The sequence below is a fragment of the Chenopodium album genome, chromosome 21 (assembly GCF_948465745.1).
Source record: "Chenopodium album chromosome 21, dcCheAlbu1.1, whole genome shotgun sequence".
In the NCBI taxonomy this organism is placed as follows: Eukaryota; Viridiplantae; Streptophyta; class Magnoliopsida; order Caryophyllales; family Amaranthaceae; genus Chenopodium; species Chenopodium album.
This window is the reverse complement of record NC_137854.1, coordinates 41,314,144-41,458,322: the sequence shown is the minus strand read 5'-3', so window position 1 is coordinate 41,458,322 and position 144,179 is coordinate 41,314,144. Positions and strand designations below refer to the sequence as shown.

The window sequence follows — 144,179 nt, the reverse complement described above, 5'->3', positions numbered from 1 at the left end:
TATGCGGGTCGGGTTCGGGTTGGGTCATGCTTGAGTCGGGTCACGTCGGGTCATACATCTTATCGGGTTTGGGTTGGGTTTAGGTCGGGTTAGTAAAAGGTCGGGTTACATTCGGGTCGGGTGAAAAATAGGTCGTGTTAAATTCGGGTCTTTATGGGTTCAAACGAGTTAGGGTCGTTCTCGGGTTAGAGTCGAGTTCGGTTCAAGTCAATTTTTTACGGGTTATAATCAGGTCGGGTCATTCTCGGGTTCAAGTCGGGTTCGGTTCAAGTCAATAATTTGCGAGTTATAATCAAGTCGGGTCATTTCCAAGTTGAGTCATTCTTGGGTTCGATCGAGTCGGGTTCGGTTCAAGTCAATAATTGCAAAAAACATATTTCGTCCCTAGAAACATGTTGTGAAACTAACCTCTTAGAATTCAAAGTAAAATATTGAAGGAATAGAGTTAGGATTCAATTTCCATTCCAATACCAACATGAGATAACGACCTATACATATTGATTCAATAACAAGTCGGGTTGAATTTGGGTCGGGTCAATAACAAGTCGGGTTGATTCGGGTCGGGTTTGTAACAGGTCGGGTTGAAATCCGAGTCGGGTTTGTAGCAGGTCGGGTTAAATTCGGGTCGGGTTAGGAACAAGTTGGGTTGAATTCGGGTTTTGATGGGTTAAAATGGGTTTGGGTTAGTTTTGGTTCAGGTCGGGTTCGGTTCAGGTCAATAATTTACGGGTTACATTCGGGTCGGGTCGTCTCTAGGTCGGTTAATGTTCGGGTTAGGGTCTCAAATACTCAGGTCAACTCAGGTCTGGGTTGGTTTCAGGCCGGGTTAAGTTGGGTTCGGGTCACCATTTTTTTCGGGTTCAGACGGATTGGTTAATAGGTCGGGTTAGGATCGATATTTCGGGTCGGGTCAGCTTTTGACAGCTCTAGGCGCAACCATTATTTAATTTGTCTATTTGGATATACTTCGATCTTCCTTGGAGCGTATTGTTACCGCTTCGGGGCCTGGGTTTGGTGATTGGCAGTGGCGGCTTGCCACCTTACCATTTGCGTTTGGAGGGCTTGGTGTTTATTCTGCAGGTGATGTTCGTCACTATGCTTTTCTTGCTTCTCGGTTGCAGTCTGCTGGGTTGCAGACACAACTTCTTCGGCATTCTGGCATTGTTGGTCTTGGACGAGCCTTTGAGGATGCGTTGTGTCTGTTTAATGGAACAGTGGAGTCTGACATTTTGAGTAATCCGAGTGAGGTCGCTGCCCCTAAACTCATGAAGAAATTGGCAGATATGTATTTCACAAAGATTACCGCTTCTGCAGAATCTGCTTATTCTTTAACTCCTCGACAATCAGCATTGTGGAAATCTCAGCAGGGTGATCACACCTCTGCTTGGCTTCGGGCGGTTCCTATTTCGGGGTTGGGTCAGACGATGAACGCCAAGACTTATCGATGTGTGTTGTCCTATCGGTTGGGTGTTCCATTGTTCTCTATCTCCACGTCGTGCTCTGCTTGTTCGAGGGTTTTTGCTGGAGATATTTTCGGTGATCACGCGGTGTCTTGTGCTGGTATTGTGGGTATTAAACATCGGCATAATGTTGTTCGGGATACCCTTGTTGATGTTTGTTATCGTTCTGGGATTTCAGCGAGAAAAGAGGTTGACATTGGGTTGGCTGGAGGGAACGACGAGGCCCTCAGACCTGCGGATGTGTTACTTTATTCATGGGATCGTGGTCGCGATGTCTGTGTTGATTTGACAGGGTCTTCTCCTTTGACACAGTCAGGGCTATCTGACTTTATTCCTGGGCGGGTTGTGGCTGATGCTGCTCATCGGAAGCGGGTTAAGTATGAAGCTCGATGTCAGGCTATTGGATATGGTTTCATACCCTTCTCCTTTTCTTCGCTTGGGGAATTAGAGAAGGAGGCTGTTGCGTTACTGAAGCGGATTCAGAGGTTCTCGACGACGCAAGACATTGGGGCTCGTGCTGCAGCTCATATCTTCACTAGGGTAGGTTTTGCTATAGCTAGAGGAGTGGGGGCCCAGATTGTATCTCGGCTTCCCACTAATTTATTGTAGGTTGTATGACTTTTGTTTTTGAGATATAATAATAATAATAATAATAATAATAATAATAATAATAATAATAATAATAATAATAATAATAATAATAATAATAATAATAATAATAATTAAAAATTAATGATAGAGTACGTAATCAGGGCATGTTCTCTTTAGCTTAATTTTAGTTTATTTCAGTTCAGCTCTTAATTTCTTATAAGCAATTCATATCAGCTCAGTTGAGTTCAGCTCAGTTCAGTTCCTAATTTCCTTCTTTCATAAACAATTCATTCCAGCTAAGTTCAGTTCAGCTCTAAAGGCTTGTTCTCGTGGACTGAACTCAACTGAACTGTACTGAGTTGAACTGAATATTTAATAAGAGAAAGAAATTAAGAGCTGAACTTAACTGAACTGAACAGAGCTGAACTTAACTGAATTGAATTTCAACATTTATCTCAGTTCAGTTCAATTTAGTAAATTCGAAACAGACCCTTAAACAATGTAGAAAAATGGAAACTCGGAGAAAATTAATTAAATACTGTTATAACTCCGTAGTCTGATTACGGTAAACACTCTACAGACAGTATTTTTTTTTTTTTTTTTTTTTTTTTTGACAATCTACAGACAAATTGAAAGAAAAGGCAAACGCATTTTTTAAATTAACGGTGGATTATATATAATACTCGTATTAAATTAAAATATTTAGAAAAAAAAAAAAATTAATGAAGCTTTAACTTTAATTTCTTTGCTTCGAGTTTCACGGCCAACATACAAGAAAAAAAAAAAGCTTAAGCTTTTGTTGGTTTCTGATTAATGGAGGGTCCTTAGTTTCTCTCTTTCTCTCTCCTCTTCAAACTCTTTGATCTCTTCAATCTTTATAATTTACTCATATTATTTCCACACTCACTGTTTTGCAACAACAAATTTAATCTATTCCAATCTTCTTTCAGTAAGTGTTAATTTTATTTTTATTTTTTGGTTGAATTTCTTTATTTTTTTTTTGTTGAGATCTGGTTTTACAATACGCTTAATTTCTGTTCTGCAGTGTTTTTTTTTTTTTTTTTTGTCCTTGTTTTTGTGTATGGTGTTAATATTGAGTGTTTTACTTGTAATTATTTTTAAAAATGTTATTTTCGGGTTTGAAATTGTCTTTTTGTGAGACCAAATTGCATTTTTTTCTCTTCACTTTACTTTTAATGACTTAAAAAGGTAATAAATTAGTCAAAAAAAAATTACCCAACTTCAAAAATTTTATTTTATTTTTTGGTTGAATTTCAGGGTCTTAGCTTTTGAGTTGGAATACCTGCATGCAGTAGTTATTTATTTAATTTTTTGTAAGAAAAAATGTTTTAATTTGCTATAAATAACCTTTTAGTGAAATTTCATTTTTACTTAAGAAATAAGTTTTTCAATTTTATTTTTGTGAAGTTTTTTTTTTTTTTTCCTTGTTGTGTGTGTGGCAATTGACCCGTGAAACGGATGGTAGTTTGGTATTTTCAGATTTGTTAATTATTGCTTGCTATTCAATTAAATCTATAAGAATTTTAGTACTCGTACTATTTTGCTGGTTGGAATAGACTTTAGAAGAATTAATGGCATGAAATTTGTACAATTTTTGCTGAAATTTATAAAAAAAAAAAAAAAATGGAGATTATACTCCTATCAGATAAAAGATCAAAGTTTAATTTTAGAGTTTCATTTTAACATTTTTGTGGATTTTTGCAGATTTTTAAGAAGTTGGGGTAAGATTTAGGTAGTTGATATAAGAGCAACTGCTAAAGAATTTAAATCTGATGTCTCCCCCATTAATGGGTGTTGAGGGGGGAGGGCAAAGCAATGATCATACATTGGTGCCTTCTCGGACGAGTGTCGAATCAGGACTGAAAGAGCATAACTATTTCGGGTTGTCGGACTGTTCCTCTGTTGACAGCTCGAATGTGTCGAATTTGTCTGAGGATAACAAGGACAGCCTGAACTTTAAGGCTACTGAGCTAAGGCTTGGACTTCCCGGGTCTCAGTCACCGGAAAGAGACTCAAGTATCTGCCTTTCGAGTGTCTCAAAGCTCGATGAGAAGCCATTGTTTCCTTTGACTCCTTTGAAGGATGGGATCTCCTCATCTTCACAAAAGTCTGCTGTGTCTGGCAGTAAAAGAGGCTTTTCTGATACTGAAGCTAATTGGACATTTAAGTCACAAGGACATGATTCTGATGTTCCTAAGCCGGTGGCTCAGGCAAAGCTTCCGAGTAATGATGGCATGAATACAGTGGTATCATCGAGGCCTGCGGCCTCACAAGCCCCTCCTAAGGGTGGAGCCCCACAAGCCCCTCCGAAGGCTAAGGCTGTGGGGGAACTGCCGCGTTCTAACAGTGGTAATACTGCACCGGCTGCTAAGTAAGTGGTAGGGGTATTGGATTTGCAAGTTTATGGATCTAGGAGTGATTACTCAATGGTTACTGAAAGCTGTTGTTGCATCATTGACAGGGCACAGGTTGTTGGATGGCCTCCTATTCGATCATTCCGAAAAAATACGTTGGCCACCACTTCGAAGAGCACTGATCCGCTTTTTGTCAAGGTTAGCATGGATGGTGCTCCCTATCTGAGGAAGGTTGATCTCAGAACTTATACCACTTATCAAGAACTTTCCTCTGGCCTTGAGACGATGTTTAGTTGCTTCACACTAGGTTAGTATCCCTTACTTGTAGCAATGATCCTTATACCTTTGCTACCAGTCTACCACAATTTAAAATTGCCTATGAATTAGTTTGTTTACAACATTCATTGTTTCTAAAGCATCGTGGTATTATAAAGAAGATTTATCGGATTTCAAATGCTTTCAGGTCAATGTGGATCAAACATGACAGAGACAAAATTGAGGGATCTCTTGCATGGATCAGAATATGTTCTTACCTACGAGGACAAGGACGGTGACTGGATGCTTGTTGGAGATGTCCCATGGGAGTAAGTTTCTTTATTCGAAATGTTCCTACACACTAATCATGATGGCATCCCAGCCACCTAAACTGAATGACTTGCTGTTAATCTCATTAGAAGATTGCAACTTGATGATTATACTAGGGACTCATATATTTGTAGATTGGATTATATATTTTACAACTTCAAACTGCTTATAAAGTTATTAATTTATACTAAGTTAAAGAAATTCTGATGTTTGGTTGTAGTTTTATCATTTGTTACACTTGAGTCTTGAATTCTTTTTGCTATCCCCGTGTTTGATGTGTATTGGTTACTGTAAATGGATTTGTTGATGTAGATATGTGGGCATAGTATAAAATACTATGGAAATTTGTAAAAATCTTGGTGTGTTTATGATGGATACCCAACCAGTTTTGACGCTTGTGAAGCTTGAGTAACATACCTGCATTAGAGTGTGAACCCTTCTTTATCAAGTGAATCTCAACGTTTAACTTTAACTCAATGAGTACAGCAAGTGTAGAACTGTGCCGACTGTCTTTTGTAACATGTGATGCTGTACTACTATTTATTGATTGCATGTTTAAATGGGTTTCACCACAATTTGCTTTCAAGATAGGTTTTTGATATGGAGTTGCAGGCTATATAACCAACCCAATGACTATAATGTGTACTATTACATCAAGATGGCTTCCTTATGAGGCTTGTTTGGATAGAGAGCCCGAATAAAAACATAATTACTTCTCATCCTTTAGTTTGCTTTTGGGGCATAGAAGGAGTTTCATCTTACCCAGGAGAATAATATCTGCATGCTTTCTTGCTATGTTGCTTATGAACTTCATAAAGATCGTGTTTGGCTGTTTCTCAATCATATCATTTGAGGAATCGAAAATCTCCCTTCTAGCTTATTAACTTACCTCAAGTTTTATTCCCTTTATTTTTGACATCTAGCTCTCAAATTTCTACACTCTAAGTTACCATCTTTGTCAGTCGTGTGTGTTAGGTACACGTTTTTTTTTTTTTTTTTCCTTTTTTTTTCTTTTTTTTTTTTTTTTTTTTTTCATATTGCTTATTTAGTACCCTTTTTCTTAGTCATCTCCTTAATATCATGATTCCCTTAATAACTCGCTTTTATGCGTTTCCATCACATATCATAGATTTTACCAATTTTAATCTCAGGGTAACATGGCCTCCATGTCTCCATATGACAGAAGACTTTCCAAGGATACATGACTAGTTAGGGATATCATTATTTATACTATACATTACCCGACTGACTCGAGTTGCTATTAAAAGTATCATGTCCTTTCTTTTTTCCATGTTTAAAGGAGGGTGATCAGGTGACTCTCTAGAATCAACCTACACTTCTTTCACGAACTTTTGAGGATACATTCACTGGTTTTGAGTTAGCACAGGTTTCAAACCTTATGAGGAAGGAGTGAGAGTGTTGAGCATAATTAAACCTGCTAACTGCATCTCTTCTCAAAGTTGATTGCCTAGACCACATTTTGGGTGTATACAATTATTAAACCAGCTTCCTTATAGCCCATTCATACACATTCTCAAGTGTGTTAAGTAAAATATGTATGTACATATGGACGTGGGACTGTAAGGTAGTGGAAACTAATTGAACTGTTTAATGGTAGATGACAGGTGATATCATGGTGGCGAGCTCTGTTGCATTTCTGTTTCTGTTAAAGATAGTGTGGAGAACACTGAATATTACTTTTGTATTTCCACTCTTTTGTATACTCCTTTGGTCCCAAAATAATCTATGCACTTTCTTATGTGAAATCGCCCAAATTGAACTTTACACTGCCTTTTCAAGTCAAAATGCAACAGTGTAAATATTGTATCGTACTTGTACTCTTTGTTCACCACCGCATCAACCCTTATTCACTTTCCATCCCAAAACTTCTCTTACTTTTTTTCCTCTATCTATTTTCTACTTTATTAATCTACTTCTATTCTCTTAACTTCTCAGCCGAACCAACAATGGAAGATGCTTTAGGAGACAATAATGCATTTCCTGTCCTGTTTGCACTCTATGCAGTATGCATTTTGGACCCTTGTGCAGTCCTCAAACTTCTGTTAAATTTATATGTTCATGAACTAACCTGAATTCATGTTCTTCTGTGACTTGTGCTGCTGTGATTTCCATTGCTTTAGTGAATGACGGTGTTTTGTCTGTATTAACTGACAAAAAAAAGTTCTTCGTATCATGGAGTGTTCTGAGTTTTAATCTGTATAGAAACTGTGCACACCTTACTGTTACTTGTTCTATTTGCAGAATGTTCACTGAAACTTGCAAGAGGTTGAAGATTATGAAGGGTTCTGATGCAATTGGATTAGGTGCGTATGTTCTGTATTAATAAGTACTCCATACAAATTTACAATGTCCAGAAAAGGTTGTCATATATGATATATCCTTGGAATTTAATATCCCCACCCTTAAGTGAGGGGATAAAAATTACACCGTCGATAACATCAAGGTTGTTCTTTATACTGTGTGTCAAAATTAATATTGAGTGAAGAGAGTTTTTATTGTGCATTTGAAGTGAGCTTTTCTAATTATGTTTTCTTTAAAACTCTTAATTGAACCATACCAAAAGCCAAATTCTTATTAGAAGTTATAATTCAACCACTAGTGGTAAATTATGTTTGCTAAGGCATTGCTCTCTTTACCTAAGTTTCATTTATCTTTTTTTTTTTTTTTTTTTTTTTTTTGAAAGAGTCATTTATCTTATCTTAATAACTTACTAGACATGAACTTATGTTGTCTAAACTTATTATAATCTAATCTTGTAAGTCATGAATTTATCTTATTTGTTTATGAGCTTATTGAACCTGAAATGGGTGAGAAACTGAGAATAAGGTGGAGTGTAGAGCCTTGAAATTAGTACTCCCTTGTATTGTTTGAACTTATTACCCCTAAATTAATATTATTTGAAGTTTTGAACTAATATGAACTATTAGACCTACAATAAGGTGAGGGAATAGAGCTTAAAACTAAAAGTTATCCACCTCGCAAGTAATTGTGCCACTGCCATTGCTATGGCCATGGGATGTTGCTCTGCTGTCTACGACTTACTGAAAATGAAATTCCATTGCTCATTTGTGAATAATTATTAGCACCTATTTTTTTTAACAAAATGATGTTTGTGCTGGGATGGGAGAAAAAAATTAAGGAAAAATAGGGGTCTTGATGGTGAGTTGGCAATACATCAGAAAAAGGTTTTCTGCACCATTGTTGATTATGTTGCAGTTAGTAGATGTTCTAGCTGTGTGTGTTACTCGGACTATCCATTTCTCTTAAAGTATCTAACGTACATCAATACTTGATCCTCGGTTTTGGCATAGCCGACTAAATATTTTTTCCTAAACATGTCCGAGGTTGACACCTCTATCCAGAGATGTGTTCAGCACTTGTAGTCAAGCTTGAGTTATCTGGTGTGTAAGCGCTGAGTGGGAAGGGGATCTAGGCAATTTCAGAGTCTGGTGCATAAATTAAATAAGGATATGACATTTTTATCTCATAGGCTTTCCGAAGTTATAAGTGTCACATGCCTGTCTTGTGTAATTTTCAGCTCCGAGGGCCATGGAGAAATCTAAGGTACGGAACTAATGGCGATGCAGCAGATGCCTCCCTGGAAATATTTCAATGTGGGATTTCGACAAAGAAGATAATGGCAGCCAGCTGGTTATTATGCTCAGTATAGCGTCTATGTGGTTTGTACTTTCGTGTGCATCGTGCCTATTCATAACATCTTAGTGTTTCCATTTAAATGCTTATGACCTTTGAACTTGTGTTAAACTTCGTCAAGACAGCCTAGTCATTCTGATTTTAAGCTGAGTGTATGTTAGAGGAACCTTTAGTTGATTGTGTGTTTGACATACTTACCATATTGGGTCTGCAACTATTACAAGTATTGTCAATTGTGATTATGAAATTGTTTAGTAGTGCACTCTCGTCAAACTCTTCCAAATGATCTACAATCAGACATGGTAGTAGAAACTGCATGTGTGCTATTTCGAGTTCACTGTACCTTTTGCTTGTTTTGCCTTTTGCGTCAATGTCTGTTTGGTCTTAAGAATGCATCAAGGAAATGCATGAGTTTGTTACTTGCTAGCTGCATCTCATTTTTTAGGCGGCAATACATGGTGGTAGTGACAATGTCACAATGGCTTTACATCTAATTTCATAACTTTGGGGCTTACCCCTCTTGTGCATCAAAAAAATATAATTTCACAACTACGCTACTATGAGCAGGTAAATTGCTTCAAGTATACCTATTACAGCGTCTAAATTTTAACTACTTCAGATATGTTTTAACTATGGTATAAAAGAAGAAAAAAAATTCTCATGTTTGAGGATTATAACATGAGATGATGAGACTTATTTTAAAAGGCTATACTTCTATCATTCTATGGGCCAATTGCCCAGATTGATAATAAAAAAAAGACCCTTAGCGACAATTTGGTAAAACAAGTTAACCCTAAGAAACAATTTGGTAAACAAACAAATCTCAAAAACTAATTATCGTTAGGGGTCTTTTTTATTTACCAATTACGAGTAGTTTCTATTGCCACCATATATTACTGAGCCAATTGATCAAATTGGTAAATAGAAAAGACCCCTAGCGACTATTTGGTAAAAATAACTTACTCCGGTGACAATTTGGTAAAAAAAACAAAAACTAACCATATGCGACAATTTGGTTAATATAACAGCTCATGCCATATTTCTAACAAGCTGTGTTTTTTAAATGTTAACCGTTTGACCAGCACATAGTTTTAGGCAATTTAATTTACTTAAATTAAATAAGAGGTAAGTGGGGTAGTTGGAGTATTAAAAAATTGTAAAGAAAAGATAGTGGGGTTAATATGTTATTGAAAAGTAATGAATGTGAGAGGCAAGATATAATTAAAAAAGTAGTAGAGGGTTTGAGTGGAGACCATGAAAGGAAAGATATGTACTTCCTCCTAGATGCAACACACCCTTTAGCGCGATAATTAAGAAAGGTGGGGTTTACATGATATAATAAACTTTAAAATAGGATGAGTGGTTGTTAGGAGTGTAATTTAGTGGGCCATGTGCTTTAAATAAAGGATATAGTATAGTTTTTCCCTAAAGTACTTTCCTTTTATAGTGTGTTGCAAGTATTGTGATATTTCCTTTTTAGGAAAGTGTTGCAAGTAATTGAAAACGGAGGAAGTAATAGTTTAATGTAGCTTTTTGTCAAAATATGAAGTGTGACATTTATTAAAATACGGCCGGATTTGGTAAGTGTAACACTTAAAAAAGACACGGAGTATCATTAATTATCGATGTTTTTGCAAGGGTAAAATAATACTCCCTCCGTGTTTTTTTAAGTTATACATATTGACCGGCACATAGTTTTAGGCAATTTAATTGACTTAAATAAAATAAGAGGTAAGTGGGGTAGTGGTGTATTAAAAAATTGTTAAAGAAAGATAGTGGGGTTAATAGTTTATTGAAAAGTAAAATATATGTGAGAGGTAAGATATAATAAAAAAGTAGTAGTGGGTTTGGGTGGGGACCATGAGAAGAGAGAGATATAATATTTTAATGTATTGTTTTGCCAAAAAAGGAAATGTATCACTTAAAAAAACACGACCGAAAATGAAAAATGTATCACTTAAAAAAACACGGAGGGAGTAGAGCAACAAACGCGTCCTATACACAGTATGAAAGTGCATAGTAGTGGGTTTTTGGTTTTTCTAACAATCATATATTTGTCAAAAAAAAAAAGAAAATAAGGTTCTCGTACTACTATACTCGTATATACTAATGCTTAATATCTCATCAAAAGTTTACATTCTCCAAGATCCCTTGATATCGATATAATTGTGATACTATTACTTCAATTTGTTCTTATTTTGCAATTTTAACGGCCATTATATATTAAATGTATATGGTTATGCGTCTGTGTTGGTGATGCTCTTGGACTTGGCGCGTCTAAGCAAAAGCTATCATATAGTGCATTGATTCAAATGATTAAGGATTTAACAAAAGAGGATGTGTGTTATAGTTAAACTAATCTAGGGTGCTAAGCTTAGAGGCTAAAATCTACGCTCAAGGCTAAGAGAAAGCTAGGAGTAATTTTATGTTTGTTGTGTTTGATGCTTGTCCCTTTTTTTTTTTTGGGTAAGAAAAATAGAGGGCATTAGGATATCCTCCTCATGAGAGGAACTCCTAATGCATAATATAACGAGTCTTTTTAGGCGGCGGTTATTGTCTCTTTCCACTTATCATGTTGAATGTTCTTAACCTTTATTGTAATTGTTAACTACATATGTCATGAAAACAACCACCATGTCTTAATAATAAGTAACCACCCAATCGTTTTAGCAACGAAAAAACGTAGTAACTCACTTTGGTATTTGAATTTAAGATCAGCCGCTCTCAACTACTCCGTACGTGCTCAAAACCACAGCTATGTAGTGTGATTGATCTAATATATTGAAGATCTCGTGATTTGAGGACTTTTAAGTATACTCCAAAATTAGCATATCTAACTGTTCTAGATCTAGTTTCTTTTATATTGCCTTTAAGCAAGTCATCATCTGTAGTTCTGTACCATGCTAAACATTCTTTCTAGATTATTGACATGTAAAGTCGAATAAGAAAAAGGTCACTATAAATAGCTCTTAAACAATTGAGTGTTTGTTTGCCAATTCGTTAACAGTGACCATAAAGTGGTATTATACAAGTTTAAGTGGCAGACGATTTTTTTTTAACACAATAATTTGTGGCCGGGACTAACAGTACAGATTGACCCCCACAAACTAACGTATCTTTTCAATATAATTCTGCTTGTATAGTTATATTATATCGCCACCAATAGTTTATGGTCTATTTAACTCGCGTAGTATTTTGTTTGAATTTATTTTGACTTGTTTCAAACAAATTAAGTTTTGTTGTTGTTATTGTTGTTGTTGTTGTGAGAGTCATAAGGCAATTGGGAGGGGTGCTCTAACAACTTGAGTTATCCTTCAAAATAAGTTCACGTACAACTGGGAGGAGTGCTCTAACGACTTGAGTTATCCTTCAAAATAAGTTCACGTACAACTGCAGATCGATAAGCAAGCTCGAAACAAGTCTCAATGAGTGAATTTCTACGTGGACAGATTTAGAATATCATGTACTCGTACCTCCGTACTGTATCTGATGTTTTATGTGTAGAAAACTGCCACATCTCCTTGTACTTCACTCTTCGCGCAACTGTACTACCAAAAACAAATTACAATCCTTTGAATTGCAAAAACTAAATATAATTGTGGCCTACCTTGGTGAAAATAATGAATATATATACATTACATTGTACCAAATCAAAGCTCAAATGCTCAATTATTAAATGCATGCACAACAAAATATATGAGCACAAAACTGCCACATCTTATACTTCATTGCCTGATAATAAAGTATTTGGTTTCGTCGACAGAGATCAATGATCTTTGTTACAACCCTGTTGTAGAAATGTAGAATGATATTGGTCAAGATTACAGATGATGACATCTACTTTATCACGATCACTAGCTAAAATTGGGATTAATTTCCATGGTCCAACAAAATCCGATTCTCCATTTATAGTACGTACTACTTATAATTTAACAGATTTAGCTAAGGAATGTTTGCTTAAACTTCCACGCGTTTGTTCTCTAATCACTCCCTTAGACTAGCTCTTCTGCTAAGCTAATAACACTTGAACTATTGTAGTACTCACTTGTCAAATTAGTGTCATTATCTTCAAGCACGACGTGTTAGAGGACACATGTAAGGTTGGTGATTAATCAAACTCAATAATCTGCCTTGGTGCCCTGGCAATTTAAAACAGCCAAAAAGAGCGTAACTACCGTATTGGCCCGCTAATAAGTGTGCAATAAAAAACTTAAGGCTTGTTTGACATCATTTTTGGTTTTCAGTTTTCTGTTTTTTTGAAAACTAAAAACCAAAAACAGGAAACAAGAAAAATATGTTTCCACATTTCTGTTGTCAGTTTTCAAAATTATCATGATTTAAATAAGTCTAAATAATTTTTGATTCATTAAGTGACATATATAATATACTTTTAAAAAACAAAAAAAACAGAAAACAGAAAATAGAAACCACAACGATGCCAAACGAACCCTTAGTTATGCACAAATATAAGCCTCAAGTTTGACGTTAGCTAGCATATCCTTTATAGTTTATATCTCACCTACCAAATCAATTTTATAGTTTTAACAATGATTAAATATATGATTTAACATTGGTAATCATTGTTAGTTAGTGGCTTTGACCTCAATAATATGTTTTAAGGGAGGGATTGTGGTTGTACGTTAGTGATAATATGTATAGCTTTTAAAGGAAATGTCCTTCGATCAAGTAAACCAATTAATAAATATAATATAGAATTAAGTAGGTGATTATTAGGAGTCGTAGTGTTTTGCTAAGACTCAACTGTGATATGTGTACATTTGTTTGAGCTGAGCTTAGCGCCTTAGCATAATGCTAAATTATATAATAAGGTCGTCACACATATAAATATGTGAGTGAATAATGTAATTGGATCAAAGAACGCACCAAGCCCAGTAAAGGTATGGTGTTACCGTGCCAGCCATCATAGGGGTGTTTAATTTTAGGGCTAGTAAGATTGCTTCCCATGTAATTACTCTCGAGTTTTGACAAAAGGAGCCTTAACTAATTAATAGTAACATATTCTTAAGATCTTAAGATGCAAGATGGATTTATTCAAGAGAAGTAATAAAATACGGAGGGAACAACACTATCTAGCCTCCCTTCCAACCATACAGAACATTGTACGAGCGTATGAGAATTTTAGGTTAAATAATCCATTTTGCCAATATTTTAACATGATAGATTATAGTTTTTTTTTTTTTTTTTTTTTTTTTTTTTTGTTTTTTTTGTTTTTGTTTTTTTTTTTTTTTTTGTTTTTTTTTTTTTGTTTTGAGGTTATTATAGGTTAAAGATTTTTTATTTAATGTTTTCTCTGTTCGTGACTCTTGTTGGGAGTAATCCTAATTGAACGAATCGATCGTTTTGATAATCTATGTTTGCCGTGTATTTTTTACCCCACATGGTCACATGTCCAATCGGGTGGGCTTGATGATTCGGTCCAAAGTATGGGTAGTGTGTTCTTAGCCTATAAATACCCATTGTGCCTATTCATTATTTTATACGAATTGAAAAAACAGATTATTGTGAATCCCAAAACATTATAAACACAAAGCCAATTCCCTAGATATCTGAGCAGTTCTTGAAGTAATTTCAACCTTCCAATCGGGGTACAGAGTTGGAACTGGGAAGGTAGCTGTGTTACCCTTGGGGAGCAATCGTCACTGAGAGCCTCGTACCGGTGGTGGAAAAATACGCTTCTAGGGCAGCCGTAAAACGTGTCACAACTTATTTAAGATCTAAAATTAAGTATTGTATTTTTGCCCTAATTTCTCTATTAATTTCATGGTTACAACATCCTATTCCCTACAACTCCTATTAATCACACTCACCCTTTTGAGTTTTGGCGGACCTATAAAGACTTGAAGGGGAGCACTTGCATCCCCTTTTTGCAAAATATTTATGAAATTCAAGGTAAGTTAAAAAAAATTCTATTCTATATACTAGTTTTTGCTCTCCCATTTTAAATTGATTCCTAAAAGATAAAATCAGACAATAGAAATTCTTAAGTTCAAAAAAATCATGCATTTTATCCATATAAAATGATAAATGATACTCCCTCCGTGTTTTAATAAGTGTTACATTTTGACCAAATATGCATGTCGAGACACGACTTAAGACCATTAATTTATCTAACTATATGTTAAAAAAATTATAGGAAAATTAATACTATTAAAGTATACATTATAACGAATCCAACAATGTAATATACAATAACAATTGTTTTTTATATATTAGTAAATTAATCAAGTCAAAACCATTATGTAAATTGTGAAAAAAGTCAAACTATAACACTTATTAAAACACAAAGGGAGTATAATATCTCCGTTTTTGTACACATATATCTCTATTTTTAAAATATTAAAACGTTTGCACTTTATACACTATTCACACACTTTCAGTAACCACATATTGGGATTGTTTTTAGGTGAAATTTTAAAAACTTGACCATAAATTACCATTAATCTATAAGAGATGGTATAGTAAAGAAAAATAGTCACTTTATATTTTGTTAGACTCGTCTTTATTATTGTTACAATTAGTATTATTATTATTGTTAAATAAACGGAGGATGTACATAGACTTCCATGCTAAATGTGAATTAAAATGTAAGAAAACCACAAAATATTGAAACATTAATATTAATCAACATGATCCATATCTATTTGGGTTGTATATAATTTAAAAAATTTTTGCACTCCCATTTTGAAATTTCTGGATCGGCGGCCTTTTAGTAACAAATCTTGAATTACACGCAAATTTTAAGGTGCACCACGATTATATTTTTGAATATTTAGTAAAAAAAAATCTGAGCAATTGTAAATTTTGAACATGTGGTAAAAACATATGAACATCCCAAATTTTGAACATTTAGTTAAAAAATCTGAACAATCGCAATGCATCACGTCTATACTTTTGAACATTTAGTAAAGAAATTTGAATAATCGCGAATTTTGAACATTTAGTAAAAAAATCTGAACATCGAAAATTTTGAACATTTAGTAAAAAATCTGAACAATCGCAATGCCCCACGCCTATACTTTTGAACATTTAGTTAAAAAATATGGATAATAACAAATTTTGAACATTTAGTAAAAAAGTCCGAACAATCACAAATTTTGAATTATTACGTGTCAGACAAATTTTGAAAATAATTCAATAGTTTTGTAATATAAAGTAAACATAAACTGTATACAAAATGAACATTGTCTTTATAAAATATGAACATAAAAATTGTATGTTTAAATTCAATTTTTGTGATGTGTTCATATTTTTTTTTTTACTAAATATTCATTTTTTTGTAAAATGTTCAATTTTTTGTACTAAATTTTCAAAATGTAGACGTGATGCACCTATTTCTAGGTGCACCATGATGCACATAATACTAATTGAATACTCCTATTACTTTTCAGCATGTTCGAAACCTTACCTAAAAAAAATGGACATAAACATTTGAACCTTGCTATTATCAAATATTAGTATCTCATAAACTTTAGTTTTAGGGGACAAAATCATGGCGATAAACTTTAGTTTGTAAATACTTTTGGTAAAATAAATGGCAAAAATGGAAGCTACTTATATAAAGCTTTTGACGGGATTTTTATATAAAGCTAAGGCAAAGGATAAATTAGAAATAATCTATTACATGACCCTATCCTATGAATAATGGTGCTTCGTGAGGAAGGTGAATAATTGAGATTCATCTCACTTGACAATAAGCATAGTTGGCTACTCACTAAATAAAGATGCATGCTTCTTAAAATTAAAGGTTGCATATTCATATTCATTATATTAATTACTAGATAATTTATGAAATTCATACCACATGATTGGCGACTTTAGCATTAATAAGCGTTGGTTGGTCGGACTCTAAGGAGTTATTGATTTATTCATAAGACATGTGGCTCAATAATTACAAACACCTTAACCACTTGTAATTGGAGAAATCTTTCGTTAATTAATTAATAATTTACTCGTAAGATCTTTCATGTCATTAATTTTATTTGTCTCTTTTGTTCATTGAATTCTTCAAGTTATAAACAGAGAATAATCTAATCTCTACGCACGCATATTGTTCTTTAGATTACTTTATTACCTCTGAGTGAGTTGATTTAATGTACATTATAAGAAACGTTAAGCTCTAAGCGTCAATTTTATTTCAATGTTTGGTGTAAAATACTCCTTTATAATTTCATTTCTTTTAAATTTAATAAAATTATATTCAAATAATAATATTTAAAGTTCTTTTTTTTTCACAAATATTAAATGCTTCTAAATAAAAACCATGCTTAATCCAATAATTTAAAATTTTGAAGATGTTTTGTGCAATAAGGTTCACAAAATTAAATTCAATCATTGCTTGTAATCCAATGGTTTTTGTGTCATTTTGGCAAAAGATTGGTCAAGTCAAGTTTGACCTTTCAATTTATAGGACAAATTTTTTTAGTCATTTGTTTTAAGTCTAATTTATATTCTTTATTTTCAAGATATAATAATTCATTCAATAGTTACATGACTCACATTACACATAATGAAGTTTTTTTTTTTTTTTTCCTTTACTAAGGTTGAGTAATGGTAGATCCAACTATTATATAAAAGAATGTTTGAGTTATCTTACTACTTAGTCATATGCTAAAGTATAATCAAGTTATTGGCACCGTGTGATTACTACTTTCTGAATAGAGGAGAAGCTCCAATTATTCTAGCCAATTCATTGTTATCCTTACCTCCTATCCAAAGTTTAATAAGTAAGATAAAAAGTAATTTTATGAAAAATGTGGGCAATGCGTGTGATCATCCCCATGTGCTAGTTTATACTTTAATGGTCAATTAAAAGAACACATCACAACCAACAAGAGTTGGCTCAAGTGGTAAACAACTTGATGTCGCTTAAGGGAGGTCTCGGGTTCAAGCCTCACCGTATGCAGAAACTCTTGTTGGGAGACTCACCCACCATAAGCCAGGTGTGCTACCCGAGTCAAATCCGGATGTAGTTAGAGCTAAGCTCCGGTGAACCGGGTGGGCTTCCTAAAAAAATAGAACACATCACAATCCTTTAAGCATAAGTTAGAGTAGATATAATAGGATTATTATTGTCAACTTAAGCTTAAATTTGACTTTAAAGGTACTTTACTTTTCCATATGAGGATGTCTCGAAAATCCCATGTGTACAAGCAATCCACTTGATTTCAAAATTAATTAAATTATTAAGTTGTTGAAATTGCAATTATTAGGCAAGGCATCATTTACCATACATATATACGAGTATCATTCTATCAAGAAAAAAATTAATGACCCTCTAATTTTAATTAAGCCCTTTGCTTTGGGGAGTGTAAGGCATATGCCTTGTGTCTCCTCTTCTTCAAATTATCATTGTTTGTGGGAAAAGAAATTAATAAGACGGTCCAAAAGAGTGATTACAAGCCAATCTTTGCATTAATTATAGATTCATTAATTGTATCGGGATACACCCCAAATCGAAAGATTAATTAAACTCATTTAAGTTGCATGATCCAATAGCTTAATTATTGTTTGTTAACTTCCTTAATCTCAAAGTCAAAAGATGGGAAAAATCTTTGTTAGTCAAAATATTGGTATACTTTTGTACGATCCATAGCCGTTGTATACTTGCATTGGGTTTCCAATTTTCATGCATTTTTTTAAGGCAAAAGCTAACGAATGCAGGGCGTTAGATAAGTTAGTTAAAAGTAGAAAAATTAAATTAAAATTAACATAAATTACACCGATCGACACGTGATTTTGTCATGCTTTATCAAATTAATACCACTTTAGGTAATATTTTAAATGCTTATGTAGGCGTCGCTTAAAATAACGTTAAAGCATGTGTGAATATGCTTGACACGCATAGGAAGTGGGAATTGACATTACGATTAGGGACAAAGAAAGTAGGGAGCCGCCAACAAGTTTTTAAGGAACTTGTAAATCGTTCACGGATCATTTAAGGCAACTACAATTAAGGGACAACGATAGGCAACAACAATTGACATGTGAAGGTTACACACATTCATAATCCATGAGATTACTAACTCCATATAGTTCGGAACCACGAAAGGAGGACCGGGATGATGGTACGAATTGAAGTGAGTCATGGAGTTGCATTCGCCCGTATTGACCTCTACTCGATTCTTAATGTGCAAAGCATTCCTACGATCTCAAATGCATACAAACAAAATATTCAATTCGCTCCAAACTATTATTAGACTAAATTGGTTAAATATTAATGCAACACATTATTCTAAAATATCATGATCACTTCGATTTAATAATTTAACAAGATTAAAGGAACCTAAATCGGCTGTCCAAATTATCTTATTAGTCGTGATTTTCAATTACATATTCCCTTTAACATGAAACATGGTGATCATAAATAATAATAGAATAAACATTTATATTGGAAGCAATTTAACAATAATCCAACAATATAAAAATCGTTAGAAAAATAATAGAAATAAAAGGAACATGATTCCTTAATTTGATTTTGCTTGCTTGCTTGCAACTATAAGAACAATAAACGCGTTAGTAACTTTAAGGAAAATTAATAAAAACAATAATATAATTTAAATAAAGTTGATTTGGGGCCAAACCCTCAAACAGTCCTCCTTTCACGCCGTGGTTTAAGGATAGAACCTCAGGTAAAGTACGGACTCCTAGGAGTGTTAAAGGGAAGTATTTTGGAAGAATAAGGTACGCTAGTGTTTAGGCTAGAGCATATAAGAGAGAATAGAGAATTAATTGATGCCCCGAACTGCAGAAATGAGTTTCCGATCCTTTTATAGGGAAATGAGTAGAGGGAACACACGAAACCCTAAAATGATAAAACCCTAATTTTAGGGCGATGTGACACGGTAAAGTCTGTCGTGACATGGCAGATCCACCGCGATGTGACAAACAAACCCGCCCTAAATACGCAAAAAAAAAGAAGGATAAAACACGTGAAGTCTGACACACGAGGAAAACACAGAAAATTCCCGTGTCACGGTATGTGTACCGTGACACGGTAAATTCCACCGTGGCGCGGTATATTCCACCGTTTCGCAGCTTTTCCAAAAATGTGTCCAAATTCACTTTTAACCTTATTAAGCTCGGTATATTTAAGTGTCGTTTCATAATCTCGGGCTACTTAGGTTTATTATTCATTAATCGGGCTCAATTAATAAATAATACGAAATGAATAAAAAGGGTTTGGTACTTCAAAAAAATAAAAATAAAATAATAAAAAGGGTTTGGGCCAAAATACAAAATGGACTACGCTTTGACTAAATATTAGGACTGATTCGTTGACTATTTTAAGAACTGAGTTTGATTGAACATGAGTTTTATGTATTCCCGGGATTAAATACTCGACCAGACCAATAATAGCAGTAAAAGGTTGTTCATCATCGGGTTTGGTTTTGGGAAGACATTTTTAGGTATCGATCTATAGCTTATCTAACGCCCCACAGGCGCTCGTTAGCAAGATCCTTTTTTTAATTGTAAGAAAAAAAAGGTAATGAGCATCCTAAAGGCGCTAGCCAAAGAGAATACAAAACAGAAAATCTCATTAAGTACTCCATATAAATGATGAGTTGTATTAGCAATAAATGATATATTTTATTTAGTACTACCTCCGCTCCCCGAAAGAACGACACATTTAGCCTAATTTTAGTTCCAAAAAGAATGACCCATTTGCGTTAAAACACCCACCAATTTGCACCAATATTTGTGCAAAATTAGTTTCCCCATATAAAAATTTGATTTCCCATGTAAATTTATTACTTTCTCTATCTATTTTTTTACAAATCCCATGTAAATTTATATTTTCAATATACTTTTACTTCTTTTTATTTAATATTCTTAATACCCGCGTAATCAACCCAAATGGGTCGTTGGGAGACGGAGGGAGTAACTATATTTAAAATTATACTCCAATTTCCTAAAAATTAATTACATTCTACCGTAAATAGCACCCACTTTTGAATTTATTAAAATCAAAAGGGTAATGTTGCAGCCTTGAGCTGCACATAAGCATTTATATACTCCCTCCATCCCTTAATACAAAGTCTCATTTCTATTTTAGGTAAACTAAAATACAATGTCTCTTTTTATTTAAAGGTTGCATTTTTTGACATTTTAACCCTCTTCTTATGACTTGTCATCTTATTTCATTCACTTTTTTTTGTACTTTTAACATCAATTTCCAACATTTTCTCTCTATATCTCTTCAATTATTCCCAACTATTTTTTTTCTTTCTCTCTATCTTTCTAAGGGCCTGTTCTCTTACGTTGAAATTCAGTTCAGCTCCTAATTTCCTTCTCTTATAAAATATTCATTTAAGTTCAGTTCAGCTCAATTCAGTTCAGTTCAGTTTATTTCAGTTCAGTTCAGTTCAGTCAATGAGAACAGGCCCTAACTCCACATGCACATATGTACTTTTAATTTATTAGTTTTAAAGAATTTATAACTTTCTTAAGTAACGCGCAAAAACCGAAAGAGATTTTGTATCAAGGGACGCAGGGAGTACTTTTTTTAGTATGAAGTTAGGAATTTATCAACAATTCACGAGTAAATTGTTGTAATCAATAATCAATAACATAATATTAAAACAGACACCATGAATAATACTTGTCACTTTTTGGTGCCTTTTTTTCCCTCAGAACTATTTTCATCTTTTTTTTATATATATATTGTTTTTTGTTGTGTATGCATAATATAATACTTATTATTGTAAAAAAAAAATAATAAAAAAAACCTCAATTTTAGTTTGACAATGAAAATTATAATTTTTAAATTGCATTCAAAAAAATTTATTGATTGTCTATCTACTACAATAGCAATTCGGGGCAACGTCCGAACTACTCACTGAATTAGGGACTGTTCTCATTGACTGAACTGAATTGAACTAAACTTATTAGAGCTGAACTGAACTGAATATTTTATAACAGAAGAAAATTAAAAGCTAAACTGAACTGAACTGAATTTATTAGAACTGAACTGAACTGAAAATAATTGTACGAGAAGAACAGACCCATACGAGTACCAACGGCGGTTGGTCATTTCGATCTTCGTCCCCTGTTATTTTAGCATACCGACCGAGTAGGTTAGTAGGTGATCTACAATAGCAATTCGGGGCAACGCCCGAACTACTCACTGGTTTAGGGACTGTTCTCATTGACTGAACTGAATTAAACTAAACTTATTAGAGCAGAACTAAACTGAATATTTTATAACAGAAGAAAATTAAAAGTTAAACTGAACTGAATTGAATTTATTAGAACTGAACTGAATTAAAAATAATTGTACGAGAACAGACCCATACGATTACCAACGGCGGTTGGTCATTTCGATCTTCGTCCCCTGTTATTTTAGCATACCGACTGAGTAGGTTAGTAGGTGATCTACAATAGCAATTCGGGGCAACGCCCGAACTACTCACTGGTTTAGGGAATATTCTCATTGACTGAACTGAATTAAACTAAACTTATTAGAGCTGAACTAAACTGAATATTTTATAACAGAAGAAAATTAAAAGTTAAACTGAACTGAATTGAATTTATTAGAACTGAACTGAATTGATAGAAAAAATAAATTATTAAATGGTGATTATATAGAAAGGAGGTGAAGTTAATTACAGTATGTCAGAAATCAGTTACTGTTAAATGTATCATACGTCCATACTACCTTGATATGGACAAACTGCAAATTGTCAGTTGCGCAGTAATAATCAATTCTCTGTTTATCGGTGGGATGGAAAATATTGGAAATACAGGAAAATACAAACAAAATATTGTAACAAATTAATGAAACTTTAATTACCCAGATTTCATTGTAACGTGAACATTATCATCCAAATATAACTTTTAGTTACTCGGTACGTATGACATATCTATTTATAACGATACTTAATCTTAAATTAGCATCCAAAATTATAAGTAGATAACTCTTATTTACCTATGATATGTACAATTTCAAATGTATATTGAGCAACAAATAATTTATCGACACTTAATCTAGAATGATTAGCATTCAAATAAATCTCTAAAAGTTTATAATTTCATACTAATCTTTCTTGACTGGTTGATGAGTAATTTAAATTCAGGAGTGTCGATAGCAAGTACGGAGTAATAATTTAAAATTAACGTTCAATTAACGTATACAGAGTAAAATGTAATTGCGTAGAATAATATAATGTGTACAATGAAAATTCCAAAAAGGAGCAAAGGGATACTTGGACAGGAGAAAGGTGACGAAGGAAAAGGCGAAAGAACGGATCTCAACATGACGCTGTTTTACGCTGTAATATCTCTTTTTACCTCAATCCCTATGCAAATCAAACCTCGTTGACTTATTTTACTCTTCTTCTCTACTTTCCCATTATTTATTTACCCTTTTTTTTTCCCCCTTTTTACAAATTGATCTCCAGCTGTCAGTGATCTCAGCTCCAAGCCTCCAATAGCTCCATCCTTTTCTTTTTTCACACACTTAATAGGAAAAACAAAAAAAAAAAAAAAAAAATCCATCCACTTATAAAAATTTCATATTTGGAACTTATACTTAGTTTAATCTGTAATTTAAAATAATACAAATTAAATTTTTTTATGGTGTGGCAAGCCACATACTTCGTATAATTTTTGTTTTAAAATAGTGGTTGGAGTTACTTGTTCAGAGGTTACTCGGTTCGATCGGTCAGGGATTAGTTAGTTAGAGGTTATTCAGTCAAGAGTTTCTCGATCGGTCTTGGGTTACTAAACCGGTCCGAGTTTACTTGGTGATGGGTTACTTTGTCGATTAAGGATTATCTGGTCAGAGGTTGCTCGTGTGCTAATTGGCTCCACGACGTGACCAGTCACACACAAAAATTACTGTTGAAATAACGTTAGATTATGAAAAACTAATTTATAAATTCCGACCAAGTAGCAATCCTTCCATTTTAAGTCAATCACAACTGTTTGACTATACAATTTTGACTTAATATTTGTTATTTATAAAAAAATATAAAGAATAATAAGTTAATAAACATTGTCGATTTAGGGCCTGTTCATATTTACTGAACTGAGCTGAACTGAACTGAACTGAATTGAACTGATTGGAACTGAACTGAACTGAATTGAGCTGAAATAAATATTTTATGTGAGAGGGAAATTAAGAGCTGAACTGAACTGAACTGAACTGAACTGAACTGATTGGAACTGAATGAACTGAACTGAACTGAAATTAAGTAAATGTGAACAGGCCCTTACATTATTTGCAACAATTAGATATTTTTCGCTCACATTTTATATCAAATTGTTACATATAATATGAAACGAATATAGTAATAAAAATAAAAAAATTTAATATATAAATAATTTGTCACTTACTACATCAGCGCGTATTTAATGTGGCTGACCACAGTCCACACTGTATGACCGGTTGACAGACTTTATACACACCAAAAGACTCATCGGCTAATCTCTAACTACTTATTAACCCAGACCATGACCAAATAGCTCCTGACCAATCGAATAACTCCATACCAAATAAGCCCAATCATACGGTATTACTAGCTACATATAAAATTTCATATTAGTATTACAGAGTACTCGTAGTAGAATATATAGTCCGTAGACCGTAGTGCTCCGTGCTTAAGTTACTAGTTAAAGTACTCCGTAGTATAAAGTTATAAACAATGCAATAGCCTAGTCAAAATATCTACTTGAATTTACTAGTTACAGCTACAAAAAGTAGAGTAATTTACCAAATATAACAGCATAAGCATAAATACCTCCAGCTGTCAGTTACTTTAATAAATCCACTCTCCTTCTCCTCATAAGGTCTGGTCTGAGCCTAAAAATACACATCTCACTTCCCCTCTTCTCCTCTTCTCTACCTCCCTGAACTCATCCTTTTTAAGCCTTTCAACATACAGTACAACCAAAAAGAAAACAACACAAAAAATTTAAATGATATGCACAAAAAGTTGATCCTCCTTAAACTATTGTCATCTTTTACACCATACATAATACTAAGCTAGCTCACTATCAAAACTATCTTGAATTCAATACTTGATACGATGGTTACCGGATGGCGAAGAGCCTTCTGCACTTCCATCCCTAAAGACCATGAATCTTTCAACAACAATAACAATGACAATAGTAATACTCGAAGCCCAAAGTTGGGATTCTCTAAGTTTACATTTTTCTCTTCTTCATCTTCTTCTTCTCCATCAACTCCTCGGCCACAAACACCTAAAACACCCACTACTCTCCGGTGTAAAACCGTGTTCGAGGAAACCTCTCCGAAGCTTCATTGCAAAACTACCACCACCACTCCTCCCCCTTCTTCCCCTCATTCTCCTTCTACTTTCTCCCTGCTCCTTAAAAACTCACTCAGACTTTCGAAATCGAATCGATGCGGTGTTTGCCTTCATAATGTTAAGAGCGGACAAGGGACTGCTATCTTCACGGCGGAATGCTCGCATTCATTCCATTTCCCCTGTATTACTAATTTGGCGATGAAGAATGGGAGCTCTGTTTTACTGTCTTGTCCTCTTTGCGGATCTCAATGGAAGGAAGGTCCTTTTCTCGGAATGCCCCAGAAAAAACAAACCGTTAAAAAATCAATCCCAAGTGAACTCCGACTCTACGACGACGACGAGCCGCTCGTCTCCCATGTTTCTTCAATCCAATTCAATCCGATACCCGAATCCGAAGAAGAAAATGAAGATAATAATAACACAGATGACGAGTTCCCGGGTTTTTTCTCAAACCCAGCAACTCCTCGGCCTCAAATTGCTGATACCAATAGTAAAGGAGTAAAGGTGACCATCTCTCCCGAATCGGCTGTTATCGCCGTGGGACGGAGTTACGAGACTTACGCGGTGCTACTCACCGTCAAAGCTCCTCCGTTCCAGGACAGAATACGCCGTCCTTCGGTCGATGTAGTGGTGGTCATTGACATCGGAAGCGAGATGAATGGCGGAAAATTACATGCTCTAAAAAGAGGAATGAGAGCAATGATTTCTTCTCTTTCCTCTAATGACCGCATGTCAATGGTTGTATTTTCATCTACCTCAAAGCGGCTGCTCCCGCTTAGAAGGATGACTCCTTCGGGGAAGCGGTCAGCTAGGCGTATCATCGACGCCATTAACTTGGCCGCTGAAGGAGCGTGTCTCAACGACGCGCTCCGAAAGGCGGCCAAGGTGATACAAGATCGTAAGGAGAAAAATCATTTCGCGGCCATCGTATTATTGGATGGCCGCGATGAAGAGAAGGAAAACCGGCCGGTCATATCATCGACCCGTTTTTCAGAAATTCCGGTTCATACTTTTAAAGTAAGGGAGGATTTTTCAGAGGAGAAGTTTGTCAAGTCTTTGAGTTTTTTCCTAAGCGTCGTCGTTTTGGATGTTCGGGTTCAGTTCGGATTGGCTTCGGGTTCAGCTGCGGCCGAAATAGTAGCGGTTTATTCGTGTACGGGTCGACCCGGTTTGCTTAACCCGGGTTCAGCGAAGCTTGGGGATCTGTATAGTTCAGAGGAGAGAGAAATTCTAGTTGAGTTGAAAGTTCCGGCGAGTACAATTGGGTCCCACCACATGCTGTCCGTTCGATCGTATCATAAAGATCCGTCGTCTTGTAAACAGGTGATCTACGGTGGAGATCAGTCCTTGATCGTGCCACGTCCCCACACCATCCGATCATCGGACCCGAAGATTCAACGGCTGAGATGTCTTTTTGTTATGACAAGGGCAGTTGCGGAAAGTAGGAGATTATTAGCCGAGAGAAGTGATTTTGTTGGAGCCGAACGGCTTCTAGCATCGGCTCGTGCTGTGTTGAGTCAGCCGAGCTTGAAAACGTCATCGGCTGAGGAGTATAGGAGGAGGGTAGAAGCCGAGCTAGCCGAAGTTAAGTGGAGACGACAAGCTCAATCGGATGAGAAGCGGCGTAGGGAGAAAGATGGAAGCGGTCGTGGTAGTGGTAGTGGTGGAGGATGTTGTGTAGTGGATGAAAAAGGGGAGCCGCTTACGCCAACATCGGCTTGGAAAGCAGCTGAGCGGCTAGCTAAGGTGGCTATGATGAGGAAGAATTTGAACCGCGTTAGCGACTTGCACGGCTTCGAAGACGCTCGCTTCTGATTTTTGCTTTTTTTTTTTAATATAAAACTAATTAATTTTATTTTATTTTATTTTAATACTGTAGCAAAAAAAAAAAAAAAAAAAAAAAAAAAGAGGAGAGAGAAAAAATTGTAATAAATGTAGAGAAAGACAAGGAGCACCGGACGGCTGGGGCCTTTTGGTGCATATGATTGATGAGAATGGGAGTATATGGATGGACCCCACAGAATTATATTTTATTTTTGGCCTTTTCTTTTCAGTGAAATAGAAAAAAAAAAAAAAAAAAAAAAAAAGTTGATACAGAGAGAATAAGTGGAAAAACAAAAGAGGGAGACTGGGAGAGTGGAAGTGGATTTAGGTAAATTGTTCTTTTGGGATATTTAAAATTTGAGTCTGTCTTTTTGTTATTAAATTTAGATTAGAAAATGAATCTGATAATTAGAATCTGTAATCTGTAAATGTATATTTATGCAGAATAGTGGCAACTTCTATTCCTAGTACTTCCATTTTATTGTTTTTATAAGCTTTCTTTGCTCGTTACCTACAAGAATAACTAAATTAAGATAATATCAAGGTGAATACTTTCTTCGATCAAATGGATAAAAATATTATAAAGCTGAGTACTTTTTTCGATCAAATGGATTAAGATAATATTCCATATATCATAGTATAATGTAACCTATTAGATATTGATTAAGTTAAACATTTTAAGTAGCAAGATTGACATATTTAGGAAGTACGAAATACAATAAATTCTTATAATAATCTCTTATACACGCGTTGGTCAAAATCGTTTTTATCAAACCTAAGGAAGGAAACATTGATAAAGAAATTTCAAGTTCATATTCAATTCTAAATTCCTAATGTATGTAGTTCACTAGTAAGAAGGGTACTCTGATCTGTCTTGACATTGACAAAGTAACATAATGCTCAATAAAAAGATGTTGAAGTGGGTTTGGTTGTAGGAGTATAAATATTAGTGGGAATGAAAGCATATTGCCAGAATTAACGTAAAGTTATTTGGAGGTGATTGCTAAGGGATAATAATTATATATATGTGACTACTTTTTTTTTTCGTTGTAATCCTTCTTTTAACTAAGCAACTTTACTAGTAGTTAATAATAGGGAAACTAACCCCTCCTCTCCATATGCTTTGAATCATTTTCGCTTCGTGTTTTTTATATCTTAAATTATAAAGGTACCTTTTAAAAACAAACATAAAGTTTTTATTTATACTCACTCTATTAGTTTGTAGTCTATCCTCATAAGCACATCAACTCGCTTGTTTTTAACTAATCAACTAATAAATTCAAAAATAATGGTTTAAATATTAAAGTAAACATAATCTAGATATAGGTCACATAGTGTGAGTCTTAAAAATGAAAGATCGACACGAGTCCAACATGACTGTTATAATCAAATTCAGGAACACTCTGATGGGTTGCCATATAGGGGCTTACACTGTCCATATCCAACTCTATTTTTTTTTTAGGGATTCCAACTCTAATTCTTTGTTCCCCATAATATGATATTTTGAATTTGTTAGTGTTAAGAAAATACAATAATAAAAGAAAAAAAAAAAAAAAAACACATTTAGATAATCAGATAATGCCAATAAGCCAGCTTTCAACTTCCATTGGCACATCTCACATGATAATATAAGGTACAAGTCTTACTAACTATGCGTATCAATCATTGTCATGGCCCTCCATTCTGATGATAATGCTGTTGGTAGGGACGTAGGGTAACCTTCTCCCTCCGCTAATCTTTAAATTTTATCTTCCTTTAATCTCATCTTCCAAAATTTAACTTACATTATCTATTTTCATTCTTTGTTTCTAAGTGATACATTAATATTCTTAAAAAAAAAAAAAAAAAAATTTTAAAAAAAAAACGGACAGAAAAAGCTTGCAGTCAGAGTGATCGAGTGACATTGTTTCTTCGGCCCGAAAAATTGATAACTTTTTCACAGCCTTGTTGGAGAGACAATCTAACGATCCTTTGTAGTCGTGAGGATGTTTTTGTTCTGATTCATTCATTTGTTTGTATTCGAAAAATTGATAACTTTTTCACCAACGAAATAATTTCATGACAATCCGTTAGATCTAATATCATGGATTCAAAATTAAGAAATTTCTCTCCAAAAACAGGAGATGAACTTTGTTTTTCAAAGGAGGTCGAAAAACCCTTTTGAAGGAGATCGGAAACTCTTTCCTTTCGAGAGAGAGAAAAATTCCTCCAATAAGGAAGAAGCATAATTATAAACCTAAAAAAACTTTAAAAAAACAAGGGATTGGGGCTTTCCACCGGTTAAAACCAATGGAAGCCAGAGGCTAGGGTTTTGGAGAGAGGAAGGAATAATAATAACTATTAACTATTTGTCCTGCTTCAATGGAAATAACTCTTTTTGACACCGTTAAACCTCATCTATGATTACCAAATATCCAAAGGGGAAGAAAATGTTTTTTAATTGTATAGCGCAAAAGCCAAGGGGAAGAAATATTATGTTTATCAACATTTAAGACCTAGGTTTCCTCTTAAAAATAAAATACGAAATACAAATTTTAAAAAGTGATACACTTTGAAAAACGAAATTGAATGGATTTGGTTTGTGGTCGAAAGTTGAATGACATCAAGCCCTCATTGGTAAAATTTTGCATAGCCACATAAGTGTCTCGGTCATTGAAGGGGGATGTCCGTACTGTAGATGATAACGAACATATCATATGGAATTTATGTGGAAATGACTAGAAAAGGACATTATTATTAACGGGACACCAAATATAAATGATGTGATAAGGAAATCAAATGAGAATGGAGTTGTCCATACTTCAATTAATAGTCTACCTAACTACAATTTCAAATACAGTGTTGTTTTCAAAGAGAGATCATTTCGGTCTTGAGTAAAACGACTAATTTCATTTTAGTTCTCAATCATAATATTTCACCAATTTTCATGATTAAGATTTATGGACGAAAATAAGGTGTTTGTTTAAAAAAATTAGGAGACAAAAGTGAATATATTTTAGTAGATAAATTATAATTAATTTACATGTAACTTGTCATATGAATATATAAATCTAATTTAGAAAATGTATTAACTGATATACTCCAATTTATGGTCGGCTACTCTGGCTTAAAGTCGAGCATTTTCTCTTGCTAAGAATTTAGAGTTAATGATGAAATAATCACTAAAAAAATCCATGCATGATCACATCCATTTCGATTATGAGGCTCCTTACAAAGGTCACAATAATTTCTTGTCTTTTATGAGTTTGAGACTTTGAGCGAATGCATGCTCTCTAATGTTGGGCTAGTAAGGAGAATAAAAAAACTTCATTAAACCACTAAGAAGAAAAAAGCCAACACTCACATTCAGCAAATAAACCATCACAATTTTTATTATTTATTTATTTATTTTTTTTTTTTTTTTTTTTTTGTGTACTACCCAGCTCACCCTTTGAGCTAATTCGGATTCGGGATCAGGGCCTGTTCTCATTGACTGAACTCAGCTGAACTGAACTCAGCTGAACAGAACTGAACTGAACTGAACTGAACTGAAATGAATATTTTATAAGAGAAGGAAATTAGGAGCTGAACTGAACTGAACTGAACTCAGCTGAACTGAACTGAACTGAACTGAACTCAGCTGAACTGAACCGAACTGAACTGAATTTCAACGTAAGAGAACAGGCCCTCAGTTTTGGGTGGTTATGTTTTCCGTCTCCTCCCAATTGTTGTTGCAGGGGATCGAACACGGGCCCTCTCTACCAAGTGTAGTCCCAATCACCACTACACTAACAACCAATTGGTAATAAATCATCACAATAACAAAATTATGTAGATGCTTATATATAAGCATTTTGTATTGACATATTCAATATACACAAAGTATAAATATTGGATGAAGTGGCATCTTTCTAGAGAAATAGAATGGTGAAGCGCAACACATATGTACATAATTAAAAACGTTTTTTAATAAATGAAAAAAAAATATTTGTTTCATAATCTTTTACAAGTACTTTGTAACAACTAACACATTCTCAAGAGGAGGTGATTAAAGACGGCAATCGAACACTTTAACAAAATTTTGAACATCTGGTACTATGTGTTGAATTTTTTTTTTTTTTTATTAATATGTTCGTTTACATGATTTAATCTCTTTTTAAAAATGTAAGCAAAGAAAGCAAATGAAGTATGTTAATAAAAACAGCAGATTCACTATTTTTTGCCCTTGTGAGGCATCTCTCATGGTGTTAGCACTTATAATTATAATACAAAAAAGTACTTAATTAGTTCTCACTTTTACAACTCTTTGAACACTTATATAATCGGAATTGGGATCCCAAATTAAAGTATGTTGCGATGATTATCTAGTACTTATTGAGTTCGATTAATTTTTATTTGTAAAACGAACTAGTAATCCACTACTCGAGAGAGAACCCATGCAAGAAGGCAATTGACAAATTGAAGGCTTGATATGAGCATTGTTTTAGCAACACGCATAATAAAACTGTTGAACCCTTTAAAGAAGTGAACTTGTCTTCAAGAATTATACAGTAATTTGAAGGTCTTTATTCTTTAAGGTTGAAAATAGGCTTTTTGAATGGAACATTGTTATTGGTATTATTTATTATTATTATTATTATTTTTAAGGAGTACTGTAGTATTTATCGAAAGTGCATTTTAATATTGATGGTACCTTTATTGTTATTGTACTTGGAATCCCGAAAAAGAAGAAAAAAATCCCACTAGCTTATTACCACCAAAATTAGCCATTATAAGTTAAACCAATGCAAATGGCCCAGGAAAAAAGGGCATGTTTATGTCTTAATCCTTTACCTTCTCAAAGTTCAATGCATATATTCTATTATTTGGATAAGGACACTCACTATCATATATCAAATCTTACTCTACCAATACATGTTTTCTGGTATTATTATTGCATTTTCTATAGTCTTTTAATTTTCCAAGGTCTTTTCACACTTTATATAATATAATCGGATACATAAGTGAGCTTAGTTGGTAATAGAATAATTTGGATTTCATGATATCAGCAAAGATTATTTTTTGTGTTAAAAAAAGAATACAATCCATTGTTATTACGTTAGTTTATGGGGTTAAATCACTTATTTTGTTTGAGTTTTTTCAAATTTAGTTGGTTCTTAAAATCTATCATTGTAGGTTTTTTTATCCGTCAAAGATGATATGGCCGACTGGTTTATTTCAATTTTTTTCAATTCGAACAATTGTGCATAGATGAAGAAGACTTTTAATTCGAGGAAAGATGCAAAATCATTGAATGAAGATTATTTAGAATTTCATTTCCCAATACTAGTCAATTCAGTTCAGCTTCATTCAGTCCAAAATTGTAACACCTAAGTAAGCAATTTATTCACATAATCTCATTAAAGATGTAATTCTATAGGTCATGAAAGGAGGAAAAACATAATAATTGCAAGAATTAGTGGTTAATCATCATTCATATCATAAATATACCTTAATAACGATTATGGCGAATGTGGTTTCTACACTGGCACCGATTTAATAGGTAGGGCCACTTGGAGATGATGGGTTTAATTTGGAATGGTACTTGACAAACTCTGATCATCAGATGAGAAAGAGTTTGTGGTTTGGTATCTTTTCAGCTTGTTCTTTTTTCACTGCTGTATGATGTACGGACTACTTTTTATTTTCAGTAATAATGGCATAAACCAGGTCCAGTACTTTTGATACGGTGTTCTGGTCAAGTGCAAGGCAATATCTTAAATGCAGTCGACAAGCATTGATGCGTCTATAATGGGCCAAAACCTTGCTTTGTAATGAATTTGATTTTATGAGGCTTACAGTTTACCAAATACGCGGTATACAGTATACACCTTCAGTTTGAACTAGTAACGCGACAATCTATTTCTTATTTAGCACTCCATACTAGTGATGTGATAACCAATTTTCAATGGAGGTTTTTGGAAGTCCCAAAAGAAATGCATCAGCAACTAGTAATGTGATAATTGAATCTGGATGACGGAAGAGTGTGTAAGATTCAACAAAGGCTTACATCACCTTCAAATGCAAAGTGCAAAATAATTTTTAGATCAAAATGATGCAAAATTCTTATATACCATAAATGATGCCATCTTCTAACTTATCCACAATTTCAATGGGAAAGTTATCACTACAAAGAATGTGAAATATCATCTCCATGGCGAGTTGTACATATCACCCCAAGAATATCAATAGTGAGAGTTCATCACTTGCTTCAAATCATAAAGCACTCTCCAGCACTATCAATCGCTGTAGACAGCTGGTGACGTAGAAATGCTCAATTGCTCATTTCATTAAGGCTCTTTACGTTTCAGTAGTAGTCAGATCTGTTCAGTACACATCGGTTTTAATCCACAAAAATCTACTATGATTAGGGTAAAACAGTCTTAATCAGCATAAAATTGAACATTATAGTGAACAAAAAGAAAAAAAAAATAGAGCCTTGATGTGATAATTTCAAGTATACCAACCAGTACCAATCGTACCTTGTCTACTGGCACGTTTTGGTTTAAACTCATTCATTTATCAGACGCAAGTTGCAAGTCTATATATGTGCTTAATCAGGAGAAGGAACCCCTGATATGCATCCTAATTCTCAATTAGAAGAGAACTTGCAGGATAGGATCTGTGAAAAATAATTATCACAACACGTGAGCCATAATAAAATGACTTTTTCTCTTACATTTTCTGGAGAGAAAATATCTTTACAAACAGAAGCATTGTCAATCAACAATTTCATCACAGTTCAAATTATGGCAGACAATGAGTGATGATGTGAAGAATATGTGTGTTCAAAGGGTGTCTAAGGAGCTCTCCAACCATGTCTCCAAACAGAGATGTTGGAGAGCTAGCTCTATCCCAACAACGAGAGCATGAGAGGTCTCCAAGCAGAGCCCAGAGCCATATACCAATGTACTTATACAGTATCAATAGCAGTATGAAGTAGCTTATAAGTTATAATTAACAAATTAAATTTTGTGGGAACAAATACTCACTTGTGTTTCATTTTACAAAAGCCTTAGAGTCCATATGCGTCATCTGTTTTCATTGACAGACTGGAAATAATCCTCTTCTCCATAAAGTTTTCTGAAAAAATCGATAAACATATAAATGTCACTTAACTTGCATTTCTCACAAACAGAGAATACAATATGGACAATTGGACAGACGGAGAAAAATAGTCTATTGAGACTTGGAACAGGTCTTAGTTTGGAAGCCAAAAATGGAAGAGACAAGTTAGCGATATGGAATCAAATCAGTTGAATGAAATTGCTGGTCATTTTTAATGTCATAATCCAGGTATATCTGAATGCATTGCAGATATTGACAAGAAATTAATGTTGTCTAATACAACCTCCACTAGTTCTATCAGGTCAAATATGTTTTGTTGTTTTAGTACACAGTCTAGTTTGAGTTATAGCACCAACAACATTTCAAATTAAAAGATCATCAATGACATATTGACAGACAACTGTATCAGTCCACCAAGCTTATATGATAGGGTTTCCAGTGACCACAATGCTTAACTATAGAATTTTAAATTTCTTCTTCTGGAAATGGTGGTAAAGGTAAGTCGACATTTGAACATTGAGCAAATAAGTATATGAATTAAGCTCAACAATAAGCCAAAGTCATAAAATTTGCTTTCGAATTTCTGAGATGGATATATAAAATCAAACTTACGCAAGATCCGCCAAGGTTTCTGATTTGATCACAGCCTTCCCTTCTGGAAGTCCTAGGCAAGAATGGTGCATTATCATTTCCTTCAAAGTGTGCTTAGTGCTTTTGACTTCATTATCCCACAAGATGCTCTAGTAACACGTGCAAATTATGTTAGTACACGACCTAAGGGAAAACTGAAAAGTGCAAAAAGCTTAAAGTTTGATCTACTAGAAAGCTAACATGAATGTATACAGCAAGAATAAATCAAATGTGGGCTTAAACTGTAAGTTATGTTCAATCATATAGACTTGAGAAAGTTTGAAGTGGTTTGTACCTTTTTTTGAACCCATATCTTAATACTTAATAGTTCGAAGAGGTGAAGAAAGCAAATGTCAGGAAGGTACATGCTAACGAGAAATTGTACGGCTTAATTTCTTTAAATTTTAGTTAAACACAGACTGAAAGTTTCAAGTACAGATAGATGAGATTGGATTTGAAATTACAAAAGTTAAACCTGTCACACCAAATTTCAACTTTGATGATCCATCATTCCATCTTTAACAAAACCTAAGGTTTTTTTTTTTGAGTTAATTTTCACATTGACCTACATTAGGACTTAGGAGTACAACCGGACTTTACCAATTTGAATAATTGGAGTTGTGAAACAGGTTGAAAATCTGAACCAAATGCTCCTATGTTCTATGTTTATATTTGCCATCTAGCTATATAATGTTAAGTCAATAAAGATTGGACCCTGCAAATTTAGCTTCTTAAATATGTACCTTCCTGACGTACTCTTTCTTCACCTCTTCCCATGGCAATTTTCCTTTAGGGGAGAAAACTGATGCATTCCAAAGAGCACCTCTTGCAACCATAACTGACGAGGCACCTACCATGTTAAGCATAATATTAGATAACAAACAGAAAAATAAGATACTCCCTCCGTTTTATAATGATCTTCTCATTTTGAATCTTGGCAATACTAATTAGATGAGAGAATCTTCTAAATTACTCCCAATATATAAAACATAAAATAGTCATGTTGGGTCAAATTTGATTCGTCTCAATGGGTAGTTTATAGATATTCAATTGTTACATTTTATAAAGGTATTTTATGGTCAAATTAATGCCTTGGCAAAGTAGGAGTGAGTAGAAATTTTACAAAGCAAGACACTAGTTGTAGCAAAATTACTCCCTTTGTCTTCAAATCATCTTCTTGTAAAACCTTTTTAGATATCCAATTTTTATCTCTAGTTATGTTATATGGAATAATCCCTATGTTTTCAAATCATCTTCTTGTAAACCCTTTTTAGCTGTCCAAAATTTGTCTTATTGTTATGTTTAAATGATATACCAAGCCCATCTGATGTGGCTGTCTCTCTGACATCATGCACAAGCTACAAAAAAAACCCTACACTTTCCAACTGAAAAACACGCGAGCCCAAATCTAATCAGGAAGGCAGTTTGAGGATGGAGGGATTACTTCAGATTGATAATTGAAAGAAGTAATTGCATATTCTAAGATGAGCAACAACTACATATGAAAAACTCTATTGATGTAATGGTTAATCATCAACATTGAGCTGCACGACCCAAACCTGCTCTCTTTTCCCGAAATCTGACACCATGTAAATCAATGGTCAATTGTTTAGAAATCAATTTTTTTTTTTTTTATATATATTATGGAGTTGGATGGCTATTATGTACCTCATTTTCCTATTTTTCATTAGATATCACCTACTCTGTTAAATTCTAATCTAAATAGTCCAACTATAAGGATCAGAAGTGTCTTGATTTTTGAACCTGTAGCATTTTTGATGCGCTGAATATCTTCATAATTTAAGACATCGCCATTTGCTATTACTGGAATTGATAATGCAGCAACCACATCAGCAATCTCATTCCACTTAGCAGGATCCCTTGGTCTATCTGGAACTTTTCTGTAATATATTTGATAGATAGAGTAAAGAAGGGAATAAAGAGTGTAAACTGTAAAGGAAAATAATAAGTGAAATTGCCTAAATTAAGGGTCTGTTCTCATTGACTGAGATCAGTTGAACTGAACTGAACTTTAACTTAACTTATTAGAGCTGAACTGAACTCAACTGAAATGAATATTTTATAAGAGAAGGAAATTAGGAGCTGAACTGAACTGAACTTATTAGAGCTGAACTGAACTGAACATAATCGTATGATAACAGGCCCTAAATGTGTTTAGATTTAAAAAAAATTAGAAAAATAAAAAATGGCAATGATCACAACACTTTTGGAAAAAATAAAAAAGCATCAACATGCAAGCAAAAATTGGAAGGCTTATGATCACATGTGAAATAGAATAATATACTCAAATAAAGCAAAGGAGGAAAGCACAACCTTCCATGGACAGCAAGAGCAGAAACACCTGTTTTCTCAATCTGTCTGGCCAATTCCACAGTGTCATGAGATGTTTTCAAAAGTCGTATTTTACATGTTACGGGGGTATTTAGGTTCCTCTTCAATGTTGTCAGAATCTGAATTAAGGAAAGAAGCCAATCAAATTGTTGTATATTAGCCATCAATGAACAACAAAGACAAGGTCAGTGGAATAAGAGAGAGAGGGGGAGGGAGGGGGGGGGGGGGGGGGTGGGACATTTATTGATAAATTGATATATAACACATAACATAGAGACAAATGAAGACTTTTGATTTCTGAAGAATGGCATACATCATGAATAGTCTCGGGCTTTGATAGCAATGCAGCACCCATGCCCCCACTAATAGAAAATGATCTGGGACAACCCATATTGATATCAACAGCAGCAACATCATTGCACCTGTGAAGGAAGAAGATTTATATCAGTCAATCGCATGATCACAGCATAAGATACCCCCCCCCCCTCTTCTTATATAAATACGTAGAATCACCTCCGCAGCTTGATTAGAACTGTTGTAATTAAGATTAGGCAACAACTGGCAATCAGCAATACTCGAATTGAGCAAAACAGAAATCAAAAGATGAAGGCAAAGAAAGAACAGGCCAAAATTATACGTGGGAACTTGAAAGCCGGGAGTTAACCGACAAGATACACTATAGAGTAATTAATGAATATAAATGATGATTAAAAGCATTCAATCAACGAGCACGAATAACTCATGGTACTTATCACTTCCACCAAAGCATTTCAAAAGAACCACGTGAATCTTTATGCTCCTGGCCCTTACAAGCAAAGTTGTTTTCATCCTTTTTAAGAACCCATTTTGCAGAGGTTTATCGGCAATGGCCATCACCAAAACAGCATCACGTTGTGTACTAATGTCCTTGTAAACTTCCTTGAGCAACACACTACTCACTGAATAGATTTACATTCAACAGCTACATGTTTCTTCAAGAAGAGATTTAAAGTAATAACCATTGTGCGTGTAACATTTTCTTTCAGGAGTTACAGCACATACAATGCCAAAGTCTCTCCATCCTGTTACTTCTATAAGGAAATAGCTCCGGTGCAAAAACCAAAAAAGGATAATAAAAAAAATAAATAAAAAAAAAAAAAACAAAAACAAAAAACTAGGAGAATCGACTCTCTAATTGGTCATTTCATAGATTTCTCCCCAAGAGTGGACAGTCATATTTCAATTATCTCCCTCAAACAAATCCAAACAGGAACATTTAAATAGCCTTGTTTATTTTTACCCCTTTTGAGAATTCATTACCTATTCTTTTTGTCAAGTGACATGGTATTAATGATATTTTAAGCAAGTTTAGTCCCAAGTCTTAAGACTAAGGGCCTGTTCTCATTGACTAAACTCAGGTGAACTGAACTGAAATGAATATTTTATAAGAGAAGAAAATTAGGAGCTGAGCTGAGCTGAACTGAATTTCAACGTAAGAGAACAGGCCCTAAGACTTGGATGTGACATCATTTTTGGTGGTCTCCATTGAAAATGATGTCATCAAATTCTTGTTAAGACTCAGTAAGATTTGTCCAAATTTATCACTTTAGCCCTAAGATTCAAATATATGACATATATAGAAAAGTGTAAAAAAAAAAAATAATAAAAATATAATTGAGGTGGGTCCCAATCTCAAGACTCAACTTAAGACATCTCAAGTTGAGTCTTGAAATTTCAAGAATCAACTTGCGACAGGCTTGAGATTTAAGAAGAAAAATGGAAAGTCTTAAACATAAGTCTTAAGACTCAAGATGATGATGTCACATTCAAGTGATCGTGCATCAAAATTTCAAAGCAAGATAAATCTAAATGTGAACTTAAGATGCTTAAAAGTTAAAACTATGTTCATTCTCAAACAGTTTGCAAGTACTCTAAACAATTTGTAGGTAAATTTACATCATCTAACAATCATATTGAAATTGAATTCAAAAAAAGAAACATACACAAGTTGGGCAGCCTTGAGAGCCCTAACAGCATCAGAAGTCCCGATCTGAAACACGACCCGGGTTTGCTCCTCCGGGCAGGTCCTAAACACCACATTTTGAGTACCTTTCTCAACAACATCAATCGTACCCAAATAATCTGGCAACAATAACACATAAATCAATTCAAATTCATCTAATATTTACAAATTCACACCCAAAAAGTAAAGAAATAGGAGTACCGTTAACGATACGATCGCACTTAACAAGCTTATGGTCGATAATTTCCTCCCCATAAGTAATATCAGCACCATATTCAGCAGCTAATAACCTCAAAGGCAGTGTACCCTAACAACATCATCATCATTCATCCATGTAATTTCTTGTCAACCCACCATTAAAACATCAAAAACTCTAATACCCAACTCATAAAACTAACCCAATATCGTCAATTATAATAATTGGAAATTGGAATTAACAATTTTTTATTTTTGACCTCAAAAGAGAGAGAGAGAGGAAACTCACAACTCGAACCATAGGAGCAAGAACAAGCTTGTTGTTGTAGTCCATTTTCGGCGGTTACAACGGCGGCGTTGTTACGATGTAGAGTCGTGCGACAAGTAATGGGCCTCATATCATATGGAGTTCTTCATATTGAGAATATGTCACAGGCCAAGCCCGTTGTAGGAATTTTTGATATAAAAGTGTAGTCTCGTTTGATTTACAATTAAGCTCAAAATGTGAAAGTCCTTTGTTAAATGGGTTGAAGGCAAGTTCGGTCCAAAAATCTCTGTTTCTTGCGCAGAAGAGCACGTTAATTGGCTTTGGTGGTTTACCGAGGAACGCCCCTCCAATGTATTAGTCAATACTCCCTCTGTCTCTTAATATAATGCCTCTTTTGAGCATTTATTCCTCACATAATAAAGAGAAAGAGGCATTGTATTAAGGGACGGAGGGAGTACTTTAATACTAGGAGTATTAAATGCTTTTCAAGATACTGCGATGGCTAACGCCCTCATCATAGCTAGCAATATTGGAAAAACTCGTTCGGTTTGATCTTACATCACAATTTTAGTTGTTAGTAACTTTAATATATATAAACAAATATTTTTGGGAATATAGATGTCCGCACACTATTCTTAAAAATTTTAAATTAACATTAATAAATACAATTAAGTAAATAGACATTTTACTGAGTATTATTGTCCAAACATTATTCATAAGAGTTGCCTCATTCTTTAAAAGGTAGGAATTTAGTGCTTGAGACAGATACCTAAAAATGGTAGAAATTGGCCTATTTACAATTTTACATCGATGGGGTAGTAAATAACGTCAGATCTATTGGGCATGTGTCAACTCTAGGCGCATGGGCCTTTTTGGGTTTGTTGTGCCTTTAAGCTTGATCTTGCACTGACTTGAGGCTCCAAACAACACTTGTTTGGGCTTGTTTGGCTCATTGAACTAGAAAATCCAATTGTAGCGTGAGGCTTAAAATGGATGGTCATGTTGACACCCAAACAAATACTCCCTCCGTTTTTAAATGCTTGTTCCACTTTTTATTTGCGGTCGTTTTAAATACTTGTTCAATTTTCTTATTTGGAAAGTTTTTACAAGATTTAATTAATTTCTCTCATGTAGTGGACCAACATATATTTTCTCTCCTCCAATTCTCTCCTCTATTTTTGCTTTCTATAATTTTTATTCTTCCACCAACTCTACTACCTCAATATTTTATTACTTTATCCAATTTCTCCTAAAACGCCACGCATGGAGAAATTGAGCAAGTATTTATAAACGGTAGGAGTCAATAAGAGTGTAAAAGTCAAATTGTTACGAATACTACAAAGTACAAAAAAAGGTACGAGTCCTTTTTTTTTTCATTCGTTCGCCATTGCTGTGTAGGCAGCCAGGCACTCATCTTTTTTTAGGCAGCACAACAATGTTTAGTTGATTAATTAGCTTAAACAGCGTAGTTTTGCGTTGATTAAGCTTTGACATGGACTATCTTTACGTTCCTTCCACGATGGTGAAAATTGCTGTCATATTCATACAAATAAGACAAAACCCAAAATTTATATAACCTAAAATGTAGAGACTAAGTTACAGAAAATACACACTAAGGTGCTGATTATATGGAAATCATTAATAATTCACAACTAATTCTACATAAAATGACGTGTATATGAGTCCTTATCTTGCAAACAAATCAACCTTATCACAAAATCATTATATATGCAATCTTAATGTTAAATTCCTGGAATAAACTTATACACTTAAGGGCTAAATCAATTATTCCTTGAATAAACTTAGTTATATTCGGTTTATGTAATCAAGAATTACATTGCTTATAAAGAAAACACGTGCTAACAGATGAAATTAATCATGTAAATGAAGAAATTTATTTTTATGTCAAAACTTTTGTGATTAGTGAGTTGTAATCCTTTCCTATGTTATTTGATTTTCAACTATTATCTTTATACATTGTCAACAGCTGTGGTTAGGGTTGACTTTGTAATTCCTTACGTCAAGCTTGAGTGTTTGCGATTGTTACCTTATGCCAAATTTGACTCACCGTACAAGCAATTATTTAAGCTCATATAGTCCAAGATATCATTTTCCTAAATTTGGTGGGATCAGAGTTCGTGGGATGAAATCTAGGGTCACATCGATGAAATTTATGTGTACTTAAAGTCTGAAGATAGTTGTGAAGTGTGTCGAGCCTGTGAGCTTGTGTGTTTTGGGCATGGCTAGGTTTGACTAACGGTCAAGCTTACTACATATCCGTATTGAGCTGAAAGATAGGCCTTGACAACCCAATTATGCATACTATTGTGTCCTGCTGTGTCGTTCTTGCATGCTTTAGACAAATTTCACTTATAATAAGTGTGTTTTGTCATGTCGATCAAACTATATCATTATGTTGTGCTTTGTTGGGATTTTCATAAAAAAATACATGGCACAGTTTTATATAAGGAACTATAACCATATACAAAGTATAAATTAAATTAGAAACGTATAGTCTTAAAATCCTTTAGTATATGCATTACACTGTTACACACACACAAGATTACTTTTATTAATAGTGTGCTAATAATTATACCCTTTAAGATGTGCATTTACATATTTATCCTCATTAATACTTGGTCCAAAAAATATACTCCATCCGTCCCAAAATTACATTCCTCCTTTCTATTTTTGGTGTTCCAAAATTACATTTCTTCTTTCTATTTTTGATCAGTTTTTTTTAGTAAATCAACTCTCTTTTTCTGTTTTATATTTAATGTTTTCTCATTCATCCTTACCTAATCTCACTCAAAACCCTTATGCCAAATTACAATGAATATGATTGGTTAAAAATTTTTAATTAGGAGCATATGATTGGTCCTTTTTATTTTGCAAAGGATTGATGACTTGTCATGAGTAATAACTAATCTATCTTTGTACTTCCCATTACATTATCTAATTATTGTTATTTGTGTTATTCTCCCCTCTTTAAAGATGAATGTAATTTAGGGACGGAGGGAGTACTTGTATAAGAGATATTCAATCATGCATGTCTAAATATATCTCACAATATTTTATTTATATCACACGATTTTTTGGGAAGATACATTCTTGTAGCGATCATTATAACTTATATCAAAAATTAATTTGTCTTATAACTGTGCCATGGAGTATTAATTACTTACCACTTTAGGATTTTTTTTTTAATTTTAATAATTAAAGTAGATTGATTGAATATTTGATTCCCAATTTTCCTATTTTAGCTTGATTGATAGCTTTAATTGGAATATTACATTGAAATGATTTACCTACAAGGGATTATTTGGGTAGTTCAAAGTTGGGTTCTATGATAGAAATCTATAGAGGAATATAATGGTATTAAATTAAATACGCCAAAATCGACCAACATGTTATCATAAATCATAATTAAGGTTTATAACCCAAAATCAAAATGACTTTAAAACAACTTAAAGAGACAAAAACTCACTTAAAAGCGCGTTTTTAATCCTAACTCCAATATTAATTATAAAAAAAAAAAAAAAAAAAAAAAGTAAAGCCTTAAAAATATGGACTTTTTCCACAATATATCAATTCATAGAAGAGCTGGAGATCAAATCATGGATAAGATTTCAACCATAAGTTATTATCTAAACTAACCATAGTTAAATAATATGATAGGGCCCACCTAGCATGGCCCCACTAAACCCGGAAACATTCACTATATAAAGAACCCGTTGTGCTACTTCAACACTCATCCTTCTCATTTCTTGAGATTTCTCCGTTAACTCTTCGTTTTCATGTTACATTTTTCCTTTTTTTCATTAATTTTATCTTTTTCTCTTTTCTGTTTTACTGATCAACCATTTTCTGGTGTGTATTAATTAGCCTCTTAAATTCTTAATCACACACAGGTACGTTAATACGCTATACATTGTTGTCTTATTAGTTAATTCAAATTAATTATATCCACGTTCGTTGTTAAAAAAAAATGTAGCAAGTTTTTTTTGACACGAATGAGCTACAAATGCATTACAAATTACATCAAGATCGTGTATTTATAATATTTAAGAGTGTTTGTCCAATGCAGAGAAATGGAAAACGGGAACGGAAACGTGGGAATGCCCGGGAAGGGGCTAACGAAAATACAAACAAACGGAAGCGGGAAAAAGGGGAATGAAATTTGCCATGATGATAGTTCATTACCGGTTAAGGCTCAAACCATTGACGAACTTCATTCCTTACAGAAGAAAAAATCAGCGCCTACAACCCCCAGCACCGGTTCCGCGTTTGGTGCCACTTTTGCCATGTCCGAAGAGGAACGCCAACGTCAGCAACTCCAATCCATTAGGTATTGATTCAATTCTCGTGCTTTAAAATTTACGTCGTTTGCATTTTTTAGATTTCGGGAAAACTCCTCAAATTAGAGTGTGTACCATTGATCACTTTATATAATGTTACAAGGCGATTCCTAATCATGTTAGGAATCTAATAAAATAATTAAACAAAATATATACAAATATATCCGACAAATATTATCTAGAAAATAATATCTATCACCCCCCACAGTCGAAGCGGTAGGAGGACGAACGCTATTAGCATTGATTGTTAGATTTCTACTTTGCCACGTAGTATTAATTTTAAGGATTTGTGTTGTGGCAATGTTAATATGCATTGGTAGGTGTTGTTCTTATTTTGACTTTATTTTATTTATATGGTGCCAAACTAGTTATTTACGTGCTACGTCTCCTACACGTAACTTAATTGGGTTGTGTATTGTGTTATTGAACAAGTTTATATGCATATGACATTTTTATTCAATTTAAGTTCAATTCAATTCATTGAGGAGATGTGTGGATATTATAGTAGCCCTTTTTATTGGAAAAGAATGAAAAGATTACGAGTAATTCTCTGCGATCCATGTTTGATTCGATTTAATAGTTTCATTTACATGTTCGGAGTATAATTTCTATAATAAAATATACGATAAATTCTAAATATTAATTTTGAAATGCATGAAAAAATCACACATAAATCAACCCCCAAAAAATATACAAATACGGAGTATTACAAAAAAGACAAGTGTATCGTCAAAATTAATTTGTAGAGTTATGTAAACTCACGGCTTAAACTTCATTAATTGGGGTAAACACAAATATATACAAAGCTTATTCCTAGTGTTACCATAATTAGGTTACTAGAAATAAGGAAACAATATAAAAGATAGAAACAAATATATTCTACCAAAATATATCCTCAATATAATTGTAAGATTAATGTAACCCAAATGGTGTTTGTACTAATAATATGGGGGTGGTAAATTCATCCCAAACCATTTTTCGTACTAATAATTTCACCCTTGTGTAATATTTACTCTAATTTTCATTCCCAATACATAAAATAACTATATTATCCTATAGATAAGTTTATTCCGAAATATCATTTCCTAATTCGCCTTAAAATCTTTTAAAAGTTATCTAAAATGGACATTGTATAAACGGAGTAATTTGATTTCACACTTTAAAAGGACATATACGGTAATTAGTTAGGTAGCACAGGAAGTCCCCAGCAAACAATTACGTAAAAGGACAAAAATTTACTCGTATAATTTATAATAGGGTGAATTTGCACCCAATAAAAAAAAAAAACAAATATTTGGAATATTTTGACATTCTGTAATTAAATTTGTTACAATGAGTCTACTGTGTGAAATACTGTAATCTGAAATTTCAAAAAGCCGAAAGATAGAGGAATCAATCAACGGCGGCATTTACAAGGGTATTACATCATTGAATATGAACGTTATACCTTTATCTTTTTGGATGTACCGAGTAAATTATGACATTATCAAGTTTTAATTTTTAATTGTTAGTCTCTGTCTTTTTTTTTTTTTTTTTTTTTTGAATGGATTATTAGTCTCTGTCTAATTTTATTGACCATGAGTAAACTTATCCAAAAATCATCAAAGTGTCCTTTTATCGTGTCAAATAATAGTTTGATAATCTTAGTCCCTCGATAATTTTGGTACAGCAGACGCTTGAAAGTGAGGTGAGAATCCCTTACTCTTCCCCTCGCTTACAAGTGTTTTAACCATGGAATAATGAAAAAAATTGGTGTACCAAGACAAATAACACTCCAAATGGCTTCTATAGTTCTATGTGGGCCCATCCAAATTACAGGTCATTTACTAATTCAAATTGTGCTCCAACCAAGTATAGTGCATAACTAATAATTGTCCGTATCATTTGTTATGCCTCATCCATATGGACCTCCTAACTTTTGTTAGATTTTTCTTATGTTTTGATCATGTTCTTATAGAGTAATTCATGTTTACTTCTATGATCCATATTGATTTTCACATCTCTCTTCTACATATCTGATATCTCCCATCAACTAGACTAAAATCTTGTATAAAAATAATAATATATCCGTTTTACCATATGGAGCATTGAGTACGAAGGCAAAGTATATGTCATTGTACAAGGTAAAATTACCTTCAACATTTATATCAAACGTGTAAGAACCTTGATTTATTTATGCTAACTAATACATAACCGCTCCCCATGTAGCTTCGCCCTATATAATTAATTTTTCTTAGAACTGTATGATTGAAATGAGGCAATTTATGTAAAATAAAAACGGGGGAGAATTTACTATTACGAGTCATTGGGATGTCAATGATTGACTTTTTCTTGTTTGATTGGTTTGGTTTGTGACTATTAGTGCGTCACTGGCGTCTTCGGCAAGAGAGACAGGGCCAAAGGTGGTAAGAGGAGACCCAGGAAAGGCTTTTAAGCATGTGCATCATCACCCAGTTGTTCCGACAATCAGCGTCAGTGACAGCGCTCTCAAATTTACTCATGTCCTCTACAACCTATCTCCGGCTGGTACTAATTTTACTCAACATACATTTTATCATTTATGATTCAAGATATTTAAATTTTAATACATAACTAGTTGTACAATATTTTTCAGCCTTTTTTGTTTCAACTTCAATTTAGTGATTTGAGTATGGAAGGCATGCATGATTTAAACACGTAATTCGTAGTTCATTTGGAATTGGGTGCGATAGGTCTCAACTAACATGTCACAGCTGAACAACGTATGGACTATAGTCTATAGAGTAATAATTAAGTCATACGTCAATAATGTAACAAGTCCAACAAGTCACCCTAAATGACAAACATTTTTTTGTTACAAGTAACTCATTAGATCAAATAATTGCATAATCGTGGCATTCTTAATTGACCAATGATAATTTCAAGCATTGTCAAAAAATAGGAATAATTGATTTGTGTTGTTGGTGCAGAATTGTATGAGCAGGCAATTAAGTATGAAAAAGGGTCGTTTATTACATCAAATGGTGCATTGGCAACTTTATCAGGAGCAAAAACAGGGAGAGCTCCTAGAGACAAGCGTGTTGTAAAGGATGAGACTACTGAGGATGAGCTTTGGTGGGGCAAGTAAGATAATATTCATCGTCTCATTCTCTTCTATCTCGCTATGTATACTTCATTTAGCTAGTAATTTTATGACGACAAATGAGTTTTTGTTTCATATTTTGTGTGCAATCATAATCTTGCAGAGGTTCACCTAACATTGAGATGGACGAACATACCTTCATGGTTAACCGAGAGAGGGCTGTTGATTATTTGAATTCTTTGGACAAGGTTTTTTTCTTTCTTTGTGCAACTTCATTCCCTAACTCGTAATATTTTTTTTTTTTTAATATCTTCTTGTATATATTGCTACTTTGCTAGTAATTTTTCTAGTTAATTACAGTTAAAAAAAAAATAAAAAAAATCTATGTGTTAAAATGCGAAGTCCTTGTTTAGTTAGAGTGACATATTTTGAAGAAAATCTTATTACCTTTACCCCGCCACTAGAATAAAACTAACACACTCACAAACTAAGGAACAAGTACGTTATTTTGCTTACGTGTGATTTGAAGCTCATTTAAGTACTTGAGCTGGAGTTGACGTACATCAGCTAGGAAGCTCTGTATCAATATATTATAACATAAAAATTCTACTCATTTTCCCTTATGGTAGTAGCGACAACGAAAGCAAGGTGGTGACAAAATAATCCGAGGCAGCATGTAAAATAGTCCTAGAATTACATTATTGAGCGAGAGGGAGTTATGGTGTGTGTAAGGAAAACAAAATAGTGATGTAAGAGGCAGGTTGAACTTTTAGTAAAAATATGGGGAAGTGAAGGATGTGACGATTAGAAGATGTTTTATGTTTTGTCATATATTTTAGCAGATGTGCTACTTATCTGAGTTCTATCCTTTACTTGGGAATATCACCTTTATTTTGTCCTTGCATATCGCCTCCGCTTTGGGTTGTGAATCAGATAGGATAACTATAGCAGTCCATACACTTTGGATTTATGGAGACTTTCCCATTTAACAGTTGTTCTCTTTTTGTCTACACAAATTAGTCTTTTTTGCTGCTCTGAAAACTGAAATATGGGTGTATAACACTTCTCTGTCATTTCGGATTTGTCGTGTGCCATATGTACGCCAATAATGCGTGAGAGAGGAGATTTGTTGTTGTACTCTATCCGAATTTTGGTTTTGACATTTAGCTCAAATTATTTAAGCTAATAAACGCGAATATAAGTTATGCATGGAGGGAATTCATAAAGAGGTGACCATGGGCTAGGATGATTCTTGTAAAAGAAGTGAACCATTCTGTGTTAATGTTAAGTAGGGGTTGGTGAGGCTTATTTCCAGGTTGGAAAATTAAAGGGCCAAAGACTATAATAGCTTAAAAATACAAATTGGGCCGTAAAAATAATTTCTTAAGTCCAAGTTTTGTTTTTCTCAAATTTGGGATGAATTGGACCTGATTTGAAAATTGGGCTGAAAAAAAAGTTGCAAAATGAATTTTAGTGTTAAATGTCTGTACTACATAACAATTTATTATGATAAACTTACAAAATGTATTGCCTCTAAAGACTTATTGTAGGAATTTTTCAAAAAAAAAAAAAAAAAAAAAAAAAAAAGACTTATTGTAGGAAAGATACTAAGTTGATATACTGTATACTACAGATGAATATTAACATGTGTATGTATACAATCGTGATTAATCATTGTCAAAAAAATTGCAGGTATTTGTGAACGATCAATTCCTCAACTGGGATCCACTGAACAAAATTAAAGTCAGGATTGTATCTGCTAGAGCTTATCATTCTCTATTCATGCACAACATGTAAGTATCTACTCTATTATTAGGCCTACATAAATTTTGTTGTTCATCTTTTCTTACTTGTGCTCTATTTCGCCAAAAGGCCTAATCTCCTCAGTTAGATTCTCCTCCTTAAAAGTTTATACATAAGGTAAAGGTGCAAATTTAATAAATGGATGTGTGACAGGTGCATCCGGCCTACACCCGAGGAACTAGAGGACTTTGGTACTCCAGACTTCACTATATACAATGCTGGAAAGTTCCCATGTAATCGTTACACCCATTACATGACATCCTCGACTAGCATAGACCTTAATCTTGCTAGAAGAGAGATGGTCATCCTCGGCACTCAATATGCTGGGGAGATGAAGAAAGGACTTTTCAGTGTAATGCATTATCTCATGCCTAAGCGTCAAATTCTTTCTCTCCATTCTGGCTGCAATATGGGCAAAGATGGTGATGTAGCCCTCTTCTTTGGCTTATCAGGTATACTAGTATTCCCAGATTATTTGGATTGAAGGACAATTGAGGTGTTGCGCTTTCTTGTCACACTTGTCATATTTGTTATCTTTTGATGTCTCTACTTTGCCACTACGCTCTTTGAATACAAGTATGATGTATAATTTGATGGCTTTCTTCATTAGGTACTGGGAAAACTACTCTGTCAACTGATCATAATCGTTACTTGATTGGTGATGACGAGCACTGCTGGAGTGATAATGGTGTGTCCAACATCGAAGGTGGTTGTTATGCTAAGTGTATTGATCTGTCAAGGGAAAAAGAGCCTGATATTTGGAATGCCATCAAATTTGGAACTGGTATTTATTTTTCTTACCAACTTTTATGAACTTAAATTCCAAATAATTACTATACTTGCATGATAAAACCTGAGGCTGCTGTTTTTTTAAATGAATTAGTGCTTGAGAACGTAGTATTCGATGAGCACACTCGTGAAGTGGATTACACAGACAAATCTGTTACAGGTTGGAAAACAGATTGATTATCCTACTTAAATTATTTTGGTAGAACATCATTCAATTTGAGGCAAATTAAACCTTATTTTAATTTGGTGTTTCAGAGAACACTAGAGCAGCCTACCCTATTGAGTTTATTCCAAATGCTAAGATACCATGTGTTGGACCTCACCCGAAGAATGTCATACTTTTGGCTTGTGATGCTTTTGGTGTGCTCCCACCTGTGAGCAAGCTGAACCTTCCTCAAACCATGTACCATTTCATCAGTGGTTACACCGCTCTGGTAAGATCAAATTAAAATTAGTCCGAACAAACATAATAATATATGAGTGTAAATAACATGGCGTAATAACTGGATTCCCTTGAAACTGCAGGTGGCTGGCACGGTAGATGGTATTAAGGAGCCAACGGCAACATTCTCAGCCTGCTTTGGTGCAGCTTTCATAATGATGCATCCTACTAAGTATGCTGCTATGCTTGCTGAAAAGATGCAGAAGTACGGTGCCACAGGGTGGCTTGTCAACACTGGTTGGTCTGGTGGAAGGTATAGTGCAAAGACTTGTGTTGAAATTATTTGCCATTTTGTAATGTAATGGTAGTGCAGAATCATGTAGATTAGCTAGTTGATACACAAGATGATATTGTAATTTGTTTTGCCTTTTGCAGGTATGGTGTGGGTAGTCGTATCAAGTTGCAATACACACGTAAGATAATCGATGCCATACACTCAGGCATCCTGCTGAATGCAAACTACAAAAAGACTGAAGTCTTCGGGCTTGAGATCCCAACTGAGATAGAGGGAGTACCGTCGGAAATCCTTGATCCTATCAACGCTGTTAGTTACCTTTTTCTCTATGAGTTTCCACCTTGCTTTGTATAGTAAATTCTTGTGATATTAAACTCAATTGCCCTTTTTCAATTCGTTGGTGTTGTAGTGGCCAGTTAAGGATGCTTACAAGGAGACACTGTTAAAACTGGCTGGACTATTTAAGAACAACTTTGAGGTGTTCACAAACTACCAGATCGGCAAGGACAACAAGCTCACAGAGGAGATCGTTTCAGCCGGTCCTATCTTCTAGTTTGGTACTTGGGCTAAGGTGTTGGGACTATATTTGGATATTCGGAATATGATTTTTGTCATTGCAAGAGAGAAGAGAATGTGATGGTGTAACATTCAAATGCATTTACAATTTACTAGAAACTCCATTATTTTTTACACTATTATCAAGTAATATATGCAGTAAGAGGAAATTTATGTTCAAGTTTCGGCTGGTTCCTTCCAAAATAATCAATTTTCAATTTGTGTATACAATCTCACCTATATATACTACCTTAAATATTAAAACAAAAAGTGCATGTTTTATAGTAAAATCCCGCTTTCTCAAATAGCTAGGGAAACTCCCAACTTTTTTTTTTTTTTTGAAGAGAAGAAACTCCCAACTTTTTGTTATGCTTCTTAAAATAATACACCTTTTGTTCTTTTTTAGTATTCTTTTTGTGAGAGTAAGAAAGTCAAAGTACTCCGTTATTTTTTTTAAATGTAAAGTAGTGTAAGATCTGTAAAAGATTCAAATACAGCAATGAAATCAGGTTGACAACATTGCAATAGTAAACAAAAACAATTAACTCGAACTTAATTATTTCATATAGTATATTTGAGTGGATGATCATCACTAACTCAATTGGTTAAAGTCATGAGGTGGTATTCTAGAGTCGGGATCAAATCTGATGTGGATCCCTCAATACTTACAAGGCTCGTGAATTTTTTTGAAGAAGGGAAGTATGATGCAAGAGCAATCAATATGGATTTTCTTGAAGATTATTGGAATATACAGTTGCTTAAAAAGATTGAATATTGCAATTATCTTGCAAATCTTGATGATTTGTGGAGTTTCTTGAGAATCTACACTATCCTTTAGTAGTTAAGTTATTATTAACAATAAGTATTGTATGTGGCCAACCACATGGTGTGGCCACATAGGATTTATATGTCTATAACAATAATCATCATTAGTTATTATGGGTAAACTCAACTATATAGGTACAGTTAGTAACTTTAATTTGCCCAGTAACCCCAATTACTAAACGAGCAACATCTTAATTAAATAATTAAGTAGCCCAATTTGTTCATTCGAGTAGCTTCTTTTAATTTCTTTTATTTTGATCATTATTATTATAATAACTTTCACTGACCTCACTTATCAGATTAAAGCTTTGATATGATTGAATGATTAAAAATAATATCTTCAGTTGTTTTAAAGGGTAACCCTATTTTTCCATTGTGACAACCCTTTATTCGTTTACGTAACCTCATTTGATCATCACCATAACCTCCATTACTTATTTAATTACTTATATATGAAGTGACCACGACACATATTAGAATTTATTGACTAATTATTATGATATTTTTCTATATGTTTTTACCTTTCACTTAAAAGAGTTTATCCTATTTTTAGCCTTTAATTAGTGTTTCGGTTATTGGGATATTTATTTTTTACTTAAGTTTTGTTATGATAGAATTAATGGTTGGTTACAAATGTGACTAGGAGATAAATTAGGATTAAGATTCCTAGATTTCTATTTAATTTTAGGATTACGATTATTAGCTTCTTATCTTATCTTTGTACGGTTTTTCAACAAATGAAAATAGGTGCACATCAATAAAGTTTTAGGTGTGTGTTTTATTTGGGGAATTATTCTTTTAAACGTTGCTTGTTTGAGTTATTGTTAATAAAAAATATCACTTGTTCTGACTGATTGTGATCATATTCTAGTTGTGAATAGGAAGAGACTATCTATTTTTGCAAGGATTAGAATACTATCCCTTCGATTTTTTTATGTAAATTCTTTAGCTCTTGTTAAAATTTTGAGATCCGATGTTATTATAGATTGTAAGTTAGTCTCGAGAAACCTACATCAAAATATATGGGGACATCATCATATATAAAGAAAGAGTGGTGTTTTGGACTTTTAGGGGGGACCAGGGACACCATTATTACCTCACCCTTCACTTATATAATAGAGATTATATATATAAAACTTATTAATAATAAAAGAAATATCATTTGTAAAATTATTAACAATCTAGTATCTATAATAAATACAAAATATGTGATCAAAGAAATTAGTATTCATAATATTTTATTTCTTTATTTATTTTTTAAACCTTAATCATTATGGATGTATATCATAACTTTAAGAATTAGGTAAAACTTTAAAATCATACCAATGAATTTTAAGGATCCTTTAGAAATATCTTTTTAACGTTTCAATTAGTCATTCATGATAGAAGTTTAAAAAGGGTACTTATTAGTTAGGGTGCATCCAATTATTGTTAGTTACATACTAACATGTATTTTAAAAATCACATAAAAAACTTGTAAAATATATGTATAGGCATTATAGATAGATGTTTCCAAACAAATTTCTCATTCTTAAAAAGTCAAAAAAGAGATTCATTTTCCACCAACTCCCTCATCCATTTGTATGTAATTGACACTCCTCTTGTTTCAAAATAAATGCTCCCATTTGACTTTTATACTATTTATATAAATCATTTTAACCAACGTTTAAATTTTGCATATCAGATTAAACATAGTCAAGATGAGATATTATACATAGCATTTTCCTAAATGTATACACTAACAAATATGATAATATATATATATACCAAGTTATAATGAGAACCAAGGCTAAAGTAAGAACAAGGAACTAATCTAGGCCCTTAGATCATGTTAGTCGGACAATTCACATCTTCCCGTGTCATTATGACATTTTTGTAATATGTTAAATTTGAAGTAGTTCTCAGTTTCATTTCTCAAAAGTAAATGAAAATTTAGTAGAAGTTAATGAAATCAGTCTTAAAGTAAATGAAATTGGCTTAAAAGTTAAAAAAACTATAAAAAGTTTGAAAACAGCAAAATTACGAGAATGCCATTACTGAGAGCGGGTGCAATGTGAGCCATTAGATGGAGTGCGATCAATGGCTGAGATTAGTTCTTATTAGTTCCTATTATTCACCTTGATTCTCACATGATATATATCAATTATCGATGAAAGTATATTGTAGATTGTGTCAAAGGCTAGTGTGTAGATTCGATAAGGGTGGAAGCAAATGAGACAGGTATGCATTATATAGGTAAGTATATTAATAAATAAAGAGACAGGTATGCATTACATATTTATATTAGTACAATACAATATTGACGAATCGCTAAGATGCCGCTAGTTTTCTGTGTAGAATCAATCTCACTGTCTAGAATATCAGTCCAGTACTAGTATTGATTAATGAGCCTTAGGTTATAATTTATTATGAAAATATTATTAGTATATTTTATCTTATTCACATGAATAATGCTGGTCGGTATTGAAATCATTCAAAACCAAAATGATTAATTAATTCTTCATCTAACACCTAATTAATCATGACAACATTTGATACCCGATGCATAATGTGTATTGCATATATAGCCCAACTTAGGTTAAGATGAAGAAATTGTTCGCCATTTGATGTATAATTTGTTCATCTTACTCTAAAAAATTATTTAGAAAAAAAAATGAAAAAAGAAAGTTTTGATAACTTAATGTTAAAAAGAACTCAATAATGTTATATAGAATGCATGAACATTTATAAAAAATAATGGAGATCGAAAGAACATAATTTCAGTTTTTATTAGTATAAAATTTGCTCTTAATTTCTGAAAGATATACTAGTATAAAGTATTCGGTTTATTTATTTATTTATTATTATTATTAATAATTATTATTATTATTATTATTATTATTATTATTATTATTATTATTATTATCAGAGGTTTTTCAGTGCGGCAGGTCACATGGTGCGGCAGGGGTTACTTGTATTCTAGATTACTTGTTTCTGGAGTTACTTGTAGGTGTTACTTGTAGGATGTTACTTGTATTTTAGGGTAACTTGTAGGGGTTGAGTAACACCTACAAGTAACCCCAGACCAAAATCTCGTACCAAACCAGTAACACCCTACAAGTAATCCCTGACCAAAACCAGTAACACCCATACAAGTAACCCCAAAAATACAAGTAACACCTACAAGTAACCCCTGACAAAACCAGTAACACATATACAAGTAACCCCAGAATACAAGTAACACCTACAAGTAACCCCTGACAAAACCAGTAACACCATATAAGTAACCCTTGCCGCACCATGTGGTCAGCCACATACAAAAAATTGTGTATCATTATTATTAGGAAAATTTGACAATTACCACCTTCTGTTATGTCCATTTTAGCAATTACCACCTTCTATTTTTTTTTTAAATTACCACCTATTTTCAAAAACATCAAAAGTTATCACCTTCTTGCCCCTCAACCACCACGTGACGTCATTTTGGACTCATTCTTTCCCTTTCCTCCCTATTTCCCTCACATTTCTCATTCCTAACTCAATTCTCATTCCCCCTTTCACTTCTTTTCCCCCAAACAATCAAAAACACTTCAATTCACTCCTCCAAATCTAAATTGACGAACAATTATTGGTGGTTTGGGGGAAAAAAGTGAAAGGGGAGATGAGAATCCAAATAGGAATGAGAAATGTGAGGGAAATAAGGAGGAAAGGAAAAGAAGGGGCCCAAAATGACGTCACGTGGTAGTTGGGGGCAAGAAGGTGGTAACTTTTGATATTTTTGAAAATAGAAGGTGGTAATTTTCAAAAAAAAAAATGGTAATTTTCAAAAAAAAAAAAAATAGAAGGTGGTAATTGCTAAAATGGACATAACAGAAGGTGGTAATTGTCAAAATTTCCTTATTATTATAATGCATATTTGATTGAATTGATAAAATTGAAATGATACTCGTAATGTTTTATTTTAGATCTATCAATACTATACATAGTATATGCTAAATTTATCACCAAATTATCCCAAAAGTACACGTTGTAATCCCAACAAAAATTTTTCAGCCATTATTTTTTTTTCATCCTTAAAAAAAATAAGTATAATTTATTCTAATTTAAAAAAAGATCTACAAACTAAACAACCCCCAAAAAATGGAATAATAACAACAACAACTTTAAATCAATAAAATGTTTTTTCTTTGATTAGACACGTGCGATGCACGAATTGAAAAAATTATTAGGATGAAACAAATTGTTTCTATTTATTATTTTTCCGTAAATACTTATAAATTAGATCATAAAAACATGTCTTTCATCATAAATTACTTACTAACAAAATATAAAAATAAAAATTAATCAAACCATATGCATACGAATTTATATATCTAAGAGTTCGAATAAAAATTAAACATACATGTAACTTAAATAAGGGCATGTTCACATTTAATTACTGAACTGAGCTGAGCTGAACTGAACTGAACTGATTGGAGCTGAACTGAACTAGACCGAACTGATTAGAGTTGAACTGAATTGAACTGAACTGAGCTAAAATGAATATTTTATGGAAAGGAAAATTAGAAGCTGAACTGAACTGATATGAGCTGAACTGAACTAATTAGAGCTGAACTCAACTGAACTGAACTGAAATTAAGTAAATGTGAACAGGCCCTAAATTGAAGCGATTTAATATAAAAATAAATAATTAAATTGAAGCACCTTAGAAATACTACGAAACAATAGTAACATTTAATGACAACATTAGTTCATTTTTGTATATCAAACATCCATATTATTATTACATGACTTCATAGTTAGGTTGTTTACACAATCCTTAGTTTACACACACATAGATAACAGTGTAACCTTACAATTTCTTTTTTTTTTTTTTTTTTTTTAAAAATGTCATAGTTACCTAAAATATTTTAGCTCAATATCAATTTTATTTAATCCAACCAAAAAGAAATTGTTTATTTATTTATTGACATAGTCAAAGATTGAAATAAAAATGATTAAAAATAACCAAATTCTTATTTTTTTTAAAAAAAACAAAACCAAGTTTTGAAAAAAAAACCCAAAATTATATATGACATCATAAGTGCATTAGGTGGAATTTTTTTTATGAGAGAGCAACACATATACAGTTTGTGGAGAGGATGATGTCAACAATTTTCTGTTTTAGTAATACTCGTAGTTAATAGATAGATAAGAAAAGTGAGATAAATAATTAAAAAATAAAAAAGAACAACTCATTTTATAGTTTAACAACTTTCTAATCTTAAGATTAGAAAGTCTTCTATATTCCCTTGAATCTTCATTTGTTAAACTATAAAATGAATTTTTCATTTTCTACTAAAAAAAGGGATTCTAACTCAATTTTAATAATTTGTCAGCAAACTATAAATACTGTATATTAACATGTCTCATCTATAATAATTTGATAACGTAAATAGATATTTAAATGTATACAAAACTTATAAACAAATACAAATGACTTATTTCGGTGAATAACCGAGTGTTGCTTGGACATAGAAGTATTAGGCCTATTTACTTCAACTTAATTTTACTGAACTGAAATTATTTTTACAGAACTAAAACTATTTATACTGAAATGAAATTATTTTTGCTGAACTTAAATTATTTTTATTGAACTAAAATTAATTTTACTAAACCGAAGTTATTTTTCCTAGATATTATTTTTTAAAGGTGAAGTGAACAAGACCTTAGTAAAATATAACTATAAAGAACTTGATGAAGTTTAACATTGTTAAAAAAAAAAAAAAAAAAACAACAACAACAATTTTATTATGGTTGAAGTTGAAGTTCCCCCTAATAGAAACGTTAACATACTAGTCTTAAAAAGAGCATAAAAAAAAAACTCACAATTGAGCCAAATAATTTCTCTGTCTGTCCTTATTTGTTTATCCTTAGATAATACTTTTGTGATTTACTTCGTATACTTTTAAGAGTATATATAAAACTAGGATAAAAAAGGACAAAAGGAGTATTTTAGTGTGACATAATTATTTTCCTGCCCGCTTTTAATTTCATAATTTTGAAGATAGATGTGCTTTAAACCGTATATATCTCTACTTTTATATTTGTAAAAATTATTAAAACTTGATATTAATTTTTTATTATTATTATTTTTTTTTGTAAAAATTATATCTCTACTTTTATATTTGTAAAAATTATAAAAACTTGATATTAATAATTATACAATAAAATAAATTTAACAAGATTTTACCTAACTATATTATTTTTTGTATGATAATGGTAATTATGGTCAAAACTTTCATAATTTGACCTAATATTTATGATAGGGCAAAAAAATAAGGGACGGGAATTGAAGTAGGTAGTAAATGTTTCAGTCATAATCAACACGTGAAAAGAATTGTGATCAATGGGAAGGAGATTTCTTGAGAAGCCCCCTTTTGATATCGTCATATCTCCACAAGGACCACAACCCATTATTGTTCAATTATTATTAATAATAATAACTAAAAAAAGGACGATATTTTCTACTCGTCGTAGTTAGTGTGGATCCCGTACCGCTTTATTCGCTACAAAGTAAGAGTTATTAATAAAAAAATGGAAGAAATAAACACATGAATTTGGAAACTTTCCTCTATATAAATAACGAAACTCTAAAGATTGAAAACTCAACAGCACTTCTTTTCAATCTCTCAAAATCTCCTTCTTTACTTTCTCAAGCTTGAATTGGTAAGAAGAAGTAACAATGTCGTCGACCATGACTATGGATGCGTGGTTAGCCGAGTTGGTAAGGACTCTAATCACTATTCCGTATGTCAATGATTTATTACAATATACTTCATGCTCCTTCTTATCATTATGCCAAATCATTTTTAAATCCTCGCAAATTTCTAATTTTTTTATTTGTTTTGGTGCACTCGTAAATTTCTAAATTGCAGTGATACATGCAAGGTTGTAACTATGTATTTAACTTGTTTTTTTAAAGAAAATTTGGTATTAATGAATTACAAAATCATGAGTATATTGATATAACGAATGTTATACTTTGAATTTCTATAGTTTTCACTTTTAACTTCTTATATGTTATGTTATCGATCAACTGTTTATATCATTTTTTATTTTTAATACTTAATAAATTTAGTTGATACATAATTTTAACATGGATTATTAAATTAATACTCCCTTCGTCTCTTAATACAATGCCTCTTTCTCCTTATTATGTGAGTAATAAATGTTAGAATGAGGCATTGTATTAAGGGACGGAGGGAGTACCATTTTAGAAAATATTTTACTGTAAAAGATTATTTAACGTTGTTGGGGCATTTATTAGCAAGATCCAAATAAAAATATGAGCTTCTAAAATTTATTGACAAGATGGCTGATACCAGCTCATTAAATCGTGTCATTATCTCACAATGCACCATCATGTAGAGATATTATTTTTAAAAAACAAGTGATAGAAGATGCATTAAATTTAAATCTTATTTCAACTACTAATTGTGCATTTCAAGATGAACTGTATGCATCAACTTATAGAATTTAGAGCTAGCTAGTATTAAATGACATAGTAACGATATACGTGCCCTTTTTGGCATCATCAACACTGTAAAAACAATTCAAAATTAATCCGTACTTGCCAACTTGGGAGTAATAATATAACAATGTGTAATTGTTTATTTGAATTTGATGTAGGAAATGGAAATGGATACAATTCCTAGTTTAATCAACGACCAAAGTGTAACAATTGGTGACGATTTCCCTTATACACTTTACGATACGATGCGCGACCAAAACAAAAATGATGTAGGAGATTTCGAGTGTAACAATGTCATCGAACAATATATATCAACCCCTCCTATTTCCGAAACAAGTGATAACAAAAATGATAGCGATAATATTGTAAGCTCCGATGTTCTAGAGAGCCAGCCATCCAAAACTAAGGAAGAGACGAAGAAGCAAGCAGCTGGTGCTGGTGCAAAGAGGAAACGACAGCCAAGTCAAGTCCAAGATCACATTATCGCCGAGAGGAAACGTCGTGAATTACTTAGCCAGTTGTTCATTTCGCTCTCCGCGATTGTTCCCGGCCTTAAGAAGGTGCACAAACTTTCCCATTCGTTACATTTTGATTATAAGGTTTTTCTTATTCGTTAACTACAAATTAATTTTTGAGATACACGAAATTTGTTTATCACATGGCAATTGGCAATTTTGTAAATAAATCAACAACTTTTTCAATAAAAGTGGGTCTTACAGTGATGATGGCAGGATAGAGTTGTTGATTTATTTATTAAAATGCCATGTGATAAACAAATTTTGTTTATTTTTAGAGATTAACTGGGGCTTCCTCTTATTTATTTGATAACGATTTGATTTAATTAAATCAAACACAAATAGAAATAAAGATATGTTTGACTAGTATGCTAACTAAAGTAGTTGTTGTAATAACTACTACACAGGTTGACAAAACATCGGTTCTAGGAGAGGCAATCAAACATATGAAGGAACTTCAAGAGAAAGTAAAGGTACTTGAAAGTGTGATTGCAAAGCGTACCATGGAGTCCGTTGTAGTTGTCAAAAAATCTAAAGTGATGCTCGACGAAGGAAGTAGTGATGATAATGTTTCTTCGTCGACTGTGGATGACCATTCTGGAAGCGGCAGTAACGATGATGGTGATAGTAGTAGTAATTCTTTTCCGGAAGTTGAAGTAAAAGTATTGGGGAAGTCCCTTCTCATAAGAGTTTACTGTGAACAACAAAGGGATATTTTGGCAAAGTTATTCGCAGAGTTAGATAAGCATCATTTGACCATTACTAATTTTAGTGTGATACCATTTGAGAGCTTAGCCCAAGACATCACCATTGTTGCACAGGTGATTCCTCCCTTTCATGTCTTATACATCCTTTCATTTTTATTTGAAATCCACTAGCTCTGTTTCATAATGTTCTTAACATTTATATTTAGTTGCATAACAATTATGAAAAATGAGAAATTGTGTGCAAAAATGTGGCTACAAAAAAGCAAGAGTGTGACAAAGTGGATGAATGTAAGGGAAAAAAATTATAAAGTAAGAGAATGTAAATAGAAAGGTGTAAATACTATAAGTGAGAGTGGTAATAGCATAAGATATAGTAAAATAAATTTTTTAAAAAAGTATAAATTAAAGTGTTGGGAACACTAATTATGAAATAGGGTAAATTAAAAAGATTTTAAAACATTCTAGAACAAAATAAAACGGACAATAATGTAAGGAACATTATGCAATTGCCTGGAAGTATTGTAGTTATTGCGTCTACTTCTTTTGAACTTAATTAAGTGTTTTGTGATATTTTAAAATACAATTAACAAATGTTTCCTACTTTTAATTTTGCAGATGGAAACGGGCTTCAACAAGAATGTAAAAGATTTTGTTAGAACTCTACACAACGCCCTTCATTTAGCTAGTTACCAACGTTTAGATTTCAACGAAAATGAATATTCCTCATAGTCCAGTTTGTACGTGTTCTTCGGATTTTCAATCTAGATTAGGGTTAGGAAATAATTATGTTTGTTTTTTTTCCCCTTTTATCATATTATCTTTACTGAATAATGAGAAGCATATGCAAGAGGATATGCGGGCATGCGGCTGCATACACTAAGCTATATGAAACATTTCCAATTTTGGCAAGTCAATATGTTAAATTACACGACAATAAATTTAAGTAATTGAATCTTTTGATTTCTTATTTTATCACTTTATTCATCAAAAATTAAAAACAAGCTGAAATTCATCAAAAATTTGCCGTTGATTCCTGAATACACTCTTAGAATATAATTATCAATCTTAATTCCATTAGAATTAAAAATAACCTTCTAGATTATTCTAGAAACTTAAAGTTAATCCTAATAACTTTAGAAATAATAATTAATAGGCCCACCTCTAGATTATTGGGCCGCATATAAAATTCATTTCGGGTCCAATTTAGTATTTTGGTCCTAACTTCCTCATTATTCATAGGATTGGGCTTATAATATATCGTTGGAAAGCTCTTTTCGAGCCTACTACAACTATACTATAATTGGACCCTTATCATGGACCAAACTAAATTGGACTGACTATTTTCATAAATAGAGTAGTCTTTCAAAAACCGAAAGAAAGAATGTTAATAAAAATAACCACATTCACTAGACTTTTCACACTTTCACTTCATTCAATAATCAAACGACGTGAAAAGTATTCATCACTGGGTTTGGTTTTGGGGAGACACAATCAGGTGTCTACAGTAATTAATATTTTCCATTCTATGTAATTTTAGACTACCTAACGTAAAATTAAATTAACTTAGATAATAAAATGTACATCTAAAAGTTAAAAAATATTTTCCAAGGGAAATTTATGCTAAATTTATAATTTATAATAATAACAAAAATAATTAAAGAATTTTGTGAATATGACAGATAAAACATGTACTTTGTATTAGATTGTATATAGTATACTGATGCGGAAGGTATGACAAGAAAATTTTAGTTTATTTTCTCTACGTGAGCTAGGAATGAATGAGTCAACTTCTCTTACATAGTTATGTGGAGCAATATTCATTTATTTTTCATTAATAAAATTAAAAGAATTTATAAAAAAAATACAAATAACTTAAAATTCTCTTCAGATTACATTCCATTTTTTTTTGGCATTGACCATCGGTAAATGGACCATATATTACTAATTGAAATATACTTGTTTTTTATTTTTTCCTACAGGATTAGTAATTTAATTTATAAACCGTGCATTGCACGGGCACTATACTAGTATTAATAAAAAGTAGAGAGAAGTTACTAAAAAAATCTTTCAAAAAAAAAAGTTACTAAAATAAGGAAACGTGTCATCTATTTAAACACAACCAAAATACTTAAACGTGCCATTTATTAAAACACGATTGGAGTAGTTTGAATCAATTAACCAACAGGGGCTGGGGTGCCGACGGTGGGGCCGGTGGCAAGGGTTAGTTTTTACCAAACAGGTAAGACCATTTGAGAATGTATACCCTTGTTGCACAGGTGATTCCTCCTTTCATAATTTACATGCTTTTTTTTCATCTTTTTCTTTGTAGCATATTAATTGTTTCTTAATTTTGTTGATTTCTATTAAATGAATAATGAATTACAAATCAATGCTATTATTGTAGATGTCGTATGACTTATTAACGATATATTTTCTTCTCTTTAATTAAAAAAATAAAAAAGCTAGGTAGGTGTAGGCGTTGTTTGAAGTGCGCATACGTTAAAGCATGTGTGAATATGCTTAACACTCATTGGAAGTGGGAATTGACATATACGATTAGAGACAAAACAAAGTAGGGAGCCGCCAACAAGTTTTTAAGGAACTTGTAAACCGTTCACGGATCATAAAAGACAACCACAATTAATGGACAACGAAGGCAATGCAATCACGATTGACCCGTGAAGGTTACACCCCATTCATAATTCATGAGATTACTAACTCCATATGGTTTGGAACCACGAAAAGAGGATTGGGAATGATGGTACGAAGTGATTCATGGAGTCACATTCGCCCGTACAGGCCTCTACTCGATTCTTATTGTGAAAAGCATTCCTATGATCTCAAAGGCATAGAAACAAAATATTCAATTCGCTCCAAACTATTATTATGCTAAATTGGTTGAATATTAATGCAACATATAATTCTATATATTGTGATCACTTGATTAAACAACAAGATTAAAAGGGAACCTAAACCAGTTGTCCAAATTATCTTATTAAGCGTGGTTTTCAATTACATATTCCCTTTAACATACAATATGGTGATCATTAAAAATATAATAGAATTAACATTAATATTGGAAGAAATTTAACCACAATATCGTTAGTCAAATGAAATCAAAATAACCTTAATCATGATACTAGCAACAAGAATAAAAATTAGTGTAATTAAGTGATTAATTACTCACTTTCCGTGTTTCCTTGAATTGCTACATCATGAATAAATTGTTAGTAACTTCAATAAAAATATACTCCCTCCCTCCGTGTTTTAAAGTGTTACTCTTACCGAATTCGGCCGTGTTTTAATAAGTGTTACACTTTCTTTTTTTTTTGGTAAAAAACTACTTTAAAATATTATATCTCTCTCCTCTCATTATCCCCACCTAAACCCACTACTACTATTTTTTAATTATAGTTTTCCTCTAACATTCATTGCTTTTCAATAAATTATTAACCCCACTATCTTTCTTTTACAATTTTTAACAATCCAACTACCCCACTTACCTTTTATTTTATTTAAGTCAATTAAATTTCCTAAAACTATGTGCCAGTCAAACTGTAACACTTCAAAAAAACACGGAGGGAGTAAATCAAATTAAAATTAAATTAAATATAAAACAGAGTTGATTTGGTCCAAACCCTCATTTAGTTATACCTTTCATGCCTTGGTTTAGGGACGGAACCTCGGGTCATGTATGGACTCCTTGGAGTGCTTAAGGAAAGTATTATGGAAGAATATGGTGGCTAGAACATAGGTTTAAGAGGGAGAAAGAGAATGATTTTGGTGTAAGGAGAGAGAGAATGACTTTTGGTGATCTTATTGATGATTGAAAAAGGGGTGATATGGCTTATATATATATATATATATATATATATATATATATATATATATATATATATATATATATATATATATATATATATATATATATATAAAGAAAAAGAAAGAAGGGTTGAAGAATTAAGATAAAATCCGAATTCGATTCGGAATAAAACTCGTGCGATAGGCAGCAGTTTTTGCGGTTTTTGTTTTTATCATATCTTTTGATCCAAAAGTCAGAATAAGATAAATAATATGTCGTTGAAAAGCTCTTGAAGTCTACTTTATAATTCAATTAGAATCAGATTAAAATCTTTTGTAGGATATAAGATGTAGCCAAAATAGTGGGACGGTGTCAGTTTTGGATAGAGTTTGATTTTTCATTCATATTTTTTTTGTTATAGCTCGTAATTAATATTATAATATATCATTGGAAAGATAATTTCAAGGTCTATCCAACCATCTAATATTTAGAAAAAAAAATATGAGGAACGAAAATGATATCTGACTATTTTTGAACGTCTTTCAATTCTAATGAATTAGGAGTTTTAAAAAAGAGGAGTTTTATTCAATTTCAAACTCTTTAATCTTATCCTTTCAAAAGGATAATTAAGATATTTTAGAAACTTATAGAAGCTTTTAATTAAACCTATTTGGTTTAGGAATGGGATTAAAGCCTTTGGACCCTCCACATGATCATTGGGTTGTAGGTAAGGTGGGCTTAGGTTCGCTTTAGGCTTAGTTTAGTATTTTGGCGATAACTTATTCGTTATAATTCAGATTTGGGCTTATAATATATCGTTGGAAAGCTTTTTTCAAGCCCAATCCAGCTATTCAATCATTGGACCCAGATTATGGACCAAATAGCTGGTGTAAACATTTTTATATAAAGGACACGAAATAATTGATTTTAAGATACACGAAATGAATTATTTTGGGTTGAAAGGCGCTAAAAGAGGAAATAAGTTATGGTTTGGGGAAATGAGTTAGTAATTAAGATGGTTTAAGCACTCTATAGATTAAATTCTTAACCCAACAAATAATGACTGTGAAAGGTTGTTCATCATCGGGTTAGGTTTTGTGTAGAACTTTTTAAGCGTCTACAGTAGGTACCAACTTTTGAATCAAACGAAAATGAGTATTCATCATACTTTAGCTTTAGCTAGCACTTGTTTGTGTATTTTCATTCGAGTATTAATTTATGGAATAATTTTAGTACGTTCGTTCACAAAATAATAGGAAAGTGTATAAAAGACATGTACGTATTGGGTGTTAATTCGAATATCCAGATCAGGTTCGGTGAGGTCGGTTTGGGTCATATGCTAATTAAGTTTGATGAAATATTTCTATTTATATTCAGCTCAAATTGTTTTATTAGGCCCTGTTCTCTTCACTTTAAAAAAATAATTTTAAGTAAAAATAATTTCAGTTCAGTAAAAATAAGTTCAGTTCAGTAAAATTAATTTCAGTATAGCAAAAATAAGTTCATTTTAGTAAAATTTAGTTTTCTTAAAAAAAATTATAATATAAAATCAGTAAAAATAATTTCACTTTAGTAAAATTAATTTAAGTTCAGTAAATATTAATAAAGTTCAGCAAAAATAATTTCAGTTCAGTAAAAATAATTTCAGTTCAGCGAAATTAAGGTGAAGAGAACAGGGCAATTAAGGTGAAGAGAACGGGGCCTTAGTAGGGGGACTGATTATCTAGACAGTTTGAGTCCAACTATTGGCATTTCAATCACACGCATATATTCGTATTATTTTGTAGTCCGAATTTAACGCATCTTGTTTGCTTATTATTTTGCATAATGCATAGCTTTCAAATTTAACCAAGTTTATATTGGAATCATAAAACCGATAGCTTGCAGCTAATTTCACTTATTTCAAGTATAATAAGTTCTAATAGTTGAATGAATCTCATTCAATAGCTAAAAGCCTACAACATATGTGGCAATAGGCCTCTTATCAAAAGCGATTTGATATTAGGATTAGCAATCTAGTATGGTGTGATAAAGGGTTGATGAGCCTGCAGTCCTGCATATCATCATCTTCGTGTTCCACTGTTTCAAAGCTAACTCCACAAGAACAAAAACAAAAATGAGGGGAAATTAGAACAAAACATTTTACAACAAACCAAACTTTCCATACCAATCCTCATTGATCATATGTCAAAATAATCTAAGGGAAATGATTTTTAGATCAATTAGCTGATATGTCAGATCTTATCCTTAGCAAATTATAAGATTTGATAGTGGTAATGATCTTATAATCCTATCATTTAGTAATAATCTAAACATTTTCCTTTTATGTCCGATTCATAATAATTGCAATAATTTCTTAATTGTCAAGGACCCACCTAATTTATTATTTTTCTCTTACATTACTTTACTTTCACAAATGTTTATTATTTTTCTCTCCTACCAACCTCAATTTACGCAACTTAATATTTTTTCCACGGTAAAACTTTGTATAAGAGGGAGTATTGTGTAAAATAATAGGATTAATTTGTCAGAAACTACCTAATAAAATCAAAAATTTGTAAGAAAACTACCTAATAAAAAAATGTAAGAAATTACCTAATAAAAGAAAAAAAGGTTGTAAAAGACTACCTCTAGCCAAATTTTCCATGTTAACCAACTATTCCGGCATTGATCAACCACAAAAAACCCCGAAAACCACCCTCTTTGAGTGTTTTCAAGGTAGGAGGGTGGTTTCGCCTTACGAGAGGTAGTTTCAAGCGGGTTGTGTTGGTTTTGAGAATATAAGCAAGTGGTTTTGAAGGTGATTTATGGTGGGTCAATGTCGGAAAAGTCGGTCAAAGATTGAAATCCGGTAAAATGGTAGTCTTTTACATCATATTACCTTGTATTAGATATTTTCTTACAACATTTTTATTAGGTAGTTTCTCTCAAATTTTGGGTTTTTAGATAGTTTTCACAAAAATCCCTATATAGAATTAGGTTCATATTACTTTATTGTATCCAAACGCATATTTTTAGCTAGGGTTGCGCTTAGCAAGCTCTGGCTGGAGTCGCGTAACACAAATGAACATATACTAGAAAAAAATATGAATACTTACTAGAGAAAAATAAACATTTATTTCTGAACATTGCAATATATAAAATGAACACTTATAATATAAGAGTAAAATAAAGAGACTATGAAACTGGAAAAAAAAAAGGGTTTTACATCTAATATTATATAACTGATCATTTCAGTTTTAAATAAAAATAAACATATAATGTTATTGCTTATTCATCAAAACTATTTTAAGTTTCAAGTGAAATACCTTGATTTGTTCAATTCTATTGAATGTATATGTTGCAATTTGCTGAACTATATGATTTAACACCAATTAAATAAATCAACATTATGTTTTTTTTAATAATTAACAAAATGCTAATGTCTAACATTATTAATGCTTGAACATTCTTTAGTATAAAAACGAACACTTTATATAACTGAACAAACACAAAAATTTATATTAATTAAAAGAGAAAAAGAACATTTATTTAATAAGAGTGAATATCATATGACATGAAAATAAATATTTATTTTATAAGAATGAGCATCATACAACATGAAAATGAACATTTGATTATTGAGAAATACAAAATTTGTACAATATGTAATATGTTTAGTAAGAAAATATTTATTTTTATTATAATAAATGTTCATTTTGGTGACGACCTCATAAATACGTAGTTGGGCTCGACATCAACTATTAACAATTGGTATCCAAAATTATTGTATTGGTTGCAATGTTTCTAGTGAGCCCAAATTATTTAGCAAAAGTGTAGTTATTAAACCCTACACCCAAGTCTAGGGAAATCTACCTACACCCCCCCTCCCATGGGCTTTATCTACACTCTCCCACACCCAAGTGATCCAACTGCTACCTACCCCAATTAAGCCACATAATTATTTATTTTAAAAAAAAAAATACATTCACAATTAGGCTAAATTAGAAAACAAAAATTTGTTTTCAAAAAAAAAAATAAAGAAATAAAAAATTTTAGCATGGAATCAAAAATACGAAGAGTAAGTGGACTTTAAGAGCCTTATTCTCTCTCTTTCATTTTTTTTTCTTTTTTTAAGCTAAATTCATATTAGTTCGATCAGCTTTTTTTTTAAAAAAAAAAAAATATGAATTTTTCGATCAGTTGAATATGTGTCGATAAGAGGCAATTGCAACAAATTAATTTTTTTGGTGTGTTGTTAGATAAGAATATTGTTGGATAAAAAATTGAAAACAAAGTTCAATTCTTGCAATTTTCTAATGATTTGATCTATTTTGTATGACTGTAGAAAGATAAATTTAGTTCATAATAATGAAAATTCTTTTTTACGAATGTTCATTTTCAATTTAATAAATGTTCATATATATATATATTAACTAGTACAAAATTACATGTTAATCATTGGTTGATATAAATGTTCATTTGTATATTACTATATGGGCACTCACATATTAATGTTCATTATATATTTCATGTTCATCGACGGTTATCGTTCATGACCATTTTCAAACTAACACATGCTCATTTGTATATTAATAAATGTTCATTTTCATATTGAATTATGTAAATAGTTCATTTATATATTAGTAGTTGTTCATATTCATAATAATAGATGGTCATTTCCACGATAATATATGTTCATTTATATATTGATAGATATTCATTTCCATATTGATCATATCAATTGTTATACTCATCCATGTTCATATTCATATGAAGATTGGTTTGTTCATTTCAACACTTATTTTGATCTTCCTCAAATCTAAAACATATACGTAATTTATGTGTTTTTGTCTATTACTTAAATAAAGGAATCATAGATATAGTGAGCTGCCAGACAATAACAAGGAAAAAAAGAAGACGACAAAATATAGGAAATCAAGAATGCATGGAGTCGCCAAGCAACATGAATCAATAACACGAGCTTAAAATTTTTGAATTTGGATTGTTAAGTTTATTATATTTGATAGTATATGTGTGGAATTGTATTGTATATTTTAATATTCATTTTCATGTTAATAAATATCCATTTTTATTATCATTTCATTTTAATAGATGTACATTGTAATAATATTGATGACATAAGATGTTAATTTAAATTAATACTTGTTCATTGTAAAATTGAAAAGATGTTTGTTAAGATTTAATACTTTTAATTGTCATCATATTAAAAAATGTATAACTAAATTGGAATATTTATTCTTTCTCATAAAAAAAAGATGTTCAAAAATGTAAGACACATATGTTCACTTTCAATCAATTATATGTTCATTTATAAACGTCCATTTTTGTTTTGATAGATATTTATTAAGAAGTATGATATTCACACACACTCTCTCTATCGAGACTAAATCACCTATTATATCATGAATTAGTTATTTTTTTTAATAAAATTCTAATATTATGTAATAATAAACTTTTACGCATATAATAATGAACGTTAAAAAAAATACATATTCATACTTATGTATGTTCATTTGTAATTTTTTTTTTTTTTGAAATAAGTTTATTAGCATATTATTAAATATTCTATAACATATTTTATTACTTTTATGTCATTATTAAATTTTTTTGTAGGTTTCTTTGTTTTATTGATCAACTAATTAATTCGCAAATGACACGTTAATCGTAATATGTGAATTTCAACTCTCTATATTTAGATATTCAATTATAAACAATTATATGTTTATTTACAACCATTAAAAAAATATGTTCATTTATAAAATAGTATATGTTCTATTACAGTGTATTAAAGTTTTTCAACAATTTCTCTTGTTTAATTTTAAGCCCCATTGCCATCTCAAATTAGCTCAAGCCGTCGTGCTTCCTCCGATTGATCCATGGTGATCGTGATGGAGTAGTATCATCTCCTTTATCTTATGTTGCTTCATACTTGTATAATGTAAACCATCCTCCTCTGTCGGTCAATAATAATCACGACTATGACCACAACTATTGCAATAATAACGATTGCCGCAAAAATCAATACTAATCAATTATATTGAACATAATAACAATCATATAAAATACAAAAACACAAATACAAATATCAACCAGATAGAAGAAATTGCAATTAAACCATAAATAAAATTCATAATAATCAAAATAAAAACAGAACAATAAGAAATTCTAAAAAAAATAATAAAGAAAACAGAGTACTACATATATATACTAGTAAATACATAGCTTGAAAAGAAAGCAAAAAAAAAAAAAAAAAAAAAAAAGAAGATATATTTAAGGGGGAGTACAGGGAGAATTGCGTGATTAGTCTTGGCCTCTTGGGTGTTCGGCGTCGTGTATTGGGGGGTGTAGGGAGAGGTGGCTAGTCTTGGGTGTAGGGAAAAAATTGTAGCAAAAGTGACTCTTATCATGTAAAGCCAAAATAATACATTAATACCCCTCCTTAGACGTAGTGTTAGGCTGTCAGCCCAAATTTTTTTAAAAAAATATCCCACAAGGATTGACATAAATAAACCCAATTCAGCACGTAGCTCAGATTAAGTATAAGATCATAGATTAATGATTTATTTCAAAATGAATTTAACATTGTTTTCATAGTCCAACCAAATGAAAACCCAACATAAGATCATAGATTAAGTATAAGATCATAGATCAAGTTATACGTACATCCTCTCTTTTATTTTACATGCAGTACACTATATAGTATACACCCTTTAAGGCACACAGTTTTTCGAAGATGATCTCAACTTATAGAATTGTTGAGCATTTAACAAGCTAAAATCGTATCACCTAATCAACATAAATTCCGAAGTCCTCTAACTAAAATAGATAGGGAAATAAGATCGGATCCACAGATTAACGACTTCTTTTTACTCTAATCAATTATTTTAAACTAAACTATTAACAAGAAAAGGTACGTGATTTGTAAACTAAGGCGAACAATTAAACTAAAACGATTAAAACTACGGAGTAAACGAATATCAATTAAATAAAAGCCTAGGGCCATAAGTTCACCAATGAATAATATTACGAGATTACAAATGACAATCAACTGTCAATGCATAAATTAACCAGATTGTAACGGGTTTCTGCAACTCATTATATATACAGAATTAATCTAAGCGATATTAAATCACATCTTTTAAACTTTGACTTAATATTACATAAATTAATTTCACGTATTAAAACTAGCCTTATTATTAACTCTCATCTTTCGACTTTTGAATTAATATTGTGCAACTCATACAATATAACCTGGCCAAATCTAATTGCATAGCATTATAACAATCAATAGGAAATTAACCTAAAACATTAACAATTAGCAACAATAGATCATTCCTTCATATTATTTATAGATCCCCGAGAACCTAGATAGAAACTACTCGCGCATATAATTAATTTAAACTTATCAAAACAATTAAAGAAAACAAAATTAAACCAAGTAATAAAATTACGAGAAATAAAAGGGAGAAATAATTACCGAAAGGAAGGGAACTATAAATTGCATAAACGAATGAAAAACAATGTTGAGAGAACAAAATATAACTACTACGTTCGGTCCAAATTACTCGCAACTTTGGAGTATTATTTGTGAGATATAAAATATTCCAAAGTTGCGAGTAATTTGGACCGGAAGAAAACCTAAAAAACTAAAATATGGAATTAAGCTAATGAAAAGACCTCCTTATTACACTTTGAAACACATATACATACTAAGTAATGATTTCCCAAAATTAAAAAAAGGGAAATTCCCATTGGTACACCTGTGATTTTGACTTTTCCCATTGATACACTCTTAAATTTTTGTCTACCCAATGGTACACCCTAGGTTTGGTCTTTTTCCCAGCCGTAACTAACACCGTTAAAAAGTATTTCATTAAGTTAAAATAATTAAGGAAAAGACTATAATACCCTTTTAAACATCTAATGTCTCGATTTACGTGTTGAAAATTGTTCGGTTAAAGTTTTGGAAGTCAATTTAGTTCTTAAGGATCCAAATTAACCTCGAAATTAGCAAAAAAATAACGCAAATGTCTCATATGCGTGTCAAAATATGTCTCGAATTCCGTGCCGTTATTTTTTTGTGATAATAATTGTTCGGTTTAGGTTTTAGGGGTCATTTTGACCCTTTATGGGTCTAAATCGAACTCGAAATTGTCAAAGAATTAACGAAAATATCTCATTTTGCACGTCATGATATTTCTTTATTTTTTGTCATGACACGCAAAACGAGACATTTTCGTTAATTTTTTGACAATTTTGAGTTTGATTTAGACTCTTAAAGAGTCAAATGACCCCCAAAACCTTAACCGAACAAACACTATCACAAGAAAGTAATGGCACGTAAATCGAGACATTTTTTGACATGCATATGAGACATTTGCGTTATTTTTTTGCTAATTTCGAGGTTAATTTGGTTCCTTAAGGCCTAACTTGACTCCCAAAACTTTAACCGAATAATTTTCGACACGCAAATCAAGACATTAGATGTTTAAAAGGGGTATTATAGTCTATTCCTTAATTATTTTAACTTAATGAAATATTTTTTAACGGTATTAGTCAAGGTTGGGAAAAAGTCCAAACCTCGGGTGTACCATTGGGAAGGCAAAAATTTAAGAGTGCATCAATCGAAAAAGTCAAAACCACGGGTGTACCAATGGGAATTTAAAAAAATAATAAAAGTGTAAGCTAATAAAGGTGCCAGCATATGCGGGCCCGGTAGCTAGGGCGGCCCATCGCTCAGCCGGGCCTGCCATTGGGTTGTATTGTGGTTGGAAGCTTGTCATTGCCTAGCCGGGCAAGTGCACCAGGGCAGGATCCTGGGCTTGCCTTAAGCTTCCTTGCCTCCTCTTTTTATCAATTGCGTTTGTGATGCTCCTTGGCTTAATCTCAACTTCTCCCTTGGACTTAGAATTTCGGTCCAATGCTTCTAAAACTAACCCGACTTGCTAAAGATGGTCACAAGTCTCAAGTTCTCTTTCTTCGTTGAGCCGTTAATTAATCACTGGGCTCGTAACGCCTAGCTCGGAAATGGGCTTTGGACACCGGTCATATGTGTGTGCTTCATGTCCAATGCTTGTAGTGGCTAAGTAATCCCGGAAAATGCCTCAAAATCTGCAATTTCTTATAAAGCAATACTAAATCTACAAAAAAACACAAGAAAACGCATATTAGTAATAAAAATAGCTCCGAAGAGCCAAAATACTCCTAATTATGAGTGAGAGACGGGATGAAACACTGTTGACCTTAAGTTTTGATGATAACTCAAGGAACCTAAGCAAACCCATAGGTGCTTTAACTTTTGTCTATTAGCTTTGATGTATTGACAGGTTTGTGTATGCAACGAAGTTCTAGAGTCAGAATGGAGCATGAAACAAGGTCGAAGGATGAGCTATGGATAAGCATAGAAGACAATCAGAAGCCAAGTTCCTTGAGTGAGGAACTGAAGCTCCAGAGTCGAAGCTTCACAGTGTGTCAAGGAGTCTAATGTATCTTTACTATTTATTTTAGGCTTCTTGTATATATGTTAAGTACATTGTTAATTGATAAGGTTTAAGTGGATTTAATTTTATTTGATAAAGATTTTATTTTCCATATTTGAACTTGTTTTAATCTTATTTCGAAAAATATCTTTTTAGTTAAAATATCTTATTAATTAAAGGATTTTCTGTTTTATATCTATCCTATTGTTTTGGAAAATCTGACTTGGTAAAAACTTTTTTGAAAACGGCTCTTTTACTTGGTCAAGGAAGTTGAGAGAATAAAGGAAGCAATAATCCACTTCCTTGTAAAATGCTTCAGCTTGCTGCCCAAGCATCCATGAACTACACTTCCTAATTTTATGGAAGTTGTGGTTTAGTGGGAGTTAAGGCAAACGAAAATATTTCAACTTCTTTTCTCTAGTATAAATAGGATTGGTTTTCTGTTTTAAAAGGTACACTTGAGCATTACAATCCTTAGCTTTTCAAAAAGAGTCAAAAATCCACTTAAGTCCTTGAGTGTCTTTGTACTTAGCATTTTAGAGTTTAACCTTGAGTTGTATTGGGGTAGAGTTTGGGTAAACTCTAGAGTGTTTAATTGCTTTGAGTGAAGCAAAGAGAAAGAGAGAGATTTGAGAGTTCAACTGATTGAGGGATCAGTTGAAGGGGAACTTAAGTTCGTTGAGGAACTTGAGTTTAGGGTCTTAATTTGTAATCGATTGTTTGCCCTATTATTATTAAGAGTTGAGTTTAAAATCCCTTGTGGTCGTGATTTTTCTTCTTGATTAGGGCCAAGAAGTTTTCCACGTAAAATCTCTCTTGTACTTTAAAGTTTTTGTTTAAGTTCCTTTAAGAATTCCGCAAAAATTACCCTAATTCCTCTACAATACAATTCACCCCCCCTCTTGTATATATTGTTCATTCGAGTCAACAAACACTATATTAAATAGACACATCAGCCTTCACCCAACTCCTAGCTAATAATTAACTACTCACTGCATATACTATCCATCTTCATCAACATCTTAACATGATTAATTTTATTTGAAGTAGCTGGTATTGTATCAAAAGAATTTTTATTTTTTTAAAAAATATTAGTGTACATTCAAATGATTCAATCCAAGCATTTAGATAATTTATGATTTAATCACCCTTGCTTTGATGTCTAGATTCATCCTCTTGAAATTCTATCCTTACTTATAAAATTGGCTTGATTATTCTTCATCTTTCATGTAGCTAAACACATTTGTTCTTCTTCTTCTTCAAGGAAGGAAAAAAAAAAAAACACACACACACACACACTTGTTCTTTGGGCATAAGGTTACTTTGACTCCACCTCTAAAGTGTCTTAGAGTGGAGTGGTGTTTAATCTTATGGAAGGTAATGACAATACAATGTGCACCCTGGTTGCGTTGGAATTCGTTTTCAAAGTCAGTAACGAAGTTAGGCCACACCATCTTCCTTTTGATCAAACAATTACATTATTCATTCTATTAGTTTTTAGCCTTTGAAACACTTATTTTTAAAACAACTACCACCAGCAAACTAGATACAAGTCGCACCAAAAAAATTTCAAAAACCTTGTTTAATTTTAGTACACCGTTTAGTTTACTCGATAAGAATCTTACTTGAGATCTTAGATACGTAATATTTAAAATTTAGTTTCTATCAAGTGAGGGTAATTGAAAGTGTAAATCCCCTTACTTTACACCCTTACTTTCAAGTACATGATCTGTAAATATTGAAAAAAAAAAAGGGTAAGAGTCAAAGTACGGTCAATTGGATCTTCTTTACTCCTTTCGTTTTTAAATGCTTGTCCTACTTTTCATTTTCGTCCGTTTTTAAATACTTACTCCATTTACTTATTTGGAAAATTTTACAATATTTTATTTATTTATCTCAATTAGTGGACTCAATAAAAATCAATTTTTTTTAAATTCATATTCTCTTTTCTCCAATTTTCTCAACCACTTTATCTTGTTACAATTTTTTATACTTCTTTCATATTTTATTACTTTCTCCAATTTCTTCTAAAACTTCATGCATAGACAAATGAAACAAGTATTTAAAAACGGTGGAAATAATTACAAAAATAAAAATTAGGACATGCTCTCATTGATTGAATTGAACTGAACTGAATATTTTATAAGAGAAGGAAATTAGAAGCTGAACTGAACTGAACTGAAAATAAATATATGAGAACAGACCCTTACTGGTACTTCTTTTCTTGTCAATGGTGTGATGAGTTGACCATGTACAGTCCAACATTCACTATGGTCAATTATTACATCAGTACACTTCTTTCAATAAAATATCACATCAAAAATAAAAAAGAAAATATAATAAAAGGAATTGCCCTTGCGTTGCACGGGGTGACAAGAAGAGCCACGTGAGAGTACACGAGGCAGATTACATGCTAAATCTTGGCATTCTTATCAGTTTTACTTGTCATCTTACTCATCTATAGTATTTGTCGATAATTAATAAACAAAACAAATAATAAAATCACTACGGAGTACTTCGAAAAGTTTCATACTCAAAAGTAAAATAAAAGTCATAAAGTCAAAATAATACCCACCCGTCAAAAAAAAAAGTCAAAATAATATTACATCCGTTTTGTAATTTTGGAATACTATTTACTATATATATTATTATATATTTTAAGATTGTAAATAATATAAAATAAGGTAATATTTCACAAAAGGTATTTACCAAATATAAATGGCAGATCTTGAACATTGGATAAATTCATCAATAAATAAAATTAATTATAAGTAGAAAAAGTAAGTCAGTGTTTAGAAACACATCAAAATTAAATTGAGTCAAACATTGTTAAACAAACGGACTTTATAACATTCTCTACTCTTAACAGTTAATTTTTACATCCCCTGATTTCCAAAAATTTCATTCTGCCAATTTACCACGAAAATGATAATATAGAATGTAAAAGTTGATCCTTTTTGTTTATTGAGTAAGGGCCTGTTCAAATTTATTAAACTGAGCTGAAGTGAACTGATTGGAGCTGAACTGAACTGAACTGAACTGAACTGATTGGAACTGAACTGAACTGAACTGAGCTGAAATAAATATTTTATGTGAGAGGGAAATTAAGAGCTGAACTGAACTGAATTGAACTGAACTGATTGGAACTGAACTGAACTGAACTGAACTGATTAGAGCTGAACTGAACTGAAATTAAGTAAATGTGAACAGGCCCTAAGAGAGTGCGATTGTGAAATAGCTATTATATTAATAAATTAAAGTTCGTTACTGCCTCTGCATCTAATTTTCAGTTCGATATTGTTTTTTGTTTTTATGTTTTATAATTTTTTTCCAATACATAAAATCAAAAACACTAAACCAGAAAAGGTAATTTTATCTCTTGTCAAAAAAAAAAAAAAAAAAGTAATTTTCCCTATCTTGTTGCCAGTTTTCTTAAAAATCATAATTGCAATATATATATAAGCATTCATAACAAATCATGTGTAGCTCGATGTAGTTAATGTTAATTTATCCTCAATATTTTCTTTTTTAGTTTCTTGTACATAGACCTTATGGCCTCTATGTTTTATATTTTCATTTTTGTTATATCAATTTTGTATAATTTTTAGTGATGTACAATCAAATAAATTAATGGTTAAAGTCAAGTGTAAAGGTAAATAAAAGTAAAGCCGCCCCCATTTTTCTTTTTCTCTTTTCTATCTCCTCTCTCTTTTAGGGTTTTAGTTTTCTTGGCCGTTTTGGCTAGAAATAGTATAATTTCTTTGGAAATAGACTATTTTCGACCCTTTTTCTTTAATTCAATTTAGTTTTTGTTTGTTTTACATTTTTGTTTGTTTGTTTTGTTCTCTCCATCTGTAAGAGTCTGTTCCTATTTTCTTGGTTTGTCTCAATTTTCTGGGATTTTGATTCTCATTCATGGATAAGAATTTAATTTTTAGGGTTTTTATAATAATTGGAAAGGTGATTTAGATTCCTATGGGTCTGGATTTGTCATCAACTAGATGATCAAAACATCAGCACAGATTGCTGAGGTCTCAACTTGGAAAGATGCAAAGACATCAAAAATCATTGCTCGAGTCAAGCTTGAAGCGGTGGAGTATGAGCTATGCCAAATATGCAAATTAGTCATAATTTTGATTGTAAAAGTTATGATATTTTCTCTAAATCTGTGGTTTATAGATCTTTATTATAGTAGATGTCATATGACTATTATTTAATGATATTATTACTTCACGTTCAAAAAAAAAAATGTTTAAAGTCGTTAATTAACATTGGAGACCGAATAAAATACAAGTGAATACTCCCTCAAATACTTGCTTCATTTATCCATGTGCGGAGTTTTGTGAGAAATTAGAGAAAGTAATAAAATACGGAGGTAGTAAGGTTAGTAGAAGATAAATTAGAGGATAGAGAATCTAAAGGTAATAAAATTAGGTCTCACTAGTTGAGAAAAATAAGTTAAATATTGTAAAAGCTTCCAAATAAGGAAATTGAGCAATTATTTAAAAATGATCAAAAATAAAAAGTGAAGCAAATATTTAAAACCGAGGGAGTAACACTTACTGTAGTAAAACGGAGGTAGTAGGAAACTACACCTACACCTATATAACTAAAAGCTGAGAATGTTCAATGAATCATATATTTTTCCAACTCTTCTCAAAAATCTCTATTAGATCATATCCTTTAGCTTACGTAGGTACAACTAATTTTCCCCTCTCTTCATTGAGATTTATTTTATGCTCTTGTTTTGTTTTTGTTTTTAATATATCTGACTCTTAATAAATTTTTAATTTGGCTTAGCTTTCAGAAAACAAGAAGACTGGTTAATTATTATTTACTTGGAGATTTATAATGGAAGCATGCCGACCAGTAAGTTTTGTTTCATTTTGTTGGATACTTTAGATTTTTAGTTTCTAAGAAAGTTTTTTCAATCTAGTTCCTTATTCTGTGCTTATAGTCATGTTAATAGTGTAATTTGAATCATCTAACGTTATAATCAAGGCCGAAAAGTATATTAATGTTGATGATCTTATTCTCAATCTATGTGAATTGGTTCATGTTCATTAATACGAAGTACTTATTTTTGTATAACCACCATCACTTCTCTCATCTCTTTCCTCTAGAGATCAGCAACAGCATAAAACATAGGATGCTTTTTGACTTGTATTATATTCAAGTATGCTAGTTAAGACTAAATAACTTCCGTTTCTTGTTAGTTGCATTAGTTTGATATTTCACTCACAATCACCAATTTATATGAATTGGGTATCATATTTATATACTATGTATTTCAATATAAATACTATGTATAAACTATAGAGTGTCGATATTTGGAATTTTAAGTAAGTAGAAATATACATTGAAATGAATGGACGAAATCTTATTACATGATTATTTTTTTCGTACATAAATTGATAAGATAATTGTATCAATTTGAGGTTCTCTGGCATTTTATTTGTTGTTATATAACTAGGAATGACATATCAAGCGGGTTGATGGGTCAGTTCGGTGTTAGGGAGATGTTGGACTAACAAAGCTTCTGACTTTTTTTTTTTTTTGAAAACAAAGCTTCTGAGTTCTAATAGATCCTATTGTATGTGTAAGGATTTTGAAACGCTCTTTTTATTTCTACTATATTTTAGGTGCCAAAAATATGATTATCAGTTAATACACAAATTATACAAGAGCATACGTAACCAAAAACGATATTTAACCCATTAATAGCAATATTCACCGCTATGTAGTTGAATTGCGGAAAATTCATTACAGCATTTTAACAAAATATATATATATATATATATATATATATATATATATATATATATATATATATATATATATATATATATAATTCAAGTCAAATCAAGTGTTGCACATTAAATTTAAGTAGTTTGAGTTCAAGTAGGAGTACATCCAATAATTTCTAACTAGTACTTATGGCTTATTTTTGGAAAGTTCTTAACACTTTTATTTTCGTCCCCATTAAAAAAATTCAATTTTTTTTTATTTTTTATTTTTTTCTATCCCATTTTAAGCAAATACGGAGTATCTATCTTTTTATATGGACCTTACCCGTCTTATTCCATAATAAGTCAATATGTACACGTGTTCACTACAAATTCTTAAATGGACTTGGTTCACACTAATTTATTGTGGACCACTAACATTAGAGAAACTATTTTTGTTTTATTAATAAAAAAAAGGGTCACTATAATTATAAAAAAGATCATTATGTTAAATTAAAAGTCAGTTTGGTAATATATAGGCCTAAGTGGTTATTTTTTTTAGTGAAACATTTTATATATTGGTCAATATGAATAATAAAGGCCACTATGTTACAATTAGGGTAATAGCGTCATATTTCAAGTTTACGATATTATTAAACGTTGTACTAGTTTTAATAAAGGTTACTATGTTAAAAATAAGGTTACTATATTAAAAATAAGGGTCACTATATTCAATATAATGTCAGTTGCGTGTGTATAGACCTCGGGTCCACAATAATATTATTGTGAACCAGGTCCATGCAAGTCTTTTTGCATTTTCACTCATTTTCTATCTTAATCCAGTAATCCACATTATAATATGCTGTGTGTCCAACTTTTACTGGTTAGAGCCATGATTCTAAGCTATTAAAACAATAACCTAGCTCAATCGAACCCTAATACTATAGAGTATGTACAAGAGTTATGCACCTCTGCATAATGCATTGGCGAAATTATTATAAATTGATATAGACCTTGGATTTTAATTCGCTTAATATTTATAAATAGCAAGTTAAAAGATAACACATCTTGTAATTAATCTGACTATCCGAGCTCTATGAGTAAAAGATAGCCCTAATTTTGCTAGATGTTTGTTTAGTAGTGTAATTTCTCTCCTCGTTTTAATTTCTGATTACATATAATTTTTGTTGTAAACTTTTATTCCTTTTGTTTCATATATATAGGTTGTGATACGTAGTAAAGAAGATGATGAAAATGACACAGCCACCAGCGATGTCAGTGGTGCCAATGTTAATACTATACTACCAGAAATCGTGTTAAAGGTACTCGACAAGAAGATCCTCTTGAACGTCTATTGTGAGAAACGAAAAGGGATTTCAAAGACGATACTTGAAGAGCTAGAGAAGTATGACTTGAGTGTTGTTACTTTTAGCATGATTCCTTTCGAGAATACGACCATGGACATTACTGTCGTTGCACAGGTAATCAATCAGACTTTCTTCCATCTTCTTTTGTAACAAATTATCACCAATATCGATCTTATCTATTAGTGCAACAATTAGACCATGTTTTGATTTTGTTTTATATATGTAGATGGAAAATGGTTTCAACCAGAATTTGAAAGATCTTACTAAAACTCTTCGCTTGGCTCTGGTTGTGGCTAGCCCTGAACACTAAAGACCAGCATGATGGAATATGCAATGAAAGGTTGACGAACTATCTAAGACGTCTTTTACGTCCAAACAATGTAACATAATGGTTGAGACTTGGAAGTGTTACTATATATAATAAGTAACACTTTAGTGATGATATATATATATACTACTATATGTATTCGCATGCGCTACATTATGTTATATAACTAAGCTCTTTTGCAACACTTTTTTTTATTTTTTTTATTTTTATTTTATTTTTATTTTTATTTTAAAGTGTAGATGGAAGACTTGTACGCATATTACCTTTAATCGTCATAAGTAACCTTTTAGTAATTATTGTAGCACTTTTATATTGTTTTTTTCTAGCACAAGAAACTTAGATTATATTAATAGGCTATAGCCATTAAATTGTACAATAAAACCTTTTAACTTTTTGTTACAAAACTTGGTGTTAATAAAAAAACCTGCTTAAACATAGCCCAACCCTATTGCCAAAACTACTAGTAAAGCAAATATTAAAGTGCAAGCTGTTGTTCAAAATACTTAGACATCTGCATCTTGGAATAGAAAATAAACCAATACACAGATTAAGTAGTAGCAGCTTCCAAATATGCTTCATAGAGGTTTTTCACGCACTCAGGAATGAGGTATCGCGTTTTGTAGCCAACTGCCATGTCCTGCCCATACACCGTAAGATTGTGCGCCAAAATATTATTTCCCTTTGGATATGATTGTAGGAGTTTATAGCTAATACGCAGCGGAAATAATATGAATCATATTCAATTAAGCACCTAATCCCAAGAATCACATGCATAACACAAAAGACACATAATCATACATTTGAAGCGTGAATTCCACGAAGCTATTCGACAGGCAAATCAGGGAGAGAATAGAGCCCCAAGTGTTGGTCCTCTACTTAGTCCACGAGATTCGAACGAGCCGTCCACCAATACTAGATTGGTCGAGTGATTGAGGAAAACCGCGATCACCACCTTTTCGGACAACCGACCACCGCACGAACCACCACCACCACGAGACACCACCGTGCGCCGAGGAAGAGCGAGAGAGCCGTGTGAGAGAGGACATTGAGAGGGGTTGGGTTTCGTGTTTGCTAATTCGGGTTTGATCAAAAGATCAATAAACTGCTTGCTTGCAAACCTAGGCACTTAGTCTATTTATAATCTCATTATAATTAGACTAGGGCACGAAGCCCAAAACCTCTCTTAATCCCCTACATGGCCGGCCACCTAGAGTGATGAGGCCCATGATGAGCCTCGTCCTCTAATGCTCGATCTAGCCCCTTTGTGTGACCTTATAGGATCCGTCCAATTGGGCTTTGGCCTATTTTACTAGTCCAAAGATCGTAACTACCTCTAGCTATGACAAAACGACGACCCAAATGTCCGGACTTAATTATCTCCATAATTTGATCCAATTATATATCTAGTAATTGCACACGACGAAGACATAACTCCTTCAATGATTAATAAAAGCCATATCAAAACTATTGAAAAGAGAAGTTGCATCACAGATAGCCGCTGCAAGCTCGTGGTGTAAGCAGCATAGTGCGCAAGGACTCAACATTTATTTACTCCAAAATCCTTTGCCATAGCCAAACCATCAATGATGACATAAAGTTCAATGGCCAAAGGATTAACAACATTGTATTTGACAGAAAATCCTATGTACCAAGACCTTGAAGCTCTTCCCTATTTAATTCAACCCTCCATATGTATTTAGTTTAAAGCAGCCTTCAGCTGGAATCCTCTATGTCCCTTGCCTAGCAGCAGTCTCCATGATCTCTTTACCCTTCACAGAATGAATTCTGCCATATAAGATTAATAAACTGCCAATCTACAAAAAATCTAATAAAAAGAGACATAGGGCCTAAGAATTTATGCTCAAAAATAAAAGTATATCTTTGATTCTAGATGATGATTAGGGATGGCAGCGGAACCGGAACCGACTCGGATCCGTGGATCCGGGTCGGATCAAGGTCCTACTGAAAAAAATGGATCTGGATCCGGGTTTGGCCCCTACACCTGAACCCAAATCCGTTTACCCGTTCTTTAATTTTCCTATAAAAAAAAAACTTAAATGGTTTGTTTCTTTATTACAAATGTTGATGATGTTAGTAGTGATCAAGATTAGCCTTTTAAGAGATGAATTTTTAATGCTCATATCGGATACATCGACATTATTTTTTCACTTGTACATTTGTAACATCGTACTTTTTTCATTGTGTATAATTTTTATTTTAAAATATAAGTTGTTTACTTTGTGCTTTTAAATTATTTTTTTAACTTTAATTTAGGTTGAACTTAATAACCCAGACGGAAGTTGAAAAATGCATTTTTTGACCCAAAAATTACATTTATTGCAAAAAATTAGATAAAATATATTGGACGTGTTTTGGACTTGATCGGATCCAGACCCTAATCCGTTGGACCCGTCAGATCTGGATCCGGGTCTCCATTTTCCATACCCGACGGATCCCCAGGTCAGATCTGGATTCTGAATCTTAGATACAAAAACGAGTCTGGATCTGAGTCCATCCAGACTCGATCCAGATCCGACCCGTTACCATCCCTAAATTGATAAAATCATAGTGAAGTGGTTTTACTAAGCACTTTTGTATTGTTACTTATCATTTCTTTTGTAATTGACCTTTATTTTTCTATTTTTCTATTATTATTTTTTATATTTATAACTAGTGGGGATGCAGTGTTGTAAGTACTACACTACTAAGGGCCTGTTCTCTTACGTTGAAATTCAGTTCAGTTCAGTTCAGTTCAGCTAAGTTCAGTTCAGCTGAGTTCAGTTCAGTTCAGTTCATTTCATTTCAGTTCAGCTCCTAATTTCCTTCTCTTATAAAATATTCATTTAAGTTCAGTTCAGTTCAATTCAGCTGAGTTTAGTTCAGTTCAGTTCAGCTGAGTTCAGTCAATGAGAATAGGCCCTAAGTATGTTTTATCGGAATAGCTGTACATACACTAATGATGATAACACAACATTATGCAAATTTTGCTATAAATAGAGTGAATCATTTATATATTAGAAAAGCGTGATTTAGGAGATAATAATAATGCTACGACATGCTGCATATAATATGCAGGACAGCAGCAGGAAACTCCTTTAAAGAAAAAGACAAAAAAAAACCACGTACATGCATAACGTTGAGGGAGTCCACCTAACTACTCTTATTATGATAAAAGGAAGATTAAGCAAATCAAACACAATTCAAAGTCTATTTTGGGTACTCAATTTACCTAGCTAGCAACAACAATCACAAATATAGAGGGAATAATTGACAAAATATCCCCAAAAAACGGAGGAGGTTAGTTCATGAACGATTTCTCACAATCCGGCGGATGCAATTAACAAACAATATTAAAAAACGATTTCTCATAATTTAGGTATAATCTGAGGCTGCTCCCCCAAAATAGCGATTGGGGTATGATTTCTCACTTAACATTTGTTTCCTTTCCCTTCACAGTCAACTGTCCACAAGTGAGTTATATTAATTACTTTTTTTTTTTTTTTTCACGTACACAATTAGTCAAACACTAATGTAACGTGGAAGAAAAAGAATGACATACGAACCAATGTAGGCTTCTTGCACCGTTAGTTGTCCATATTCCAGGCCCATTGTTTCCTGCGTATTTAACGCTTTTGTTACCTCAAGATGTCATGTATATACTTCATTGTATGGAGTATGACACCTATTACAAATAAAAAAATGTTGTAATAAAATACAAGATTACAAAATGATAATATCTTTGACTGAATAACATGGTACATACATTTTATTAAAATAATTGATTGTGTGTGAATCGTGATTGTCATCTTTGATTATTCTTTACACTAAGCTTGATAATTAATTTAATTCTGTTGTAACGCTGGCGATATATTGCATTCATAAGTTTAATATTTTGTTTACATCCGAAATTGATCGAGAAAGATATTGAAGAATTATTGTAAGGTGGCCTGGTGGTCGTCAGGGTATGGAGGATTCAATGTTGATGAACGAATTCGTAGAGAATTGTTTGGCTAACACCTCCTTAAAAGACATCCAAGCAATGATGCATGAGGTGAGCACTCTCTCCTATCCAGTCTCAGATAGCAACTCAACAAAATCGATAGTTGAAATTAACAAAGATAAGCAACATGATGCCATCCAAGAGTCTGAGGAAGCCATCAAGGATGCAGAAAATAAGACTACGACGCCGAGAAGGAGACCAAAGAGGCTGCCGGAGCAATGCCAAAACCATATATTAGCGGAACGACAAAGACGTCAAACCCTTAGTGAGCTTTTTATTGCTATGTCTGCTCTCATTCCTGGTCTCAAAAAGGTACATATATATACCGTTTACTTTTAGTTGAAACATAATGTACTAATTAATGTGTAATCTTGCTTTCCTTAGACCAGTTTTTGGTGATTTATATATATATATGAAAAATAAAATCATCATATATAGTCTTAAAATTTTATGGCCTTTGATCTTGATTAAAAATAGGCTATAAGGGACTATCATTTGGACTTTGGAGACGGAGGGAGTACATTTTACCACCACTTAACAATATCTATAAAGAAAGAAAAAAAACCGTTACGACGAAACCTGCTCTATTAAGATATTAGGGGTCATTTTTGTCCAAAAGGGTTTGATTTGAGGACGAACGAAATTGACAAAAAAAAAATGCCTCATTTCCTATATCACGCAAACTGAGGTATTTTTTTAGTACGCAAAATGAGACATTTTCATATTTTGTCAATGTTGACCTCAAATCGGTCTCTTAGAACCAAAATGATGTGCTCATTTCTCATATTTCATGGTAATTAAGGTGAATGGAAAGAGTATGAGAACATTGCATTCCGTGTGAGAAATAAAAAAACGAAGAATATTTATACTCCCTCCGTCCCCTTTTGATAGTCCCTTATGGACATTTTTCACGGGAATTAATAAACACAAATAAGAATAGTAAAAATACATTGAAAAAGTAAATTGACATTGGGTATGAAAAAAAGTAGAGAGAGAAAGTAATAAAAGTTCATGGGAAAACAAAATTTACATGGGAAAGTTAAATTTGCACAAATATTGTTGTAAATTAAAGGGAATTTTGGTAAAAAAAAATAATATTAATAGTTGTTGGAAAAAGCAAATGGGGTGAACATTTTGGGACTAAAATTTACTTATAAGGGACTATCAAAAGGAGACGGGGGGAGTATGTAAAAGAAGAATATAGACAACATTGTATAAGAAAAATATAAAGTTATAATGATATTTTAGGAATATGTGTATTTTATATAGGAAAGGTAAAAATTTGTGTGGGTTATGATAAATTTATTTGATATTTTTAGAAACAAGCACATAAGTTAAGGTCACCATTTTTGAAACAGGTACATCATTTATGATAGAGGTAGTACATTAAAATCAGAAGTACATTTCTTGGAGATGTTTTGAATAGAGTACAAGTTTATTATTGTAAAATTAGCTTATTTTATCAATATTAGCTAAATGACCACTACAATAAGCTAATTCTTGTGGTGTTTGGTGGGGATGGAGATGAGTTAAAGAGCTGATTTCTTTCTATAAGCTTCTTAGAGGAATAATTGTTGATAATAAAATCTACATTCATCATATCCCAAATAAGCTTTTTTCTAAGTTTAGTGAGACAACAATTTACAGGAATAATTCTGTTTGTATTTTTCAAGAGGGAGGAAATTAATCAATAATCATTGCTTTCATTTCATGCAGATAGATAAAACATCCATTCTTGGTGCAGCAATCACACACATGCAACAACTTAAAGAAAGATTGAAGATACTAGAAGAAGCAAGCGCTAAAGAACCCGTTGTTGTGATGAAGCGACCAAAGCTAATAGTTGTTGAGGGAAATGAGTGCAACTCTTCCACATCTAATGACACTCTCTCAAACAGATTCTATTGTGACAAACTCCTAAATATTGAAGCCCGGTTTTCGAGTAACAATGTCCTTATTAAGATTCAATGCGCGATGACAAAGGGTATCCCGCAAAGAATCATGACCGAGCTCGAAAAGCTTCAGCTCTTTGTTACTAGTGCTAACGCTATCCCTTTCCATGAAACACTAGATATAACCATCACGGCTCAGGTATATAAAACTATAACATCCTTAAAATTAATTTATTAGCCTTAAACAATTTGATTTAATTTGATATGATGATATTATATATTAATAATTAAGTTTAATTAGTCATTAGAAATGCTCCGTATAGTATGTAATAGATTGATATTCCATAGAATCTTTTGTATGTTGGCAGATGGAAACAAACTTCAATATGACACCACAAGATGTTGTTCAGAGTCTACGTTCGATCTTCAGTTAGCTCTCAACTTGGATTTATAAATTTCATTCAACATGGTGTTCTTTACTGACAACTAAGGTAGATTCTTATTACTGCAACACATTTTGTTTTCAACTACTTACGTTGTTTTCTTGAGGGATCTATACCACACTCGGATTTGAAGTCATGTAAAATGATCCGCTCAACAAAAAGGTTAAGCTTGGTTTTTATAATCTATTTATAATAACATTCAGAAATTGCTTGTAATTATTACATTGATGGTGAAATGGAATTTTGGTTGATTTTGGAGATTACAATATGGTAGATGTGAAAAGACATAATTGACATCATTTTATATTTTTCCTTGATAAAATAAATATTGAAGCTTATCAAAGAGTTAAGTGAGCATTGAGGATATGATGAAAAATGTAGTTTTGTAGAAATTATAAAAAATGATCTCTACACATTTTAATTATATTATTATAAATGTAATAAATTAATATCTTAAAATATTTATTGTTAATCCAAAGAGAAAATGGAATGTTGCCCGATGGATAATGTTAAGGTAAAAAAATTAGAAGGATACAAAAAATGTTTTAAATGTATTTTGATTACCTACACTTTGAAAAATGTATTGCCAATTCGCCATATTTTTGTTAGATTTATAAAGGAAAATGATAAATAAATAGTAGTAGAGGAAAGATGAAATTAAAAAGATATTTCATTAATTGCATAAAACCAAAAGTAGAGTACAAAACATAACCTTATATAACAAAGTTAATTAATACTCCCCCCGTTTTTAAATACTTGCTCCATTTCTCCATGCGCGGAGTTTTAGGAGAAATTGGAGAAAGTAATAAAATATGGAGGCAGTGGTAGTTAAGAGAATAAAAAGTTGTAAAAAGCAAAAGTAGTGGAAGAATAGAGGAGAGAGAGTATTGTGTTGGGTCCACTAAGTGTGAGAAATGAATTAAATATTGTAAAAGTTTTCCAAAAAAGGAAATAAAGCAAGTATTTAAAAACGGTCAGAAAAGAAAAGTGGAGCAAGTATTTAAAAACGGAAGGAATACCAAACAAAGCAAAATAATACTCCGTAGAAAGTGTTGGATTTCGGGAACATAATCCTATAATATCTATGAGAAAGCATCACTCCACAGCTCCACTAGTAAAATAACAAACCCACGTAACTAGGCCACTAAACCCCTAGCTAAGTGCTACCAAATTACTGATTAAGCTAGTAGATACTAGGAACAAGTTTGAATCATTCAACAATGTTGCCTTAAATTCCATATGAACGAAATTCGAACCTAAGATCTTTGTTTAATTGGTTATTGCATGCAATTGCTAATGAGCCACTTTGTTGGATTTGTATTTCTTTAAGGCCCTTTTAGCTTTTGGGCCAGACCCTCCACAATTTCACTTTTTCAACAAGTGTGTAGATTTTTGTTGATTCTTAAATGGAAATGTTCGTTTCATACAAAGTACAACATAGCTATAACGTTCCTATTATTCAGTAAACGTTACATGATAAATAATAAACTCATTTTTATTTGATTCGAAACATTATTGATTGGTGGCTAGTTACCTAAATGAAGCTATAACGTTGCGAAGAATTCTAACCAAATCTCTTACATTCTTGTTGAAGCCCCTTTCCATCTGCCAAAAAATAATATAAGAAAAATTCATTAATCGGATTTGAATATATGTGTGAAAATTAAGATGTTAAAGGGGAATCACCTCACCTGTGCAACAATGGTAACGTTTAAGGCCAAGTTCTCAAACGGTATAACGCTAAAATTAGTAATGGACAAATCTTGGTTGTCTATCTCTGTGAATAACTTTGCGAAAATACCCTTGTGTTTTTCACACAAGATTCTTAAGAGAAGGGTCTTCCCCGTTACCTTTACTTGAATTTCCGTAAGTATATTACTGCCACCACCATCGTCGCTACTACCGCCGTTTCCACAATGGTCATCCACAGTTGACGATGAAACATTATCATCACTATTGCCATTGTCGACTATCAGTTTAGTTTTTTTGACAACTACGACGGACTCCATGGTACGCTTTGCAATCACACTTTCAAGTACCTTTACTTTCTCTTGAAGTTCCTTCATATGTTTGATTGCCTCTCTTAACACTGTTGTTTTATCTATCTGTATAACATTATCACAACATATACTTCATTTATATTGCATGATTAAAATTAGTAGAATAATAAAATCAGATATGAGATGGAATAAAATGTGAAAATACAAGTCAACTGAATATGTTTAAGAAAGCAAAATGATTAAAGAGAGAAAACCAAAGAAAGCTGATTGTTCATGCCACTCAAAAATAAAATACAAGGCTTTAAATAAGAAATGAAAGTAACAAACTGCAAACTAAACTCCTACAAATTAGTGACCTGTACTTCCACTAATCGGCTATAATAACTTACCACTAAGTCACTAACAACAACTACATTATTTTAATCAAGATCCTAAGCCTACCAACTTTCCTAATAAATAGGAACTGATTTTGACCATTACTCAACAAAATGAGCACCTTCTTAAGGCCGGGAAAAAGGGCAGAGAGTGAAATGAACATATGGCTGAGTAATTCACGACGCTTCCTCTCGGCCATAATGTGATCTTGCACTTGGCTTGGCTGCCGTTTCCTCTTTGCACCACTCACTGCTTGCTTCTTCGTCGTCTTCGCGGCCTTGTTATTTTTGGATGCTTGGCTCTTTTGAACATTATTGTTATCATTGTTGGTTTCAATATGAGGGGATGGGGTTGATATATATTGATCAATGACATCGCAATTAACAGGGGAGGCTGGATCGCTCGTAGTGTGGGTAGGGTAATAAGGAAAATCGTTACCAAGTGTAGCTGCGAGTTGTTCTTCAAAAGTTGCCTCCATTATTGTTTCACTTTGGTCATAAGAGTTGTTGATTAAACTAGGATTTTTTGGATCCATTTCCATTTCCTACATCAAAGTTAAATATTTGATACCGCCAACTTGCTTGTAAATTATTAATTCAATAATATATTGTCCAAACTTTAACCATATACACACCTAACAATAGTCAAAACTTCAATCAATTATCGTGACTAACTTACGATTATCAAATATTCAAGTATTTTTTTTAATTGGCCTTTACTGATCACAAAGAAAAAGGGCAGTATTTTACTAGTATTACTTTGTCATTTATTACTAGCTCTAAATTCTATTTTTTTTTTTTTGAAGGGGGAGATTATATTCATTAATAAAAAGCCATACGGCACTTACATAAGAGATCATAATCGAACAATACAAAGACAACCGAACCAATTACAAGTTCGAAATAAACGAAACTACAATTGCACGCGCAGAATGACTTTCTTAAGTACCCTTGGCTCATATAACGCTGTCCTATGCAGCCTCTTGCAAGGGGGTCTGGCAATATGATGTAATTTCTGACAAGAACCTTCATTGGCTCAGAATCCCGTACTCCTCGACCTGAAATCAAAATTGGTGTCGTACACTTCACCATAAACAAGATCAACTCCGATTCAAACACGGATATCGGCATGGAAGCAAAACCCTTTAGCCCAAACCAACAGAAGATCAAACCGAAGCCCCATAGCCAAAAAACCCAGCTTAAATCCTGCACCAGAAGATCGGGACACCGATCTGCAAGCCCCATATCACTCCAACACACCACACAAACAGAAAAAATAATAAAACTAAAAAACACACAACGACTTCTAAAAGGAAAAACAGAACGAAAACTAAACCCTAAAACAAAAAACGAAACCCTAACATCCCACCCCGCCGCCAAACCGAGTCCCACCACCCACGCTCTGGGATTCACCGACCCAGCCCACGAAACGCCGGAAATAAACGCACGGACCACCGAGGCCCGCCTGAGAAGCCCGAACCCCACACGCCCCTGAGCCGCTGCAACGACAACCCTACACGAGGGACTTAGAACGGCCCTACACGAGGGACTCAGAGGGAGGAAACTCCCCCTCCCCGTTCTCGTAAACCACGTCGCGGCAACGGACAAAGGGGTGGGGCGAAGGCGCGGCGGGGAGGCAGTACAAAGAAACGACGGCAGGCCGGCCTCACAGTCGGAGAAGAACAACGGCGGCGGACGAAGAGGCGGTGCGGCGCCAGATGAAAGGTTGAAAAAACGAAAAACCATAACGGAAAAAGAAATAAACAATCTAAAGGGGTAGATCGGAGGCTCGCCGACGCTGTGGCGTGGGCGGTGAGCCACACGCCCGCCGGCGAGCCTCATAGCCGGAGAAGAAGAAGAGGATTTTTAGAGAGAGAATGTTCCTCTAGGTCAAAATTTTTTGCTAGCTCTAAATTCTATAAGTTGATGCAATTCAGAAATCGAGAATATATCACATTATTGTGACTTAATGAATATTAAATAATGCCGGTTATACGCTCTGACGTACAACAAACACCACCTTTTGGGTCATACTATATACTACCTCAATTTCTTTTTAGTTGACACGTATTCCTTTTTAGGAAGTTTCTTTTTAATTGACACGTTTCCTTTTTGGGTAAATTTTTTACCTTGTATTTACAAGCAACCCCACTTGCTTTTTCACTCTCTATCACTCTTCTCCTCTCCTTAATATTTGTGTCTAAATCAAACGCGTCAACTAAATAGAAACGGAAGAAGTATAAGAAGATTAAAACAATTATGTGTTCAGCTACATAGTGTGGTTATATTTGTTCATTTTTATGAGTATCTTACCTCATTTATTTATAAAGATAACTATATTTTGTCCATAAGAGTAACTTCAATTTATTAAACTTTAAGTCAAAATTTAAATTTTATCATACTAGTAACATTAAATAATTAGAAAAAACAATAACCTCATGTATTCATTCGAATAAGCATTTTTCTTCTCTTTTGATAATTAAAAGAATTACTCAACTCTTTGCAAGAACAACATCATTTTACCATTGAAGTAACTTCATCCATCTTGGTAATTCCATTTTACCAACGTTGTAAGCTCCACTACCCAATAAATATATGTTAAGTTGTTACATTATCCACTAATGGTGTGCCTAGCTGGCTTCGTATAAATAATAAAAGTATGTTCACTCAATCCAAGCTAACTATTAAGCTATAATTTCAATTATACTACAACATGCGATTACTACAATTATAGTTGACATCCGGAGCAGTAAATCTAGTAGAGAATTACGCTCTTACCAATTCTGCTAACCATGCTTCCATAGTCATAGTCGATGTTGTTGCTTCCACTTCTAGTGATAGAGCTCTTCAAAGTTCAAACAGAGTTTTAGTGTTTGTATGAGATGAGATGACCAAGTCTTTGGAAGTTTGGAGTCCATTAATTTATAAAGGGGGAAACTGCCAAATCATGTGCACTACTTTCTTCTTTTGTTTTGTTCTATTTTTTTTTTTCAGTAATCCTTACTTTGTAATCCCTCCGCCCCTAAAAGTTCGACCTTTATGGCCAAATTTTAGTTCCAAAATCATCATTTCATTTGCATTGAAATCTAATATATATAGATAAAGGGAAGTTTTTCCACGAGTTTTTAGAGAGCCACTGCACGTAGGATTTAATATTCTAAGAGAGCCATGTAGGAGTATAAATTTTTGTTGTAGCCAATCAAATAAGAGATTATTAATTTCTTTTATAATTAAATAATTCAAATGCTAGGTAAGAAAAATTGGCGAATGAAATTTTTAAGTTTAAACTAATTAAATATTATATATTATCTTTTGATATTAGGAATTTTATCCAAATATATAACAAATTTTAGCACATTAATATAAAATAAATTATTTTAAAAAAATCAAACAAACCGTGCATCGCACGGGCTTCATAAAGGGGAGTTTTTTCACGAGTTTTTAGAGAGCCACTTAGGATTTAATTTTCTTAGCGCACCATGTAGGATAATAAAATTTAGTTGTAGCCAATCAAATAAGAGATTATTATTATTATTTTTTAAAATTAAATAATTCAAATGCCAAACAAGCAAAATTGGCGAATGAGATTTTTAAGTTTAAATTAATTAAATATAAAATAATATCTTTTGATATTAGGAATTTTATCTAAATATGTAACCAATTTGCAATTATATTTGCGCAAAATGAATTACTTCATATAAAATTTTATTTTTCCATATAATTTTATTACTTCTCTCTCTAATTTTTTACAAACCCCATGTAAAATCATCTTTCCAGTATACTTTTACTTCTTTTTAGTTTATTTAGTTTTCTTAATACCTGCGAAATCAGCCCAAAAGGGTCGTTCTTTCGGTGCCAGATGGAGTTTTTTTTTTTTTTTTTTTTTACTAGCAAATGTAATTATTGTAGTAAAATATGTTAGTTTTGTTATTTTTTTTAAGAATCTTGCTAGTAGGGGTGTAAATGAGCCGAGTACTACCTTGTTCATGTTCAAGTTCAATTAACTTAGGCGAGTTCGAGCACGATCCCGAGCTTTCAAGCGAGCTCAAAAATTTGTTCAAGCTCGGCTCATTTATTATATTATATGTTCGTGAACGGCTCGTTTATTAAACGAGTTTATAAACGAGCGTTTCATACATGAGTTTAGTAGTAAATGAGCTTCTCTAATAAACGAGCTTTGTACTTTGACATTTAAAAATCTCAAAAAATAGCATAATAATTAAATCCTAATTATAAACCTAAGAATTATTAAATCTTAATTATTGAAAAACTTAAGAATTAAATAAACAACTGTGAATAAATAAAAAATTCATGAATATAAATAAACGAGTTGTTCATGAAATTATCTGAATGAGTATATCTATGTTCATGTTCAAGCTCATTTATTAAACGAGCTTCAAAATTTGTTCAAACTCGGCTCATATATTAAATAGACGAACATGATGAACGAGCTTTAACCGAGCTTGAACCCGAGTAGTTTATTGATCGGCTTGGTTCATTTACACCCCTACTTGCTTGCGAACGTCCTTGGGGCGTTCGATAAACCTTTAAAATAGTTTCTAAAATGGTATTAAGTTGAGAATAAATCACGCGTCGATTGGTGTAATTAATTTAATGTTTATCTCAAGTTAATATTTCTACTTTTAGTTATCTTATCTAACGTCCCGTGACATTCGTTATGGAACCGTGAAGATATCAAAAGAGGCTTCTCAAGAAAGGAAATCTCCAATTGATCAATGTTCTTGCCACTTGTTGGAGTGTTAGTAGAGCGACTATTATATTACTCGCTTCCCTCTTTTAGATCTCATAATTTAGAGTAGGTTTTTCGATTCGAACGATACGGTCGAACAAGTTATTTATTATATGAAAGAATAATATTTATATGAAAGTATTTTAATTTATACTTCTTGTCAAAAATAATTGATACTTACCCTTTGTCTTGCTAAAAGTTGCCTTGTTATCTCACAATTAAGTTTAAAACAATACTCCCTCCCTCTCTTAGTACAAAATTTTTTTTTAGCATTTACGGTATTACTTACATTATAAATGCATCAACCTGGGAGCATTAGCCAATCTGGTACATCAATACATGTTCCTATGCTCATTCCAATCTTGTCTAAAAGAATCTTTTAATTTAAGGACGGAGGGAATATAAGAAATTGAGTAAACTTTTAAAGGTGATTTTTTGTATTCATTTTAAACCATTGAATTTTTAAAAGTCAGATGATAAGTCATGCAATATAATTTCAGTTCACACATTTCAGAGTCCCGAATTCGAGTAATTTCTTCATACAATCAATCCTAATTTCTTAGTCCATTAAAATTAACAACCAGGCCATCCATAACAAATTAAAAATAAATTATAAATTATTAACAATCGATTTATTCGCACAATCGCACATGCATAAACTTATGATACCATACTGCTCGCGCTGCCTATAACTTATTATTGTAACACATCAGTACTACGAGTATAATACAGATCTTCCATTTTTATAGAACTTTGATGCAAATTTGATATACTACTAGCACTCCTTTTCTTTTTTGAAGGAATACTACTAGCACTTCTATATATTCATGAATTAGATACACCACTTGCACTCCCATTAATTAATTTAAATTTGCCATTTTCACTTTCATTAATGAATACGATATACCACTTGATGAGGATGATTCTATCCGTAGTTGTCGACTACGGACGACTACGTACGACTATGGTCGACTATAATAACAGACTAAATCTTAACCGTTGATTATTTTTATTACTTAATCTTAGCCTTCGAATATTTTTTTTCAAAAAAAATTAAAAAATCAAAGTTACACATCATTTAAGTTATGACAAGTTAGCGCCCAGTCAGCGCCCAATCAGCTAAGGGTTGTTTGGTTCATTACTTTAAGAGGGTAATTTTTTTTTTCAAGTTATAATTTATAAATTATCATTCAAAATTATAAAATTGAAGAAAATCATCCAAAATAAACGATTGACAAAATTCATTTGTATACTTTCTTCCCCATTTTGATAGCTTCATCCTTCTTCAATGGCACTCCATCTTCAACCTCCAACATTCATTATTTATCCAAAAGTTACCAAATTACATATGAAATCAATAAGATTTTAAGCATCACATTTATGCTTTAATTTTATATTTAAGAGTTTGTATCAATTTAACTATGTGCATAAAAAAAATTCGATTGAAAAATTATGGAATAAATCTTTCGGGATCAAGTGTTAGAATTGAAATAATTTATAGTTTAATTTAGAATAGTCATATGAATTCATGAATAATCATCTGCTATTGTTGAATGTTTTTTTTTTTTAAGAAGCCATTGTTGTATGTTGAAGCTTGATGAGCATGATTTTAGGTTGAAAATTAATTAAAATAATAATAAAGATAAACAAAATCTTACTAATTTTCATTTTTTTTTTAGGGGCGTGATTTGAGGTAGGGGAGTTTTAATTATGTTAATAAATATATATTTTTTTTTTGAAGAAAATAAAATCAAAAAATATAATAATTAAGGACTGAATCTTTTCCATATATAAAAAATGAAATTCGTTTTTCAAAAAAAAAAAAAAAAAAATTCGTTTGTTTATTTAGAAAATTATAATTAATGAGAAAATCATGGACTAAAAGATTCCTAATTGTGATACAAGATAACCTCATGAATGTAATAATAATTTTAAGAATACTAAAGATTCCTCATATATGATAACTTTATTTATTTTTTTATTTTTTTTTGAGGAAATTGAAAAAAAAAAAAAAAATTTGACTATTGTATTGACAAAGAGCAATAACAGTACAAAAACCACTAACGTCCCTAAACTTAGGCAAACAGTTTTTATTTATTGTATTGTCAAACCGTCAAACAGCTATAACAATTCAACACCCACTAATTATTACGTAATACAAAGGATTTTTTTTTTTTTTTTTAGGAAAAGCTCTTAAAGATTTAATTAGTGTTTGTTTAAAGCTGTTTTTTTTCTTAAAAAAAATAAATTAAATTAACAATAAATAAAAGCATGAATGATAGAATTGAAGAAGATTGGTTTCGAAAAAAAAATAAATAAATAAAAACAGAATTGAAGATAAAATAGAATATTTTGATAGCCATTTATCATTGCCTATCTAATTTATCTTCAATACTCCTTCAAAATAAAATAAAAAATAAACCTAAAGCATCATACTTATCTTGATAAGATTATGATTATTTTTAAAAAAATTAGTAACGTAGGTTTTTACAGTACTAGTATAGTTACTTTTTTTCTTTTTAAATAATACCTTTATTTGATTAATGATTATTGCAACTTTGTTAATTAATTCGTTTCTTTAATGTTTATATGGTGGATTTGTTGTTTATATAGATGTTCTTGTAATTTTATTACGATATGTTTAATTTGGGTGACATTGTCACATACCTTTTTTTTTTTTGAATAGACATTGTCACATACCTAACACATGTTTTAGATACACAATAATATTTGTTGTCTATTTAGAAATTCATAACAATTAGGGTCTGTTCTCTTACGTTGAAATTCAGTTCAGTTCAGTTCAGCTGAGTTCAGTTCAGTTCAGTTCAGTTCAGCTCAATTCAGTTCAGTTCAGTTCAGTTCAGCTCCTAATTTCCTTCTCTTATAAAATATTCATTTCATTTCAGTTCAGTTCAGTTCAGTTCAGCTGAGTTCAGTCAATGAGAACAGGCCCTTAATTGGAATACTTAATCCATTTATGTGCATCTACTCCTTATTAGATCATCAAAGTGTCATATATATATATATATATATATATATATATATATATATATATATATATATTTTTAAAAACAAAAACTTAGCTTGTTTATTGGGTGGTCCTATATCATGGGTGGGTATCCACACCTTGTTAGGGTATGATTTTTTTTTTTTTTTTTTTTGATAAGAAAAATACAAAAGTTAGGTAAGTCTTCTCTCATGACTATACCCTAACTTATCTAAAGAAATAAAATAAGAAAAATTAGCATCTACACCTTGTTAGGATATGATGAAATTAAGAGGGTTTGATCTTAAATTGCATTTTTGTCATTTTTCAACAATATGACACCTGACCTTGTTAAATTAAATTATTGTTAAATACAGTGGTAGTAATGATTTAATGTTCAAATGTTCTTATCAGTTTATTACCAACACTCCAACAGTGTTCTTAGCCAAAACATGTGTATACATATTACTCCCTCTGTCAATTATTTACATGCCTATTTTCTCTTTATTATGTGAGTAATAAATATTATAATTAGACATGTAAATAAGAGACGGAGGGAGTATATAACAAAAATATATAATTAGATCGTCCCAAACTCCTAAACAATAATTATAAGCAGTCACAAAAAAAAAGGCTAATTAAGATTAAATTGTCTTTGATCAAAAAAATTCGGAAAATAACCATTAAAAAAGCAGCAATTTTTCAGTGTGGCAGGGGTTACTTGTATGTGTTGCTTATTCAGGGGTTACTTGTATGAATTACTTATTCAAGGGTTGTCTACTCAGTCGCTTAGCACAATTTCCGTGTTAGAACCCCTGACGGATCGAGTAACCCTAAAATAAATAACCCCTAATATTTACTCTTAACCAAACAAGCTAAGTAACCCAAGAATAAGTAACCCCTGACTAAACGACTAACCCCTACAAGTAACCCCTAATCGAACGAGTAACCCCCTACAAGTAATCATTGACCAAATGAGTAACCCCCGACCAAACAAGTACTGGTAACTTTTGATAGTTTTCATATGAATATTTTTTTTTTTTTTACCATTTTTTCTTACGGGTAACTTTTCGTTTTCATTTGTTCTTTTGTTTATCTTACCAATTGTGCTTAATGCCTTTGGAGATAAAGAAAATATCTACTTTTTTTTTTCACATCTCATCTCACCACACAACCCACATAAAATTATATAGTAATATCAAAAAATTAAAAATAGGCACCCAATTTTTACTTACTACTTCATTTTATATGAATAATAAAAGGAATGATTAAAAAATAAAGGGTTAGAGAATTGTCTGATATGATTATAATTAATAACCTTAAAATATTCTAGGACTTTATAATATTTATTTAGGACTGCCTAATTTGATTGTAACGACTTTCAAATATTTTTAATTGGGACTCTATAATATAATACTTAATTGGGACAGTCTATGTTGGATTGTTGGTTGTAAAATAATACTCCCTCCATTTTTAAATACTTGCTCCACTTTCCATTTGCGGCCGTTTTTAAATACTTGCTCCATTTCCTAATTTGAAAAGCTTTTACAATATTTAATTAATTTGTCTCATCTGGTAGACCCAACATATATTCTCTCTCCTCCAATTCTTTCCACTACTTTTGCCTTTTACATTTTTTTATTCTTCCACCAACCCCACTACCTCCATATTTTATTACTTTTTCCAATTTCTCCTAAAACTCCGCACATGGAGAAATTGAGCAACCGAACAAGTATTTAAAAACGGAGGGAGTAAGTAATATAATAACTACAATGGCACTACATTAACATAATATTTAATGAGACTGCCTAATTTGATTATAATAATCAGAACCGCCTAATTTGATTATATTATAATAATCTTAAAATATTTTATTTTGGGATTCTATAATACTTAATTGAAATTGCCTAATATGATTGAAACAACTTTCATCAAATAATATATTTTGTATTGGGAATCTATAATACTTAATTGGGACTGCCTAATTTGATTGTAATAAGCTGATAATATTTGAATATTCTTCATTATTGGGAGATTTAAGATTCAATAATACTTAATTGAGACTCCCTAATATGATTGGAATAACCTTCAAATAATATATTTTTTATTGGGATTCTATAATACTTAATTGGGACTGCCTAATTTGGTTGTAATAACTTTTAAATATTCTTGATTGAGACTACATAACACTTATTAGGACGGCCTTAATTTAATTATAATATTCAATTCATATATATACTATATTGGGACTCTATAATAATTAATTAGGACTACCTAATTTCATTGTAATAATAACCTTTAAATATCTTAATTGAGGCTACATACATACTACATATTGGAAGTTTGGAACTACTCTTAATTGAGACTACATAACACTTATTAGGTCTGCCTAATTTAATTAAAATAACCATCACATATATGTTATATTGAGACTCTATAATAATTAATTGGGACTACCTAATTTCATTGTAATAGTAACCTTTAAAATATCTTAATTGAGGCTACATACAAACTACATATTGGAACTACTTAACTTAATTATTATGCATGTATATAACATGTAAACTAATAAATAATGATTACCATGACTGAAGTATTATCTTCAACTTTCCGTAATATGAACTTAAATAAAATTATCTAAAACTAATATACATTCATGCACCTAATATGAAAACATTCACACACACAAAAAAAATAAATAAATAAATAAATAAATAAAATAAAATAATAAGATAAAATAAAAAAAAAACTTGAAAAGTAGAATTAAGACTTTAGGTGTTAAATATTTGGTACGTAAGACTCAATTACAACATGAAGAATACTAATATTAGCTTAAAAAAAAGATATGAAAAGATTTTTAAAGATTTAATTTTAAAAAAAAAATTGATTAGTTGTACGGTGTAAAAAAATACTGTCAATTAAAATTGATGACATAAAAATATTTTAAAACAAATTTTTTGTCCACTCTATATAAACATCTATAAATAAACTAAAGGAACAACCGCTGACATCATATTATCCCACGTGGCAGCTTTATAAGAAAAATTTTCCCGCCTAAATAAAAATCTGACGTCACTATATTTTCTTTGGTTTCAAATTTCAAATTTAATTTCTCCTCCTCTCAATTTATCTATACTCTTTAATTTTTTTTATTTTTCTTCTATCACCAACTATTGGTATCTAATACATCTTTCCCTTATACTTCATCGAACAAAATACTTTGATGTATACATTTTTTCTATTTTTCTGTATATATTACAAGTTTAAAATCATTATTTATTTGTTTAATTAAATTCGTATATTAAAAATCTAACTTTTATGTATGTGCTTAAATTTTCATATTCGGTTTGTTCTTCTTCAAAATTAATTTTATAAAATTAGCATTTACAACTAACGGTTATATCTCAATAATTTTTCTGATACGTAATAATACATAAAATATATATACTCTATATTTCCGTGCATCGCACACGACTAATCTAGTTACCTAATACATAGTGATCCTTGTTTAGATTAAAAAAGCCCTTATCATAGAATTATTTAGGTATCAAGAAAGTATATACATTTAAATGTACGTAGTACACTAGTACGTAACAAATAACACAACTAGACGGTCCCAAACGACTACTAGTTAGTCCCAAAATACAACGCCACTAAAGATCGATATGTTTGCTTTTAATTGAATGACAATTATTAAAATTCATACACGCAAGAATCCTAACAATTTTGTCTATTAGTCCTTTATTTTGCAACGAATTAGGGCTTGTTCTCATTGACTGAAATGAGCTGAACTAAACTGAACATAACTAAAATGAAATTTTTTTTTTAGTTAATTAGAACGATTGACAAAGATAAGAGTTGACCAAGACATAGATCACAGTGTATAAAATGTTTCTCATTTTGGGTATACCTAATTAATATTTGGGCGTACCTAAAGTGGAGTGGTTCTATTGTTTTTGTTTTTTTTAAGAAAATGCAGAATTTTAAGGTTATTTCAGATAATCACATTCGTTTTTAGCACACTTGACTAGATTTTTTGTCTACTCTATAAAAACATTACCAAATACATAATGATCCTTGTTTAGATTAAGAAAGCCCTTATCATAAATTTATTTAGGTAACAAGAAAGCATATACTTTTGAATGTATGTGAAAGTGCGTAGTACACTAGTACGTAACAAAGAACACAACTAGACGGTCCCAAACGACTACTAGTTAGTCCCAAAATACAATGCCGTTAAAGATATGTTTGCTTTTAATCGAATGACAATTATTGAAATTCATACACGCAAGAATCCTAACAATTTTGTCTATTAGTCCTATATTTTGCAATGAATTAGGGCCTGTTCTCATTGACTGAAATCAGCTGAACTGAACTAATTAGAGATGAACTGAATTGAACTAAACAGAATTGAAATGAATATTTTATAAGAAAAGGAAATTAGGTGCTGAACTGAACTGAAAATAATTATATGAGAACTAGTCCTTAACCTTGATCAGAAGAAAACTCACAGTCCTACAATGTTTTCGCTTTTAGGCATCCCCAATTTATTTTTGGGAATACCCAAAATTCAAATTTTATTAGACAATCAGGACGTACGATTGACAAATATAAGACATGGTTAAAACATATACTTGAATGTATGTACGTAGTATGCAACAATAATGAGCACAACTAGGCAGTCCTAAAATAAAACGCTAAATATTGGTTTGCGTTTAATTAAAGGATTATTATCGAAATTCATACATTCAAGAATCCTAGCAAATTTGATTAGTCCTCTTTTTCTTAACGGAGGATTACTCTTGCATAGAAAAAACTCTCAGCCCCTATAGAGTTGATTTTTAGGTATCCCCAATTAAATTTTGGGCGTATCCAAAAGTTGATTTTTTTGTTATTAAGAAAGATGGACTAAGATAAGCCTTGATTAAAACAACACAGTGTATAAAATGTCACGCGACACTCTAAATTCTTATGAATTTTCCTGTTATTAAATATTAGTATAAATCTACAAATTTGAACTTGAACCGTCAAAACTAACAATTTATGTATTTATAATCTATATATGCTATAACTGCTATGTACCACTAAAGCATCGTAATGCAAATACCACTTAAGTTAATTAAATTTTATTTTTTTGTATATTTTAACTATTATTAAACTTTAGCTAAGATGGTGTATTGTTATCAATCTTTATTCCAAAAAAAAAAATAAAATAAAATAAATCTGGTGTATTAATTATTGATTTTATCAGAGGATCTTGGTTCAAATCTTATTTCCCACAATATATTTATGACACTTATGTAATTTTGCAACTTTAAAAAAAATTCTATTTTTTATTGAAGCAATTTCAATTATATTGCCTTTTGAATTATGACATTTATTTTTAATAATTTTTCATTGATATTTTAAAATTGAAATTGAAAGCTAATTTATAAGTTCAAAATACAATAATTATACGCATGCAACCACTATAACAAGACCAGTCGTCACCTTACAACCAAAAGGTTGTGGGATCAAACCCATTAAATTAGAGGCAATTTGGGGTGGAGATTCCCTTCCCTTCCCCCCCTCCCTGCTCCCAATTTGTCTAGCCCGCTAACCCGGGTCGGGTTGGACCTGTGATAGGTTCTGGCCCGGTAGGGCCCTTCTCCTTACCGTAAAAATAACCATAACCTATACATATGATGACCATTATATACTCTATGTACTTGGTATATATCTATAGTTGGAATCAGTTCAATGAGAAGGTTGAGACGGATTAGGGCCAGTTCACATTTACTGAACTGAACTGATTGGAGCTGAACTGAACTGAACTGAATTAAGCTGAAATGTATATTTTATGAGAGAGGAAAATTAGGAGCTGAACTGAACTGATTGGATCTGAACTGAACGGAACCGAACTGAAAATAAGTAAATATGAACAGGCCCTTAGTATACATAGTACACTATTTTTTTTTTTTTACCAAATATGTAAATTGTTTCCATTTTTTAATGAATATGCAAATTGAATTTCGAGTTAGCAAAAAAAAAAACAATTAAAAAAATAATATAAATTAAATACCCTACTAATTTTTTTTTTAACAGCCCGTCTTATGTGTGGCTAGCCACACTGTGTGATCACTTATAAAAGAACAAAGTAACCCATATAACACTGACCTAGTAACCCCTGTAATAATGACTGAGTAACCCCTATTACACTAACCGAGTAACCCTATATCACAGATCAAGTAACCCCTTTAATACTGACTAAGTAACCCCTATTACAATAACGAAGTAACCCCTGCCACACGGTGTCGCCAGCCACATATAAGAGTAAAAATTTATCAACGTTCATTAATAAAAAATTAAAATCGGTTTTATTATTTTTTGAAGGTTCAAAAGATATTTTATTACAAATATTTTATATTAATAAAAGATACATTTTAAAGATATTTTATTTAATGATGGAAATATGCTCTTTAAGAATCATCAAAAGATTTAAAACCTTTTCTTTTTGCCACTAGGTAGAAGCTACACCTTTGGTTGTACGTTAATTTAGACGTAATCGTCAATGTATATATTATAGTGTTTATATTATAGTGTTACATGCTTTTATAATGATGTTTGTGTCTTTTATGCTATAATTCGTTTCCGATTATAGTGTTATTATTTATCACCAATTGCTTGATTATTTTTATTAATCTAGCAATTGGTGATAAATATACGTTCATTAATATATAAACAACAAAAAAAAAATCAGTTTAAATAAAAAATCAGTTTTTATCCACGTTCATTAATAAAAAAATCAGTTTTATTATTTTTTTGGAAGAATAAATCAATTTTAATTCCGTATTTATCTTAAAAGAGTAAAAATTTCGTATTGTGTATTTATACAAATTTAAGATTAATTGTGATATTTTATTTAACGATAAAAATATATTTTCGAATTTGGAATTTATTTATTAACATAATTGTAACAACTAAATTTACTAAAATATCTTATAATATCTTGGATGACTTTTGAGTGGCTACAATATAATTGTGGGCTTGTGGCCATAATATAAAATCTTATCACAACCATTCATTTATGTTGACTAATGTGAACCGTTAATTTAGATCACTTTTTTTTATCTTTTTTAAAAAAGAGAATTAAGAGAAAAAATAAATAATAGGTTCATGATTTATTATTTTCTTTTGTTTACAGTAGGATTGCTTCTCAATCTTTTGTTTACAGTAAGTTCATGATTTGTCAGATAATCTTCTCGGCATTATGATAGAAACTAATCAGGCGGTGTATGTATTCCAAATCAATCAATTTGGGGAAACCAATACCTTCATCTTCTTCCATCTACTATAGATAGACTTCAATTCTTTCCGTAATTTGTATACAATCTACTGTAGTAAGGAAAGAATTTGCAGAACTTTATTATGTGGGAAATCCTACTCTCCATTTCCCTCAAAGATTTCGATCAAGATTGACAAGAAAAACCAAAAAATAACTACTCGAAATCAAGACAAACTAACATATTTTTTTTATTTAAAAAGTTGACCTTATCAACGGTTTATATTAGTCAATATAAAATGAATGGTTGCGATTTAATTTAATATGATGACTACTATTCTATTGTAGCCATTTGAAAACTATCCATAATATTTTTACCTAAATAAACGCCCCATAATAAATACATTATAATATTTGTTTCCCTAAAACATGCACTTAATAAAGGATTTTTTTTAAAAAAATAAAAATAAAACAATATTATTCATCTTCAACCTTTAGTCATCTTCAACCTTAATATTTAACCATGGCAGATTGTTATTCCAAAAAAAAAAAAAAAGAATGAAAAAACAATTGCGAATGACTCATGAAATTATATCACAATGAAGCACAATATAATTTTGACTATACTGAAATAATTTTAATTCGAATCCTTAAATAAATTACTTGATTATTTTTTAGAAATTTGAAGTTTTTATTGACGAATTCATCTAACAAAGTTAATTGGCGAAATAAAAAAATATATATATTAAGTGATTTTTTTAAAAACATAATACAAATAAATTGATTATATTTTATGAAATATAACTAAATATAAGAATTTAATTAATTTGAACCAGAAGAATTAATGTTGTAGGTTGAACATGAAGGTTTTAGATGATATAGGTTGAAGATGAATATGTATTTTTTTTGAAGATATTTTTATTCAATTTTATAAAAGAAACAAAAAAAAAAAAAAAAAAAAATCGTTTGCACAAAAAAATTTAACCAAACAAGACTTAATGACTTGATGACTAGACTTGATGACTGTTTTTTTGAGATGTCGAATTGGACGCCTAGGATTAGTCAATTAACAAATAAACGGTTGAGATTTAATTTCTTATTATAGTCGACTATAGTCGTCCGTAGTTGTCCGTAGTCGACCACTACGGTAGAATTTTTACACTTGATGATAATCAAGTTTCTTTGCTATGTTGACTATTAGTAGCGCTAGCTACTATTACCTACCTAGCTACTTCCCTCTTTTCTAATTTTAAACTACTAATTTAAATATTATAATTATTGTCTAATCGTATGCAGTGGCGGACCTACACGTGTGCACATTGAGTCACGTGATTCAGCAGTGCCCAAAAAAAATAGAGAAAAAGCCAAAACGCGTGAAAGCAAACGAATGAACAAAGTTCAAACCTTACAAGTAGTCACAACTGAAAACCCTAACTCCCTCTCTCACATCAAGCCGCCGACGACGCCGCCCACGCGGAGTGCCGAAGAAGCCAAAGTCATTCGTTCGTTCTTCCTTCAGGCGAAAACTTGACTACTTGAGGGGGTGAGTTATGTTGGGCTCGGCTCGCCCACCTTGACGGGCCGCACGCACACTCCACTCCACGTTAGTATGATATTGTACGATATACCACTTGATGATAATCAAGTTTCTTTGCTATCTTGACTATTAGTAGCGCTAGCTACTATAACCTACCTAGCTACTTCCCTCTTTTCTAATTTTAAACTACTGATGTAAATATTATAATTATTGTCTAATCGTATGCAGTGGCGGACCTACAGGTGTTCAGACTGAGTCACGTGATTCAGCAGTGCCTAAAAAAAAATAGAGAAAAAGCCAAAACGCGTGAAAGCAAACGAATGAATAAAGTTCAAACCTCACAAGTAGGTCACAACTGAAAATCCTAACTCCCTCTCTCACATCAAGCCGCCGACGACGACGCCCACGCCGGAGTGCCAAAGGAGCCAAAGTCATTCGTTTGTTCTTCCTTCAAGCGAAGACTTGAATACTTGAGGGGGTGAATTATGTTGGGCTCGGCTCGCCCACCTTGACGGGCCGCACGCCGCAACTCCACTCCACGTTAGTATGATATTGTCCGCTTTGGGCCTAGCTCGCACGGATTTGTTTTTGGACACCTTTCCAAAAGGTCTCATACTATTTGGAGTGTGCAATCACTTATAAAGAGCTCTTCACCTCCTTACTTCTTCCATGTGAGACTTGGGATGACACCCCAACAAGTTATTCTACTGTCTGCAAGTAGCTAAGCCTGTCGCCGCCCTCGGATCTACGCCACCAGGCCGCACCACCGACTGACTGACTCGGAGAGAGTACCACCGAGCAGTCGAGCACCAATTGAAGGTCTGAAGTAAACAAGTAGTCCAAGCAGAGGCGCAGAGCAACTGAACAAGCTAGCAGCAAGGTATTATATATTTATACCTTTTAATTTGTTTTTATAATTATAATTATGTATAATTTTAGTCATTTGATTGATTAAATTGAACTGAATTATTGATTTGTTGTTCATTATTGTGTTAATTACTTACTTAATTATAATTTCAGTCATTTATAAAATTATAAATTTTAATTTCATAGTCTTGAAATTGACAGATTGTTCATTGTTGTTCATTGTGGATTTGTGGTATTGAATAGAATTGCAGAATTGTTGAATCTTAAATTGAATTTCCCTTTATTTGGTAATATTGGTACTTTGTAGTCTTGATTAGTTGATTAGTTGGTCATTTGATTCAGATTTGATTTACATTTGATTGTATTATGTGTATTCAAATGAACTGAAATTGTGTATATATGATTGTATATATGAATTGCTGATTTTTTTTTTTTTTTTGTAATTGCTTAAATGATTTTCAGAATATAGCGGAAACGTACTCCAAATAAAATGCAGGATATTGCTAGTTTCTTCACTAAATGTAATAGTCTATTGTACAATGTGCTTGTAATATATTATTTGTAGTACTATCGCTTTGTAAGATGAATTTTTTAAGTACTATTGGAATATTTGGTTGTATTTTGGATTTTTTTTTTTTGTTTGATTGAAATAAAGGTGGTTGTCATATATATTTTTTTGTTAATAATATTTTTGGATTCGAAATTTTTTTTGTACTTTTACAAGTGATCAACAATTCACAGTGACTCACAAGCTCGGAAATCCTGGATCTGCCACTGATCGTATGAATATAAAAGCTAGCTAGTACTCCCTCAGTTTCACAATAATGTTCTTATTTAGAATTTTTGAACTACGTAATATTAATAATGAAAGAGATTATTCTAAGTTTCTCTCAATCTATAAAAACAAACACAGTTATATGCCTATGAGGTCTTAGGTAGTTTGATTTGTCTTGGTGAATACATTATTATATTAATATCTAATGTTTACTATTTTTGTTAGCATGTGATTAAAGATATTTACAATCAAACATTTGCATTAATAATATACGTAAACAAAAACATTATTATATAATAAACTGAGGGATAATATATATTAGTAAGGAATTATTATGAATGAATGAAGGGGAGAGTATTATTTTATCCCTAGTAAGGAATTATGGTCATCGTTCCTTCAAAAAAAAAAAAAAAAAAGGAATTATGGTCATCGGCTTATTGCGTGCTATTTTATCTTAAATAGTGAACTGTTAACTATCAACTGAACAACAGAAATAAATGGTCACATGATAATTCAGACTTATCTAATTTCATTTTTGATGGCTTCCCGTTGAATGAAGTATCCTTGCTCCCTTATAAGTTCAACTGTTCCATTAAGAAAATTAACTACAATCTGTAACAAATCAAAATGTTAAAAGATAAATTAAAGGTAATGATATAAGCTTTAAAAATACTTTCTAAAATTGGATAAAGTTAGAAATTTGTGATTCGTAAAATCTTGCGTGGACCTGGTCCACAATAATATTATTGTAGATTTAAGGTTTATACACACGTAACTGACATTATATTCAACATAGTGACCCCTAATGTTAATATAGTAACCTTACTTTTTAACACAGTAACCTTTTTTAAAACTTGTGTGACATTTAATGTTATTATGAATTTAAAGTACGGCATAATGTTGAATAGTGACCTAATTTCAACATAGTGATTATTAAGCTTTATATTAAAAAAAAAAAAAAAGTCTTATAGCTTTTATAATGTCACACTAATTAACTTTTATTTCAACATAATAACCTTTATTTTGATATAGTAACCTTTTTTTATTAATAAAACAATCATATGATTTCTAATGTTGGTGGTCCACAATAAATTAGTGTGAAACCAGGTCCATTTAAAAATTTAATGTATTCAATGTGATTATATCCTTAATATTTCCTTTTTCGTTTCTTTTAGGACCATATTTATGATAATCCTAAATTAAATAAAAAATAAATAAAAATGCATGACTTTATCTGCCTTTATATTAATTTACTCTGCCTATAAATTATTGTACTTCTGAATAAAGATTTAGCAAAAAGATCTTCCATTATTTTATAGGTGGTCATTTGAAATATGACTATTATAATGTTTTAATATTTTTTCTTCAACTAATAAATTTTACTCCGTATTACTTAATTTTTGGTATAAAATAGTACATTTTTAACATTTTTTTATTTATCAAATTTTTTGTTTCATTATGTAATTTTTATAATTATTTTATAGTTTCTTGAAAAATATTTATTTTATGTTGGATCAAAAGTTTCAAAAATTATATATTTGCATTGTAGATGTTAGAAGACTAATTGTGTTCATATTATAATGTGAAAAAATGAACCGAACATATTATTTATCATTAAAATAATATAGTCAATATGACCACTATAAAAACGTCCAAATCATGCAAGATATTGTAAAATCCGTCTCAATGTGAAAAAAAAAATTAATATTAACTTTTCAAAACATTTATTAATATGTGATTAAAGTTTTTGAGAGCCACAATGCAGGTGATAACCTAGAACCAGAAGGGGAGCTCGTGATTAAAGATATTGATGGTTAATGATATGCAAAATGAATATGTTCCATTATAACTGACATACTTGACTTTTTTCATAACCTTGACCATCTTTTTTTTACTACTCAAATACGTTTGTTAATAATTTAAGTAAGTTATTTTTGAATTTATCTTAATGTATATTATTGAAATGTCAAGAATTACTATATAGTTAATATCATAATACATAATTAAGGATATTGATTAATAGTCAAATTTGAGGGGGAAAATTCATGCAAGCTTGTCAATTATATATTATGTATAACAGATAATGGAACAAGCATTAGATTATGGGACGGAGGAAGTAATATATTAAACTAACTAAATGGTACAAATATGGCATTGAATAGTCGTTGTATGAGTGTAAATCTTGTGCCATTGTAAGAAAATTTGTCCAAGGGTCAATTCTTATGTATTGTAAGTGTGTGTGAACAATTGAATAGATTGGTGAAGTAGTGTTCTACAAAGTGTTGTATCGTAACTTATTGAAGCTTTCAATATAATTATGGGCAGTGTAGCGTTTTCCAGCTGAATTGATATTAATTTAGACATATATGCTCATGTTAATCGCCATTATCTGTTTATAAAATAAATGATTATCATCGGTTTATAAACAGGCCGGGCAGGACAGAGCACGCTACATATTATTTTTTCCATACCTGTCCATTTATAATAACGGGTCGGACTATGTTGCCCAAGTATCCATTTTTTTCAAATAAAGTTGTCCAAGCCCACCCTTTTACGGGTCATGTTGGGCAGGCTTAGTGGGCCGTCCTGGTGTCCTGCCCATGAACAACTCTACAATTTTGTTATAGTAGCTTGGTGCAATGAATCTAAAAGGAGTAACTTTTAGGAGTACTTTAAAAAGAAAGTGTTGAATGGTACTGCTTTAAGCCTAGGATTCATGGGGCCTAAGTGCATACCCAATGGATGACCTACAATATTTGGTCATGAATTATTAAAATGTCTGTTTCTCTTTTCACTCATCCATGACCAAGTCACATGACCAAAGACTTTCAATGGTTGCCCAAAATAACTTTGGTCATGATTTTCTCTCTCCTATTTTTACCATACCCCAAAATAAGTTTGCCTTTTTCTTCTTCCAATAATACACTGCCACTTGTCATTAACATATTCATGACCAAATTTTCAACTTGGTCATCTTCAAGACCAGGTCATGAACCTCTTTCATCCAATTTTTTCTTTGTTTCATTTTTTTAATATTAAAACTCCTAAGTTGACCTCTTTTAACAAAAAAAAAAAAGAAAAGAAAAAAAAAACACTTTTCCAAATTTTGTTTGTAGCTTATACAAATGCTACGTAAATTTGTCTAATTTGGCAACAACTACAATTTTTTTTTTTTTTTAATTTTTTTTTTTTTGTGATAATCGGCAACAACTACATGATGCCAACAGATCACGACTGTAGGAATTACTTGTAGAACTGTCTCGCGTCCCCTCATGTGGCTTTTCTTGTTACCCCGTGCAACGCAAGGGCAATCTCTCTCTCTCTCTATTTTTTTTCTTTCTAAGTTTGTTTATTTTAATTTTTATTTCTTGTTGAAATATAATTTTTAATTAAAGGTAGGGTATTAAAGATTCAACAACTCGTCATACAAATGTCTTTTTCTCCTTTTAGATCAACGAGTTTTTTATATGACTGGTTGATACACATTAAAAACACAAACCGAGTAATCGTTGACCGAGTAATCGCTAACCGATCAAGTAACTCTTGACTAAGTAACCCTTGGTCGACCATGTAATCCTGACTATATGGTGTGGCCAGCCACATATAAAACTTTGTGATTAGTAATACGTTTTACAAAATACATAATAGCTTCAAAAAAAAAAAAAAAAAAATCCTTTCCAAATTAGGAGCACTCTCATATAAAATATAAGTTGAATGCTATGATACAGAATGAGTATTGTACGAATAATTTACATTTGTAACTTTCTATATTTACTTCATCTCATAAGTTTTTCTTTTCTTTTTGTAACAAATATTTACCAAGATAGTGATAAGAAAGAGTATGAAAGTGGATTTTTATTTTTTAAAAAAAATACGTATATAGAAATAATGTGACTGTAAAAAATTGTAAATTTGATACATTTACTATGATTATATAATTAACTATATATATATATATATATATATATATATATATATATATATATATATATATATATATATATATATATATATATATATATATATATATATATATATATATATATATATATAGGGGAGGGATCCGGTTAGAACCCCACCTTATATAAGAACCCTTTCTTATGTAAGAACACTAATTATGTTCTAAACATTTTTCTATGTTCTAAATTTTTTTCAACTTATGTTCTAAACTTTTTCCTATATTCTAAAAATTTTCATACTTATGTTCCAAATTTTTTCCAATAATGTTCTAATTTTTTTTTTTTTTTAGATTATGTTCTAAATTATTTTTTCCAGCTTATGTTCTAAATTTTTTTTCTATGTTCTAAATTATTTTTTCAGCTTATGTTCTAAAGTTTTTCCTATTTTCTAAGTTTTTCCTACTTATGTTCCAAATTATTTTAAATAATATTCTAAACTGTTTTTTAAATTATGTACTAAATTTGTTCCTATGTTCTAAATTATTTTTTCAGCTTATGTTCTAAATATTTCCTATGTTTTAAATTATTTTTTTTTCAGATTATGTTATTAATTATTTTTTCAACTTATGTTTTAAATTATTTTTCAACTTATGTTCTAAATTATTTTTTCAACTTATAATGTTCTAACATTTTAGTTGTTTATGTTCTAAATTTTTGCTATCTTTTAAATTATTTTTCTTATATTCTAAAATTTTCTGCTTATGTTCTAAAATTTTTCAACTTATGTTCTAAATTTTTTTCTATGTTCTAAATTTTTTTTCTATGTTCTAAATACAAAATTGTCAAAATTACAGAAATGCCATTACTAAAGGATCATTTTAGATGGTTAGATCAAAACTAATAAAGGGCTGAGATTGGTTCTTATATAAGATTGGGTTCTTATATAGAGGAGGGTTCTTACATGAGCCTTCCTCTCTCTCTCTCTCTCTCTCTCTCTCTCTCTCTCTCTCTATATATATATATATATATATATATATATATATATATATATATATATATATATATATATATATATATATATATATATATATATATATATATATATATATATATATATATATATATATATATATATATATACTCCCTCCATTTCTTTCATTCTTTTTCATTTACACATCTTCAAATTAAAATAAAAATTTTATTTGACTGTAGAGATTTTAAGTTATATTTGTAAAAGTTATTTAAAGGTAAAATTTTAAAAATATACTTGTATATTGAAACTGAATCCTACAATACCCCGTAATGTTACTTTTATAACAAGTACTCCGTAGTAGTTTAAAAAGAATAGAATCAGTAATTTATTCGTGGGGTATGGGTAGTGTTTTCGATTTTTTTTTTTTTTAAAAAAAAGGGCTACCCCTATAAAAAGAACTAAGCTTCTTCAATAAAGTGATCATAATCAAATATTAACTCTTGCTTCCTCCCAACTATTCTTATCTTCTACTGTACAAAACATCTATTCATATTTTTCAGCTTTCGCAGGTATAAATAATTTCTCCTTTTACTTCATAATTTTGTGATTTTTTTTCATTTTTGTTTTTAAAATTCTTTACGCTTTTACTTTATTTAATTCTTTGCAAATCTCATTTATTACCCAATCCCCAGCTCACCCACGTTATACATATGCAATTACTCACCCACATTTTTATACAATCGCAGTTGCCACATCAATATTTTTTTTCTCCAATTACATACCTCAATTGTCAATACATTTGCAAACTGTAAACTTTAAGAGTATGGATAGGAAAGGTAGTATAATCAGTTTCCTGGTTAGCTATTCATAGTTCTATGCTTTTAAAACGATACCTTGAATCTAATTAACCCTAATAATATGGGGTATGTACAAGAGTATAGCAATTAAGTTATACACAAACTTTGATTTGTAAGCATGAACTGCATAATGCATTGGCAAAAACATGACAAAAATCGAATATACATAGGGTAATAGAGTCCTTTGGTTTTATATCACTTACTCTTTATAAGTAGCAAATTCAAAGGAAACTCATATATTTATTCTAATTATCTACCCCAAATTTTGCATGATGTTTTTTTAGATAATAGAATGTGAAATTTCTTCTTACTTTATGGCTACATTTTTTGTACACTTTTCCTCATGGTTCATATATCTATATATATAGTTTGTGATACGTAGTAAAGAACAAAATGATGAAGATGACACAGCCACCAGTGATGCTAGCCGTGCCAATCTTGATATTATACCTCCAGAAATCGTGTTAAAGGTATTCGACGAGAAGATCCTCTTGAACGTCTTTTGTGAGAAAAGGAAAGGGATTTTGACGACAATACTTAAGGAGGTAGAGAAGTATGATCTAAGTGTTGTTAATTGTAGCATAATTCCCTTTGACAATGTGGCCTTGGACATTACAATCGTTGCACAGGTAATTAAACCTTCTTCCATCTCCTTCTGTTACAAAATTTTACCAATGTATGTATTAACTATTATATACTGCTAATAGAGTTATGAGAAAGAAAATGTTGGAAAGCTAACTTAATTATATTGATGAGTATACAAGAGTACATATAGTACAATACAAGATTAGAGCATTGAATATCACCAGGTATTATATATGGCTAAGTACATTAGCTAATAAGTAATAAGGGATATCTTTGACTATTAATATAAATGAGTAAAACAAGGGATTACACAATTAACATGCACAATCTATAAACAATAACTAATAAATAATGATGACATCCATTGCGAGTGCAACAATATACTTCAAATATATAAAGGAAAATATATTCGATCAATGATTATTACTGTTCTTTGGTTTGAAAAACTCTACAAAACCTAGCTAATCTACTTTGATTTGATTTTGGTTTATGTAGATGGAAAAGGGTTTCAACCAGAAGGTGAAAGATCTTATTAAAACTCTTCGCTCAGCTCTCGATGTGGCTAGCCCCTAAACTCTAAAGACCATTAATAACGGGGAATATGTATGGTGGATCAAATGAAGGTTGACGAATCATCCTAGCTGTGCAAAAGTATGGCTATTTCATTGTCAACAAATTTACTATATAATTTGGTGTGCAATGGTTATGTTTAACACCGGACCAATGTAACATAATGGTTGAGACTTAGAAGTTTAGAGTATGAAAACAATATGTGCGTGCTACATATGTCCTTGTGTAACACTTCACTTTTGAAAGGCAATGGTAAACGTTTACAAATATATTTCATTTTGTATTTATCTTATTTAACACCTCTAAAATAATACCCTTAAAAGCAAACTTAAGGCGTTACTCTGTCACATCTTATGTAGAACTACCTTACCTATAACTAGTGGAAACATGGTGTTTTGAGGTATGTTAGCCTGTTAGGGTTGGGGGAATGTGCTCGCTTTTGTTCTTTACTACGGAGTACTACGTATCACAAACTAGATATATAGACCTCGCTTTTGTGATATTGGCTCGGCCCTCTGCCTATTTTTAGGCCCACATAAGCCCAACTTTGACCCCAGTATAGCACGGCTCAACCCTTGCCCTTTGTACTTACTGTAAATATTTTTCCTTTTCCATAAACGTCATTCTACTATTTAAAATTATATTGTCACTCCTTTGACAATTAGTGTTTCGTGGAGACGGATGTACCATGCGCGTGGTACATCCGTTCCCAAAAAAAAAAAGGAAAGAACATTGTATAGAGATCAGATGTAAAGAACATTTAGCTAAAATGAAAAGAACATATAGTTAAACTAAAACGAATATGTTATAGAATTGTAAATATTAAAGAACATATATAATTTGAATGTTCTTTTCACTAGCTAGGTTAAAGAACATATATAATTTGATGTTAATTAAAGAACATGTTATCATGTTTGCTCATTTGTACAAAATGACTAAAGTTTGTTTTCCTCATTTACATATATTATATGCTTATCTGCAAGTTTTGTTAAAAACAGGCGCTTTACATACATTATGTGCAACTTTTCAAAAAAAAAAAAAATACTACATTTTTAGTACTGTTTTTATTAAAAAAAAAAAGATTGGAAAAATTAGAAAAAACAAACCCAACTTTCGTCAATTTTGGTAGAATAACCCCAACTTTCATTTATTCTGGAATATCCGAACTTTGGGGGTATTCTTTTTCTTCAATTCCAAATACCGGTTACCGGTTGAATGGGTTGTTTTTTTTTTTTTGTTAAAGTGACATGTGTAAGAAATTAATTGGTTCAAAAATATTTTTAAAAAAAAAACCAAAATTAAAAAAGAAAAAACCACTTAGCCAAAACCTTAACCACCCTAAAAATTCGGCAACCCGCCAACCCAGCCACCTCCCTCGTCGGCTGGCCGCCTCTCCCCCACCACTAGAGTCGCCGCTTTGACCCAAACCACCATCCCCTCCCCGAAACTCCCACGCCACCAGCCAAACCCCAAAAACCACTAGCCCTACTCCCGAAATCCCCAAAAACCAGCAGCCCTACTCTTGAAAAATCCCTCTATACCACCTTCCCCACCATCGAAAACCACCAAAACCCCTTCCCCACCGTCAAAAACCCTAGCCGCTAGGGTTTCGAGGTGGGGGAGGAGTAATTGGGGTTTTTCGAGAGTGGAAAAGGGCTTGCTTTAGGTGGCTGCGTGAGGGGTTGAACGGGATTTCGGGAAAGAGGGAAAACGGCGAGGGAAGAACGCGGTTCACTGGGAAAGAACGACGGCTTTTCGGTGATGGTGAGGCGGCGGGTTTCTGTGGTGGTGGAGGTTGGTTATGGTGGAGCGGTGGGGGAGGGGAGGCTGCTGGCTGGGTTTTTCTTTTTTTTTTTAATTTTTTTGGACCAACCAAGACTTGACACCAACCAGGACTTGACACGTGTCAAGTGACCTGATGTAATAGGTCATTAACTTTGGTTGAATGGTTAGGGATTGAAGAAAAAGAATGACCCATAAAGTTCAGATTATTTCAGAATAATCAAAAGTTGGGATTATTATTTCTAATCTATCCTAAATAGTTTACTAGCATACCCTTATTTAATGTTTCTCAAATACAATTACAAAACTAAATCAAAATTTTATTTAGTGCTCATTTAGTTTGCTAGGGAATGAGTAATAACCAAAATTTCCAAACTTTTGTTCTTATCCTTCCGTCCCATTCTAACTAACTTTAAATAGACAAAATAATTTCAATATCATCTAACAACAACACCAACAATAATAATGCTAATTAAAAGTTCAACCTAAAATAAAGTTCTACTTCCAAGAAGTGCCTTCACTAAAAATTCTAAAATAGTCATTTGAAAAATGACTACCACCGTTATTAAAATTGAATGGCTGTGATTTAATGATTTTTACATTATTTTTAAATTCTATTTATTAAAATTCATTTTCCTTATCTTAAGAATTCATTTTAAATTTTTGAAAATTAAATATTCTAATATTCGGTTTTTTTTCAAATTAATTTATGAAAACTAGTTTTTATTATTAAAAAAAAAAAAAAAAAAAAAAAGACAAGATCAATTGAAATTTTTTTTTTAATCAAGAAATAATTAAATTTATTTTTTATTAATATTAACATTCAAAAATAATTCAAAATTCATTAAATCTTAATCGTTCATTTCTAAAAATTATGGTTATCATTTTTCAAACGACAACCATAGAATCATCCGTTCTTACTTATTTACTTAAATAGAAATAGGCAAAATTAATTTTTTTTAGCTCACTACTACTCTAACATGTTTAGCTCATTTTATCCAAATTAGCAAATTTTAATTTACAAAATTTCATTAGTTAATACTCCCTCTATTCTCGAAAGAAAGTCACGTTTGGTAGTTTTATACGATTAACAAGGAATATAAGATAATGAAAAAGAACGATTAGAGGTTATATGTGTCAAATGCTAAAGGGATTAACTTAACTGTGAAAATAATAATATTTCAATCGGGGGTAGGTAAATATTTTTGTAAACTAAATAGGAATATTTGCATTGAGAATATGAAAATATTTTGATAAATGGGAATAGTTATACGAAAAATATTTAGGGAAATGTGTTTACAAAAATAATTATTTTAATCTAGAAAAATTATTAAAACGTAACTGTTGAGCCCCTATTCACTTCACCTTTAAATGAAATATTGATTAAATATTATTTCAGTTCAATAAAAATAATTTCATTTTAGAGTTTCGGTAAAAACAAGTAAAGTTCAGTTCAGTAAATTAATTTTAGTTAAGTAAAATTAAGATTTGTTCAGTAAAATTCAGTATATTGTAAAGATTTAATATATAATAGAATCAATAAATTAATTTAGATCAACCAAATTAATTTAAGTTTAGCAAAAAAATTTCAATTCAGTAAAAATAATTTTAGTTAAGAAAAATCAGGTGAACCAAACAAGGCCTAAAGAGGAATGCCTAAATGGCAAACGTAACACTTTCTCATGAACGGACAAAGCATTTAATATATCACCATAGATCTATCTAATATCTATCTATACTATATATTAAATGGCGTTCCAAAGGATGTTTATGTACCACGTGCCACTCTGTGGTACTCTCCTCTACTTGTTTTTTTATTGCATGCGCCACGTGTCACTCTCGTCTATTTGGTTCTTATTGCATTCAAATCATCATTATAAAAAAAATAGAAACAAGATTCAAACATGCAATATCTACCTGTAAAACAACTGTCTTACCACCAAGCTATGCCACATTTTATGTTCTTTATTGAATACAAAGTATTGATGATATGTAGTGGATGAAAATGTGAAAACGAATTTTATTACGAAAAAAACTGTATCATTGATTTAAATGTATACTAAAAATCAACCACCATTTCGACCCGGAGCCGGGCATGCCCAGGCCAAAATACTAGTGCTACGTATTAAAAGGCGTTTATAAAAATGTCTATGTGCCATGTGTAGCCTTTCTTACACCAATATCACGCCACCCACCATTCAATAATCTTTAGCATCACGCCCCTTCACCAAGCAATATTTTTATCCATAATATCATAAACTAAAAATGCATACAAAGAAGTTTGAACACAAAACCTCGTTTAATGAAAAGCACATGAATTACCATCATAGCTAGATAACAATAAATCTTGCTCTATTAATCCACGTTTATATATAACTACATACAAGTATTAGAAATCTATTGACTGTTGGTGTAGTGGTGATTGTGGCTACACTTGGTAGGGACGACCCGTGTTCGATCCCCCACCACAACAATTACGAAGGGACCGTAACCTAATCACCCAGAATAAATCTCAGAATCCGGATTAGTCCAAAGGGTGAACCCGACGGAACACCAAAAAAAACATATAAGTATTAGAATGTAAAATATAAACAAAAAATCCAAAATAATTTATTGCTGTTATTGTATTCCAATTTACAAACAATAAAAAATAATTTAACAAGTCTTTCAAATCGTTTATATAAAAATGAAATTATTCAAAGTATCACGCGGAGCAAAGTATGGATCACAAACTGGATATTTTAGATATTTTGGGAAATGATATGCTGTAGTGCATTTTCCAAGTGTTTCACCAGTGCCTGCGCGCTCATACTAAAATCATCACTCGCCTGAAATTCATGTGTACAAATTGTTGTTAAATAAAGCGGTTATGATATATTCCCTCCATTCGTGTATTAATTTGACTTTAGATGTGTATAATTAAATATTAAAAAAATATTAATATTATGAATACGATGGTCAGGTTAGTATATAAATAATTTAAAATTGCCAAACATGTCAATTATATGAATAATAAAAATAGTCAAGGTCAAGTTGATATATATGTATGCATGTGAAACTTCTCAAACATACTACGTATATGATATGAGCGACACAACGTAAGATTTTGAAATTTTAAGTACAATAGCCTTAAAAAGTGATTAAGGGCCTGTTCTCATTGACTGAACTCAGTTGAACTGAACTGAACTAAACTCAGCTGAACTGAACTGAACTCGGCTGAACTGAACTGAAATGAATATTTTATAAGAGAAGGAAATTAGGAGCTGAACTGAATTGAGCTGAACTGAACTGAACTGAACTGAACTAAACTGAACTCAGCTGAACTGAACTGAACTAAATTTCAACGTAAGAGAACAGGCCCTAAGTCGGCAATATAATGATAGTCTAGATACTTTGATATTTTAAATTTAGACAGTATGTGATCAAGAGTCGGTGTATATATATAACAAATATATATAGTTGCATATTGTTACTTTATATATATATATATATATATATATATATATATATATATATATATATATATATATATATATGCAGTTTAGGGTTATTTGTATATTTTTTTAAAAGCCAATTAATTTCAAAGCTTAAGGAAAAAAATTGATCTAGTTTCAAATTTTGTATCAAAGCATCTGACTCGCAAATAATAATAATAATAATAATAATAATAATAATAATAATCTCATTTTCATAGTCAATGTCGTTAAATGTAGTGTGCAAAGACTCATATTGCATAGGGCTTCATTTTTTTTTTTGAGGTCCATAGGGCTTCATATTAAGAGGACCCGAAAACTAAAAAGAGTTAAGTTTAAACAAAGAAACACACAAGTAGCACATATATAACATCAATTTACATCAATTTTCCTTGGACTACTTCATTTTGTCTACTTTGATTTATAGCATATATTATGTTTTATTGTTTTTTGATCTTCCCGTACTTACACTATAAGAGTTCTTAAATTAATTGAAGATAATCTTATTATCATACTCCTATGTCTCCCGTTATCAATAATTATTTCCAAGTTGTAATCTCTAAAATTAGATGGCAGATCCCTTTTAATCTTTTGTTATCTCAGAAAGCTTAACTCATTTTTACTTTTTCATTCCTCTTTATGCCGAGCCGACCCCAGTCAATTCCCCAGATTAACAAATTTGTTTATCTGGGGGTATAATTGTCTTTGCAAGTAGCAATGGAGGGGTATATGCGTCTTTCCATGTACTAATTGAGGGGTACATGTGTAATTTTCTCACTAAACAGTAAAAGCAAAAAGCAAACAGTAATTGAACAGTACTTAATAAATGACCCTGCTATTTCAATATATTTACAAAAATGCCATCAGATTAACAAAAATTCGTTTAATTGGCAGATTAACTTGTATTTTCCCCTTTATGCCATCCCTTTAACCCTTTTATCATCTTACTTCTCATATATACTTGACTCTATTTACCTATCTTAACACTTTGTATGTCTTACTTTATCACCTTTTTTAATTTCTTACACCAACTCACTTTGTCTTACACTTTTTCACGTTAACTATCCTAACATTAGTATTATCAGTCTTAATTTAGACAACTGTATCATGGTTAAATTGATATATAATAAAAAAGAGTAGCATACCTTAGCAATAATTGTGATATTAATGGCATAGCTTCCAAATGGAGTGGTTTGGCAATTTAAAGTGATCAAATTAAGGTTTCCAATTTCCTCAAGAATCTTTTGAATGAGACCTTTAATCTTAAGAGAGTGAACCCTAATGAGGATATTGTTGTTTAAAACCTTGGCTTCGATTTCCAAGTTATCATCAAGATTCATAGTTTTGTTGGAGTTTTGACGAACATCAGAAACAGAATTTGCAGCATCATCAAAAGTTTGCGTTTGTATCTTGTTAACAAGACAAACCGACTCCATTGTCTTCTTCGACGTCTGCTCTTCCAAAACCTTAGCTCGATTTTCAAGTTGTTTTAAGTACTCAACTGTTTCAGCTAGAATTGATGCCTTGTCCGTCTGCATTATAGTGTTTAACAATCCATTATATAATACAAGTATTGCCAATAGTCAAATCAAGTTTGTCATGTATGATACTATCTATATAAAAAGAAAACATATAGGTTAAATCTTATGGGGGATCCAACAATGAGAAGTATACTAGAGTAAATAATAAGTTTAACTTTTTAAAAAGTCCATTTCCCTTTAATATATTGCTTAAATTAGGGTCTGTTCACATTTACTTAATTTCAGTTCAGTTCAGTTCAGTTCAGTTCAGCTCTTAATTTCCTTCTCTCATAAAATATTCATTTCAGCTCAATTTAGTTCAGTTCAGCTCCAATCAGTTCAGTTCAGTTCAGTTCAGCTTAGTTCAGTAAATGTGAACAGGCCCTTAATGTAGTGATTAGACTTTGTGATCAAGAACAATCCAACCATTTAATAGTATTGTAGATTATGTTTTAGGAAGAAAATATACTAGTATATACAATGCAATTTATAAAGGAGTACATATGAGGTCAAATAAAAAAAAAAACGTGTACATGTCCTTTAATTTTCCATTAATTTCTTATAAAGGTGCTTTTTGATTTGACCCTTACTACCATATCTACTTATGAGTTATGACTTAAACCTAATTTAAGTATGTATAAACATATAAAGTAGCATAATTACATCTTTTATTAAAGTAGGGAATCTTGGGTTTACTTTTTTTTTTTTTTTTTTCTCAATTATAAAACCAATTCAAAAAGATTTAATAAGAAACATGTGTTATGTCTAACAAAATGAAAATACCATAACCTCCCTTTAAGAAATCCAATAAAAAAATGGAGAAGTATCGATTAAAAGACCCTAAATATTTTAAAACAAATAGTATGTTAAAATTGTAAATGTTAACATATGTATAAGATACAACTAAATAAATAAATAGTACCATTACATGGTATAATGGTACATATTTAATATATTTTCCAAATGACAAATAAATATGTACATGTATAATTGTATATACTTTATATACATTTTTTTTTCTCAAATTTTACCTAACTTATTTATATATATACTCCCTCCGTGTTTTAATAAGTGTTATACTTACCAAATCCGGCCGTATTTTAATAAGTGTTACACTTTCTTTTTTGGCAAAAAACTACATTAAAATATTATATCTCTCTCCTCTCATGGTCCCCACTCAAACCTACTATTAATGGAAAATTAAAGGACATTTATTACTTTTTTTATTATATCTTTCTTCTCACATTTATTACTTTTTTCAATAAACTATTAACCCCACTATCTTTCTTTTACAATTTTTTAATACTCCAACTACCCCCACTTACCTCTTATTTTATTAAAGTCAACTAAATTGTCTAAAACTATGTGCCGGTAAAAGTGTAACACTTAAAAAAAATACGGAGGGAGTAGTATATCTTTTTCATTTCCACAGTTAAATTTAATGCAAATAAAATAAAATAAAATAAATAACGATGATTTGAAAGGTTCCAAAAATGAATTATTAGCAGAGTATATGAAGAAATTAATAAAAAGTTTGGCCCCGTTCTCTTCACTTTATTTTTGCTGAACTTAAATTATTTTTGCTGAAACAAAATTATATTTGCTGAACTTAAATTATTTTTATTGAACTTAAATTAATTTTACTGAACTGAAATTATTTTTACTGATTTTCTATTATAATTCTTCTTTAAGAAAACTGAATATTACTGAACTGGACTTATTTTTACTGAATAGAAATTATTTTTACTAAACTGAACTGAAATTATTTTTACTTGATACTATTTTTTTAAGGTGAAAAGAACAGGGTCTTAAAGCCTGTTCTCTTACGTTGAAATTCAGTTCAGTTCAGTTCAGTTCAGTTCAGCTGAGTTCAGTTCAGTTCAGTTCAGCTGAGTTCAGTTCAGTTCAGTTCAGCTCAATTCAGTTCAGTTCAGTTCAGTTCAGCTCCTAATTTCCTTCTCTTATAAAATATTCATTTCAGTTCAGGTCAGTTTAGTTCAGTTCAGTTCAGCTGAGTTCAGTTCAGTTCAGTTCAGTTCAGTTCAGCTGATTTCAGTTCAGTTCAGTTCAGTTCAGCTGAGTTCAATCAATGACAACAGGCCCTTATTGTTAGCAAAATAGAGCAACCTTTTTAAATTATTAAAAAAAAAAGAAAAAAAAATGAAAGGAATGCAGCTTTACAAAATAATTTTAAAAATCAATGTTAAAAGAAAAATAAATAGAGTATTTTTAGAAAAACAGGTGACACTCTAGATTTATGCAAATTTTCTTGTTATTTATAGATATTATAGATAGATATCTTTTGTTTCTTGCCATTCCTTACATTTCTTCTCCAGATATCCCAAATGTTAGCTCTACAACAAAGTAATTCAAGGCCAACTCATACAAAACTATACATGGTATACAAATAAATTTCTAGTCCAAAATGTGGTTTCAATGTTATAAAAAAAATAAATAAATAAATAAAGGGTGTATCACGCTTGTCTTGACTATGAGAGAGATTCATTGAAAACAACTTTTTTTTTTAATTGGATTTTAAACCAATTCATCTAATATATCCATTAATCCCTGAGGCCCTTTTTGGTTCAATATTAGTAAAGGAAAAAAAAAAAATAGAAAATATAGATTTTATTTTCCAATATTTGATCAATAATGGAAGGAATGAAGGATATGAAGGGAAGAGAATCGAAACATCTTTCGTTTTTTTTTCCTTTCTCTTTCCTCTCAAATTTCTTCAATTTTAGGATGAAAGAAGAGTGAAAATAATGTAAAGAAGCATCCACTTCCTTTCCTTTCCCATTAATTCTCATATATTATACGAGTACCAAACATGAGAAAACAATTTATTTTTATTTATTTTAAAAAATCATTTATTTTCTTTTCCTACAAAATCCCTTCAACCAAACAAAGCCCAAACGATCGATTATATAATTTATTCGGTTATGCCTACTTTTTTCAAATATTCTTATAAATAAACATTTAGCATCAAAATGATGAGGGTTTTTTTTTTTTTTTTTTTTTTTTTTTTTTTTTTTTTTGCTTAGAGTGCTTCTATTTTAATGACCTAAAAACTGTAGGTAATATAATTACCTTCATTACATTTATATGAATTATACCAGATACTCATTGAATAAAAAAAAAATGACTACAGATCGAATCCATTGTATTGGTTCATACTTCATAGTAAGTCATAGCTAAGCTTAAGTATAATTTTCTTGGCAAATTTTATGTTATTATGTACATATATACTTTTATAAAAAAGTATAAAATGGGGCTTTCCCTCGGATTAGGTCCATTAGAGTTTCGATGAAGTTTATATATTTTGGTACTGAAGTATTAAAAAGCTAGAAATTAGCCTACAATGCAATTTTAAATCTACAAGCGTTATTCTTTTTTTGAACGGACAAGCGTTATTCTAAAACATATTGTAGATATATAGTTGAAGCAGTGATTAAATGATATTTAATTTACACTCACCTATCTATATTTAGTCCTAATAACTACTCGTGGTATTATTATTGAATTAATTTGCTCCCAATTGAATTCAAATCTAAAAGAACAAAAATAATATATGATCATCTGTATCTATGATCATGAATTGAATTTATGTTTCGCTTAAATAAATTCCAATCCAATAATAAAAGTCCCTTTGAATTTGAGGCCCCCTCCATTTCACCAAGTAAAAAAGAAACCTTTTTTTTTTCTTTTTGACCCATAAAAAAAAAATAAAAAAAAAAAAAAAAAAAAAAAAGAAACCTTTTGAATTTAAAGGTGATCAATTAGATTTGACCAATACATAAATAGATTTACTTATGTTTTTGCTTGCAAAAAAATAATTAAGAAGCTAGCTAGTAATTAATGTATATGTACCTTGTTGAGAGCAGGAATTAGGGCAGAGAGAGCAATAAACCCTTGAGTCATCTTCTCCCTTCGCCTCCTCTCCGCAACTACGTGCTCATTAGAAGTCAACATAACCCTCTTGTTGTTACCATTACTAAGTTTAGGCGGATTGGTTTCGAATTCCGAGCTCCCAAAACATATGAGCTTCCCGGATGAGCTCCAACTACTCGGTGTGATCTCATTTGTCACCTCCATAACAACCGCCTCCAAACTATCATTATTGATGTCCAAGATCACATCTCGTGTTTCAAAAATATCTTCGAATTCAAACACATCTGAGCTCATCACCATTTCACAATGATGCAATATTGATGCTGGATCTTCCTTCTCCTGCAAAGTACATATATATTATTCTCTATGAATCCCTGATTTTTTTTTTTCTTTTTTTTGTGGAACGTACTAATTAATTTAATTTAATTTAATTATTTTAATTGATTTTGGAAAAATCAGTTGTAAAAAAAAAAAACTTACAAGATCAGATAACCATTCTTCGGAAGACATTTCCATGAATTGCTAAAAGAAATGCTAAGAAAACTGCATTAATCAAGAAAGTTAACAAAATTATCTTTTTCGAGATGCACATGCGCAATTAAATGAAATCATATAAATTTAATGACTATTAAAATGTCATGTTGAAGGGATTTCGAGGTTAAATACGTCTGATTCATAACTTCAAGTAAATAATTTAATGCAGGAATAGTGGTGCAACCATTGAAGTTTGAAATTAAAAGAAAAAAAATTAGGGGTTGGAAAATGATGCGTACCTTGAAAAGGATGCCAAATTTAAATGTTGAATGTAAATGAAATAATGGATGATGATTTATCATATAATTTATATGCACTTTGGATTTGATTATTAAATTGTATACATCGACTAAAAAATAAAACATGTGGGTCGTTCCTATTTATATTTACAAGGTTGTTATGTGCTTATGCCTAAATAGACGTGTTGTAGAAAGTCATCTTTGCTTGACCATTCAAAAGGATGAATCACTGAATTGTGATTCTTCATTATTTATTTTACTACTGTTTTTTTTTTTTGTTTCATACGTATATTATTTACAGCAAAAAAATATTTTTTATGTCTCACAAATATACCTTTTTGTTGTAAATAATATAAAACGGATGTAGTAGTTTATTTTATAACTTCCTCCAATTACCGTTGTAAGAAATACAACTTTAACAATGACTTTTTTTACTAATACTAAAACACAAGCTTAGGGATAGCAGTAAAACAAGAAGAAAAGAAAAAAGGGACAGTTTTTTTTCTTTTCTTTTTTGTTTTTCCTAAAATAAGCTTGGGTACAATTTTATCTGAATGTTGCAAGTTATTTATTATATCAATTGATGATTTCTTTTAACTATTGAAGTTAAACAGGCGTATAGAATAATACAGAAAGGCTAAGGGCCTGTTCATATTTACTTAATTTCAGTTCAGTTCAGTTCAGTTCAGCTCCAATCAGTTCAGTTCAGTTTAGTTCAGTTCCAATCAGTTCAGTTCAGTTCAGCTCTGAATTTCCCTCTCACATAAAATATTCATTTCAGCTCAATTCAGTTCAGTTCAGTTCCAATCAGTTCAGTTCAGTTCAGTTCAGTTCAGCTCTGAATTTCCCTCTCACATAAAATATTCATTTCAGCTCAATTCAGTTCAGTTCAGTTCAGTTCAGTTCCAATCAGTTCAGTTCAGTTCAGTTCAGCTCCAATCAGTTCAGTTCAGTTCAGCTCAGTTCAGTAAATATGAACAGGCCCTAAGTTAAGAAACTCTAGTTTATGTTAAATATACAGAATGTGTATGCAAGAAGTTGTTAGAAGGTTGACTATATATATTCCACTTCTATGATTTTACACCATTTATACTTATACAAATTTTTTAAATAAAACCTTTTTTATCATTGTAAGACTAATTAAGGGTTTGTTCACATTTACTTAATATTAGTTCGGTTCAGTTCAGGCCCTGTTAAGTTCACCTTTAAAAAATAATATTCAGTTAAAATAATTTCAATTTAGTAAAAATAAGTTCAGTTCAGTGAAATTAATTTCAATTCAGTAAAAATTAGTAACTCTAAAGAAAAAATATAATAGAGAATTAGTCAAAATAATTTCAGTTCAGCAAAATTAATTTCACTCCAGTAAAAATAATTTCACTACAGTAAAAAAAATTTAAGTTCAACAAAAATAATTTTAGTTCAGTAAAATTAATTTCAGTTCAACAAAAATAAGGTGAAGTGAACGGCGCCTAAGGCCTGTTCTCATTTATTGAACTGAACTGATTGGAGCTGAACTAAACTAAACTAAATACTTTATGAGAGAAGGAAATTAGAAACTAAACTGATTGGAGCTGAACTGAAAATAAGCTGAACAGAATAGGCCCTAAAACCAACTTATAAGTGCACTGTTAGAGAAAAATTAATACATCAATCCTTCTTTTACTATAATTTATCTATATTCATTCTATTACATGCTTGTAGATATCAGCTATGTTGGTTGGTTTAAGTCGTGGTACTCCAAGATTGACATCAAATCTGGTGTTAGTCTTTTGCCTTTGCACCTCTTTCTATTGTAATTTTGTAAAAATCCACTCTAAGATGGAGCCACCAAATGTTGAGTAAACGTAGTTACTTAAGAAGCTGGACAGCAAATAAAGGTCTCATGCAGTGGCTCCTCATACATCACCATCCTTGTGGGCCTATAACTAAAAATAAAATCAAAATACTCTTACTCAATTATTATTATTATTATTATTATTATTATTATTATTATTATTATTATATATATATATATATATATATATGAAAGTAAGTCGGGAATTATATTAATCACACCAAATCAAGCTCCGCCAAGGCTATGTATCTTGAGGGAAAGAGTCAAGAAATACAAACTCCGGCCCGCTAGGGGGAAGTAATAACCTCACAGAGTAGTGCACAACTACATTACCATTACACTTAACATGACTAACATAAAAATTAACCAAGTTGTTCCCGACTGCCTTGATGTTTATATTTATATTTCTGCATGCTTCATGTTTATTATTTACAGAGTAGTAAGTAGAGTATATAATTCATTAACTCGATCTCGACACAAAGAATCGTTTTTATGTTTTGTTTCTTTGGGATTATTAACCATAGTCTTTATTCTGGGAGTACTTTATACTTGTACTCATTCTGCAGGCAATGCTATATATAGTCCTTAAGCATTAAATATACTTTCTTAAATAATGTAAATTTTTGAATTAATGACAAATCAAAAGGTTTTGTGTGAGACCGGACTCACGTGAGACCGGGCTCAATAACAAAAGTCCAATATAAAGGCGCGGGCTAACTAAACCCGATCACGAGGCCCGCAACACCAAAAACATGATAGTGGACTCACGTGAGTCCGTCTCACCCAAAACTTTTGGATGACAAATATATGAATAAATTTTAGTGTAATTAATGTTTATTTTACTCCGTAAATGTATTTACTTTTTTATCATTAATACATTGATGTACACATATTTTTATTAAAAAAAAATTAAGTATTAATTAGGCCCTGTTCACTTCACAATATTAAGTAAAAATAATTTCATTTAAGCAAAAATAAGTTCGGTTTAGTAAAATTAATTTCATTTCAGTAAAAAAAAAAATTAGTTTAGTAAAAATAAGTTCAGTTTTCTTAAAGAAGAAATATAATAAATAATCGCTAAAAAATAATTTCAGTTCAGCAAAAATAATTTCAGTTTAGTAAAAATTAATTTCTGTTCAGTAAAAATAATTTAAGTTCAGCAAATATAATTTGTTTAGTAAAAAAAATTTCAGTTCAGCAAAAATAAGGTGAAGTGAACAGAGCCTTCTTACACTGATTTGCACATATTTTTAATTTGTTATCAATTCCTAAATTTGTACACTTTTAGAAGTGTATTTAATGCCTATATGTAGCCCTTAATCATTTTCCTTATACTGCTACATAATTAAATATTATTTGTACATAATTTTTATATACTAAGAGTCTGTTCACATTTACTGAATGAGTTTAATTGAAGTGAACTGATTGGAGCTGAACTGAACTGAACTGATTGGAGTTGAACTGAACTGAACTGAGCTGAAATGAATATTTTATGAGAGAAGGAAATTAAGGGTATGTTCTCATTGATTAACCTAAACTAAATTGAACTTATTAGAGCAAAACTGAACTGAACTAAACTAAACTGAACTTAAATGAATATGTTATAAGAGAAGGAAATTAAGAGCTAAACTGAACTGAATAGAACTAAATTGAACTGAACTGAACTTATTAAAGCTGAATTGAAAATAATCTTATGAGAACAAACCCTAAGAGCTAAACTGAACTGAACTGATTGGAGCTGAACTGAACTGAACTTATTAAAGTTGAACTGAACTGAACTGAAATTAAGCTGAAGTGAACAGGCCCTAAGTAAATTTTTTCTATTTTATTGACAATTATTAACCAATTACTAGTTCCCTGTGTTCTATTTGTGTGGCAACCAGCGTAGTGCGGTGGTTTCCTAACGTAAAATTTCACATCATGTGTAGGGATGTCAATGGGGCGGGGCGGATGTTGGCCTTCCCATCCCCATCTGATCCCCACCCCCACCTAAAATTTTCATCCCTATCCCCGTGGCAGATCCAACATTCATCCCCATCCCTGCCCCGACGGGTACTACTCCCAAACCATCCTCGCCCCATCCCCCACTTGGATATTCATCTCCACCTAATCCCCACCAAAGACCCGCCTAATCCCCACCCAAGACCCACCTAATCTCCGTCTTTCAAATACACAATCCTACATAATTAATACGGATAATAATAATAATAATAATAATAATAATAATAGCAGTAGCAGTAGCAGTAGCAGTAGCAGTAATAATAATAAAAGGAATTCTTAATATTACACACATTTTTGTTTATAATATAAGTGTAGTACAAAGTATATAATTCTGCTTTTAAAGATATATAGATGTGGGTATGAGGTGGGGATGGGGCGGGTACGAAGTGGGGCGGATGGAGCGGTGCGGGGATGGAGCGGGTACAACTTAAAAATCACCCTCGGCCCATTACCCATGGCGGGTGTGGTTTTAATCCCCATCCCCGCCCCCACCACCCGCCAAACTGAGACCCATCCCCGTCCCACTGGAGCGGGTCTCATACTTGACCCGCCCCACTGACATCCTTTCATGTTCAAGCATTCCGCCCTAGGTTTGAGCATAGAATGTAAAATTTTAAGTCAGTTTAGGTCCACAAAGGGTAGTTTAGGGTTATTTGGACGAGATTCCACCATGTTGGGCCTAGTAAGGTTAGAAATGATTTTGGACTAGGCTTTAAGCTCTATTTGAAAGGTCTATTAACTTCTTCAATCCATTTCCATTTCCTGTTTGGGTTTATCTAGCTAGATGTCTTAGACCTTACTACGTTTGTACTTTTAGTACTATTCTTTAACCACATACTCGTATCTCTATTTAAATATAGGTGTGTGAGATCCCTTCATACTGCAATATTAAAGAAGCAAAATACTAGGGTAGTGGAGGCATTCCAAAAGCATTATTGTTATGCAAAATCAAATGCATAATCAAGGTGATTTTAGACATTTTGTACAACAATATAAGGCGATGGGACCGTGTTACAACACTTTAATTTTTGAAATTTAGTGTACTGTACCATTATAATCTTTTTAGTACCAATACAACTATTTATAATACCGTTGCACTGCACTATCAATGGTACAAATTCACAACCTAATACATACAAAGTATTACATATGTTGGCTTCAACAATATATTGTTAGATTGGCTAGCTACCATCACCAACAAAATAATAATTCACAATATAACTGCAAAAGCTGACGGGATAGAGGTTGAAAGGAGTTGACGATCGGTGAAGAAAGGGTAGAGATCGCCACTGCTAATACATCTCACTATTTTACTCCCTGTCTGCAAGTCCATCACAGAAAACACACAAGGATCAAACTCAATAGACACATTATATATTATCAATTGTGAATTTTCTAACTGAGATGAGATTTTTGACAAGTTTGGGAACATGGAGGATATTTTTTAGTTGAATTGTGTTGTGATCTAAGGAATCGTGACCATAATCATGTACTAGTATTAGAATTTTGCTACCATCACCAACAATAATAGAATTATTATTATTTTTGCTTAAGTTGAAAATAATAAATAATTCTATTATGGTCTCTCATATAACCGTTTATACTACCATTCCAACTACTTAGTGATATAATTCACAACTAAGTGTTACCTATGTTAATTTTTAAAATATTTATATGAATGCCATGTTATTTGCTGTTTCTCAGGATAGTGTTTGTTATTGCCATAATTCTTGTGTAATACAAGTAGATTTTTTGTGTAATGTGCATGATTAGGATAGAAGTCTCTAGACTTGATCGAATATCCAACTCCACTAAGTTTTCTGTGTTTAACTGCCCCATCACACATATTTTCTCGATCATTTAAAATGGTTAAAGATCGACCCTACATCCCAAATATGGATGCACCACTTCTAAAGCAAAAACTCGTGAACAATGATGTCTGAGCAAAGATAATTAAACACCCCCAAAAAGACAATACGAGTATATATACAGCTAATAAGACGGAATTTGAACTACTTTAATCTAACATACAGTTGCAAAATGTTATGGAAATTTTTTACATAATATGCAATAATAATTTCTGAAGATGAACTCAATTATTGTTCTTTTTGCTTCTTTGTGATAGAGACTATATGAAACTATTTATATGAGACAAAAATATTAGGAGAGCTGGCAATTTGTCGAATTTAAGTTTTTTACAAAAAGAATTCTTTGATCTATCACTATTTATGAAACAAAACAAAAAATATACTTGGTTCCACATTGAAGATAGACCACGTAGTTCGAAATCAACCTGAAATGATGCTACAAACTTTTCAATTTTTCATATTCATTCGTTTGGATGTTTTATGCAATTTGTATAAATTGTTATATGAAAATAATTGAACAAGACCTCACACAAAAGATCCCATATCAAATTGCTCAATTTAATTCCTTATATTATGCAAGGTTAAACTGAGTATTCGTTACATTTAAAAAATTAGTTACTTTCACACATACTTCATGTTGTCGATTAATTTTTTTTACTTCATGTTGTCGATTAATTACTAAAGGATCAATTTTTATTTCTAATTGGGTTTGAAAGAAAATAAATGCCTCTAATATTTTAATTTATAGTTGAACTTTAATTTAAGAGATTTCGATATTGCATATATATGTGATTTGAAAGGTTTTCATTTTTTCAATATACTCGTATATTTAGGATCAATTTTCCAACTAGTGCCAACCACCCCAAAACAAAATAAGTACGTACTTCGTGTATACTTACCACCAAAATTCAGCTTAAAAGAGCCATAAGGTGCCCAAATTGAATTGAAAAGGACCAATGAGGTTTCTAGAAGAGACTGACCGATTGGTAACTAGAAACAATTATTGATGTTGGCTTGGTCCCAAAATTCCAATCAACATTATGCCATATATAGTTTTGATAGTTTAAACTTTTCAACTTTTGTAATGCTCAGCTGAGTTCCCTCTTGATTTAATTTTGATTGTATGCCATAGTTTTGATTTAATTTTATTTTACATGAAGTTCTAAAGGCTATTTTCAAGGATCCAAAATTTTAAGGTTTTCAATATAGAAGTTTAGAAACAATAATATATCTTTAAAACTCATACATCAATCAACTACGTTAGCATGAATATATTCGCTTAGGGCATGTTCTCTTCGGATTATTTTAGTTCAATTCAGCTCCAATAAATTCAATTCTTAATTTCCTTCTCTCATAAAAAATTCAAGTCAATTCAGTTCAGTTCAGCTCCAATAAGTTCAGTTCAGTCAATCATAACAAGCCCTTAGTCCTATTAAAAATCTATAGTATTCTTCATCGTCATTGTTACTTTACTATGTATCATATCGCAATAATTCCTCACATGTTCAAGTGCATTGAATCCCTATCTAAGAGAGATAAAATGGAGTTAAGTAGTGAAGAAGTGAAATAGGGACGAAAGAAAGTCCAAGCTCCCACTAACTACCTATTCAACTTCCTAAATCTTCAGTTCAGTTGGACCACTTTATGGGTCCAATCATCTACCATATTGTGTGACCATGAAACGAGCCCTAGACAATGCTTCTTTGTCAGATGGGCCTCTTCAGTCTTGAGCAGTAATTTCAGTTGGATTTGTTCATTTCTAAACACGTTATCCAATTTCTCTCCTCCACTACTAAGGCCGTATTTAGTTCACCTTATAGTTAATCTAGCTTTCATTACTCCTAACTTATTTAGGAAAATTTATCATAAAATCTTATTTTCAATTCACATAATTGTGGATATGTAAATTTTATTTGATTATTTTTATCATTAAATCCCCCAAGATTTATGAGAAAAAGAACTTCCAACCAAAGTCCCAAATAGCACTCTATTTAAATCTGATATGGACTCTTTTGACTGAAGGTGACAAATTTTATGTGTCTATCTGTTTTGGAATTTATTTAGCTCAATTAAATGGCTAAACTTTATATTTAGAGTGATTGAGAGTACTTGTGAGCAATTAAATTCGTATTAGGAATTAGATAATTGTTGCCAGGTTTTACTTATGACGTCTATAATGTTGAAAATTCTTATATGCATGCATGTAGAGTTAGGTGCATTCAAGGAAACCAATCTGCTCATTTGATAAGCCAAATTAAAACAAACGAAAATATATATATATATATATATATATATATATATATATATATATATATATATATATATATATATATATATATATATATATATATATATATATATATATATATATATATATATATTGAGGAAGCTTTATTTACCTTTAGATACACCTATTTGTAACGTATGTGCACTTAGCTTTGGTGCAAATAAACCTTAGGGCCTGTTCACATTTACTGAACTAAGCTGAACTAAATTGAACTGAACTGATTAGAGCTGAACTGAACTGAACTGATTGGAGCTGAACTGAACTGAACTGAGCTGAAATGAATATTTTATGAGAGAGGGAAATTAAGAGCTGAACTGAACTGATTGGAGCTGAACTGAACTGAACTTATTGGAGCTGAACTGAACTGAAATTAATTAAATATGATCAGGCCCTTAATATAATCGATTAATCAACAATGTATGAGTGAAAGTACAAACCTACCCGTAAAAAACTAATTAGGCCTCACCCGTTCTTTGTGAACTAATTTATGAATCAATTTCAAATAATATGCAAAGGGAAAAATTTTATGAATTATATGAACAAGGATAGTAATATTTAAAATGATTTTGTACTAACAACCAAATCTATTTGTAGATTAAACTGCTAATAATAAAATCAAATCAAACTTTTCTATATAATCAATGGCATCATCATAGATTCATAATGCTAGTCCAACATTTTAGTGATTTTTTTGTCATGACATTACTTAGGAGATCTATGAAATGTTTGATCGTACAATTTTCACATTTTAAATAGTACCTAATTTGGCATGCAAGCTCTTGTCTTTTGATGAATTTTATTTATTCTCTACTGAATTTAGAAAACTGCACATGTGGAACGGTCGAAAACTGTAAGGAAACATTACAAGATTATGTTTCTCGTTACATAAAGAATATTTGGCTTGCCCTTTAATTCGGAAAATATTCAATACCCTTAAACAAAACACTACATCTAATACATAATCCATATGTTCATTAGAATTGTTTTAATAATTATCTTGTGAATAATTTTCATAAATATTGCATCGCTTTTCAACAAGAAAATTTAATACTGTATTTTTTTTTCCCACTGCAGATATACAACATAAATTTTTAATTTTTTTTAGCATATTTCAAGTTCTTAGTTATTTACTCAGTTATGATTGCGGGTAATTTACTAATAAATGTGCTTTATATTATTGTCTCTCTCGCTTAATCTTCTTGTCTCCGCCCACATGTGACAACGGATGAGATAACAATGAAGGCAAAGGTTCGAGAATTGAGATGGAGGAACTAGAGAAAGAGCGACGAGGCCACGACATAAAGCACATAATATTGTTAAACATGTACTGTAAATAAGTATAACCTTTCTTTTGGATGTACGTAGCTTACATGCATTAAAATAAAACTGACCTAAGGATGTAGTGTATTAAATTGTTGAAGTAGACTGATCATACATGTATGAATCTTATAATATATTGTAGAGCAGTAACACCAACTCAATAAGCTATAATTTCAGAGTTGGTGCATAAATATTCATCTGTCACTGCCAACATTTATAGAACAGTACTAACACCCACACATATAATATAGTTGCCCTGTTACCCAATTCACCGCCTTCCTTCACTTATTATTATGATGATACCCAAGCCCAGGCCATCTTCAAACTCAGGTACTCACCCTTCTAATATACGGAGTATAATCTCTTACTTCATTATTACTTAGGTCACTATCCCCATTCTACCTACAACAACCCAATATATATGTTACCCAACTATATTTTACTCTTAGTAGTATAAATTAGTACCTTTTTTTTACTGGTTCAATTGTTTTAATTGGTTAGATCATATCCTTTTTTGAATAACAATGATCAAAGTTTAAGCTGGTGGTTAATGCCCAGGAATATGTTTTATATTTTATCACACCCCCTCACACGAGAGCCCGTTTGGGCTAGAAGTGTTGATGCAGCATGGGCCCTCCTCATACCCAGCGCTTAATATTCCACTTGAAAATAGGGGTGGATGAGATTCGAACCCGTGACTTTTATGTCACGCTGGCTCCGATACCATAAGGACCAACTCAACTAAATTAAAAACTTAAGCTTATAGTTGAGACCCAAGAATATGGTATCGGAGCCTAGGTTGTGGGTCTCTTCTAAACTGGGTATTTAATCGCTAATGGATAAGGATTTAACCGACGGGATGTCCAGCCCCTAAGAGGATTATTGATCTAGCCTTATCCAGTTAGCTCTTAATTTCTAAGGACACTTACAAGTGAGGGGGAGTGTTGAAACCCATTGTTGCCCACTTATGAGTATCCCACATTGAAGAAAGAGGAGAGATGGTTTCACTTTATAAGGTAAAGGAGTACCTCTTACTATTGCCAATTGGTTTTAGTATGGAAGCTTCAAAGCCTTGTTTGTGGACCAAACTCTCCTCCTCCTTGTTCGGATTGTCTATACCCATTTCACATTGTTTCGAAATTTAACATGGTATTAAAGCTAACGTGACATAAAGGTCATGGGTTCGAATTGAATCTCATTCACCCCTCCTTCAAAAGTGGAATTAATTCGGGCCGGGTATGGGAGGCCCTGTGTTGCATCCACATTTCAAGCCTAAAGGACCTTTCATGTGAGGGGGAGTGATAGTACAAAACATATTTTTGAGCCCCAACCATTAGCTTAAGTTTTTGATTGAGTTGATCCTCTAACAATTACATTTGACTAGTTACGGTCTAAAAGTGTTAATTTTTGACGTGTAATGATTTACAAATGCCATGGAGGAATTGAACTAGTACGCACTAGGTTTTCATTGTGCTCTTTGTCTCTATTCTAGTTTTTTTTTTTTTTTTTTTTCTTTTCTCGAGCTTCAAATTCTTATTTTAATTCATCCTTTTGTATGTTTTAGTCTTACTATGTCATTTCTTATATATCAATTTTTTTTGTTTTTTTTTTTTTAATGTTTTTAAAAAAAAAAACATTATATAACAGCTTGTATCACTTAACCTGCTAAAATTGATTAGCAACAATCGGAAGCTATTTAATGCTAAATGTTGAATTATTGTAGGATAATCAAAAGGTCGAGTTATAGTTTAGAGTGGACCATCCAATCAAAGTTTGTATTATGTTTTTGACAAATTTCCAAATTTAATTTATGTGATGAGCACACTCTAAGTGGCTGTATGCCTGTATCACATATGCATGTCATGAACATGAATATATTTATTCTTTCTTTATGAGCTACCATGCGTATTATTTTCATTCCCTTCTATAAACCCATCCTTATTGGCCTAATTCTTGTGTTTTAGCCATGGCAGAGAAGTTTGCAAGTTGTTAATGATCTATTTTGTGTGAAGCTAGTTTAATCTACGTATGTCATATTGCTTGTTTGGTGGCTTAAATAATTAGTTGAGCAAACAAGAGATGAAATGACTTGATTAGTTCTAATGATTTGATGGTATATATTGCCATTGTAGTTGTTTTAATTTATATATGTCATTGAATTAACTAATGCTTGTATTAGTTGTATATGATTCATGTCATTAAAGAAAGGATTGGAAATTGGGTAGGTCCCACGATGTGCATGGTAGATTGGTGGTGGATGTGCATGGTGGTGGGAGGTAGATCAAAATGGGCTCGGGTGGTAGCTTAAGGAAACCTTATGATATCTTGTACTGCTCTATAGTTTTGACTACGAAATCTACTACGAGTAGTATTAATGAAATAAACTAGCTAGGGTGATCTTACCCAACCATTAATCTATAACTAGTGAGTAGCCCGGGCGTTGCTCCGGGTTGCTACTGTTGTAGACATGCAATCAATAAGTTTTTTAAAAGACTTTTTAAAATTGTATAATAATTATTATTGTCAAACTAAAATTGAGTTTTTTTTTTAGTATATTTTATTTCAATTGATTCTTGTGGTTTGCACTTATATAATTTTTTTACATATTAATAATATACTTGATAATTGGCTTAGATGGTGGAATGGTTATTCTTGTTGTAAGAGATTGAGGGTTCGATCCCCCTTATCCTTATGTTTTTATATTCAATAATGTTGGTTGTTTGGGTGATGTGGCATCATGAGATATTAAGAAGATGACGTGGCGCAACAAAAAGGGACTGCGTGGCACATGAACGTTCTTAGAAACGCCTTTTAATATATAGTATAGATATAGATTTTATACTCCGTTCTACTACTACGTACGTATTAAATATAGGGTGAGCATTATTATGTGTCTATATTGAATGATAAAATAAATAATTTTCACTTTATAACTAACTCAAATGGACTACTTATTGTCAATTAATTTTTACATGAAACTTTGTTTTAGACTATGTTAGTGGGGTTCTCTCCAATATCTCTTCCATCAATCTGTCTTATTTATTTACTTTAACCTTCAAATCCTATTTTTAATGGAAAAACCCTTTTTTCTAACTAAATGTTTCACTACAATCAACAAATTAAGAGCACATTTTGTCATGATTCATGTATTTGTTCAAACTTTTTTGTTTAGCGGATTTTAATTAAAAATGAAGGATTGAAGACTTATGATCGATTAAAAAATGGATAATAAACCTTTTCTAATAATAATTAACTAATTAATTTATTGTCCTCAAGAAAAAAAATTCTTGTACGAGTCTATATAGTATACTTTTGATAAAACAAGTCAACAACGTACTTCGTAATAATGAACCACTTTTTTTTTTTTTCTTTTTAATTGCACACTTTGACTTTTTAAATTTACAAACTATAATTTGATTAGCTTATGACATTTATAGCTAGGTACGATAAAACATAATCATGTAGGATTTTGTTCGTCGTCTCATTGTAAATTTTATTGATATATTGATATATACACTTTTTAAAATTTTACAATGTTGACAATTAGAAATATTGTGTGTTGACAAACTTAATAAAAGAAATATGTCAACTAAAATATAAACGGAGGTATATACTTTGTTCTTTAACCCGTAAAAACGAAGAAAGCTATGAGAGGACATTGAATAACGAATATACAAATTTGTTAAAAAAAAGATAGACCACAAATCGACCAAGCTTGTAAAAGCAAAGGCTTAGCACTAATGTCTAATGATGTCTTGGGCAATCAAGAGCTTGACTCTACGGTACGGAGTTGTTGAAATTTTTGACATGGATGAAATATCGAGGAACGTTACGTTGGTAGAATCTAACCAATCAAACAAGGTCCTTTCGTTAATTTAATTCATTGTTTGATCAATTATAGTCTTGTTGTCTATTTCATATCGAGTCCAATACTCCAATGAGAGTCTGAATACATACAAAATTACACTGTATCAAATTTCATAATAAAATCAATAGGTGAAAGAAAAATTATGAAGCACTCACCGATATTATATTTCTCCGTTTTCTTACAAGTTACAACATACCATTTTTATCGGTACAAAATTTTAAAAAAGGTATTATTAGAATAGGTTATTACCGGGTAAATTAATCACAATAATATTACCATTGATTAGAAGAAAGAAATAGATTATTATAGTTAAATTTTCTTAGACTAATTTCCGTATCTTTTGTAATCACTTCCTCATATAGTGTGTCAGGAAAGTGTGTTGCAACTCTTGCAAGTATATCCTCACTCCCTCTCATATTTTAATGTGGGATGATTGTTTTTTTTTTTTCCTTGCTTGATAGAAACAGCCTAGAGTAGCAAATATCTTTGTTTGCTACTCATAGAAAAATACTTGTAGTATTAATACTCCGTCCGTAATATCTTTATGTGTTAAATATTAAAAAAAAAATCTTCACAGGATAAGTAAAGATTTGGTTTTTATTAGTGAAAAACTGAAGTTAAATTTAATACTCGTATTGTACATGTCAAGTTAGAAGAAAAGACCCCCTTTTTTTTTTTGCAGTTTAGAAGAAAAGGCCTTAACATAGGTCATACGTACATTACTCTTTATCTATTCATTACATACATAACAGCTCTATTTAAAAATAAATAAAAAAAATTACTCTATGTATGTTAAAAATTAATTTTAAAAGAAACTCACTTCAATAGACCAGAATTTGGTTAAATTTTTTGTTTTGTTTTGAGTGTGTTCCTTCAACCCAATTTTGTAATTATTAGCGACATATTATCAATATTAGTCACATTCACCGGCTTTCTAATTTCATGTACATATTGGATCCATCTAAAAGAAATTAAATTAAATAATCCAATAGGTTTTATAGTGTTGCTCTAATTTCAAACCCAATAGAGCAATGATAAAAAGAGAATATTCGACAAATATCAGGTGTTCGTTCATGTATGTAGCTTATTAGGCTGTAGGCCTGTATAGTACGTAACTTTGTCCATGCAATAGTGATCTCCATTCACCAACTACAACTAGCTAGTGCTATTGCGGTATTGCCCCTAGTCAAGTATTTTTTGGGAGTAAAAAAAAAAAATAAACTTTTGGCACTTTCAACTTTGCAACTACAGGTGTTACCAAACCTATGTAATTGGTGAATTATTTGTGCAATCGTGCTAAATTAAATTTTCATGAGGCGAGCACAACGAGCTCGACTTAAGAAGTTTGTGAATAACTCAATATTAATTTTAGCTAATATCTAACTAAAATTACTAATTACATATAAATCATATTGGTGAGATACTTATAAAAAATAAGACCAAAAACATTACTATGGGAGGTTAATTAGTTAGTTGGACTACGTACTCTATAAGGAAAACTCGAAACAGTCTGAACTTCAGCTCATGCTCTCATGCAAGTGTAACGAGCTAAGCTTGACTACCTAAGCAACCTCAACTTCGATCTCGGCTCGCTCTATTAACGCCCATACTTACTAGTAGTTGTGAGGAGGCAAAATAATGGAGATAGTCCGTTTAAGAGAATCCAATTGTATGGAAGACATACATTTTTATTTGAATCATATCAAATTATGATTGATAAGGATATCCATAATCTATAATTAGTATCTATGGCCCAAGGGAGCTTGACTAGCATTATATTTCTCTTAATCTGTCTATATAAATAACGCAAACTATGCATGTCCCAGTGATGTGTATAATATCTACTTGCTTGTTGAAATTGATCATGACACTTCTCCACTAAACATTTGGGGTGATGAATGTATCGTGTTTCGCGGTAGGACTATTATTGTTTATTCTTTTTAAAATTTTTTGGTAATGTAATAATGTATTTCATCTCATATATTATTTTATGTTTTTAGGTTTTATATCATGCACCCAACAAAAAGCCGAACTTGTAAAATTTATGGCTATTAATACAAAAGTCTAATTACTAGTTGTAATTTAATTTGGAACAAAAGAAGAATTCACATGTAGAGTAACACAAATTAATTAGCTATGAGAGTCTATATGGAACATTGAACAATTACATGTCATGTTATTGCTTACAAATGTTACTTCGTGAAGTATATAGCAACTAAGGGCCTGTTCTCATACGTTGAATTTCAGTTCAGTTTAGTTCAGCTCAGCTCAGTTCAGTTCAGTTCAGTTCAGTTTAGTTCAACTCCTAATTTCCTTCTCTTATAAATTATTCATTTCAGTTCAGTTCAGCTCAGTTCAGTTCAGTTCAATTCAATTCAGCTGAGTTCAGTCAATGACAACAGGCCTTAAGATAACTAAGATGGTCTTACATTGCATGCTAGTATGAAACATATATAACCCATTCATTTGAAATTAAAGTAATACTCATAAATGTACTGTTATACTGACTACTGAGATGTCGATAGAATTTGCAAAGTTATATACGAGTTTTTTTTCCCATAAATTCATTAATTAAAAACTGAAAGGTATATTATAATTGATAATTGATTCTATATAACTAAAAGAATACGATAATAATATTTTCAGTTTGAGGTTAAAGATGGTTACATAATATCTGAAATCATCCATTTAGATAAATTTGATACCAAATATTCGATTTGACTTGATATAATAAAGTTCTCTCCCTTTAACTAATTACTATTTCTATGCATAATTTTGATAAAAATGAAGCTTATATACTCAATCATGCCATAAAGGAAAGCCAATAAAGTTGAAATACAATTAAAATTGGAGGGACATTGGATGCTCCATTATAACATTTCGTTATCTACATTGCAATAATCTTATTACCAAAATAAGCTTTATTAAAGTATGTAAAAAGGTGTTTAGAAAGTGAGTCTTTTGTCGTAAAATTATGAACACGTCCTTGCTTCACTTTGATTAGCGATACTAGCTAGCATTGTCACACCGCAATTTCACCAATAATTATGTCATTTTATTTTATTTTTTACCAATTTGACTGACTTGGCTTCAGTAGATGATCTAATCCAATGGTTCATATATGTGATTTTCTCACCTTCTTTTTATATCACACGAGATTGGTGATTTTGTGGGGTTGGTGGACGCCTATTTCATCATCTTCACAACTATTATTCATTAGGATGGGAAATGATTTAAATAAAAGCATTTTCGAATTGGGTTCAGTTCAAGTTATGGCGAGCCAAATTATTGAGCCAATTAGTTCGGTACAATTTAGTTGGATTAATCTATCTAAGCTATTAAGGGTTTGTTCACTTCAGCTTAATTTCAGCTCAGTTCATCAATTCAGTTAAACTCCAATCAGTTCACTTCTGTTCAGTCCAGCTCCAATCAGTTTAGTTCAGTTCAGCTCCTAATTTCCTTCTCTCTTAAAATATTCATTTCAGCTCTATTCAATTCAGTTCAGTTAAGCTCCAATCAGTTCAGTTCAGTATATATAAACAACCCCTAACTTATATCAAAAGTGAATAATCAATTACACTTATCATTACCTTGTGAGTATTTTTCCCGCCTTTTTCACTTTTATTTTTAAAATAAAAAAAATCATTAAGTAAATTATTTATTTTTATATACTTTATATTTTGTAACATTATTGTCAAAAATATTTAACAACCGTGCATTACATGAAATTTTAACCTAATTTGCTTAAAAAGAAAATAGTTTGATATTGGTCATATATGCTTCAAAAAATTAATTCAAAGTACAATTAGCATCTGGAATTTTGGGTTGTGTCAGTTTTCCAATATTTCATTACATTACTCTAACCCTTAATATAATTACAATTAAGAGTATATGTACACAAACAACAAGTAGCATCCTATCTGAAGGCCGAGGACAAGAAAGCCTGGTAAGAACAATCTCAAGTAGTGAAAGTGTTAAGTACTTATGTTAGTTATTAATGGATAACAAATCGAACTCAGTACGCACAAACCAGAAGCGCACCAATTAACCCCAACCAAAAATTTAGGGATTAGAAACCCTAATTTCAACAATTATGATTATTAAAAAAAAATCAAGAAATATCGAAGCCCTAATCTCACAAATTTGCGGAATAAACAATCAAGCGGAAGAACAAACCAAGATCGAAAAATTCTCTAGAGAGTAGAGAGGCTCTGATACCATGTTAAACTCAAGAATATTGTGGAGTAAACGGCCTGACCTTTATATTGATATTACTCACATATATATACACAATACATAACTTGCCTTAAACTCCTAAATAAACTTAATATAAATACAATATTAACAAATATAACCAAACCGACTCTAATACTAATATTGTATTATTTTTAATTAAACAAACTCCAAAATTTTATTACTATTTTAGAAAATATTCGGACATTTTTAATAACATTGTAAAATAAACACGACTATTTTTGAATTAAAAGTATTATAGTTCATTTCGCACATGTTAGGATACAACATTTATAATAATCAACCGATCAATCGAAGCCGCGAATCATAAAATTTTGATACAACAATATTGCAGGAATAGGGAGCTCCATCACAACTCACAACCGTCCTCAATTTTCAATGAGCAAAGAGTAATAATTTACAAGTTAGGATGTGATTGTTATAAATAATGTTGATGTGTTGTTACTTGTTAGTGTGATGATGCCTCTTTGCCTCATGGTAGGCAATGCAAACGTACTCATACAGTCATACTATCAAAAAGTCGAATTCTGTGACCACATTTGCCCTAGACCTGGCTATTGGGCGGGTCGGGTCAGGGTCGGTGTGGGTCGGTTGCGGGTTAGGGTCAAAGAGGGTCACATTTTATAGGGTCAATATAGGGTCGGGCCAATGCGGGTCGCGGGTCGATAATGAGCGGGCCTACAAAATATCAATTAAAATAAATATTGGATAAAGCCA

General features: G+C 31.6%; 8 protein-coding genes, 1 long non-coding RNA gene and 1 pseudogene across 11 annotated transcripts; 7 read left to right on the top strand and 3 right to left on the bottom strand.

Moving 5' to 3' along the window:
• The first annotated feature begins 2,775 nt into the window (after positions 1-2,775).
• LOC145601100 (auxin-responsive protein IAA8-like) lies at positions 2,776-8,965 on the top strand. Its single transcript, XM_081657035.1, has 6 exons — positions 2,776-3,000; positions 3,777-4,443; positions 4,534-4,733; positions 4,890-5,010; positions 7,274-7,335; positions 8,571-8,965. Exons 2-6 carry the CDS (start codon positions 3,845-3,847, stop codon positions 8,606-8,608), a joined length of 1,020 nt encoding a protein of 339 aa, XP_081513161.1. The 5' UTR covers positions 2,776-3,000; positions 3,777-3,844; the 3' UTR covers positions 8,609-8,965.
• Positions 8,966-24,499: 15,534 nt separating this feature from the next.
• On the top strand, positions 24,500-27,269 carry LOC145601788 (E3 ubiquitin-protein ligase WAVH1 pseudogene; annotated as a pseudogene).
• Positions 27,270-32,876: 5,607 nt separating this feature from the next.
• On the bottom strand, positions 32,877-39,509 carry LOC145601400 (uncharacterized). Of its 3 annotated transcripts, XR_014104388.1 has the most exons (11): positions 39,354-39,509; positions 39,071-39,176; positions 38,850-38,988; positions 37,181-37,289; positions 36,850-36,986; positions 36,280-36,416; positions 35,259-35,365; positions 34,498-34,625; positions 33,810-33,900; positions 33,300-33,439; positions 32,877-33,140 (listed from the first exon to the last, which is right to left on the bottom strand). XR_014104388.1 is itself a non-coding variant. In XM_081657413.1 (10 exons), the coding sequence occupies exons 1-9, from the start codon at positions 39,396-39,398 to the stop codon at positions 33,849-33,851; spliced, it is 960 nt and encodes a 319-aa protein (XP_081513539.1). In that variant the 5' UTR covers positions 39,399-39,509; the 3' UTR covers positions 32,880-33,140; positions 33,810-33,848. The 3 variants fall into 3 exon arrangements, 2 of the variants coding, with proteins under 2 accessions (XP_081513539.1, XP_081513538.1); XM_081657413.1 differs by lacking the exon at positions 33,300-33,439 and having other exon boundaries at positions 32,880-33,140; XM_081657412.1 differs by lacking the exons at positions 32,877-33,140; positions 33,300-33,439 and having other exon boundaries at positions 33,473-33,900.
• A 3,603-nt stretch (positions 39,510-43,112) lies between these two features.
• Positions 43,113-51,012, top strand: LOC145601410 (phosphoenolpyruvate carboxykinase (ATP) 1-like). The gene is made up of 13 exons (XM_081657424.1): positions 43,113-43,243; positions 43,420-43,680; positions 46,053-46,216; positions 46,639-46,792; positions 46,915-46,999; positions 48,444-48,544; positions 48,708-49,006; positions 49,165-49,338; positions 49,438-49,503; positions 49,599-49,777; positions 49,869-50,038; positions 50,161-50,329; positions 50,430-51,012. The coding sequence occupies exons 2-13, from the start codon at positions 43,424-43,426 to the stop codon at positions 50,571-50,573; spliced, it is 1,962 nt and encodes a 653-aa protein (XP_081513550.1). The 5' UTR covers positions 43,113-43,243; positions 43,420-43,423; the 3' UTR covers positions 50,574-51,012.
• A 7,050-nt stretch (positions 51,013-58,062) lies between these two features.
• On the top strand, positions 58,063-60,843 carry LOC145603068 (transcription factor bHLH18-like). The gene is made up of 4 exons (XM_081659190.1): positions 58,063-58,145; positions 59,051-59,452; positions 59,815-60,228; positions 60,730-60,843. The coding sequence occupies exons 1-4, from the start codon at positions 58,104-58,106 to the stop codon at positions 60,841-60,843; spliced, it is 972 nt and encodes a 323-aa protein (XP_081515316.1). The 5' UTR covers positions 58,063-58,103.
• A 16,556-nt stretch (positions 60,844-77,399) lies between these two features.
• On the top strand, positions 77,400-80,801 carry LOC145600863 (transcription factor bHLH19-like). The gene is made up of 3 exons (XM_081656716.1): positions 77,400-77,489; positions 80,348-80,605; positions 80,718-80,801. Exons 1-3 carry the CDS (start codon positions 77,400-77,402, stop codon positions 80,799-80,801), a joined length of 432 nt encoding a protein of 143 aa, XP_081512842.1.
• Positions 80,802-88,684: 7,883 nt separating this feature from the next.
• On the bottom strand, positions 88,685-92,330 carry LOC145600862 (transcription factor bHLH18-like). The gene is made up of 4 exons (XM_081656715.1): positions 92,307-92,330; positions 89,651-90,073; positions 88,846-89,259; positions 88,685-88,759 (listed from the first exon to the last, which is right to left on the bottom strand). The coding sequence occupies exons 1-4, from the start codon at positions 92,328-92,330 to the stop codon at positions 88,685-88,687; spliced, it is 936 nt and encodes a 311-aa protein (XP_081512841.1).
• Positions 92,331-106,272: 13,942 nt separating this feature from the next.
• LOC145602969 (uncharacterized) lies at positions 106,273-107,596 on the top strand. The gene is made up of 2 exons (XR_014104656.1): positions 106,273-106,942; positions 107,392-107,596. It is a non-coding gene; the product is annotated as an uncharacterized LOC145602969 (long non-coding RNA).
• A 5,803-nt stretch (positions 107,597-113,399) lies between these two features.
• On the top strand, positions 113,400-114,591 carry LOC145600861 (transcription factor bHLH19-like). Its single transcript, XM_081656714.1, has 3 exons — positions 113,400-113,432; positions 113,802-114,062; positions 114,514-114,591. Exons 1-3 carry the CDS (start codon positions 113,400-113,402, stop codon positions 114,589-114,591), a joined length of 372 nt encoding a protein of 123 aa, XP_081512840.1.
• Positions 114,592-119,111: 4,520 nt separating this feature from the next.
• On the bottom strand, positions 119,112-125,770 carry LOC145603132 (transcription factor NAI1-like). Its single transcript, XM_081659265.1, has 4 exons — positions 125,735-125,770; positions 125,234-125,593; positions 120,989-121,375; positions 119,112-119,198 (listed from the first exon to the last, which is right to left on the bottom strand). Exons 1-4 carry the CDS (start codon positions 125,768-125,770, stop codon positions 119,112-119,114), a joined length of 870 nt encoding a protein of 289 aa, XP_081515391.1.
• Positions 125,771-144,179: the final 18,409 nt, after the last annotated feature.

What these genes read in the sequence shown, in the direction of transcription:
- LOC145601100 (XM_081657035.1), top strand. Translation starts at nt 3,845, where the DNA reads ATGTCTCCCCCATTAATGGGTGTTGAGGGGGGAGGGCAAAGCAATGAT. An exon ending in AATACTGCACCGGCTGCTAA is followed by an intron (nt 4,444 to 4,533) that starts GTAAGTGGTAGG and finishes CATCATTGACAG; the next exon opens with GGCACAGGTTGTTGGATGGC. An exon ending in GTTGGAGATGTCCCATGGGA is followed by an intron (nt 5,011 to 7,273) that starts GTAAGTTTCTTT and finishes TTCTATTTGCAG; the next exon opens with AATGTTCACTGAAACTTGCA.
- LOC145601400 (XM_081657413.1), bottom strand. Translation starts at nt 39,398, where the DNA reads ATGGACTACAACAACAAGCTTGTTCTTGCTCCTATGGTTCGAGTT. An exon ending in GTGCGATCGTATCGTTAACG is followed by an intron (nt 38,989 to 39,070) that starts GTACTCCTATTT and finishes TATTGTTGCCAG; the next exon opens with ATTATTTGGGTACGATTGAT. An exon ending in CTCAAGGCTGCCCAACTTGT is followed by an intron (nt 37,290 to 38,849) that starts GTATGTTTCTTT and finishes CTTCCTTCACAG; the next exon opens with GTGCAATGATGTTGCTGCTG.
- LOC145601410 (XM_081657424.1), top strand. Translation starts at nt 43,424, where the DNA reads ATGGAAAACGGGAACGGAAACGTGGGAATGCCCGGGAAGGGGCTAACG. An exon ending in GATGAGCTTTGGTGGGGCAA is followed by an intron (nt 46,793 to 46,914) that starts GTAAGATAATAT and finishes ATAATCTTGCAG; the next exon opens with AGGTTCACCTAACATTGAGA. An exon ending in TCAGTGGTTACACCGCTCTG is followed by an intron (nt 49,778 to 49,868) that starts GTAAGATCAAAT and finishes TTGAAACTGCAG; the next exon opens with GTGGCTGGCACGGTAGATGG.
- LOC145603068 (XM_081659190.1), top strand. Translation starts at nt 58,104, where the DNA reads ATGTCGTCGACCATGACTATGGATGCGTGGTTAGCCGAGTTG. An exon ending in ATGCGTGGTTAGCCGAGTTG is followed by an intron (nt 58,146 to 59,050) that starts GTAAGGACTCTA and finishes AATTTGATGTAG; the next exon opens with GAAATGGAAATGGATACAAT. An exon ending in ACATCACCATTGTTGCACAG is followed by an intron (nt 60,229 to 60,729) that starts GTGATTCCTCCC and finishes TTAATTTTGCAG; the next exon opens with ATGGAAACGGGCTTCAACAA.
- LOC145600863 (XM_081656716.1), top strand. Translation starts at nt 77,400, where the DNA reads ATGATCAAAACATCAGCACAGATTGCTGAGGTCTCAACTTGGAAAGAT. An exon ending in CTCGAGTCAAGCTTGAAGCG is followed by an intron (nt 77,490 to 80,347) that starts GTGGAGTATGAG and finishes TCATATATATAG; the next exon opens with GTTGTGATACGTAGTAAAGA. An exon ending in ACATTACTGTCGTTGCACAG is followed by an intron (nt 80,606 to 80,717) that starts GTAATCAATCAG and finishes TTATATATGTAG; the next exon opens with ATGGAAAATGGTTTCAACCA.
- LOC145600862 (XM_081656715.1), bottom strand. Translation starts at nt 92,330, where the DNA reads ATGGAAGCATGGTTAGCAGAATTG. An exon ending in AAGCATGGTTAGCAGAATTG is followed by an intron (nt 90,074 to 92,306) that starts GTAAGAGCGTAA and finishes ACTTTGATGTAG; the next exon opens with GAAATGGAAATGGATCCAAA. An exon ending in TTTTTCCCGGCCTTAAGAAG is followed by an intron (nt 89,260 to 89,650) that starts GTGCTCATTTTG and finishes AATGTTATACAG; the next exon opens with ATAGATAAAACAACAGTGTT.
- LOC145600861 (XM_081656714.1), top strand. Translation starts at nt 113,400, where the DNA reads ATGGATAGGAAAGGTAGTATAATCAGTTTCCTG. An exon ending in GTAGTATAATCAGTTTCCTG is followed by an intron (nt 113,433 to 113,801) that starts GTTAGCTATTCA and finishes CTATATATATAG; the next exon opens with TTTGTGATACGTAGTAAAGA. An exon ending in ACATTACAATCGTTGCACAG is followed by an intron (nt 114,063 to 114,513) that starts GTAATTAAACCT and finishes TGGTTTATGTAG; the next exon opens with ATGGAAAAGGGTTTCAACCA.
- LOC145603132 (XM_081659265.1), bottom strand. Translation starts at nt 125,770, where the DNA reads ATGGAAATGTCTTCCGAAGAATGGTTATCTGATCTT. An exon ending in AAGAATGGTTATCTGATCTT is followed by an intron (nt 125,594 to 125,734) that starts GTAAGTTTTTTT and finishes TGTACTTTGCAG; the next exon opens with GAGAAGGAAGATCCAGCATC. An exon ending in ATATCACAATTATTGCTAAG is followed by an intron (nt 119,199 to 120,988) that starts GTATGCTACTCT and finishes CATGAATTTCAG; the next exon opens with GCGAGTGATGATTTTAGTAT.